The 144,179-nt window shown below is 40.0% G+C and overlaps 2 protein-coding genes and 1 pseudogene across 4 annotated transcripts; all 3 read left to right on the top strand.

Moving 5' to 3' along the window:
* Nucleotides 1-37,477: 37,477 nt before the first annotated feature.
* Nucleotides 37,478-42,624, top strand: LOC122320346. The gene is made up of 4 exons (XM_043208539.1): nt 37,478-38,326; nt 39,227-40,572; nt 40,840-42,023; nt 42,122-42,624. The coding sequence occupies exons 1-4, from the start codon at nt 37,478-37,480 to the stop codon at nt 42,622-42,624; spliced, it is 3,882 nt and encodes a 1,293-aa protein (XP_043064474.1).
* A 920-nt stretch (nt 42,625-43,544) lies between these two features.
* On the top strand, nt 43,545-132,703 carry LOC108101968 (poly [ADP-ribose] polymerase). 3 transcript variants are annotated; one of them, XM_043208482.1, is made up of 6 exons: nt 43,545-43,725; nt 60,191-60,332; nt 60,393-60,723; nt 88,312-88,845; nt 124,182-124,751; nt 131,377-132,703. In XM_043208482.1, the coding sequence occupies exons 1-6, from the start codon at nt 43,612-43,614 to the stop codon at nt 132,665-132,667; spliced, it is 2,982 nt and encodes a 993-aa protein (XP_043064417.1). In that variant the 5' UTR covers nt 43,545-43,611; the 3' UTR covers nt 132,668-132,703. The 3 variants fall into 3 exon arrangements, with proteins under 3 accessions (XP_043064417.1, XP_043064419.1, XP_043064418.1); XM_043208484.1 differs by lacking the exons at nt 124,182-124,751; nt 131,377-132,703 and adding an exon at nt 88,985-89,021; XM_043208483.1 differs by lacking the exons at nt 43,545-43,725; nt 60,191-60,332; nt 60,393-60,723; nt 88,312-88,845 and adding an exon at nt 98,854-98,978.
* LOC108094348 lies at nt 106,629-107,642 on the top strand (annotated as a pseudogene).
* Nucleotides 132,704-144,179: the final 11,476 nt, after the last annotated feature.

Below are 144,179 nucleotides of genomic sequence, written 5' to 3'. Positions count from 1 at the left end.
TAGTCGTCCGATTTTGATCAAATTTAATTCGTAATTCAAGAGTCGTAAGAAAACTCTATATTCCAAAAATCATACTTGTCTGATAAAAAAACAACGATGTTATAAATTTGTTTCCATTATTTCGATATAAATTTTTCGATCTTTCCTATGGCAGCTATAAGATATAGATGACCGATTTTTATGAAACTTTTTTCTCAATATAAACGTTGTTAAAAAACTTGATATTCAAAAAATCATGGGATAAAAAACAACGATGTTATCAATTTATTTCCATTAATTCTATATATAATTTTCGATCTCTCCTATGGCAGCTATATGATAGAGTTATCCGATTTTGATCAAATTTAATCCGAAATTCAATAACAGTTAGAAAACGCCATCTTGAAGAATTCAAGTAGATCTGACGAAAAACACCGGCGTGAGAATTTTTCATTTCATTCCCTCGTATGGGAGCTATCCTTTATAGTCGGCCGATCCGGCCCGTTCCGACTTATATACTGCGTGCAATAACTACACACCTTTTGGGAAAGTTTCAGCAAGATAGCTTTAAAACTGAGAGACTAGTTTGCGCGGAAACGGACAGACGGACAGATGGACAGACGTACAGACGTATTCCGATTCTGCTCGTGATGCTGATCAAGAATATATATACTTTATGGGGTCTGAGGTGTCTCCTTCACTGCGTTGCAAACTTCTGACTGAAATTATAATACCCTTTTGCTCTGCAAGTGTATAAAAATGAGTAGTGATGAAGAAGTTTCACTTCTGTCGTGCGTAGGCTGGACACACCCCTTTTTTTTTTCTTAGGAATGACGTATAGAATTAAATTGTAATTTTCCTAATTATATATGTTGTGGGGATCAGCTTTGAAACCATTAAATTGTTTATAATTTTTTTTTTCTGAACAAATAAAAAAATTGTAAGTCAAAAACTTGAAAGGCAACATTAATACCTATTGAATAAAAAAAAAAATGTTTATTATGTGACTACTGGAAGCGGAGATAATATATGTATTTAATATATAGAAAAAATAAATAAAAAACTATTTTTTTTGAGTAAAATCCTTTTACACGTGTCGAATAAAATCTTCCATAGAAGCTATAAAAAAATTTTCATTCAATTCTGAGATATGAAAAAAAAAATTTTCTCGAATCCGTACGGTTTGTAAAAGAATGTCCCATATATCTAAGAATATTGTCTGAAATTTTCACAGTATTCCGGTAAATAGTTTTGGAGTAATGAGTGTATTTATAAAGACGTCTCCCACGTAGTTCAACTAGTAGACAAAACTTTAAATGCGTTTTTCTCGAAACGATGTCTTCAATGTCGGTGAGGAAAATTTCTCCGAGACGGCTTGACCGATTGACTTGAAATTTTCACAGGCTTTTCTTAGATATTTTTTTCAGGTAATGACACGGGGAATTTTGGCTGCGATAAAAATTTCGATTTTTTTAGTCACTTTAAAGTTGAAAATTTTGTGCCAAAAACGAAGTTTTATGTTTGGTGATAATTTGGATCAGAGATATCTTCCTCACCGCCAAACACCTTTTTTAAGTGGACCCTCAGAAGATCCTCTACAGGATCGACGGAAACCAATATATTTTTTTTTTAAATGTATTCTGAAACTACAAGAAATTACCCTGCAGTTCCAAAATTGCTTTGTCGTCGAAGAAGTGTGCGAAGCCGCACCGACGACAGCGGGGGTAGCAGCCTTAGCCGCAGCGGCGCGAGTTTATAGAGACATTTTATATGGCACCGCCGTTTTCGGGATACATGTCGTTCTCGATGACTTTTTTGTCCGTTTCATCGAACGAGTCGTCGGTGGCTTATACGAATTTTGTATGGAGAAAATTCGTATAAGCCATTGTTGCTTTCGTAGCTGACGTGGAGGCGAAGTTTTCAACGATGGCTTTTGCGAGGATGTCCTTAGCGAAATCATCTATGTCAAGCCTAAAAATGTCATCCCCAAATTCATATGAAAAACAATATATATATATTTAATTCTTTTTTATTTTATTAATTTATCTTATTTTGTAATATAAGAAATAAGTACATAAATAATATGAAATTCGAAAGTTTTTGTTTACCACTTCTGTGGAGTATTTGCAGGACATCGGCTGTTTTGCGTCCATCTATGGTACAAATATTTTTATTATTGTTATATATTACTTTTTTTAATCTAAAGCAAACTTACCTTTCAAACGAATTTATGGGACATATGTATGGCTGAATCCTAAAAAGATTTAAATAAGTTTGTAGTAAAAAACATAATGTTTTTGTAATATTAACGACACTTACATGATTTTTAAACATTTCCGCTGCCAGTTGCACAAGTGAAGTAATTTCACAACCAATCGTCGACGCACTACTTAAAAGAATGACGCAGTTTCATTTTTCTCCGATCGAAAGAATAGAAGACAAATTTGGAGTCGGGCCGCCGTCGGGTACAAGCAACGATTCGTGTTATAAGAGTGAGAAGAGAGGAACACTTAGGAATATCCCTTTTCCTTTCCTACACACTGATTGCTTAATTGCAAAAAGTCCACAGTGGACATCCAGAACTGCAGGGTATCTATACAACACGTATATATACAATAAAAAGCCTCTCCAGAAATAATTAAAAAAAAAGCTCATTTTTGCGGCCTCGCAACTGGATATAACCTCTTAAGCTTTATAGTTGATGAGTGAATTATGTCGATGGGTCGTTTATTTGTTACCGAGTGAATGGTTCTATTGTATTCTATAGGCGCCAGTAGTATTAATTCAACCGTGGCTTCAATACCTCTTTCGATTTTTAAACACCGTGCAATTTCTGTTAGTGTACTGTGGAATCTTTCGACTTGTCCGTTCGATGTACTGTGAAGCGGCGGTGCATTAACGATTTGCACGTTAAACCGGTTGCTTAAAAGACCTAATTGTTTCAGATTATATAGAGGGCTCATTATCGCAATATATTGTTTTCGGTCGCCGGTAGAAATTAATAAGTTGTATTATCGCGGGTTGAACAATTGAAAATTTTGAAAATTTGTCTATGCAAGTTAAAAAGTATTTTTTGTCTGTCGAAAATATGTCAATGTGTAGGATTTCGCCTGTGTATGAGGGAATGGGTGTTTCTCCGAGAATTTGTTTCTGAGGGTGTCTATCGTATTTTGCCTTCTGGCATATTTTACAATTTGCGACCACCTCATTTGCCATATAAGTCATTTTGGGGAAAAAAATAGTCTTGCAGAATCTGTTTCACGTTTTCCTGAGCGGCTCTATGAGCCCTGTTATGTTCTGACACCGTAATTTCTTTTTGTTCGTTTTTGTCTAGGATGTCAGTCACCACACGGTTCGTGTAACGGAATGTGGTTGTTGGGAAAGTTTCTATTAATTTATGTTAGATAAATGCCAGTACTGGTAGTTCGCATAAAATTTTATTGACTACGTATTTTTTGACCACATCGCATACTCTCTGTATAAGTGTTTCTCTATCCGAACAATATAAGAGATGTTGAGTTTTTTCACCAAACATAATGACCGTTCTAACTGAAGCAGTTCCACTTTCTTCTATGATTATCTGGTTCCGAAAGCAGTTGACCGGTTTGTCTGTTTTTTCAATAGTGTAGGTGAGTGATAGCTCGCTATGTATTGTGACAATATCTGACTGGGCATCCTCTTTTAGCGCGTGGATGTGCTGTCGGGACAGTGCGTCAGCGACGTAATTTTCTTTTCCTGGCTTATAAACAATTTGGGCGTTGTGCTCGTCAATGAAAGCTTTCCAGCGCTTAATTTTTGCGTTTGGATTGCGATCTGAGACGGCGAAAGTAAGTGGCTGGTAAGTGGATGGACAGTAAAAATGTTTAAATTTTTCACGCCGTATAAGTAATTTCTGATGCTTTTTAAGGTCCATACTATTGCTAATAACTCCCTTTCGTTAGCTGCAAAAATTAGTTCCCTGTCCTTCAAAGTTCGTGATATCATGGTTATGGGTTTTCCGTCTTGTGACAAGACTGCTCCCAAACCAAAAGACGAAGCATCTGTCGTCAAGTCGAACGCTTTTTTGTAGTTTGGATATAATAGCATTAGACGCGAGAACACTCTTAAGTTTTTCAAATGTCTGGCGTTGATTTTCGTCGAAGTTAACAGGTATTTTCTTTGATTGTCCTGCACTTACTTTGCCATTTTCTCCTTTTAGGATGTCACTTATAGGTTTTGCAATAGATGCAAAGTCTTTAAAAAAAACACCTATAGTAACTAGCTAGTCCGAGAAATGATCTGACATTAAATAGTCTGGTCGGTTGTTCGAAGTTACGCATTGCATCTACTTTGTTAGGGCATGTTCTTATGCCTCCACTTGAAACCACGAAATCTAAATACTCTAAATTTTCTTTAAAAAAATTAGATTTCTCGCGCGAAACTCTCATGTTGTTGTCATATAATTTGTCTAAGAACCATGCTATGTGTTTCACATGCTCGTGCATATGCTGGGTGCATTTTTCAATCCAACTGAATACAGAACTCATATTTCCCATTTCCTACTGAGAAGGCCGTTTTTCTCTGTCATTTTCGGCGAGTAGTATCTGGTGAAAACCAGACTTTAAATCTAATGTGGTAAAGTATTTTGCCTTTCCTAAATTTTCCAAGATATTTGTCGTCTATTGTCTTCAAATTAAGATTTCTAGTCTATTACTAGGCGTTTTTTGTGTTTACCTGTTCATCGGACCCTTTTTTATCTACAACCCAAAACGGGGCCGTTATATGGAGACCGAGATGGTCGAATTATGCCGTCTCGTAACATCGCTTGTGTTTCGGATCTTCATTCTCTGTCCGGATAGTTCCAACAATGTTAGTATTGTACGGCAACGCTTTGTTTGGCTCTGCAAATACACCCGTACGGTTTCCTAACATTTCCTGAAATTTTTCCATTATTTCCTGTGGTACCACTATATCCTCAACTTTTGTAAAATTTACATTTGCACACTTCAAAAATTTAATTTCCTCCGAACTGCTGTTAGTTATTAACTTTGTTGTATTTGTATTAAAAATGTGCATTATACATTTTTTATTTATAGTGCTATGACCATGGATTGATTTTATAGAAAATGGTTTGTTTACAAAAATAACGTTTTTTAATTCTTTAATAGGTTTGATGTAATTCTTGGAAGCCCCTGTGTCAAGTAAAAGTTTTATTTTTCTCCCTGCAATATCCCTTTCTATGAATTGGAGTAGGGAGTTATGCCTAAAAAATTTATTTCATCGTATTCTACTAGGTCATCGTCGATGTTTTCACATTCCTCTTCGGCTACTGCTGGGTATTCATTATTGGTCGTTTTCTAAAGCCAGATGGTTTATCCTCTGGTGTTTTGGTCATGTATGTATATCAAGCCCTACTACTATTGGGAATTTTAATGGTCTGTCCCTGATTATTGTTACAGTTGGGTTGAATATTTTGGTAAGTGTTTAGAATTGGCCTTGGAAACGATCCACTTTGTTTGTTTTGGGTTGGTTGTCTCAAACGGAATAATGAGGTTTCAACGTCCATTGGTTGTGTCGGATCCTGTCTGAATGGCTGTCTTGGTGGTATTTTATTAAGGTGGGGATTTTTACCATTTGGGTAAAAATTAGTGTCTGTCGTTGCACTTCTTTGATCAGCCCTTTGGTGTTTTTCCTCTGTGCTACAGGCAAAACAACTTGCGAACATGTATCGCTCATGATTAGCCTCTATTTCTTAAGCTAATGCTAAAGCGGAAGTAATATCGGTTGGTTTTGCCGAAAAAAGAACGTCGCTAAGCGATTTTCTTGTGCCTGAAATAAATACTCGTAGCGCATCTGCTCTGTATTTTTCGTTCAGTGAGGCAGCTACGGTGTTGCCGTAGGTCATAATTGTCTTGCTTATAAGCAGATGTTAAGTCAAGCCTGTTAATAATAGCTTTATAATTTAAAGGCGTGTCGAACGACGAAAGAACCATATCGGCCGAGCCTTTTATTTTGTTTCGGAGAATGCCTAAAGCTTGGTAGTGTTTGGAACTACCATCATATTTCTCAAATACTTTATAGGCGGTATGCGCCGCTTTCCTCCAAGAGACGTATGTCTCATTCTTTCCCTCAAAGTCCGGCAGGGACTTCACAATATCTAACGTTTCGGAGCATGCGATACCTATTATGATTACGGCATCCCTATACGTTTCTACTTCTGGTGTGCCGATATTAACACCACCTAATCGCTTCTAAAGCTCTTGAAATTTTTGCTCAAAGCTTTTTTCCTGCGCGGCGAGTGCGATCGCAACTGCGCCTTCTAAAATGGATTTTAATTGTTCGCTGGTCAATGCCATGTCTGAACTATTTTCTTGTGAACTTTCCGCGGTGTTTAGCTTTTGGAATCTGTCTAATAATTCTTCTATCTCGCTAACACTGCTATGATTTTAACACAAAGAACAAAGAATTTTGTTCCTTTTGTATTTCATTTTTTTTTTTAATAATTTCCGAACTTGTAACTTTTTTTTGACTAAGACTCTTGGAAAAACACTTTTTTTAATATTTTTAAAATATTTTGCAATTTGAAAATAGTGGGAATATCAATGAACACTCTACTTACATGGTTTTTATTTAATTATACAACTAAATGTTGATGCCGCTGTCGGTGTCTTCCTTCTTTTAATTCAGTTTCGCTCTTGTAGTCGTTCCTGGTTTGCTTTTATTTGGTTGATTTGTTGTTGTTGCCTGGTTTTGTTGGGTGTACGTTGTTTTGTAGCTTTTTTTTTTTAACTGATCAAACGCGTTTTATATAATTTTTTTATTTAATGTTTTTATTTAAACGTCGAATCAAGGGTCTTACGATCGTGTTTTTTTTAACAAAGGTCGAGGGTCTTACGACGCGTTTTTTTTTATTTAGCACGGGTCGAGCGTCTTACGACGCGTTGGGTGCCAATTAATTATAAGTCTTTTTTATACCCTTACAGAGCAAGAGGTATTTTATTAATTTCAGTCAGAAGTTTGCAACGCAGTGAAGGAGACACCTCAGACCCCATAAAGTATATATATTCTTGATCAGCATCACCATCTGAATCGAAATATGTATGTACGTCTGTCCGTCTGTCCGTCTGTCCTCCTGTCGGTTTCTATGTAAACTAGTCTCACAGTTTTAAAGCTATCGTGTTGAAACTTTTCCAAAAGTTGTGTAGTTATTGTTTCTCATTAGATAAGCATGATTTTTGAAATATAAAGTTTTCTAACGACTCTTGAATTACGAATTAAATTTGATCAAAATCGGACAAATATATCATATAGCTGCCATATGATCTATAGTCGAAAATATGGAAAATTAATAGAAAAGTTGTCATAGCTTCGATGTCGTTTAGCCTTTATATATTTTGTTTGGCATATTTGATGACTGCAAGGGTATACAAGCTTCGGCTTGCCGAATCTAGCTTCCTTTCTTGTTAAGATTTATTTAAGACGCGACTTATTCCGCGAATGAGAAGACTTTGTAGTAATGTGATTACGACCGACACGATTTATTTCCAAAATACAACTAATTGCTAAGTACATTAATTCTTATAAAGAAAGCTAGTCCTATGCCCTAAAAGTGCTGACCCGGCTGCCCATGCATGGTGTTGGGTAGCTGCCGTTGCATCAGAGTGCATTGCCCGCTGATTGCGCTGACCGAAGCCTGTGATTTTGGCAACGTCGTTGTGCAACGTCCGCAGGTGTCGCTGGCCTTGCATTATTTAATTCTGTTAAGCATTATCAGCTTGGGAACTTCCCTTTTGCTGGGAGACCGTGTTAACTTATATACATTTATCAAAAAAAATGGCTCATATAAAAGCTTTTTTTAACTGCGTTCTACTTATAACTTACTAATTTTTGGTAACGATTTTTGAATTTTTGTCGAAATTCAAGAATAGTAAGAAAACATAATCGCCAAAATCATGAAAAACAAGAAAGGAAGCTAGCTTCGGCAAGCCGAAGCTTATATACCCATGCAGTTATCTGACTTAGAATATACATATGTATATACTTTATGGGTTTTGAGGTCTTCCATACTGTGTTGCGAATTTCAGTCTGAAATTATAATACCCTCTACAAGGGCATAAAACTTTATGACTATAATTGTAGTACCTTCTGCAAACTTCATGTATTTATATTGACAGTTGGAAATTTGTTACAAATATAAATATTAAAAAGTTATGTCTATAAAAATAAATGTAGAATATATTGTGCCGACCAATGCCTAATGAAATCTTTTAAAACAGTGATAAATGTATAAATATTTATTTATAGAAGGTAATTTTTTTTCATTATTTAAGAGAAGTTTAACATTGTTTGCTGACTGTGTTTGTTTATTGTGTTGAGCATTTATATTTACTTTGTAATATTGTCCGTAACTAATCAGCGATTAATTTAATCGTAGGCTTAACCTGAATGGAGCGCACGTGGCTTTCGCCACGTGCATCAATTTGAGGGTAAGTACATTTGTTTAAGCAAAGCGTTGGCAACGCTATTGAATTTAATACTCACGTTGTTGTTGCTGCACAATCATTTTACCTAATGCTAAACGACACCACCAGACTTCAGGACTACATTAAACTGCAAGGGATGATAATGTGTGAAAAAATATTTGCTTAATATTTCAAATCACAGTTTGGACTGGGTGCACTGGAAATTTACAAAAAAAAAAAACACGTGCAAGACAAAGTGTTTTTTAAGGAGTCAATAAATTCAATTACTATCGAATCCCTTTGTTAAGCGTATTTATTCTGTTAACAAATTATGAAAAAAAATATACAAAATGTTAGAAAAATGAGAAATTAAAAAGAATATTACGAAAATCAAGAAAGGCAGCTATAGTAGCTTCGGCTAGCCGAAGATTAAATACCCTTGCAGTTATCAACTATGATATGTATGTCCACAAAAATACATAACGGCCAAACAACATCAAAGCTATGCCAATTTTCCTATTACACTGTACGACAAAAAAATGTTTAAGTTGATTTTTTCTTATTTTTCACTTCTACTAGTCAAAATAAGAATATAAGTTTTTGGATTTGTTAATATCAATAGCCAATCAGCTTCTACGCACACTCAAAAGTACCAAAAACGCGTGTTTTTGCATATTTCACAGCCTTATAATCACATATTGGGAAAATATTTTTTCACCGTTATAAGCGTTTTATGCAAGTTCAATATCTATTAATCAAAATGTATTAAGCAAATATACCGTTAGGCTTTTATAACTTTTATAACAATGTTTAAAAATTTTTTTCTCCCAGCTCTATACTCTGGGCGACTACGTATGGAACTTGTTACGCGAGGATACCTCTGAAAAAGCCAAAAAAAATCTGAAAAAAATTCACTTTAAAAAAAATAATAGTTTATTGGAAGTAAAAAAAAAATAATATTTTGTGTTAATTATTTTCATAATAACAATTTCATAAAATTTATCATAAAAAAAGAAATCCTATCACTTAGAAGGTGGCATAGATATTTTTGTGCATAATTTATGCATCTTAACCGAAAACAATCAAAAAAGTAACTTAAACAAACATTTCGTTAAATTTTGTCGCACAGTGTTATTTTTCTTTATTCTTGCCGATTGTTTATATGAAAGCTGTTTTTATGAAATTTAATTCGAAAATAAAAAGCCGTTCAAAAACTCTGTATTTCTAAAATTATGCTTATCTAATGAAAAACAAAGATATTACTATATAATTTTATTTCCGTTAATGCTATATATTTATTGAATTATACTATGGCAGCTTTAATGATATAAGTGACATATATGAATTTTTTCTTAACTCAAGGGTAGCTAAAAAACTCGATATTTAAAAATCATGCACTTGTGATAAATAAAAAACGAGGTAATCATTTATTTTAAATTATTTATATATAAATTTTTCGATCTTTCCTATGCTAGCTATAAGATAGAGTTATCCGATTTTGATAAATTTTAATTCGAAGTTCAATAGTCGTCAAAAAAACACCATCTGGAAGAAGTCAAGTCGATATAATGCTTTTCAATTAAACTTTTTATATTTCTTTTTTATTGAAGTAAATAATTCGTATATTCAAGAAAACTGTTAAATACTACGACAAAGAAATCAGCTAATATTGAATCGACTTTAACAAAAATTGAAAAAGGTAGGAGCTTCTATTTCTCCTACCTTTTTCAACTCTTAATCAACATTTTAAGTACGTGATATTATAAGTAATTCTGACTAAATTATATAAGGAAAATAAAAAAAATGTTTTCGTTACCTTTTGTAGTCTGATACAAAAATATAACATCACATAATATTATATTTCTCATATTTATACGAACATGTACAAATATTCCTGAAAAGTTTTATATTTCCAATTTTAAGTTTGTGTGATTATAAGGGCTTACTTTCCCTACGAGCAGATCTCGCTTCTAGCTTTGGCGACAGAGGCATAGAAGCGGTTTTCGTGGCTCTGCGGTTTTCAGATCTTCTACTTCCGAGCCAAACAAACTAGTTATTGAGGAGGTATCCGTATTTTAGGGGTTGTAATTTTTTGGCCGTCTTGAAAGGTTTCAATATTGTTTATGCAATATATATTACATCTAATATAGCATGAACGGAGTACTGTCGAATTTTGGAATCCATGTTTAAAGACTGCAAAGAACCCATTTGGTTGGAGTGTCGATAACAACATTTGGCACCAAGGCTTGGGTCCCAAAATAAGTAAAAGGACCACTTTCAAACATAAAAGCTTCCTTGTCAATTGTGACTTCAACTCGGCCCTCCAGTATAAGTACCCTGCAGTACTGCGCGCTGGTTCGTAGCTGGTGAAATAAGCGCTTACCAGCAGACCACCCCTACTTACCCATCGGGCCCAAGCAATGCGATCTTTCATTTCCGTTTTTGTATGAAATGTCCGCAAATAGGGTCAATCGCCACTGTGTTGTATACCCAGGAACTAGTGAAATAGTGCCCCATATTAAGGGACCCCATGGAATGGTCGGTATTGTAAGTACTTACATGGGACCCCATGGAATGGTCGGTAATGTAAGTACCCATTATTAATTAAAAAATAATAGAAGTAACTATTGTTGAAATGCATTACTAATTTACTTATTTTTTATTTTTAAATAAATACATTTTCTTCATTTTTTTTTTGTTAACGTGAAGTGCCTCTTTTTTTGGACTGCTGGGCCTTTTAGGGCCGCTTTCCCCTGAACACCATCTATATTATAAGCTAAAACCACCTCATTTCTCAGATTTTTTAAAATTCCGCCATGGACAATTATGTTTTTTATTGCATCAATCTGTAAACGAAATAAATACGAATTGCGGTTAAAAGAAAATTTTTGTCGGTATTTATACATACATAGAGCTCACGGTTTGCGATGTTTATTACTGAGTTCAGATCAATTAGATCGCCTACTGTCTGAACAGGAAACTACCTCTTAAAGCATGAACTTCATCGGCAACTTTTTCAAGAGACACTTTTGTTTCGGCAGCAAATAAAAAAGAAAGAAACATTTTATTCAAAGCTCAAATTAAACAATAAAATCACCCTCGTAAGGTGCTAACTAGTTCAGTTAGATCGACTATCATCTTCTCAAGGCGCGCGATGGTTTCCCCACATTTGCAGTCGGCTTTCTTATCTAAAAATTTAAGGTTAATAGTACCTACTGTCTTTCTCCCTTTTGGTATTTAAGTCACAGTCAATATTATTTGTATTTATTTGCTCGTCAACAATATCCACATCACTGTCATTATTTTCACTAGGTACATTTTGTACCATAATGTCACAATTTTCAATGTTCACTGCATCTGCTTTTTCCAGTGTAGAATTTAATTTCTGTTTTTGCTGCTGCTTCAGCCTCCTTAAATGTCTTTCACTATACATTTTCGAAATTAAATTTGTTGTCGTACTTTTATTATTAATTCAATTAATACATACCATACATACACACACACGTATTTAATATAATTAGTTTTACTTACCAATTAATTTGCGTTTGCTCCGCTTCTCTCCACTCAACTGCAATGCTTAGAATAACTTTGACAACCGGCAAACACAAATGCGTTTCAGCGAAAGAACGGCGCAACATAAATAGAACTAACTGTAATCGAAGTTATGCTTTCAACTTTTACTTTGCCCTTTTGCTCAAAATATCAAAAACAAAGGCGATGCTTATTTTTTTATTGGAAATGTGAGTGCTTTATTTTAGGGTACTTGGAATACATAAAAGAAACACGTCCGTTCATTGTGAAGTTACAAAGAGAATCAAACTTAGAACTTATCGATCTACAGTTGCTCGCAGACAACAATCGCAATCAGCTGACAAACGGCGTTGCCCTACTGTTCTATATTTCTAACATTTTTTATTATGAATATTCGTTTATGCTTTCGTGTGCATACATATTTTTTTTTCGATTGTTTTTTTATTTTTATTTTTTTTTTTAGTCAATTAGAATCAAACTAACGGAGTTACAGCGTTTTAAATGACCGAATTCGGCCTATTTTAACGTATTAAAATACTTTAAATCGATTTTCCCTTGAACGTTATTTTAAAAGTCGGTGAACATCAAAACTCAAAATCTACTTAACCGATCCTTTTCAAATTTTTAACACAAATTCTCCACATAAATACGCAGGTAATAATCCTTTTCAAATTTTTAACACAAATTCTCCACATAAATACGCAGGTAATAAGGAAGAGTTTTTTTTAATTTTAATTTTTTTCTATTTTTAAAAAATAAATTAACAACGATTTTTAAGCTAAAATCGCACTTTTCACTTTCAAGTGCTCCCAAAAATAGAAAAAACAATTTTTTTTTTTAAACTCTTCCTGATTACCTCGTGAAATTCATTATCTTTACAACGAATATCACCTTTTTTTGTAAGATGATCCGTTAACGCCCTATGATGTTTACCGCAAAACAGCTTTTTCTTAAGGGGGGTAAGGTTTTAAAAAATTTTTTTTTTTTTTTTTTTTTTTCTGAATGACTAATATGTCGAGAACATTTTGTAAAAATTTTAAGTCAATTAAAGTTAAACTAACGGAGTTACAGCGTTTTAAACAACCGTATTTGGACGTATTTTCACGTATAAAAATACTTTGAATCGATTTTGCCGAAGACGTTATTTTGAAAGTCGGTGAACATCAGAACTCAAAATCTACTGAGTCGATCCTTTTCAAATTTTTAACACAAATTCTCAACATAATTACGCAGGTAATAAGGAAGAGTTTTTTTTAATTTTTAATTTTTTTCTATTTTTAAAAAATAAATTAACAGCGATTTTTTAAGGCAGGTTCTCACCTTGTAGGGCCGAAAAATGGACATTATTAAAAAAAATTGTTTTGAGAAAACGGATAAGTATAAAAATCTGAAATTTGTAACTTTATTTGAAAACATATTTAATTTGCGAAAAAAAATTTCAAAATTGAGGGAGGGGGCGTTCCTCAGTTGCAACTTTTCAGCAAAAGGTGTTCCGCTTACGAAAGTGATTCTGCCAAAACGGGTAATTGGAAACACAAAAACCGAAAAGATTCTTAAAGTGTACAGTACTGTGCATAAAATGAACTAGGATCAGAAAAAAAAAAAAAAATTGCAAAAGTTATTAGCTTTTGAACAAAATTTAGATTTTCGCGCTTTTTTTCTCACTAATTATTTTCTCAATTAAACAGTTTTCAATATTTTTGGATAATCCTAGTTCATTAGTTAAAGAAAACAATTAGGAACATTTAAAAAAAAATTTTATGACGATTGGTTAACCCCAACGCCTTCAATTACTTCCGTAAGGTTCGATAACGTGGTTCCGAGATAAACGCGCTTAAAGTTTTGGCTTCCAATGGCCGGTGCTCGACATGTGCTCCGTGTAAGGGCCTGTAACTTTTGTAATATTTCAAATTTGGATCTGAAATTTTTTGAGAACATTTTCGAAACATACGATAAGCAAAAAAAAAAACCAATGTTTTTTTTCCACAAGGTGAGAACCTGCCTTAATATCCTTAAAATTAATTCTTGATAGAGCATCTGCTATATAATTTTCACGTCCCCTGATATATTCTATAGTAAAATCATATTCTTCTAAGTCTAACCTCATTCTTATAAGTTTTGATGATGGATTTTTTAATGAAAATATATAGGTTAATGGTTTGTGGTCTGTTTTTATTAAAAATTTGACTCCATAAATGTACGGCTTAAAATATTGAACAGCCCAATGGATTGCTACCAATTCCTGTCCAATAATTGCCTTGTTACTTTCTCCTTTTGTGAATGATTTTGATGAAAAGGATATGGGTAACTGTTTTCCGTTATATTCCTGGCTTAAGGGGTTATATACCTTCTTTGTCGAAGAAAAAGAGGAAAGTTCGGATTTTTTTTTTAGGTATGTAGCAATTATTTAATTACACGGATGTTTTAATTTTTTGATACTACACTCTATTAACAATGTTTGTGCAAAATTTCGTGGAAAAATATTAAATAGTTTTTAAGGAGTGGCTGTTTTCCTTAAAGGGCTTTTTTTTAAGAGCCTTGCGGTGATAATTCCCCAGGTCGAACAGGTCAACCGAAGCCATAAAAGTAAAAAAAATCTCATTAGTTTAGTGTAATTCCTTGTGCTTGAACGATCGGCTTTAAGATTTTTTATTTTTTTATGCATACGTTTAATTCTAAAAATGAACTTTTTGGTCTCTAGAAATTTCACTAAAAAATTCATTCCGGCGAAAAAAAAGTTTGTGCGTGAAAAGTCGATCGTTCAAGCACAGAAAAATTTCATTACGAAAATTTGAAAAAAAAATTTGAAGTAAATCGGTTCAGTAGTTTTCCGCCAATCCATATCACCGCGAAGTCATTATTCAAGAAACACCATTTCGAGATATTCCCGTTTAAAGTTTCAAGTTCAGTTTCGGGCCGTGACGAGGCGCGAGTTATAGATATACCTTATGACAATAAAGTATCTGGAAATTCCCGTTTAAATTGCCCCCGTAAGATATTTTTGAAAATTTTTTTTTTTGCGATGTTGGTAGGACCATTCTCCATTAAGATGCGAGATTTGAGCGGGATATGTCAACTAGTTTGTTTACAACAGCTAGTTTTGTAAGTTCACCTCAGCTGTGCTCCACGATTCTTGGATATGTATTTGCGAATAATGCCAAACGACAGATAATAAAGACGTCTGATATTTTCAGAGGTAAAATCAAGAGTGAAGTTTATTTAGATTTCTTTCTTTTATGGTTTACAATGAGTGCTGATCTTGCGGGACGGCCGTAATTGGAGCGGATGCATTATCGGGACCACGACTCTGGAGTGAGCCCGATACTAAGTGCTGCGTTGACGTTCTTCTAACCCGCGGACTGCCAGAGGGGTATCGGCGGGGCGCCGAGGGTATGTGCTGATCTGTCTAATTGGAGGGGTGTCGAAGGGGTTTCGGCGGGGGACCGCCGAGGGTATATGCCGAGGTGGTACTCCTCCTCCCTCAGACTGAACTACCGACCATAGTGGAGCGATGGTAGGTGTGAAGGCGGCAGGTGGGGTAACCGTTGGCGTGAACGTCGTGATTGACATAGTTGGTGTAAAACTGGTCGTTCTCTTTGAAAAACAGGCTACCGCTGCCACTAATATCATCTGACTGTTGTGTGCCTTGCTGTTCCTGTACGTATTCTGTTGATCTGTATCCTAGTTTCGATATCCTCCATCTTCAGCTCATGTATCCCCAATTCCTGGGTGGTTCTGTTCTTTTGCATGGCTTCAATTTGGGGTATTTCTAAGCTCAATTTTGTCGATCCGAGCTTTTCTATTGCCTCGTATTGGATGTTATTGACCATGGTTGTACACCCACTGAAAGTGATCAGTGCGGAACCATTGAGTGTTCTCTCCTGCCCAGAGTCCGTTTGTAGCTTCACGTTTTCTCCGTTAAATATTGCGATATATTCTTCCTCTGGTTCGAAGATTCTGCTTTTAAAGCCTACATCCCTCGTCTCGCAATTTGCCTCCTGCCCGTTGATCAGTCTTTTTAAGGGGTTATATACCTTTTTCTCCAGAGAAATACAGGGTTTTTATTTATTTTTTTTAGCATGTTACCATTGTTTTATTGAAATACCATACAAATTTTATCAACGTACGTGTCCTTAAGTAAATTCGTATAAAATTTCGAGTGAAAATTTTCATAATTTTGGAAGTTACAGTCCTTGCCGCAGAAGTCCTTTTTTCAGTAGTGGCTCACGGTGAGCATGAAAACAAGGAAGCGGCTCATTAAAAAAAAAAAAAAAAAAAAACTACGTTAGTATATAGTGTTACCTAGTTCGTGAACAAAGGATTTTACGAAAAAAAAATTTTTACAGTTACAGTGATTATTTTTTCAAAAAAAAACCGATTTTTCGAGGTCTAATAATTTAGTTTTTCGCCCCAAAAAAATAGAAAAATTTGTCGAAAATAAAATTCCTTCGTTCACGAACTATCTAGTGTATAGAAACAATCCCCCAAAATTTCAAATCGATCGTTGTAGTGGTTACCGAGATATCGTGCTCACCGCAATGACCTTTTCTCAAAAATGCGATTCCGAGATAATCGCGTTTAAAGTTTTATGTGGACATTAGGTAGTCATGTACACCGTGCGCTATGAACGGCTGTATCTTAGGTTCTAGTGCCCCGATCTCAAAAAAATTTTGCAGAAAAATTGTTGAAAGTATCTACATCAAAAAAAATCATAAAATTTTTTCGATTTTTTGAGCCTGAAAAACGTATATAACCCCTTAAGCTAAAATAGCACTTTTTACTTTCAAGTGCTCCCAAAAATAGACAAAAAATAAATTTAAAAAAAACTCTTCCTGATTACCTCAGGAAATTCATTATCTTTATAACGCATATCACATTTTATTTTTAAGATGATCCGTTAACGCGCTATGATGTTCACCGCAAAACAACTTATTTCTTAATATTTTTTAATAATTTTTTTTTTTAATACTCTTCAAAAGTTAAGGGGTGGGGTAAGGTTTTAAAAAATTTTTTTTTACATTTTTTTTTTATTTTTTTTCTGAATGATTAATATGTTGAGAACATTGTGTACAAATTTTGGGTCAATTTAAGTCAAACTAACGGAGTTACAGCGTTTTAAACAACCGTATTTGGACGTATTTTCACGTATAAAAATACTTTGAATCGATTTTGCCGAAGACGTTATTTTGAAAGTCGGTGAACATCAGAACTCTAAATCTACAGAACCGATCCTTTTCAAATTTTTAACACAAATTCTCAACATAAATACGCAGGTAATCAGGAAGAGATTTTTTTAATTTTTAATTTTTTTCTATTTTTAAAAAATAAATTAACAGCGATTTTTTAAGCTAAAAACGCACTTTTCACTTTCAAGTGCTACCAAAAATAGACAAAAAATAAATTTAAAAAAAACTCTTCCTGATTACCTCGGGAAATTCATTATCTTTACAACGCATATCACGTTTTTTTTTAAGATGATCCGTTAACGCCCTATGATGTTCACCGCAAAACAACTTTTTCTTTGGGCGCTTCGGAAGATTAACCGCCACAGGCTTATTTCTAAATATTTTTTAATAATTTTTTTGTCTAATACTCTTCAAAAGTTGAACAATTAAATGTAACTAAGCTCAAAAAAATAAACTTACTCATTTCGCCGCAAAAAAAATCAAACATGGCCCTTTTTTTGGTCTTTAAAACCTATGGTCCAGGGCCTTCTAACCCCTCGTTGCATACATGCAATGTCCGCCGAGACCAAGTCCGGTCACTCTGGGACAAGTCGAGAAGGAATTCGAGATTTGTCTGGAGACCATTACGGCAGCAGGCGCGGGGACCTCTGAAATGCGTACAGTTCTCCATAACAAGTACGACTACTGTTATTCGTTGTACGAAACTCTGGCAGCTCACCTCAGCGAGCAAATAGAGAGAGCGACGGCTCCAACAACTTCCACAAACCCGCCAAGCTATATTCCCTCCGGGTGTCGCTTACCTCCATGTGACACCGAAGTTTTTGAGGGAGACTATCTGAAATGGCCAACGTTCAGAGATCTCTTCACGGCAGTTTACGTGAATAATCCTAGGCTCACACCAGTTAAGAAATTATTCCATCTCAATTCCAAGACCACTGGTGAAGCGAAAGCGATTGTTTCAAAATCCCCGCTCACCAATGACGGCTTCGCTTCCGCCTGGGAATCGCTCCGAGAGCGGTTCGAAAACAAAAGGCTTTTGGTCAACAGCCAACTGAAGCTGCTGTTTAACTTGAGTTCAGTTGGCCAAGAATCTGGTCGAGCGCTAATGGAGCTGCAGAGCACCATACAAGGGTGTTTAGTAGCGCTAGCGCACTCCAATATTTCCACAGAGAATTGGGATTGCCTGTTGGTGTTCCTGTGCGCCAGTAAACTGCCGAAGTTGACCCTTTCCTTATGGGAACAGTCTCTGTCATCCAAGTCCGATATTCCGACATGGGAAGAAATGAACACATTTCTCAGTGAAAGATATCGGACATTAGAAGCCATCGAGGACATGAAACGGAGTATTAGCGGTATAGCCTCGAAACATCCAGTAGCTCCCAAAAAACTAAATTCCTTCGAAGCGAAAGTGAGTACAAAACCGAAGACTTGTGATTTGTGTTCAAAAGAGAATCAACCGGTCCGGATGTGCTCACGCTTCTTGCAAATGTCCTTGGAGGCGCGCAGCAGCTATATTAAAAAGAAGCAGCTGTGCCTCAATTATTTCGCGCGCGGCCGTCAGCTTCGCGACTGCACGAGCACACACAGCTGTGCTACGTGCCACGGGCGACACCATACGCTGCTGCATCGGGGCGCTCCTAGCCCTGGGCCTCATTCCACAATTAACGTTTCGGCCAACACACAACCTCCTGCAACACCTGCGACGACCAGCTCATCCGGACAGGCGCCAGCAGTGCAAAACTATTTTGCAGCTGGATCCACGGCGGTGCTGCTAGGCACGGCAATGCTGGATATTTGCCATCTCGGGATGAAATATAGGGCTCGCGCCCTAATCGATTCGGGCTCCGAGTCAACTTTTATTTCCGAACGCCTATTCAGGCTCCTCAAGCTGTCCGCGCCAAGACGGGACACTTTTTTATGGCAGTGTAACAATTAACAGACCAGAGAGCAGTTCTCTCCAGATGAGCTCTCATCTCGCTCTCTCGGTCTGCTAATTGTCTCCACACCGCTCTGCCGCCCTCTCCTGGATTTACATTCAAGTAGTGTAAAAACTGACCTATGACAATAAAGTCTTATTTTCAAGTGCAACCCCAAAGTTCTCTTTTATTTCCGCGACGCGCAAGTCAATTTTCATTCCGAGTGCTTTTCCAGAAGGAAGTCCACCCCCCTACACAAACAAATATGTACATATGTATATAGTAAAAAGGTTTCATTTTATTGTTTCCTATTGTCAGTCTGACACTTCCAATATCAGCGATGAAGTGTACTACATATATGTACATATGTACGTATGTATGTATAGTACATCTCTAGTTTTGGGAATGTTTCATTTAATTTCTAATTTCTATACCAGCTATTTGATGTAGTAGTCCGATCTTAATATAATTAATTATTATGTAAACTTAGTTTTTTTCGGTTCTTTATTCTTTATTCACATCCACTCTCGTCGGTTGCTCTACAGTTAGTCCTCTATTGTTAATGATCGCACCTCCTCGATCATACTCAATCGATCAACCTTCTTATCGATATTTTTACATTAGTGTTACCTTATCTAGCTAATATAATATTTACTCTATTTACATTCGGCCAACCTGACTACAGATCGACCACGATCTTTACAAACAAAGGGCAACAGTTTTATTAACATCACTTATCCAAGGTTCAAGTCTAGCAGGTTCTAAAACACCTCTACAGTTCTCAAAAAGTTTGTTGTCTCGACGTTCGCCGACACTCGTTCATGACGCTGCACGTCTGCCACCGCCATATTAGAACTTTCCAGAATTTCCTCACACTGCACTGTCAAATTAGAGTGCATGTCCGCACTTGCAATATTCGAAACTTCTAGAATTTCGTCACAAGCAGCAACTCGATCGCAGCGCTGCACGTCTGCAGCCGCCATATTCGAAACTTCCAGAACTTCTTCGACGTCCTTTTTGTGCTCACATTCCGTCTTGCCACCAACACAAGCGTCGCTGTCTGCTCTAGAAACTTCTGCAGCTCCAGACGAGGTTTCCTCCAGGTACAGCTCCTCAAGGTTTAACTTCTCCAGATCCAACTGCTCCAGGTTCGCCCTCTCCAGGTTAGGCTTCACTAGTTCCAACTGCTTCAGGTTTGGCCTCTCCAGGTTGTCCACCGTGGCTCCGCCATTTTGATGGGCGGCGTCTTCTTCGAAAAACGCCTTTCCGCTCCAGTAAGGCCTACAGCTCAGGTCTCGTCTTCTCCATTGCATCAATACATCTCACAACCAGGGAGCCACATTTTATACGGGCCTTTTACCCCACACCTGATATGTAAACTTAGTTTTTTTCGGTTCTTTATTCTTTATTCACATCCACTCTCGTCGGTTGCTCTACAGTTAGTCCTCTATTGTTAATGATCGCACCTCCTCGATCATACTCAATCGATCAACCTTTTTATCGATATTTTTACATTAGTGTTACCTTATCTAGCTAATATAATATTTACTCTATTTACAATTATAATATTAAATCGTAGATATTATTAAGATTCGTTGGAAAACGCTATTTCTATAAAACAAAAAAAAACAAGAAAGGAAGCTAGCTTCGGCAAACTGAAGCTTATATACCTATCAGAGATCTGCAACGAGCCAAATGTTTTCGGGTGCACCCGATCATTGACTCGTGTCTGGTATGATTCAATCAATTTGTTGGATCGAAAAAGTATGAGTGGTGAGCGAATGTTGTGAGCGATTTTTTCGGTTCGCATCAAACATCATCACAACACCAATGAACGGTTCTGATAATACTCAGCCACAAACATGATTGTTTTTGAGCGCAACATTTCATGTGAATGATTGGTTGTGAGCGGTTTGACTGTGTTCGGATCGGTTGCATGAGCGGTTCGCTTTCGGTGCTACTCGAGTATGAACGGTTTGATCGGTTGATAGCTTGCTTTTCCTTAATTCCTATTTTAAACATTACAATACTTAGTTTTTAATTTAAATGAACAAATAAAGTAAAAATAAGATATATATTACAATTACAATTATTCCTACTTATGAAATATGAAAACGTTGTTTCTTTAATTTGAAGTTTAAACTTATGTACATATATTAATAATGTTATGTTAACAATGTCGCGCCGAAATATACGGGTACCAGGTTTAAAAACTGGACCGTACCGAAAAGGTCTATATCATCGTACCTTAATAATTAAAAAACTATTAGTCTTAGAAACAAAAATGTGGTGTAAATATTTCACTTATATAGTCAGCTTGCTGTTATGACATTGAGTTCGTGTCGGGGTCAAGCGAGGCGGCGGGGAAGGGATACTGCGATAACTGTGCGAAACCGGCGCTCACGCGTGTTTCTATTCAGTGTAACTCGTGACTCCGACTTTATATCGTGGTGATTCTTTCGTGTGTTTGACAAGTTTATTTAAACCGATTTATTTACACAAAAATAAGTGTAATTTGTACAGTATTTATATTAAAAATAACCATAAAATGACAATAAATATATAAACATTTGCCATGTCGGCCTCAGCGCGTGCAAGAGCCAGCCAGAAATATAAATTAAGGCTAGCGTTACAAAGAGGGGGCTATGGGCCACGCACAGGTACCCCAATGTCTGGCGCCGAGCGAGCGAGACGGTTATGGGAACGTCGCAAAGCCGACCTCGCGAGTACCACTGGAACTTATGAATACTTATGGACATAACGAATGAACAGACAATCGATATATCTATTGGATCTGCCACGGAACTGAGAGATGTCAATATCAGTAGAAGTGAAACAATGCAAAATCATTGGCGTTCAGCGGACAAACGCTTCAAAACGGTATTTGAAGCCAATTCGTTTGGTTTATCTTGCAGTGTTTGTGATCGTCTTTGGTTCGAAAAAGACTTAAAGAAAGTGAAACATCGCAACATTTCTTTCCTTCAAACAAAATTCCCCGATGAAAATGTGACGGAATTTCGCTTATGCAGTACCTGTAGCAATTCGATAGATGCCAATAAAATCCCAACGTTGTCGCGCTCAAACGGTTTTCGTTATCCTCCAAAGCCGAGCGGGCTGCCGCTGCTTAACCCGATCAGCATTCGATTGATTTCGCCGCGGTTACCATTTATGCAAATTCGTCGATTACGCTACGAAGGTAACTATGGTATAGTCGGCCAGGTAATCAATGTACCTGTCGATGTAAACAACATGGTGCAGCAATTACCGAGGCGGATAGACGACGATTTTGCTTTTAATGTCAACATAAAAAACATAGACGTTCCACGTTAAAACCAACGGCCGTGTGCCCCGACACAGCCCCACGCGATTTTTTTCGGGTATGCATCACTCACCATCACAATTCTGCCGAGAGAATTTACTTGAATTGAGCGAAGTTTCGGTATGCTGATCGTTTTGATTCAATCATACTCGTTGCAGATCTCTGATACCTATGCAGTCATCAAATATGTCGATCAAAATTCATTAAGGCTAAACAACATCGAAGCAATAAAGATTTTCTATTAATTTTCCATATTTTCGACTATTGTTCATATGACAGCTATAAGATATATAGTGATAAAATGTAATTCATTATTCAAGAGTCGTAGGAAAACTCTGTATTCCAAAAATCATGCTTGTCTGATGAAAAACGATGTTATAAATTTGTTTCGGTTATTTCTGTATAGATTTTTTGATCTTTTCTATGGCAGCTGTATAATAATGTTGTCGAATTTTAATAAAATTTTTTTATACATTCTCAGGTTATTAAAAAGCTTCATATTTTGAAAACCATGCTCGTGGGATTTGATTATTTATATATATATTATTTGATCTTTTCTATGGCAGCTATATGATAGAGGAGGACAGACGGCCGGACGTACAGACGTATTTCGATTCAGATCGTGACGCGGATTAAGGATATATATACTTTATGGGGTCTGAGGTATCTCCTTCAAATTATAATACCCTTTTGAACTGCAAGGGTATAAAAAAAAAAAAACAGTATCATGTGTCGAACAAAATGTATAAACGCTAAACAACATCGAAGCTATGACGATTTTTCCATTAATTTTCCATTTTTTCGACTGTTGTTCATATGACAGCTATATGATATATTCGTCCGAATTTGATAAAATTTTATTAAATCGAGAGCCATTAGAAAACTCTATATTCCAACAAGTATGCTTATCTGATTAAAAAAAAACGATGTTATCATTTTTTTCGTTTATTTCCGTTAATTCTATATAGATATTTTAATTTTTCCTATGGCAGCTATATGAAATAGTTGTCCAAATTATGAAGTTATGCAATTTTTGCTCGATTTAAAGGTATTTAAAAACTAAATGTCGAAGCTTTTTAAAAGCTCTACGATCAGCTGATCATCAGCTTTAAACGAACAAACACACCATATGATTTTGCAAAGAGCTTTACAAAGTTCTTCCTTTTTGCGCGCATTTATTTCGAGTTCCTCAGAAATTTACAATTTTTATTGCATTTATTAAAAGTTTGGCTTTTTATTATCTTCAAGGTATTTATTAAAAAAAAATTAATGTTTGTGACCGGCCTATAAATGTGTAGCTCATAAAACGTAGTGGTAATTCAGTCTATTAACAACGAGCCCGGATTAGCGTACACCTGTCTTTCGTGGAGTAGAACTTACCTGATTCAAGTCGATTCAGTCTAACTCTTCTAATAGCCGAAAGTGTGAATCAGTGGCATCCAAAATGTGTAATATGTAATATCCTGCTTCTCGCGCGGTGGAGTTGCCGGCTAGTCAGCGTGATCCCAGGGGGAAACAACCACAAATATTCCACGCAGCAGACACAACAAAAAAATAAAACGGAATTTCAAACTTGGACAACAAATTTATACACAACGGAATTTTGAACATTTGGACTGAACTACGCGGCTGGAGTTGTAGTCCTGGGAGTCCCTCCCAACCATTGAGTGCATCCCAGGATATGACTCGGATACATCTCCCAACTTTGTTTGGTGGATTGGGCTTGCCTACTTTACCTCATCCCCCCAACAGTTTTTTCCAACTCGTTATAATTTCAAAAATAATTTCTCTTAATTTCTAACATCTAATTAGCCTACCAAGCGTACCGATGGATTTATTACATGGAATACATACATTTTTTTTTTTTTTCCTTTATAACTCCTCCTGGGAGCATAGGGCCTCGACTAGATTCCTCCATCTTACTCTATTTCTTGCTGTCTGTTTCGCTGTGTCCCATGTGATGTTGTATTGGGACAACTCTTGAAGGGCGGTTCGTCTCCATGTTGCTTTAGGTCTGCCTACACGCCTGCTTCCCTGTGGGTTCCACTCTAGCGCCATTCTAACTATGCTATCCTGGTCCTTTCGCAGTGCGTGGCCTATCCATCTCCATTTTTTCTTCCTGATTTGGAGTCTTATTGCTGTTTCACCCGTCATATTCCAGAGGTCTATGTTGGAGATTCTGTTTGGCCAGAAAATCCCGCATATTATTCTGAGACACTTGTTGGTGAAAGCCTGCAATTGTTGGATTATTGACTTTGTTGTGAGCCACGTCTCGCTTCCGTATAGTAGGACGGATTTTACGCATGAGTTGAAGATCCGTATCTTTGTTTTTCTTCTTATTTGGCGGCTTCTCCATATGCGGTAGAGTCTCCCGAAGGCAGACCTGGCTTTGGCTAGCCTGCTCGTCACATCTTCTGTCACGCCACCGTTGCTGGAAATTACGGTGCCAAGGTATGGGAAACTCTCGACGTATTCGATTGGGTTTCCATCTATGATGATATTTCCTTGGCTGGCGTGATTGAGGCGCATCGCTTTTGTCTTCGCCGTGTTTATTTGTAGACCCAGACGGCTGGCTAGGTTCACGAGGTCATCAACTTTGGATTGAGTATCGCTTAGTTTGTGAGAGATTAGGCAAATGTCGTCTGCGTAGTCCAAGTCTTCTAGGTGTCTGGTGAAGCTCCATGTTATTCCACGCTTGTGTTTGCACACTTCTCTCATGACCTCGTCCACCACAATGTTGAAGAGCAGTGGGGATACTGGGCATCCTTGCTTGACCCCGGTGTTTGTTTGGAAAGGTGCACTTGTCTTCCCGTTGTGCAGTACCGCCAGGTTGGCATCATCGTATAGCGCCTTTATTAGGGCGATGACTTTGTGCGGTACTCCTTTCCTAGCAAGCGCTCCCCATATTGCTGCTCTATTTATTGAATCGAACGCCTTCTTGAAATCGATGAACAGGAGGTACAGTGGTGCTCTCCATTCCACAGCTTGTTCGGTTATGATGCGTAGGGTGTTGGCTTGGTCTACGCAGCTCCTGTGTGGTCTGAAGCCTGCCTGTTCATCTCTTAGTGTTGGCTCGAATTTTTCCGTCAGGCGTTCATTCAGAATTGTGGCTAGGACTTTGTAACTGGTGTTCAGTAGTGTGATCCCTCTCCAGTTGTTGCAATCACTAAGGTCTCCTTTCTTGGGAATTTTCACTATGACTCCGCATTTCCAGGAGTCGGGAATGTGTTCGCTCTCCCATGCACTCGAGAAGTGCGGATGCAATGTTTCTGCCATCAGTTGAGTGCCAACTTGAAGGATTTCGGCTGGAATGCCATCCATCCCGGCAGCTTTGTTGTTCTTGAGCTTCTTTATTGCATTTCCGATTTCTCTCACGGTGGGTGGGGCGGATGATATTCTCCGGTTCCCATTTGCTGGCACAACGCTTCTGTAGTCATCGCTATAAATAAATAAAGAGTAATAATTAAATAAATAAATAGGGCGGATATCACAATTAAAAAAATAATAATAAATAATAATGGGGCGTTAATTAGGTTGTAGTTGATAAATAATTTGAATAAATATCGACGCATTTCCGCGAATGTATCGTATGCTGAAAAATCAAATTTTACAGGAGAAGCTTTTTCTTTATACAGTAGAATCCTGTTATAACGACTCCGCTTATAGTGTCCGTCCGGGTATTACGACGAAAACTCGATGGCTTGATTGGTCTCCAGACAGACTTATACACTTATATCCTTTTGCTTAGTGCGTCTTCCGGGTATAACGACGAAAACTCGTCGGTCCCTTGAAAGTCGCTATAAGCGGACTAACACCGATTGGTTTACTCTTTCGGAAGCATTGGATTGCGATGCGTATCTTCCGGTTTTCACATGTGTAATCCCGTATTCTTTCAGCATGTTCTCAAATTCCTTGGAGATGAATTGTCTTCCGTTGTCCGTGTGGATTATTTCTGGAACTCCATATTGTGTACAAATATTTTCTTGCAGGAATCGGATTACAGTTGTCGACGTGGCTTTCGGCATCGCTTTTAACCATACAAATTTGGATAGGTGGTCTAACACGATGAATAACATGGTATTTCCTCGGCGGGAGCGCGGATATTTTCCTAGGAAATCCAAGTACAACTTTTGAATGGGTCGGTCTGACTGTACTTCCTTTCCCATCATTGGTCGTTTTATCTGTGTTGTATGTTTGTTTTCCTTGCAGTTTTCACAAGCTGCTACGAACTCTCGTACTTGAACTACTATTTTGGGTCAGTAAAACATCTGTTGGAGCCTCGCTAAGGTCTTTCCCATACCTCCGTGCATTGCCATGTTGCCGCAGTGAGCTTGCTGGATTAAAGTCGTCGTCAGAGCTTCAGGAACCCATAGTTTCCATTCAAACTCGTCGCTTTCTTCTCTATTAAACTGTGTCTTCTTGAAGAGAAGTCCTTCTTTCACACGTAAGTCCGGAAACTTATCATTTCCATGCTCTTCAATTAATCGCAGTCTTTCCAGATATTCGGGACTTTCAAACTCCGTTGTCTCGAAGTCGAAGAACTCTACTTCCTCGACTTCATTCGCTCGAGATAACATGTCGGTCACGATGTTGTCCTTCCTTTTCCGGTGCTCAATATTGAAGTCAAATGCCTGTAATGCTAGTGACCACCGCGCCAGTCTTCCGTTTAAATCCTTTAACGTCATAAGCCATTGTAGGCTTGCATGATCAGTCATGATAGTAAACGGCATCAATTCCACGTATGGCCGGAATCTTTCTACGGCTTTTACTGCGGTACTCTGTGACACTGTAATCCAGGTGTGCTCCTCTGAGTTTCGCCGAAAAGAAAGCTATTGGTCGGTCCGATCCCTCTACGTCTTGTTGGTATAACACTGCCCCAATTCCGACATGGCTGGCGTCGCACTGGATCCAGAAGTGCTTCCCAAAATCTGGATGAGCCAAAACGGGTGCACAGGTAAGTGCTTTCTTCAGCGTTTCAAATGCCGTTGTTGCTTCTTCCGTCCAAGTAAATTTTGTTTTATTCTTCAGGCAGTCGGTGAGCGGCGCACTTACACCGGAGAAGTTCTGGAGGAACCTACGGTACCAGCCAGCCGTTCCTAAGAAACTGCGAAGCTGTCGATTATTTTTGGGAACTTCCATTTTGTTTATCGCTTCGACTTTCTTTGGATCAGTTCGAAAGGCTCTATCGCCGATGATATATCCCAAATATCGTAAGTATTTAAAACAAAATTTGGATTTTTGCATACCGATCGTCAAATTCGCTTTCCTTAAACACTCTGCCACTTCTTTCAGCAATCTGCAGTGCTCTTCGAAGGTCTTAGATATCATCAACAAATCATCCAGGTACACAAATACTTGACTGCGCAATCGCTGTGGTATCACCTTATCCATCACGCTGCATAATCGCTGTGCCGAATTGCATAGACCAAACGGCATTCGCCGAAACTGATACAGTGGACGACCCGGGATTGTAAAAGCCGTTAGTGGACGACTTTTCTTATCCAGCTCCACTTGCCAAAAGGCATGCTTCAGGTCGATGCTGCTGATATAAATCGTATCATCTACTCGGCTTAAAATCGACTCGATATTTTGCAATGGGTAAGCATCCTTCACGGTTACTGCATTCAGCTTCCTTGCGTTTAAACATAGTCTGTTTTCCCAGGTTTCTGTACCAGCGTCGTTCGGTTATTCCAGGGACTTTCACTCAACTCGTTGACTCCTAACCGCAGCATTTCATCGATTTCTGCAAACAGCAGTTGTTGACTGAGAAACTGGAAAGAATCTCTCCTTGACGGGTACGGCTCCTTCAACTAACTGGATCGAATGCTCTTCCACCTTGGTGAGTCCTAATCCTTGACTTTCGTATGTCAGAAAACGTCTTTTTGCTTCTTCCAGCTGTTCAGCTTGCTCCGGGGTTAGGATATGTGCCTCTATCGGTTCTTCTTTGGTCATAAATTCGGATTCCACCTGGTGTAAGGATTATACACCCACTACTTCTGGGGCCAATTGGAATTTCCTCCAGAAATCGATCCCAAGGTATAATTTTTGTTTCAAGGAAGGACAAAGGAGTGTCGGCAATCGATGTATCATCCCATTGCACGAGACGCTGGGCTGAATCTTTCCCAATACTCGATGTTTCGTACCTCCTGCTGACTTCATTATCGATTGTGATCTCTCTAATCTCAGTCCTAGCCTTTCCACTATTTCCAGGCAACCTTCCCCGAGCAAGCTGACTGATGCCCCGGAATCCAAGAGACCCACGATTTCCAGGACTTCTATCTTGACCTGTCCGAATGGTCTATTGTCGCCTTCCATCGCAGCTCTGATGGCCGAGCAAATCATCCTTCGTTCCTTTTTCCGCTGCTGACTTCTCCTACGGGCTCTGGCAATTTTTTGAGAAATGTGTCGGTCTGGGCTATATTTCCCCATTATACGGTTCCTGGCTTCCTGGTAACTTGCTTCTCGGACTGCTAGAGGTTCACGTTTCGACCATTTACATTTATCATAATTCTACTAATTTTATTAATTTTTTTCAGCTATTCTTATCATAAGGCATGCAATTTGACGAGGCTTTTATTTGTTCGTTGCAAACGGGTTGGAGCGTGGTTCCTCGTTCTTGCCCAAGCTCCTTCCACCGTTTCCCGTTTAACATCGCGTGCACCTTGGAGTCCTCACACAGGGTAGTCCACATTTGAAGCAGAATACCTTCAACACCTCTGTCTCACACGCATTGAATGTGTGTCCCACAGTTCCACATTTCCAACAGGTAAGTGGTGGTCGTTCTCTGTGGTTCTCCCAGTGTCTAGCTAATGCCTCCACTTCTTCTTGATCCACAGGTCCACTCTCTTCTCCGACTGGTTCCGGACAAAGCTCATCTACTCTCGGACGATCCTTATATCCCCGGTGAGTTTCGAGATGGTTTGGCTGTCTGGTCCATCGCGTCGCCAATATTCTTTCCGCGTCGTGACATTCGTGTCGAAGTTGATCCAGGTTTGTTACATATATCGGGTACATTATTCTCGAAATCTGATCTCTAATGTTCATCTTGATCACCTTTATCAGGTCGAAGTCGGAAAAGGGCATCTCTAGTCGAGATCTGAGAGCTAGCATGGTCTGGATGTACACCTCATTGGTTTCTTCTGGCTTCTGTTTTCGCTCTCGCAACTCATACTCTCGGTCGAAGTTGGATCGGTGACTCTGGAACTGCTGCTGTAGTGCGTACCTCAGATAAAGCCACTCTTGCTTCTCCGTCGACCTCACGTACATCCAGTACCATTCCTTCGCTTGTCCTTCCACTAATATGTGATATTCTCTTAGAACCTCCTTCCACGGAACCTGTTACGACCTTTGTAGATGTCCGAGGCGAAATATATATTCGGACACGGGTATATTTCTTGGACTTGCATCGAAACTTAGCCCCCACTTCCGCTGCTGACCAACTTTAAACTCGGACTCGCCTGCTGCCCCGCTTGTTCGTCGCTGATCCGTTCTGCTGTGTCCCACCGTTTCCAGGAGGATATTCTGGCGGTGTCGTGTGAGACCATCTTCTTTGTTCCTGATCCGTCGACCAGGCGGCTTGTTGATATCCTTCCGAGGCGTGGCGATTCATTTCCTGTCTCTCTGATAATGCCGCTGAGGTTGGCGGCGGGAATCTCATCTGGTGACGCACGGACGGCAGCATGTTTGGCGGAGGTTGCTAGAGCATCCTCGGATCGAATGATGGCATCGGATTGATCAGCGGCTGCGCTGCTACGCCTGGCAGTGGCTGCATCTGTGTCTCTGTTTGGCCCTGTCCAAATTGCTGTGGTTGAGTCCGACGAACCTGCGTAGCCGCCTGCCATGCTGCGTTTTCCCTTTGCCACTCCGCCATGCAGTCATTGATGTCCTTCATGAACTGCATCATGTCCTGTTGCATCTGGTGTTTAAACGCATCTTATTCCGACGACATTCCTACCTGGTAAGTCTGATGTGCTTGAGCCAGTGCTACATTGACCCCTGATTTTATTTCAGATGGCAGAGACTTCGGTATGGCCCCAGTTCCGCTTACCGATTGATGACCACTAGCTTCTCTTGGACTTCCGCTTCCACCTCCTTCCGGATTCTGCTTCCTCAGAGACTCCATGCCTTCTGGTGCCGATGTATTTTCCAATTTCTCCTCTTGGTTAGTTTGCGAGCGAGTTTTTGGCGGAGTCATACCTGCTGGTCCCCTATTCCGAATGAATTCCAAACTTCTCCTTATTTTTCTATCCCTATCACTAGGATCCGTCTGCAATTTTCAACGGGCAACGATGTTACGACTGGATATTATCGTACATGGACCACATTAAATATATGCATAACACGGACAGCCAAATTAGGTAAGTGAACTGTTGAGAATATCAAAAGTTACACTTATACACATCCACATTTTATGTTGTGGGAAGGAGATGAGCGGAGGAGATCTTGGAGAGAGGCAAAGCTCTCTTCTTCCTTTTGTTCTCTCACTCTCAGCCTAAGAACTTTTTGGTTTCCTTTTTGTATGCACATGCGTGCCCTACTTACTTGCTTACAGACAACGAGAGCGTGCGGTTGTCTAAAATAAAATAATTAAAACTACAATTAAAGTGTTTTTACTTTTTGGCAAATCGGGCTGGAGTTTGTATAAAACATTAATTCTATAGGTTATGGGCCCAGACACGATTTGCAGCTAAGTGCTATAGTAAAATGCTTTGATTGTAACGAATAATAAAATGAAAAAATAATAAAAAAAAGTGAAACAATTAAAACTTAAATAAAGTCTAAACAATATAATAACTATTGAATTTTGTGCGTATAAGTGAACAACGCACATATACATACATATATGTATGTATATGTATATAATTTTTTGTTTTCGGCAGCGTGCGAGCGAGTGTTAAAGCAGACTAGCTACAAGAATTCTGAGAAACGCATAGCAATTCGAAGGAAGAACGTTATTCTGGGAAGATGGAAAAAGGAAAGAGAAACATAACACCCTTTAACGGCGAAAAGTATTCCATATGGAAATTTAGAGTCAGGGCTTTGCTAGAGGAAAACGATTTGTTAAAAGTAGTTGATGAGGAACCAAGTGACAAGGAAAGTGAGGAAGTGAAGCGAGCAAAACGAAATGCAAAGAGTATTGTAATAGAATATCTAAGTGATTCATTTTTAGTATTTGCCAACAATGGGAACTCGGCTAAGGAAATTTTTGAAAATCCGGATGGTATTTACGAGCGTAAAAGCCTAGCGTCTCAACTTTCATTACGCAAACAACTATTGGCTTTAAAATTGAAGGGTGATACTCTGCTAGTAAACCACTTTCGTTTATTTGATTATTTGTTTACTGAGTTAGTTGCGGCGGGAGCCAAGATAGACGAAATGGACAAAGTGTCTCATTTGCTCTAACACTTCCAACTAGCTATGATGGAGTAAGTACAGCGTTAGAAACTCTCTCTGAGAGCAGTTTAACATTAGGGTTTGTCAAGACTCGGCTTCTTGACCATGAAGTTAAACTAAAAGGAGCTGCCAAGGACACAAGTGCAAAAGTGTTACAGGCTATAGGCAATCGAATGCCTAGGGATAGCACATACAAAAACAAAATAACAAAATTTGTCAAGAAACAATTTCCAAATAATTCAAAGTCTAAGCTAAAATGTTTTCATTGTGGAAAATTAGGCCATATGAAGAAAGACTGTTTCTTATTAAAAAGGCAGGCAGGTGGCAACCAGAATATTCAAAACCAGAGTAATGTTAGAGAGAAACAGGCTCAGATGGCAAAAGCAACGCAGCCAGAACATTCGTTTGCATTTATGATGAACGTAGCTGTTAGAGAGAGACAGACTCAGATGACAGCGACGCAGCAGGACTGTGCTTTCGCATTTATGATGAAATCAGCTAATTCTAATGAAAAGACAGATTGCATAGAATTTATATTAGATTCAGGGGCGTCAGATCATATAGTAAACGACGTAAATTTATTTTCCGAGTATGAGAATATAAATCCAAGTGTGCCGATTGAGATTGCAAAGCGTGGAGAGTTTGTGTATGCTTCTGCGAAAGGACTAGTTAATCTTAACAGTTCTGGGAAAAACATTGCATTACAAAATGTGCTGTATTGCAAGGAAATCCCGCACAACTTACTATCCGTAAAGAAGATGCTAGATGCTGGAATGTCCGTCGAATTTAATCCGGATGGTATTAAAGTAATCAAAAATGGTAACTTGGCATTTGAAGGAACATTTGAGTATAATGTACCGATTGTGAAATTTTATTTAAATAGTAAAATATATTTATCCAAAAGTTTAAATGATGCAGAATATCGCTTGTGGAATGAAAGGTTAGGCCATATTAGTGTAGGAAAATTCTTAGAAATTAAACGAAATAGCTTGATTGAAGATGTTGAACTTATAAAAAACGTACAGCTGAATAAAAATGAAATATGTGAGGCGTGTATTAACGGAAAGCAATCTAGGCTTAAATTTGAAAAATCTAAAAATAAAGAAAATATTGACCGCCCATTGTTTGTAGTTCATTCTGACGTATGTGGTCCGATTACTCCCTCAACTATTGATAATAAAAACTATTATGTAGGGGAGAAGTGGGGGTTGTGGGCATGGGTCGGTTGTGGGCACCCCTACGTATATTTTCACAAAATTAAGATTGAATTTTTTTGGTAATGTCATTCGCAAGCAATTACCCTATGTATGATATATGCCAAATTTCAAAGTAAACGAACGCGTTTGCTTTTTGAAATTAACGAATTGGTTTTTCTTGTGCTTGGAAAAGGTGGTGAAACTTTATTCAAAGATTTTCAATAGTGTATCAATTAAAGTGAATCGATTAAAAAGGTAAGTGTAATGCATTTTTATTTAGTCAAAGCATTATACTAAATGGAACAATATCGATTTGAACCAAAAAATTTATGCAAACACATTTTTTAATTACTTCTTAAAATGCCTGCGAAAGTTGGTTGTGGGCACCAAAATTGGGTGGGTTGTGGGCACCCCTTTTTTTATTACCTACAATTTCTTGTAAAATTGTTTTCAAAATTTGTTTGGAACCCTCTAGAACATTATTGTAGAAATCTTAGGCTCTTGGAAAGGGATCCTCTCCCGCTGAGAGGGATTATCACTAAGATTTTAACACTTTATTTTTCATCCGAAATGTGTGGACTTGCGGGGCAGTCATTATACATGTCAAAATTGTGTTTCCGACGATGAATAACACCTATGTAGTCTTTGAAATAAATAAATTGTCATTTTGTTGATATTGGTTGCGGTTTTTTTTTCCATATTATTCCATTTGCAGCATTTTTTCCCAGGGTGCCCACAACCCCCCCAAAAAAAAATTTTAGCTGAAAATTACGATTTTACAAAAGTCCATATGAAATTTTTTCGCATGACAAAATCAAGTATGTTTCTTCATAATTAGTTAGCTTAGGTCTCTAGCTTTACATAGATACCCATATGTCCAAATAATATGCACTAGTTCGGTAATTATAAGCCAAAAACAAAACTATGCCCACAACCCCCACATCTCCCCTAGTATTTATTGATCAGTTCACACATTACTGTGTGACATATTTAATAACTTATAAATCAGACGTGTTTTTTGTATTCAAAGACTTTGCAGCAAAAAGTGAAGCTCATTTTAATTTAAAAATAGTAAATCTTTATATTGATAATGGCAGGGAATATCTCTCTAATGAAATGCATGAATTTTGTGTAGAAAAAGGTATCAGTTATCACTTAACGGTTCCTCACACCCCACAATTGAATGGTGTTGCAGAGCGGATGATTAGAACAATCACCGAAAAAGCTCGTTCTTTGATTAATGGTACTAAACTTAATAAAAGTTTTTGGGGTGAAGCTGTTTTAACAGCAACTTATTTAGTTAATAGGACCCCAAGTAGAGCTTTGGAAAATATAAGAAAAACACCATATGAGATGTGGCATAAAAAGAAGCCAATATTAAAATATTTGAAAATATTTGGACGCACTAAATAAAGTGCGTAAGCGAAAATTTGACGAGAAATCTATCAAGACTATACTCGTCGGGTATGAAAAAGAAAAGCATAAAATCTATAACTTTAAATGAAAATGACTCTGTGGTAAAACATAATGATGTTAGCAGAAGTCATGATTCTCCAATTGAAGAGAATGAAGAGTTAGATTTCCCACTACAGGAAATGAATGAATCAATGGATTCAAAGTCTGATGAAAATTCCACTTGTCTCGAGAATACCGATCCAGTAGTTGAAACTGGTGATAATATACAAGAAAATGAAAATCAACAAGTCAGACGCAGTGAGAGAAATAAAGATAAACCAAAATTATCATACAGATTTTTAGAAAAATGTCTTATGAATACCCAATTATGTTTAAATGATAATCCCAATACATATGAGGAAATTAAATTTCGTAATGACAGAACTTTGTGGGAGAAAGCCATTCGAGATGAACTAAATTCTCATTTTGTAAATAATACATGGTGCTTAGTGCAAAGGCCTATAGATAAAAACATAGTAGATTGCAAGTGGGTTTTTAGTTTAAAGCAAGACGAAAACGGAAATTTACTAAAATATAAGGCAAGACTGGTAGCAAGGGGCTTCACCCAAGAATATATGATGGATTATGATGAGACCTTTGCACCTGTTGCACGAATTACTAGTTTTAGATTTCTTTTAGCATTTTCTAATCAATCAAATTTACTGATCCATCATATGGATGTAAAAACAGCATTTTTCAATGGAAATTTAAAGGAAGAAATTTATATGAAGATTCCAAAAGGTTTAAACCAGTATGATGGGAATAAAGTGTGTAAACTAAATAAAGCTATTTATGGCCTGAAGCAAGCTGCACGATGCTGGTTTGAGACTTTTGAAAGTGCATTAAAAAAATTTGGATTTCAGAATCTAGAAGTAGACCGATGTATATATATTTGAAATAAGGGAGATATAAGTAAAAATATATATTTACTATTATATGTTGACGATGTGGTAATTGCCACCAGTAATTCCGAGAAAGTATGTCTAAATTTAAAACTTATCTTTCAAGTACGTTTCAAATGACTGACTTATGTGAAATACGACATTTCCTTGGTATAAAAATTGATCGAAAAGATGATCAAATTTGTCTCAGTCAATCTGCATATATTAAAAATGTTTTAAAGAAATTCAATATGGAAAACTGTAATCCAGTTAGTACCCCACTTCCAAGCAGACTAAATTAAGAGGACTTGCAAGCTGAAGAATCATGTGAAGCACCATGTAGGAATTTAATTGGCTGTTTAATGTACATAATGTTGTGTACACGACCAGACTTGAGTACATCAATAAGTATCTTAAGCCGGTATACTAATAATAATAACAAAGAATTATGGCAATGTCTTAAACGAGTTTTACGATACCTAAAAGGAACTGTTGACTTACAGTTATCGTTCAAAAGGTATTTTAATGTGGATAATATTCTTATAGGATATGTCGATTCTGACTGGGCTGGAAATGAGACTGATAGGAGAAGTACTACAGGATTTATATTTAAAATGTTTGGAAACTGTTCAATTTCCTGGAGTACTATGAAACAAAAATCAGTTGCTGCTTCATCTACCGAAGCCGAATATATGGCCTTATTTGAAGGTGTTAGAGAAGCATTATGGCTAAAGTCATTAATAAATGAAATTAAATTAAAATTAAATGGCCCAATAGATATTTTTGAAGACAACCAAGGTTGTATAAGTATAGCCAATAATCCTACTTGCCACAAGAGAACTAAGCATATAGATATTAAATATCATTTTACCAGGGAACAAATAGAAAACAAACTAATCTGCGTTAAGTATATTTTTTTCGGATCAGTGAAAAAACCCGGCTTGCTGAAGACATCTATATTAGTTTAGAAGTTATTCATTAAATGCTGCTAGCGAAACCAAATCGCCCACTGTGTGCTGTGCCGATTATTACTTATTTTTTGTAATGCCGTTTTTACCGTGGACCGCACTTGTAAACATTTACCAAACTGTTTTGCTTGTACTGAGACTGACCTAACGAACAGATAAACCCCCATTTTACGATTAATTCCAGGTCTTGTGCTGATTGACCTAATGGTCGAACCTCTTAGGTTAAAAATGGTAAAAAGTGCATGTTACTAGTGCGTATATATGTTATTTATTAGTAGTGAAGTAGATTCAAAAACACACATTTTAAGACTGTTCGGAGCAGAACCCCTAACTTGTAAATTCTACCCTAAATTCAAATGTATAACTGCTAATGTAAAGTAACGTAACGTAAACGTAAAGTTGTTTACCAACACCCGCATAATGTAATCGCGCCTAACTTAGCTTATCTTGTTTTTATCTATCTTCTTTATCATCTCATTCGTCTTCGCAACTCCTAACCGATTCACATTTCGTTCGTTCTCGCTACATCCTCGCAAGCAAATTGTCGGTCGCGATCTTGTACGCAAATACATAAACTTTGTACATAAACTTAAACCAAATATTACTCAGAAACACAAATATAAAACCACATCTCATTTAAATCACAAAACATTGGCCCTTTTTTTGAAGTGCATAAAGCGGTAGCAACAAATTAGTTGCATTCCTCTGAACATTTGGTGACCCCGACGTGATCTACGTGTGGTGTGTTTTTTATTTCGTTTTTCGGTTTTCACAAATCGGTGAAAAGGCCTATCAGTGCATTTGGACACCACTTCGCAATTCGGTGAAGAGGCCTACAAACATACATACATATATTCCTGTGCTTGGGTATTATTTGGCGCGCTTTCTTTTGTGATCTTGTTCGCATACATAACCACAGTTTGATCTTGGTTATATAAAGTGCAGTGCATATATAAGCCGTGTTAAGCGAGGTCAGTGAACGCTTACGAATTTGTTCCGTTGCATTTTCATCGACATTTCGTCTCTTGCATTCAAATTCGTGCAGTTGCATCGGCAGCTTAAAGTGATAGTGACTTTCGTATACTCTTTTTGAAAATGATGGCTGAAAGTAATTCGGTTGGTGCAAGATCCGCGGCGGTACCAAGTGACTTGGACTTTCATAAAGCAAAGGCTGATGCTACCTTAAGACAGGTAGAAGCTTTAAAAAGCTACATGGAGTCAGATGAGGCGGTCAACTTCGACGAGACTGATCTTCAGGTGCGACTTGATTTTGTCGATCAAATGCAAGTGGACTTTGATAAAAGTCAAACCGCGGTCGAAAGGTTAGACTTGCAGGAGTTGTGCAGTGACGCTCGGTCAAAGTTCGCAAACACCTACCTCGTGGTAAAATCGCAAATTTCGCGTGAGCTTGGCAAGCAGCGTAGATTTTCAGCCGTGAATTCTACAGCCCTTCCACATGTCGGTGGTGATTCGAGACCCGCTGCGCGTGCCACAAGGCTCCCAGAGTTCAAGTTGCCAAGGTTCAGCGGTGCCTATATCGATTGGCCTGATTTCTACGCGATGTACAACACCATTGTGGGCAATAATGATGACCTGAGCAACGTGGAAAAGTTCCAGCATCTTCGGTCCTGCTTGGATGGCACAGCGTTGGACACAATTCGTTCACTGGAGCCCACGGAAGCTAACTATGAGAAGGCTATTGAATTACTAGTTTCGAGATTCGATAATAAGCTTTTGCATTTTCAGGCACACATACGGTCAATCTGCGGGATTTCAGGTGTGGAGCAAGGATCGGCAGCAAGCTTACGACGCTTAAGCGACCAGATGAATTCGCATCTGCGTGCGCTGAACACCATGGCAACGACACAGGAGATCATGGACGGTCTTCTGATCTATCTGGTAGCTTCGAAGTTGGATCGCCACACTCGAGAGAAATGGGAAGAGGCTCTGCAGGCAAACAAGCTGCTGAAGTGGAAGGATATGGCTACATTCCTGGAAAAGAGGTGCCGCATGTTGGAGAATCTTGAAAATGCTATGGTAATCCAGACACCTAGCAAACAGGTGGGAAAACCAAACACTAACAAAAATATTCACAACGCACTCGTAGCATCATCATTAACCTCCTCTTCATGTAGCTTGTGTGAAAGTAGAGATCATTTCATTTCTAAATGCGCTCAGTTTTTGAACCTCAGTCCCACCTTGCGGTATAAGGAGGCTAAAAGGCTGCACTTGTGCCTAAATTGTCTGCGCAAAGGCCATGGTATGCAACAGTGCAAGTCTGGTTCTTGCAAACGCTGCCATTCGAAGCACAATTCGTTGCTTCACATCGATTCCAACGCCATCGCCGCACCCTCTCCTCCAACTACCACTACTAACAGTCAAAATGTCGTTTCGCTCTTATCGTCATCATTCTCTGAAGCTCCACCTGTTGTCTCGTCAGATAGTAAGACCGATTATGTGCTGCTTGCAACTGCCATCGTATACATCAGAAATCGATCTGGTGCATTTGTTCCCTGCAGAGCCTTGTTAGATTCTTGCGCTCAAATCAACATCGTCACTTCTCGTTTCGTTAAGCAGTTGCAACTCACTACTCGTCAAGCTAACACATCTATATCTGGAGTTGGTGAATCATCATTTTCATCAAACGCAACCGTCGATCTCGAAGCACACTCCAGGGATAGAAAATATCGTACAGCACTGACAGCAGTAATTAGTGGCAAAATTAAGGACTATCAGCCTCATTTCGATTTAAACGCCCTAGGGTGGAACATACCACCGAATCTTGTTCTTGCTGATCCATGGTTCTACAATAGTCAGCGCATCGATTTGTTAATAGGGGCTGGCATTTTTTACGAATTGCTTTGCGTCGGGCAAATGCGATTAGCCGAAAATCTGCCCATTTTGCAAAAAACGCGTCTTGGCTGGATCGCATCTGGAGGGATTTCGTTCTCAAACTTGAAGCATTCAGCACTTGCAGTGACCACTGAGCCCGTCATCCAATCGGAAACCGATTCCTTGCCAGGCATTGTCAAGCGGTTTTGGGAAATCGACAGCTACTGTGGATCTCCAATTGTCGCAACTGATGAAGATGTATTGTGCGAGCAGCTATTCCAGAACACCTTTTCTCGACTCAGTTCAGGGCAATACTCGGTTCGTTTGCCTGCCAAAGCCAGTTTCGACATGCTCGGAGATTCATACGGTCGTGCCTTACGTCGATTTAAGACGCTAGAGGGCAAATTGCTCAAGGATGTGGAATTGAAGTCGCAATACGCTGCATTCATCAATGAATACATCGATCTACAGCATATGTCGCTTGCTTCTGAGCAATCAGTAGCCTCGCAATATTACTTGCCTCATCATTGCGTGCAGAAGCCAGATAGTACAACCACAAAGCTGCGCGTTGTATTCGATGGCTCAGCTAAAACGACCTCGGGATACTCGTTAAATGATTTGTTGTTTGCAGGTCCCTCAATGCAGCCCAAGATCTTTAACACACTGCTTCGTTTTCGCTTTTTCAAAGTTGCATTATGCGGGGACATCTGCAAAATGTATCGATGTGTCCGTGTCACTAGCCCTGATAACTATTTGCAGTCTATCTTATGGCGTGACAACCCAAATCAACAAGTCAAGGCTTATACGCTCGATACGGTGACCTACGGCACTAAGCCGGCTGCATTTCTGGCAATTCGTGCTATGCAGCAGCTATCCTACGATGAGGAAGCTGAGTTCCTGTTGGCAGCCAAAATAATTCGCAGAGATTTTTATGTGGACGATCTCATTTCTGGAGGTGGCTCGATCGAGGAGGCAGCTCAAATTCGTGAGCAGGTGAAGGAATTGCTATCCAAGGGTCATTTTCCAATTCGAAAATGGTGTTCAAACGAGGCAGCAGCTTTAGAAGGCGAGCCAGAAATTGATCGCGAGAAAACGCTAAGGTTTCATGATGGAACTGATGTCCTCAAAGCGCTCGGCTTATATTGGGATGCAAAATCGGATCACTTGCTTTTCTCATTGTCTGGAACTATGACAGAAAGCGGTGCAACGAAAAGATCGATTTTATCGGCCGTTGCCAAGTTCTACGACCCTCTCGGATTGATAGCACCGATTGTTACGAAATTGAAAATATTTCTGCAAATTCTCTGGAAAGACAAACTGGATTGGGACGAGTCGCTTCCGCAATCTTTGCACTCCTCATGGCTGGAGCACATGAAGCAGATGTCAGCGGTCAATCATTTAAAATTTCCTCGTTTCGTCATGCAGCCCAACTCGTCGTTGGAGATACACGCCTTTTGTGACGCAAGCTTAGCAGCGTATGGCGCCTGCGTTTACGTCAGATCTGAAGTGCATGGCTGTGTCTCAACTCATTTGCTCTGTTCCAAATCTAGAGTTTCGCCCCTAAAAACCCTCACCATACCCAAATTGGAATTATGCGCAGCGCTATTGTTATCAGAGCTCATCTCAAACATTGCACTAACCATTTCATCGGATTGTAATTTTTATTGTTGGTCTGATTCAACCATAACGCTTTCTTGGATTCGTAAACCTCCATCAGATTTTAATATCTTTGTATCCAACAGGATTGCGCAGATTCAGGATCTCACCAAAGGCATGACATGGCGTCATGTACCCACACACTGGAACCCTGCCGATATATTATCGCGTGGATGTTCACCTCTCGAGCTCTTGGAGTCGAACCTATGGCGAGAGGGACCTCCATTTTTACGTTCGGATTCATCGTGCTGGCCAAATATAGCGCCTATTGTGGACGACTTGCCTGAACGTCGACGCATGGTTTTAGTCGTAGCCGAGAAACAGGATATCTCCTTCGATTGCAAATTTCAAAACTCATTTGGAAAGCTGCAGCGAGGTTTTGGATATATATACCGGTTCTGGCTTCTCAAGTTTCAAAATCAAACGCGTCGCAAAGGACCACTCACAGTCGATGACGTCAAAGGTGGCACACATCTACTCATCAAAGGAATCCAGCGTGTTTCCTTCGCAGAGGACTACAAAGCATTGCGAAAGAACAAGCAGGTTGCATCAAATAGCAAGCTCTCGTCGTTGCATCCTATTCTGGATGACTCAGGACTAATTCGTGTTGGCGGTCGCTTGCAAAACTCGCTTCTGGACTACGATGCGAGACATCCCATTTTGCTGCCAAAGGATCATCCTGTCACTCAAGCAATCGTCGCTCATTTCCATCACAAGTTTTTGCACGCAGGACCGCAAAGTTTACTAGCTGCCTTGCGCCAGAGGTTTTGGCCAATTGGAGGCAGAAAAACAGTCGCAGCTATCGTAAACAAATGTATCAGGTGTTTCAGACTGAAGCCGAGAATGATGGAGCACATCATGGCACCCTTGCCGGCCAGCCGAGTGCAACCAAGTCGTCCTTTTACAACGACTGGAATCGACTTTTGTGGCCCATTCTTCTCGAAATCGGAAGTCAGGAATCGACCGCCTGCGAAGTGTTACGTGGCAGTTTTTATTTGCTTCGCAACTAAAGCCTCTCACTTGGAGTTAGTAGAGGATTTATCAACCGCATCGTTCCTCGCCGCTCTCAAGCGTTTCACCAGCATCAGAGGCAAGCCCAACACGATCTGGTCGGACAACGCAACAAACTTCGTTGGTGCGAAAAACGAGTTGCAGGAGCTCAGGGAAATCTTCCTGGCTGATCCTCCAAATATCGAGCTTCGCAATGACCTGTTGTCTAATGGCATTAACTGGCAGTTCATACCCCCCGCTCGCCTCATTTTGGTGGCTTGTGGGAGGCCGCCGTAAAAGCAGCCAAATACCACTTTCATAGAGTGGTTGGAAGATCGAATTTAACTTTTCATGAACTTCGTACTCTCGTTTGTGAAGTTTCTGCCATGCTTAATTCTCGACCACTCTGCCCCATTTCAGAAAATCCTAGCGACTTGGAGGTGCTCACGCCTGGACACTTTCTTATTGGCACTGCTTTCAACGCCATAGACGAACCCGACATCACCCATCTCAACATCAATCGGCTAATTCGCTGGCAGCGAGTTTGCCAGATGCAGCAGGTGATTTGGCGCAAGTGGAGCACTGCCTACCTATCGCTACTCCAGGAACGTGGGAAATGGCGGTCAGAAAAGGCAAATTTGTCGCCCGGCAGCATAGTCATCATAAAGGACGACAATCTTCCTTCGCTCCAATGGCGCATGGGCAGAGTCGAGAGCATCGTTCTTGGACCAGATGGCGTGGCCCGTGTTGCAGTTATTCGAACAGCTGCAGGCATCATCCGAAGAGCTGTTGGCAAGTTGGCCGTTCTGCCCTTTGAGACCACCTCGTCTGTCAGCGTGACTCTTCCAGCGGGGGGAGCATGTTCGGAGCAGAACCCCTAACTTGTAAATTCTACCCTAAATTCAAATGTATAACTGCTAATGTAAAGTAACGTAACGTAAACGTAAAGTTGTTTACCAACACCCGCATAATGTAATCGCGCCTAACTTAGCTTATCTTGTTTTTATCTATCTTCTTTATCATCTCATTCGTCTTCGCAACTCCTAACCGATTCACATTTCGTTCGTTCTCGCTACATCCTCGCAAGCAAATTGTCGGTCGCGATCTTGTACGCAAATACATAAACTTTGTACATAAACTTAAACCAAATATTACTCAGAAACACAAATATAAAACCACATCTCATTTAAATCACAAAACATTGGCCCTTTTTTTGAAGTGCATAAAGCGGTAGCAACAAATTAGTTGCATTCCTCTGAACAAAGACATTTAACGATCAAATTTTTCCGGTTATTAAGTTTTTTACCTTATCCGTGGATTCTTCCTCTATTCTTCGTATGTGAGACGTCGATAATACATATATCGATGCTAATACTGCTGGCCTTTGGGAAACCGCTGGTGCTCCAAGATCTTTTTGGTTTTATGCCGGACTTGAATGCTTATTGTGCTACTCTTACCGCTAAAAGATCTGCTAATGGCCCAAGGCTTATGCAGTTGGATATTGGTTCAGTAAACAGATGTTAGGTATTCTTAACTTAAAGGTCAGTTAAGTTGTTAACTTTTTTAAAATGGCAAAAGCAAAAAATGTAGATGGAAAAATGTTTCTGCTCTATATTGATTAAATTGGTCTTTACCATTTTGCAACGAAATCTCACGATAAAATAAATACTAATTTAGGTAAAACTAAAAAATAGTATAAAATTGCTATAATCCTACGGTGGGAAATAAGAAAATATTGACTGCAAGATTTGATGCAGTGGAAACATACCTTCATAGTTGTCACATTTGATAAATATCGATAAGTCTTTTTACCGCGCAGTTGTAAAACGTTTTCAACAATTAAACAGAATTAGTAAATTCAATTTAAAATGGAAAGCGAACTACCATTTATGGCGGAATACGCTAGAACTGGACGAGCGTCTTGTAAGGGATGTAAATGTTCTATTCCCAAAGATAACCTTCGCATAGCTGTAATGGTTCAAGTAAGTAATGCTGTACGATTGTTAACGTTTTGATTTGTTCATATAGTAATTATAATATATCCCATATATGTATATTGTGTGCGTTTATTGACTACTTTAGTAAGTTTTAACAGTAACAAGAAAAAGAAAGCAGACCTCCGCGAGTCGAAGCTAAGATACCCTTGCATACAGGGGCGCACAGAGGTAGTCTGGGGCCCGGGGCAATAATTCAATTTTGGGCAGAGCTCGCAAATAACAGTTGACCGTTTTTCATCTAGTGCTCTGGGTGCGAGTACAACCGAAAAAGTTCATACTGTCTCGCTCTCGCTCTGAGCAAGAGCCCCTTGCTGTCATCATTTGTGTTTTCTGTTGAGTACTTTTCGTTGAGCTCTTTGCATTTCGGTCTTTCAATGAGCAGTGCGTAAGGAGCAGATCGAGAAACGCTCGCACAATGAGAGTCACCAAAAGACCGATTGACCAAAAAACTCAATGCAAACGGTCTTGGCATTTACACACACACGTTCAATTCACGAAGACGATTAATATATTTCGTCCGCAAAACCGATGTTTTACGATTTGCTTGCCTATACGTGCACTGTATACCAATACATATGCAAAAGACTTTTATTTTCGTCGCTCGTTGCAAAGTGGTCAGCGAATGAGTAGAGCAAAAAGGAAGCACGAAATTGGTTTTCGGTTGAGCACAGACCGTTCGTTCAAGAGACACTCGTGAACGGTTCGTGTCTGACTTTTTCCACAAGTGATGCGCAAAGAACTGTTATTTGGTGACTGCAAGAAACGGTCAACTGTTATTTGCGAGCTCTGATTTTGGGAGATTGTCAATCCTTACATATCATCATATATATCATATCGCGCGGGGCCCCCATAAGCCCGGGGCCCGGCGCAAATTGCCCCCTTTTTAATTATTATAATATTAAATCGTAGATATTATTAAGATTCGTTGGAAAACGCTATTTCTATAAAACAAAAAAAAAAAACAAGAAAGGAAGCTAGCTTCGGCAAGCTGAAACTTATATACCTATGCAGTCATCAAATATGTCGATCAAAATTCATTAAGGGGCACAACTAGTGTGAAGTTTTAAAAAAATCAAAAAATTTTTTTTTTCATATTTCGGTAGATTACACCTTTAAAAATGACATATTAAAATTTTAAATCGATATCTCAAATAGTTTTTGAGTTATAAATATTTAAAGAGCAGCCGCTCTCATAACAGTGCAAGCGATCATTTTATCTTTAAACGCGTTTTTCTCGAAACAGCATTTTCCAAATTTGCTGCAGTGATAACTCAAAAACTAGTGATCCGATCACTACCAAATTTTTTTTACATGTTCTTTATATAGTTCTACGTACCATGAACTATCGGTTTTTTGATCCGATCAAAAATCGAATTTTGGCAGGCCAAAAACGACCAAAATTTGGGCTAAAATTCGATTTTTTTTTTTTAAAACGCTGCCATTTTGTCATTTTTTGATATTTTTTATTTATCGTAGTTCATGGTATGGAAAATATTATCTAGTTGAACGAGAATTTTTCTTTTTTTGATTTCGTCCACGGAGAGGGCCGGAATCACTGCAGCAGTTAAGGCACTTTTTTTTTTAGCGCCGTTGGAGATCGACTATAACTTAAAAAATATTTAACTTTTTTCTTTAAAAATTTCACTATACATTCTTAAAACATGTATAAATATATTCTGAAAATTTGAAAAGAATTGATCAAGTAGTTTTTTTTATAAAAATTCCCAAAAATCACCATTTTTTAGGCCGTCACACTAGTTGTGCCCCTTAAGGCTAAACAACATCGAAGCTAAGACGATTTTTCTATTCATTTTCCATATTTTCGACTATAGATCATATGGGAGCTATATGATATAGTTGTCCGATTTTAATCAAATTTAATTCGTAATTCAAGAGTCGTAAGAAAACTCTATATTCCAAAATCTTACTTGTCTGATGAAAAACAACGATGTTATAATTTTATTTCAGTTATTTCTATATAGATTTTTCGATCTTTCCTATGGCAGCTATAAGATATAGTTGTCCGATTTTTATGAAACTTTTTGCTCAATATAAGAGTTGGGAAAAAACTTAATATTCTAAAAATCATGCTCGTGGGATAAAAAACAATGACGTTATCAATTTATTTCCATTAATTCTATATATATTTTTCGAACTATCCTATGGCAACTATATGATAGAGTTATCCGATTTTGATCAAATTAAATCCGAAATTCGGGGAGATTTTAGTTTCCGAGGCGCCAAGATTTGAGGACATATTTTGGGTAATTGGCCCAAAATAAACATTTTTTAATATATAAAATTTTTCGATTTCTCGCACCGTTTACGAGATATCGAGCCCTAAATTTCGGATTATAGTGAGGGCTGGTAGCAGTCGATATTACTTATTGCACATATTTTTCGTGGAACTTTCAAGATTTGCGGTACTTTCGTTCGAAGACGAACACTTAAATGTTCAGTTTTTAGTTTAGTTTTTTTTATAACAATTATCGTGCGCGCGCACTTATGCATTGATACATATGCTATATTATTTTTTTGAGATAATTATTATTAAAATAAAATTTTGCCCAATTTTCAGTTTTTAGCTTATTTTTTTTATAACAATTACCTCAAAAAATAATAAAATAATAAAAGTGCGCGCGCACTTATGCATTGATACATATGCTATATTTATTTTTGAGATAATTTCTTAAAAAAAATTTTTTTCACAGTGTAACGGCCGCACTATAAGCCGATATTTAAGGCTCAATATCTCGGAAACGGTGCGAGATATCAAAAAAATGAATGAAATTAAAAATTCTTACTCCGTTGTTTTTGATCAGATCGACTTGATTCCTTCCAGATGGCGTTTTCTAACTGCTGTTGAATTTCGGATTAAATTTTATCAAAATCGGATAACTCCATCATATAGCTGCCATAGGAGAGATCAAAAAATATATATAAATAAAAAATGGAAAAAAAAATTATAATGTTGTTTTTAATGCCACGAGCATGATTTTTGGAACATCAAGTTTTTCAAACACTCTTAAATCGAGAAAAAAAATTTCATAAAAATCGGAGTACTATGTCATATCGACGCATTTCCGCGACTGTATCGTATGTCGCTTTTTTTCGAAATTGAGATTTTAATGCAAAATTGTTAGGCACCTAATGTCCCACTACCCTGTGAAATATTATAACTGAAAGCCCTATAGTTCCGATAAAAATTAAGTTTACATTTTATCGTATGTTACAATGCTTTTCAATGTGCGCGCGAAATTATCGTATGTCCATATAAATTTGCATGGAAATACTGCAATCGCACAAAAATACCGCAATACAAAAATAAAGAAAAAGCTTCTCCTGTAAAATTTGATTTTTCTGCATACGATACAGTCGCGGAAATGCGTCGATATAGCTGCCATAGGAAAGATCGAAAAATCTATATAGAAATAACGGAAACAAAATTATTACCTCGTTGTTTTTCATTAGACAATCATGATTTAGAGTTTTCCAATGAGTCTTGAGTTACAAATTAAATTTGATCAAAATCGGACAACTATATCATATTGATGTCATATGAAAAATATGGAAATCGTCATAGATTCGATGCTGTTTAGCCTTTTTGTATTTTCTTAGACATATTTAATGACTGCAAGGGTATATAAGCTTTGGCTTGCCGAAGCTAGCTTCCTTTCTTGTTTTTAATATACAGTGAAGTTATTTATTGGTAAGGTTCTTACGAGTTAGATCCCCAATCTTAAACTGATTTTACAAAATGCATTATTCTTTAACTATGGCTTCTACCGGTGACAGCGACGCGGGCAGCGAAAGTGGACTTTGATTAGAGAATTTTTATTGGTCAAAAATGTGGACTGATGAAATAGTTTCTAGGCTGCATCTTCTGTTTAATTAATTTGGATTGGCCAAAGCTTTTATGCTGACGAATGGGTTCTCAGGCTGGACCCTTTGTTTAGGGTTCTGAATATTGTTTATGTCTGCTGTCGTCGATAAAGGCGTTTGAAGTGTTTATAATTCAGGTGGCGCCGATCGAAGGCGTGGGAAATATTTATGTCTGACGAATTAAATGTTTATGTCGGGATTGATTTGAATAACTGCAAAAATAGGCTCCGAACTTATGTTATTGACAATTGGAATAATGGATATATCTGGGTATACAGGTTGTATGTTGGGTTTGGTAGCTAGGGTATTTGCGTATACGTCTATTGTAGGCTGTGTATGTTATTAGTAACTGGATTTCCGTATACGTCACTCGCCCTTCCTTTCGAAGATTCAACATCCTTGTTGAATTTAAACAAAATTTCTTTTTTGTGGGCCAGGTGCCTATAGGTAAATACGATGTAAATTATGATACTTAAAATGATAACTGTTAATATTGTAAAAACAATCCACTTGTAACTGATTCTTGTTTCAAATAATTTGGGGCACTATTTCATATAGCTGCCATATAACCGATCTGGCCGATTTGCCCCAACTTTTGTTTATCAAGCCATTGCTTTGAAATTTGGTTAGTATACATTTTTGAAGCTCCAAAGATGACCTACCAAGTTTCAAATGATTTAAAGCACTATTTCATATAGCTGCCATATATCCAATCTGGCCGACATACAAAAAAGCTCCATTAAACATTTTTATTTCTTATTTTCTTTATATTATATTAAATAAAAAAAAAACAATTATCCAAGATCACATTTTAGTATTCATCTCCATTATTAGTGCTTCAATCTGAAAGTAAAGATACATTTTACAAAATTTTAAATAAGTTTGGTTATGTTACTTACTATAGAAGTTACTCAATTTTCTTTTTTGATTTTTTTCGAAAACGTGTGGATTCGGACAAAAATGGTTAGTTTCTCATTAATCTGCACACTTTGGTTAATAATTTCTCATTTACAACTTTTTGCAACACTTTGCCATGCAAAAGTATTGATCCACGAAACACAACTACACTTGTTAACAGTGCTGTCAACTTTTGACCAAAATTGTTAAAAAATCCAATAAAAAGCTAAACAAAAAATTTCTCATAAAGGCGAAAAAAATTCAAAAAATAACGATTAATTAAGTTAAATTAATTTATTGAGTTAGGATTTCCATCATTTTATCAATATCTTCTTCGTCTTCCTCATTTGCGTATGACATATTGATTCCTATTACACTGTGCGACAAAATTTAACGAAATGTTTGTTTGAGTTTTTTTTTTTTGATTGTTTTCGGTTAAGGGGCATAAGTTATGCACAAAAATATTTATGCCACCTTCTAAGTGATAGGATTTCTTTTTTTATGATAAATTTTATGAAATTATTATTATGAAAATATTTAACACAAAATATTATTTTTTTTTTACTTCCAATAAACTATTATTTTTTTTTTAAGTGAAATTTTTTTCTGATTTTTTTTGGCTTTTTCAGAGGTATCCTCGCGTAACAAGTTCCATACGTAGTCGCCCAGAGTATAGAGCTGGGAGAAAAAAATTTTAAAGCATTGTTATAAAAGCCTAACGGTATATTTGGTTAATACATTTTAATTAATAGATATTGAACTTGCATAAAACGCTTATAACGATGAAAAAATATTTTCCCAATATGTGATTATAAGGCTGTGAAATATGCAAAAACACGCGTTTTTGGGACATTTGAGTGTGCGTAGAAGCTGATTGGCTATTGATATTAACAAATCCAAAAACTTATATTCTTATTTTGACTAGTAGAAGTGAAAAATAAGAAAAAATCAACTCAAACATTTTTTTGTCGCACAGTGTTATTGAACCGTTTTTTAAACTGGTGGTCAATTTTTGCTGTAATAGTGGTCTTGCAGTAGTTGCTATAAACCCTCTGCTGGTTTGTGTCGTCCCTGCGAATCCATGCCTTCTCTTCATTTTTAAGCCAGACATCGCGGCATTTTTGCTTATATTCTTTCGGCATTTTAGAACTTCAGCACTTCAGAACTAAGAATTTACGCGCACTTTTTATATAGAGATGGAATCACTATGCGAGTGATGACATTTGCGTATATCGAGAAAACCACATACGCTACCACATTTTCTGGTTTGTTTGTAAGTGACTATCGTAAAGCTGCCACTTTTTCATATTTTATACTTAAATGTTTATAATACAAAAAAAAATCGTGAAAAAGCCGACTGAATTTTTAAAAAAGCCAGATTTCCCGCTTTTCCCAATTCCCGCAATTCACAAATTTTTCCCGCAGTTAGCCTTCAAAAAAAGCCAGTTTTGACGGGAAAAAATCCAAATTGGCAGCACTGCTTGTTAAGCTCGTTCTAAAAATACACATAAACAAAACACGGTACAATTGGAAAAAAACACATAACAACGACACAACATTGGTAAACTTTAGTTTTGGATACCTGGACAATCGTTTTCCATATTTATTCACTTAACTTTTTCGTAAACTTTTTCCACAACAAACGATCAAAGTTGCACAATTTTCATACAAAACAGGTGGTACATAATTAGCTCACTTTAAAAGCTCGCCAGCAGAACAGTGTTGCTCCGTATATGTATTAAAGTTACATATTTTTTTTATCTGTCTAAGGTGGTTTAAATATTAAAAATAAATATGTTTTTATGCCAAAAAAAACGCGAAAAAAACCATAGTGGAATGTCCGCTGTGTAAATAAGGTATAGGGTTGGACCAAGTACACTACCTTGAGGGACTCCGGCTTTGATTGGGTGGTCGCCGGACAAGGCTGTATTGCATCTTACAGCAAATACTCTCTCGTAGATTTATGAGTTCAGAAGATTGTGCGTGTTGGGTGGAAGCATAGTTTGGATTTTATACATTAAACCATTTAGCCTAACTCTGTCGAATGCTTGTGAAATGTCCAACAATATTGCAGTGCAGTACTCCCGGCGCTCGAACGCGGTACGTATTGCTGCTGTTATACAATTGACCTGCTCGATGGTTCCAAGTTTTGCACGAAACCCAAACTGATGTGCTGGATTTTTACTTATCAAGTGAGGGGTGGTGTAGGCCAAGAGGCATTTTTCGTATAGCTTGGAAAGGCATGAAAGTAAGCTAATGGGCCTATATGATATAGGATCAGTATGGTCTTTACCAGGCTTAGGTTATTATTATGATTATGGACTTTTTCCATCCCTTTGGAAAGTGGCCAAGTCTACTGATTCCATTGAATAGCTGGCAAGTGATGTAAACGGCACAAAACGGAAGTTCAATAAGCATTTTATGTGTTATTAGATTGCTGCCTGGAGACTTTTTGGGCTTGAGTTGCTCTTTTATGATTTTGGAAACCTCATCCGGTCGGAACTGTATTGGTTCTTGAGGTTCTCGAGCTTCATCTGCTGGTAGAGTAAACGTGTTTGTCGCTGGGTTTGGGAGAAAAACGTGTTGAAGATGATCGGCAAATGTTCTGGCACGGTCAGCATCGCTTCGAGCCCAACTGCCTGCATGGTTCTTTATTGGCGTTACAGTATCTTTTGGCGAACTTAGAGTTGGGTGTGCCCTCCATAATGGATGCCTTGAGCTACACGGGGATAGTTGCCCGATATAACGACGTTGATTAAGTTCTTCTTCTTGTTTTAGTGCTTTTGTTAACTGTCGTGTGACTTCTTTGAGTCTTTGCCTTGCCCCCTGGGACCTGTTCGTCTGCCAATCTCGTCTTAGTCGGCGCTTTAATGTTTTGGGGGTTGAGGCTGCAGCAACAAGGACAGATTGAATTGTGGATTCAACTCGATATGCGAACTCACATATTTTTTGTACTTCAGCCAGTTGGTTCAGCAAGAAGTTATTTTCTGGGGCTGTTCTTCTGTCTTTGGCCGTTGGAGAAGAGTAAATATGGAATATGGAATATTTTTAGTTACTGCGAAGTCAATCAGATCTGGCAGCTTCCTTGGATCAGCCGGCCAGTATGTAGGCCTACCCGGAGAAACATAGTCGAGTTTGTTTTTAACTTTTATAAGTACGTTATACAGCTGTCTTCCTTTTGGGGTTACAAGACGTGACCCCCAGTGCGTGTGCTTAGCTTTGTACTCTCCCCCTGCTACGAAGCATTCACCTTGTGAATTGTAAAATTCTGTGAATTGGTCTTCTGATAGTGTATTGCGAAGAGGGCAGTAGACAGCGGCAACAGTTACTTTTCATTTGATACCCATATTAATGGGATTAATAAAACCTAAGTTATCCGCCATTTTGTAGAGGCCGCCATCTTGGAGTTTAATTTTATATAGTACATTGTATTCTACTGGTTGAGAACTTTCATTTGATACCCATATTGATGGGATTGATAAAACCTACGTTATCCGCCATTTTGCGGCCGCCATCTTGGATTTACAATGTTATTGATATTACTATATTGTATTGTCATCTGAACTGAAGGTGTGTACCAAATTTCACATCAATCTGACAATAGGAAGGTACTTAAATTCCAATTTCTAATTTTGACCCAAGGGTGAGCTAAATAAAACAGTTTAATAAAAATTCGGTTCCCCGGACTCGCACACCCCCTCGTCCACGTTACTATGGACACGACAATAAAATTTTCGCTACTTTTAGATGGCGCTAGGTGGCAAGCCCCACCACTAGGACAAGTCGCTTCCGGGTAATCACCAATTCGATCGGAAACACCAAAGAGTAATGAATCCTCTACAAGCTGTAGAGGCTAAGCTTCCAGGTGGAGTGAAAAAGGTAAATTTTTTTTAGTTTTCGAGGCTGCAGGGGACTATTTTTCAATGAATTCATTTTGGCCCATGGGGTGTAAAGCATTGGAATTATCATCCGAGGACCACGTAGTTCCAGGTATATTAAAATCCCCTAGAACTACTAACTGATCCATATCGGACAAAGAACTCGAAATTGACTTTATACCTGATAGGTGCCTAAAATAGTCCTCAAGTTCGGACGAAGGAGGTATGTAAGAGCAGGTAATAAAAATTAACCTGCCAGCGACAGACAGTTTTACGCATAAAAATTCAAGCTCAAAGTTCAAATGATCTTCTGTCAAAACCTCTTCTGACGTGAGGTTAGCGTCCACTGCAATAAGGACGCCCCCTCCCCGTCTAGAGGGACGGTCATGCCTATATATTGTGTACTTACCCGGAAAACCTTCGGAGCTAAAGATCTCCGGCTTTAACCAGGTTTCTGTGAACACAATAACTTGGGATGCAAACGAAAAGCTATCAGTATACAATTTGGTTAGCTTGCTACGCAAACCTCTTGTATTCTGATAGCTAATTAGGAGGTTAGTGGTTAGTTTTTTGGGGGTAAAGACGGCGCGGTTTGTTGGTCCCGGCCGGGGAGTTTAATTCCCGTAGGGCCTTTCTTTTTTATTTTCGCTACGAACTCCTTAACAACCATTTTTGCTGGCCAAAAATCGCTCGAGCATATGGTGTTAAAAAGTTCGTCAAGAACACTTATCTTGAAAGATGAAATGTTCCTAGCGTATGAAAAATTGAATTTTTCCACCTTCACTTTATCGGCATTAATTTTGTCTTTTATGTAAAATGATGATGTGAGATCAGGGGCCAGCCGAGAAACAAATATTTGTCTCATTTGTGGAACCACTGTGAGGGGTTTTGCTACTGCAGGCAGTGGGCCTGCGGTTGCAATTTGGGCCGGTAGTCCGGTCTCAGAAGCCTCTTGTGGGGGTATATTTGGTTGGTTAGGTGGAATTACATTTTGAGAACCACCTTCGGACAAATCGGAAATTTTAAGGGGCGTTGGTCTACACTCCACTGTGGATTGATCGGGGTCCGAGTCTTTTTTGGCTGCCGATCTTAGCAACATTTGAGGGGTTGCTAAAGTCGGCTGCTCATCCGCAGAGGAGTTCTGCCGGTCGCTTCGGAGTTGCGGGACGATTCCCTCAGGCCTACCACCAGCAGCCTTCTTGCGCTTCGGGGACTCCTCTAGCTTAAGGCTATTAAACTGCGAGTCCAGCGCTAAGAGTAGATCACTAGCCCTGGCAAAACTATCTCTAGCTATGCCAAAACTAGCGATCAGTCCCTTAAGGCCGCCTTTAGTTTGGCTCATGAAGGACTTCATTTCCTTCGCAACTTCGCGACAAGCTTCGCAGCAGAACTGCAAACCAAGGCCTTTACCTAGATCGTCACTTGTCCGCCCTGTGAATCCAGCGCACTTAGTGTGTACCATCCTGTCACAAAGCCAACAAGTGAGTTTACCCTGCTCAGGCTTTATTAGCTGAAGGCATGTTTTTTTCAAGCAGACATTGTAAGATTCCATGTTTGTTATGCTATGGACCACTGTGCCGAGAGAAAATCAAATCGAAATTTGTAAGCGAGCAACTCAAATGTACCGCAAGAGCGTATAAATTGCACGCTTAGAACTTTCGAGTATGTTAGTACAAAATAGAAAAGCGGGAGAGCGGGTCAGTTAATAAGCATGCACTTCTAACAACAACACTACTGTTGACGGACGAAGCACAAAAGCAAGTAGTCAAAAAGACAAAAATCAGATCGTTAAAGTTTATTGTTTTATAATAAAACGCACAAAATTCACTCGCGAAGCGAACGGTTTTGAAAACAAATGTATTTAAATGTATAAATATTCAAATTTAAAACAAAAACCACCGCTGGTTTGTATAAATAAAAATGAAAAATTCGGAGCGCACAAAAAAACACGACCGTTCACTTGAAGAGAGCGAGAGTAATTATACAAGGTAGTCTCGTCGGCAAAAAGCACTCCGCTATTCATTACTCACAACAAGTGCGAGTGAGAGGAGTCTGCGTAGTAAGTGCGAGTGAAACGACAATAGAGCTTGTTGTTTAACCCTTAGATGGTACATGGGGCTTAAATTGCTTATTTTTAGTAAAAGGAGTTGAAGTTTTTTATAAATTAACTTTTAATAGTTTTGAAATTGAAATTAAGCGTTGTTTTTGTTTTTGGATACCTATTTTTTTGTTTAGGTCAGAGCTCGCAAATAACAGTCGACCGTTTCTCGTTGTCTGCTAATAACAGTCTTCTCCTGACTCGTTACGAAAAGGCTCAGAGAACGACCGATTTATGGGTTCGGTTGCGCTCAGACCGAAACCGATTTTTATACCCTTGCAGAGCAACGCAGTGAAGGAGACACCTCAGACCCCATAAAGTATATATATTCTTGCTCAGCATCACGAGTAGAATCAGAATTCGTCTGTACGTCTGGCCGTCTGTCCGTCTGTCTGTTTCTCTTCAAACTAGTCTCTCAGTTTTAAAGCTATTTTGCTGAAACTTTCCCAAAAGTGGTGTAGTTGTTGCACGCAGTATATAAGTCGGAACGGGCCGGATCGGGCGACTATAGGATAGCTCCCATACAAGAGAATGAAATGAAAAATTCTTACTCCGTTGTTTTTGATCAGATCGACTTGATTCCTTCCAGATGGCGTTTTCTAACTGCTGTTGAATTTCGGATTAAATTTTATCAAAACCGGATAACTCTATCGTATAGCTGCCATAGGAGAGATCAATAATATATATAGAATTAATGGAAATAAATTGATAACATCGTTGTTTTTTATCCCATGAGCATGATTTTTTGAATATCAAGTTTTTTAACAACTCTTATATTGAGAAAAAAGTTTCATAAAAATCGGACAACTATATCTTATAGCTGACATAGGAAAGATCGAAAAATCTATATAGAAATAACGGAAGTAAAATTATAACATCGTGGTTTTTCATCAGACAAGTATGATTTTTGAAATATAGAGTTTTCTTACGACTCTTAAATTACGAATTAAATTTGATCAAAATCGGACAACTATATCATATAGCTCCCATTTGATCTATAGTCGGAAATATGGAAAATAAATAGAAAAATCGTTATGGCTTCGATGTTGTTTAGCCTTTATGCATTTTGTTCGACATATTTGATGACTGCAAGGGTATATAAGCTTCGACTTGCCGAAGCTAGCTTCCTTTCTTCCAAGACCGTTTTGTCGTGTTTTGTGAAGCAAAAGGTCTTTTGCGTATGTATTGGTATACATTTGCAGAGGAAATATTTTAATTGAGATTGTGAATTGCGTGTGACAAGTTGAGAAATGTTGGTTGTGTAAAATGGGAAGAAACCCGAATAAAACAGTGCCCCAATTCTTCAAATATAATTTGGAAGAAAATAAGTCTACTTGTAGTGTTTGCGGTGTTAAATTGTCCGGCAATCATTCCACAAATTTAAGAAGGCATTTGACATCAAAACATGTGGAGATTTTCAATGAGTGGAAAAACTCTGGGCAGGACACCCAATGTGAAGAGAAACGAAAGATATCGTTTCAAACGAGCGAAGACGCCATTGTTTCTTCTTTAATAAAAATAGTTACCACGGACGGAAAACCATTTCTATTTCTAGATAGTGAAGGGTTCAGAGAAATAATGGATCCAATTTATAATGCACTCGGCATGAACCCTGTAACTTCTAGAAATAATATGCAGTTTGTGTCAGTCAAAGAACAGTTGGTTAAAGAGAACATAAGGGCTCTTGTGAAGGGAAAGCTCGTGTCGCTACAAATGGTCCACGCAAGCCTGGCTAAAAGCGAGATAATTGTGAAGACTTTAGGCATGATTGAGCTCGAGGAATCTCACACTGGGATATATATGAAGAAAAAAATTGTTGAAACCTTAGATGATTATGGAATATCACTAGACCAAATCTACAGGTAAATATTGAACTACATACAATTTTTATAATATGCGATTTTTTAAAGAATTTTCATATTTATGCACACAGCATTACCTCAGATAATGGTCGAAACATGATATAAGCCGTCCAGGTGTTAAATGATGCCACAGAGGAATCCCTTTTCGAGGAAGACTCAGAAAGTGAGAATCTTTTAAAAGAACTGGATTCCATTGAACTTGCCAATATACACCTTGTGAGATGTGCAGCACACACTCTCCAACTGTGTGTATTCGATGTAAACAAGTCGAAGGAGATCGCTGATAAAATAAGTTCCTGTCGCACATTATGCAAAACGCTGCGCACAGAAACATATAGGTAAATAATGATAAGGTATATATATTTATATGATAAGTTATATATATTTATATATATATATATATATATATATATATATATATACATATATATATATATATATACATATATATATATATATACATATATATATATACATACATACTATTTATAACATCTATGCAGACGTATCCTAATGGACAACCAAAAAATATACCATCGCTCGACGTTTCTACAAGGTGGAATTCAACATATTTAATGTTAAAAAAATTATTGGACCTAAAGGATTTCTTGGCTACGCAGTTTAATATTTGTGTAGATGCCGATTGGGATTGGATCGAGATGTACATTGACGCTTTCAGTGATTCATACCAGGCAACCCTAAAGCTACAAGAACAAAATTTAGTTTATAGTGAGTTCTTCGAAGTATGGATGGAGCTAAAATTGAAATGCGATAACAGCCACAATATGATAAAAAAATAACTAGCTACACACATAAAAATAAGGGACAACAATTTGCTGGAAAATGAAGCAGTGTTGGTAGCAATTTACATGGATCCTCGGGTAAATTGTATGTTGACGAGCGTTCAGAAATCGTTAGCAAAGGCTAATTTAAAAAAAATTGCTTTTCGTTTATTTGAGTTAAAACAAGTAAGCTCTATGTCGAATAATGTTTGAAATGTGGGTCCTGTTTTGTTTATGTTGTAATTTTGAAAAACTATGTTAATAATTAAAATTGTCTTTGTCAAAAACTAATACTTGTACTAAACTAAAATCCAAAAAACATTTCATACTTATTATCATTTAATTATTTAAGGCACAAACACGAAATGTTCCAGCGCCCGAAGTTCCTGTGCGTGAAGAGATGTTGGACTGCTCAATCTCGTCAATATTTTCAACCGCATCCTCATCTGAAGAAAAGTCGCTGTTCTCGGCATTTTTGGACAAGTTTCAAACAGTGACAGACAGCAAAAAAGATCCTGTTTCTCCAAAACTTGTCGAAGTTTATGGTGACATCGAAAATTTCGACGTTACTTTTGGTCGCTTGCCATTAAACTCAAATATATTGGAACTTTTTAATGACCTCCAGCTTAAGTTACCCCACATTAGTGCACTAGCCCAGGTTGTGCTGGCTACACCTGCAACGCAAGGTTCCGTCGAACGGGCATTCTCAGCCCTACACTTTATATTAAGTGAACGAAGAGGTTCGATAAGTGCAGAGAATCTGAACGCCCTACTAGTAATAAAGCTTAACACATAATGTATAAAAAATATTAATAATATATAAAATTTTATAATAAATAATAATAAATTTAAATTGTTCTTTTTAATAAATTTCTATTTACAGTGGCTCGAAGCTTATTTCGTGCAAGAATAAAACAAAATTTCTGCAGACGAATCAATATTTAATTATTTTAAGCCAGTTGGGAGACGTTATATGGAGCGGTGTTTAATGTCGATAACTTAGGTAAATGGAATCAATTTAGATTCAACTATGACAATGACCCAAAGCCTATTGCCAGAAATGAACATTTGTGGGAAATTTTGGAATTGGCGGTTCGGAAAAGTGCATTTTTAATTGAAAATGATCTTAAGATTTGCCTGTTGGAGAAATGGGGTAGAATTCCCGTGAAGACAACTAGAAAAATGTTCAAATCTTTGCGAAAAGAATTAAAAGCCCTTTAAAAGAAGGGTTTTAAAAAAAAATTATAAATTTAAGAATTAAATAAGTTATATAACATTAAAGTGCTTGCACTAAATAAGTTTGGGCGTCAGAACCGCCGTATTTTTTAGTTTTTGTATGAAAAGTTATTTTGTTCCTTAAATCAGAAAAACTTTTGTTATTATTTTTATAATATACGAGATTCCTAAAATTACTGCGTTAAAATTTTTTTGATATCTTTGCTAGTATTGACTTAAAACTTTTTTTTATTCTTGCTTCGAAATAAGCTTGTATTTCTATTTCACAACAACAAAAGTAAATGTGAAGACCGTTTGGGTTGAGTTTTTCGGTCAATCGGTCTTTTGCTGACTCATTGTACGAGCGTTTCTCGTTTCGCTCCTTACGAATTGCTCATTGAAAGACCGAAAAACAAAGAGCTCATCGAAAAGCGCTCAACAGAAAACACAAATGATGACAGAAAGGGTCTCTTGCTCAGAACGAGAGCGACAGATTATAAGCTTTTTCGGTTGTGCTTGCACCGAGAGCACAGGAAGAAAAACGGTCGACTGTTATTTGCAAGCTCTGGTTCAGGTTCTTAATTTAAAAAAAAATGTCACTCTTAAAGTAAAATTTTTTTATATCTAAACTTATGTTTTTTTGCAGCTATTAATAGTTTCTCCTTTACATTTTTTGTTATACTAAAATAATCTGAAGGTACATGCAAGAAATTTTGCAGCCAAGGGTAGAACGACATCTTTGCACAAGGGTTAATGCTCTGAAAAAAAATCGTCCGCACATATGCTTTTCCTTCAACAAGCACAAACGCACTGTTTAAAAACCGAACGATTAGGCAGCCGACGAGACTACCGTGTATTTTGGGAGAGAAACTGCAGAGCCGAGACCAGTTTGCAATAAGAAAATTGGCTGGTGAGTCAACGACGAAGTAAACGTGGTTGTTGTTGTTATTGCAGAGAAGAGATGACCAAAGAGGGCGAAGGGCATTGTGCACTCCACGATTGAGTAGCGGCAGCGCATGGTACAATTATACAAGGTAGTCCCGTCGGCTGCAGAATTGTTCGGGTTCACTCCCCTATCGACCCGAATGCTCGGGTTTTCGTAGCAAAACACTCTTTCTCTCGCTCTAATTGTAGTGTCGATAGGGGAGTAACGAGCCGACGGGACTACCTTGTGTAGTTGTACCATGCGGCAGCGCTGTTTGGCTTTAGAAGTTGGGGCGTCCTGCGCGGTCGACTACATTGCATTAGATTTTGGCTCCGGTGAAACATACGAAAACTTCGCTCTATCCCGAGCAACGGAGAGTCGGCGCTCGTCTTGTTGCTGTTGTTGTCTTTGGTGGCATTGACACGTCGATTTACTGGGTGCACTATTTATTGGCTTGGTTGCCGGCATTAGTTCAGATTTCGTTTTATTTGTTTTGGATGTTAAATTTGCAGGGGATTAATACCCTTGCTGTTTGGCACTGCTGCCAGCGTCCTTTCGCTTCTATATTTATATTTTTCCAGTTTGTAATTAAGCTTTGCGTTGGCCACTACCACTATTTTAACACCGTTAAAAAATAAATAAAGCTGTGCCTACTACCTTTAATTACGTATTAATGGATACTTTCAACGGGGAAATCGGACGACTATATCGTATTGCTGTCATATAAAACTTTATAGAAAAATCGACATAGCTTCGATTTTGTTCAGCCTTTATGTGTTTTTTTCGAACTATTTGATGACTGCAAGGGTATATAAGTTCATCGGTTCGGCGAAACTAGATTCCTTTCTTGTTTCTATTCATACTGGTCATCATTTCTAATTTATTTGTATACTCCACCTTTTCTCTAATAGTCTGCCTTTCATGACGCAAAGGTACCAAATTGGTTTCATATAAATTGTTTCTTTGAAAATCAACGTCCTGGTTCTGTGGGAGACATCAAGAATTTTGAAAATCTTCGATTTATTGACCAAAAGGATTTGTCGGATCGTGTTGGTAAGTCCATTATTAGGTTTTGGGTGTGTTTTTATATAAATATATATATGGTTTACTTAGGAAACCTGGAGCGTGTTATACTTGCAAAAACTGGAAAGCGCTCTAAGGCCCATAAAGCAGCTGTGAAAGACTTTGGAATTGAATATGCGAAATCAAGTCGGTCAAAGTGTCGTGGGTGTGAACAAACAATAACAAAGGATCAACTTCGATTACGAAAAACTGTTTATGATACTGAAATAGGTATGAAGTATGGAGGCCAGCCCCTGTGGCATCACTTGGATTGCTTTGCCCAACTGCGTTCTGAGCTTGGCTGGTATGACTCTGGAGAAAATATGCCAGGTTATGCGATCTTATCGTGTGAAGATCAAAAGGATGTTAAAGGTCAACTTCCGTACGTATGCCTTAATTGTTAAAATTTAAGCAGTAATAGATTTTCGTATTAATATCTTGCTAACACTCGGCCTGGCTATTTGATATAAACTCGTTAAAGCCACCCTTGTAACAGGTGGAAGGAGGCTCTTGCAACCCATAATATTATTTTATAAATGAATCCTGATGTCTGCCCGTCGAGATCTCGGTATATATATGGTCTTAAAAAACCTTGCTATAATCATTTAATTTACTAATCCAAACAAACTAGTCAAGCAAGCATATGAAAAATTCATCGTTGCTCCGGACGTCTTTGATAGCAGCCCTGGTATTATTTTAGAACATGACCGACCTTTGTCAACTTAAACTTATTCTTCCCTTGTATCTTGTCTCCTACTAAACACACGATGTGGCAGGATAAGGCCGCTGACGAGAATGCTGATGCCCACGCTGAAGCTAACCAGATGTTAGTCCGTCTATTGGATTTCACTTCCTTCCTAAGCTTTTGTGCTAGCTGTAGCTTTAAATGATGATGTAATAACTTTCAGCTACTGGTAGTCCTTCTAATTGAGTTACCATTTTTATGGTAACGTTTGTGTATGTAAGCTAAGTCTTAGGGTATTCAATTACAACTTAAAAGGTATTATCTCACTGAAGAATTTCTACATAGGACGCATCTATTAGTCTTATTATGGGAAACTCAAAGGGTTGACCCACTAATATAAACTTTAAGTTTATAATAAGAGTGATTGTGAGCATTGCGTTTTCAATTTTGGCTATTAGCGTTATATTTCGTGTCATAAATAAGTACAGTCGACTCTCGTTAATTCGAAACTCGAGGGACTCTTGAAATATTTCGAATTATCGAGTGTTTGAAATATCAAATGGTTCGAAATTTGCGAGAGAAAATAAATAAAACTTCGAATTATTAAGTGTTTCTTAATTTTTATTTATTAATATAAAAATGATAAGAATTAAGAGGTACATTCGTGGACGTACATGTATTCGTAATGTGAATTAATTAATCTTTCGAAAGAACTTCGTTATACTGGTTTGCTTTAAAGCACAATTCTGCTGCTCACACTGCTCAATAACTTTTTTTAAGAGAAAAAGTGCCTGAAATGCTTTTTCATCACTTTCGTTTTGTAGACATAAGCTTTATAAGGTATCAAATGAGGTTTTTTCTTCCTTAACTGACACCTCTGCCAAAGGTTCTTTATACTTTCTAGGGCTCATAGCTAACACTAACTTTTAATATGCATACCAGCGAAATAGTAACAGCGACTGAATAAGTACACAAACCAATTCGTAAGAAGTGTGTGCGTCAAATGGTCAAACTACATACATAATTAAAACAAAAACAAAGGCAAGTTTGAACTTGTCCCAAAATTTCCGCCTTTTTTCTCTGCAACTTTGAATTGTCGAGTGTTAGACGCTGATGACTTCGAATTAACGCGTGGTTTTGTTAAATATCAATTAATTTTTCGTTCGAATTACCAAGTGTATGAAAATGTATTGATTTAGTTCGAAATATAAAGAGATTTCGTAGGGACCTCGTGATAACTTTGAATTATAGAGAGGTTCGAATTATCGCAGGTTTGAATTAACGAGAGTCGACTGTATTTATATTTATTTATGATTTACGCTTTGTTTATAATTGGTTACGCTGTTTGCGTGGCTTGGCGCCACGGTTATTTCGATCGGCAATCCGGACGTTAAAAGGTTGAGCGCAGGGTTTGGAACCCGCCTCGTAAAAAAGAAGCCCAGTGAAGACCCAAGCGAAAGCCTCGGATAATATCACCCATTATGTTGACGACCGCCGCAAAATGAAGAAGGACTACGATTTGAGGATATGCACCTGGAATATCCGAACCCTTAATTGAGAAGGTGCCTCTATCCAACTGGCGGATGCCCTCGAAATATTAATGGCTTACATTACCGCCATCCAGGAAATGAGATGGACAGGACAAGGTTGCTCCAAGAGAGCAAACTCCGATATCTACAACAGCTGCCATGCGGAGAGGCGCGAAATTGGATGCGGATTTGTAGTAAGCCGGAGACTTCGTCACCACGTCTCCAATTTGACCCCAGTGAGTGAACGGCTGGCTACAATCCGCGTCAAAGCTAGATTTTTTTTAATCTTAGCATAATTTGTGCGCACGCCCCGACGGAAGTGATGGACGTCACTGTTAAGGATGCATTCTACGCGAGACTCGAGGACACATACGACCGCTGCCCAGACCACGACGTGAAGATCATCCTCGGGGACTTCAACGCAAAGGTTGGGCGCGAACGCATTTTTGACCCCACCGTCGGTCGTTTCAGCCTCCATGAGACCACCTCGAACAACGGTCTTAGGCTGATTGATTTCGCCGCGGCACGAAACATGGTTGTGAGTAGCACCAGATTTCCACACCTCGACATCCACAAGGCCACATGTCTGTCCCCTGATCAAAGAACGTGCGAAAAAATTGATCACGTTGTGATAGACGGAAGGCATGCCTCAAGCGTGATGGACGTGCGTACGTTTTGTGGAATCAACATTGACGCGGACCACTATCTTGTCGCAGCCAAAATACGCTTGCGGCTATGCCGAGCGAAAACATACGCCCCATTACGCAACGAAAGCTGGACGTCACTAGGCTGCGATCACAACGGACAGCAATAGCCTACTCCCCTCACCGCTTGGAACTGATCCGCCAACCTATCCCTCTCCCTGTTGACGCCGGCGGACTCTGGGCGCACATATCCCACTCCATGCGAGCTGCTGCTGAAACAGCCATTGGGTTCAAGCGCCCACCCACACGGAACCAATGGTATGACGAGGAGTGTCGCGTCGCAGCTGCAGCAAAAAACGCCGCCCACAGAAAAACGCTGCAGTAGAAAAGGAAGGAAGAGAGGCGACTTTTCAGACGGAAAAAACGGGAGCAAGAAAAGCGAGGAGCTTGAGGTGTTGCAGAACAGGAATGATGTTTGAAAATTCTACCAAAAAGTCAGCCGTCTAACACAAGGTTTGAAGACCGGAGCACCTAACTGTCGTGATGAAAATGGAAATCTGGTTACGGATACGCAGTGGATGCTAGGGTTATGGAGAGAGCATTATTCCAAGCAGCTAGCAGGCGATGACGGCACCAATCCCGCCATTGGAGGAAGCAGCCCGATACCACCAATCGACGACAATGTGGATATACCATTACCTAGCCATGACGCGGTCCGAGTTGCTCAAAAACAACCATCAGCCGGTGCTGATGGACTGCCTGCAGAGTTGTTTAAGGCCGGCGGCGAAGAGCTGATAAGGTGCATGCATCAGCTCTTGTGCAAAATATGGCTAAATGAAAGCATTCCCAACGATTGGAATCTCAGCGTCTTTTGTCCTGTACTGAAGAAAGGTGACCCGACGATATGCGCCAACTACCGGGGAATCAGCCTGATTACCATCTCATACAAGGTTCTATCGAGCGTAATATGTGAACGACTGTAGCCGTATACCAGCACACTGATCGGACCTTATCAGTGCGGCTTCAGACCTGGTAAGTCCACCATAGACCAGATCTTCACATTACGCCAATTCCTGGAAAAAACCCACGAGAAAAACATTAACACACACCATCTCTTTGTCGATTATAAAGCTGCATTCGATAGGGAACGCCTATATGCCACCATGTCTGAGTTCGGTATTCCTGCAAAGCTAATACGTCTTTGCAGAATGACATTGAGCAGCACCATCAGCTCTGTCAAGGTAGGAACGAACCTCTCCGAACCTTTTAATACCGTTCGAGGTTTCAGACAAGGTGACCTCTGTCGTGCGACCTTTTCAATTTCGTGATGGAAGTGGTTCTGCGGAAAGCCGGTGTACATCGATCTGGGACTATTTTTATAAAAGTGTCCAGCTCCTTGCTTATGCCGATTATATCGAAATCATTGGCCGCAGCAAGCGTGATGTCACTGCTTCATTTTCCGCTATCATAAAAAGAGTCGGAAAAATAAGGTTTGGCGGTAAACGAGGGCAAGACGAAGTATATGCTGTCGACAAGCAGGGAGGCGCGGCGCCTAGACTCCCATGTGGTAGCGGATAGCTGTACCTTCGAAGTGGTCAAGGAGTTCAGGTACCTTGGCACTGCCATTGACACCGAAATTGACGTCAGCCTGGAGATCAAGCGAAGAATCACACTTGCCAATAGGTGCTACTTTGGTCTGAGTAAGCAAATGTGCAATAGAGACCTATCTCGCCGAACAAAATTAACACTCTACAAGACACTCATCCTACTCGTGCTTTTATATGGCGCAGAAGCATGGGTAATATCACTGACGGATGCAGCAGCACTTAAAGTGAACCACGAGCTGTACGAGTTGTACGACGTGGTCCGGTGCATCACGATACAACGTCTGCGCTGGCTCGGCCACGTCGTTCGCATGGATGAAGAATATCCAGCTAAGAAGGTATTTGAAGCGAGGGTCGACTACGGGCGACGACGAAGGGGACGACCAAAGGTCCGATGGAAGGACCAAGTGGAGGAGAACCTAGCTGCACAGGGTATTTCTGATTGTTTCGGTGAAGCGCTGAGTGTTAGAGGCAACTCTACGGCGCTTCTCAGCTAAGTGTCGTTCTTCGTAACCTTAATTTAATTTTGTTTATTTTTTTTTAAATAACAGATAACATTTTATCACAGTACAGAGAGAAGTGTCATTTGCCAGTTGAAAACAAATTCAAATCACATGCCTTTGTCAAGAAAAGTTCGAAGTTCGCAAACAGCGCATAACTTCCAGATAATACTGTTCGATTGGTTGGCACGATTTTTTCGGTCTTGGCTTTTCTGTCCGTTGACGTCATCCAACAGCTCTTAAGCGATGCTGATTCATATAAATCGGACCACTGAATATAGAAAATGATTAGAAAAATCGACATTGTCTCGATGTAGTTCAGCCTTTATGTATTATGTTCGTCATATTTTATGACTGCAATGATAAATAAGCTTCGGCTTGTTGAAGTTCATTTCATTTCTTTTTGATTTTGAAATCCTCATACAATATGTTAATTATTTGTGCGCATCAGGGCTGAAAAACCCCCAGTATTGGTCAACTTACGATGAACAGCTGATTGTACCTAGGGGCGATACAGAAAGTAACGATTAGTAAGGGTTGGAAAGGTTAGGAACTCGTATAGGCGGGCTTACATGCAATCGCGTGGGCAGGAACAAATGGCAGCCAAGGATCGCCTCCGGCCAGCATCTCTTCGAGTCACTAATCCTGGTTAGACATTTTCTGGGAATTCGCTCGTTATTTTCGTGTTAGGCGCTTATGCCAAAATATCAGTATAGTTTTCCCGGCTAGGAAAGTCTCCTCACTACAAATGAATTTGTATGAGACCCTGGACGTACTGAGTAATATCCCGGCCCGAGAAAAAGCACACCATTATGCGAAGCCACATATCGATTAGCGACGCCGCTTACCCATCAGCGATGCCGCGCACCCCAGCAGTACCCTCCGCGCTCACCAACTGCGCACAGCAGTGCCCTCCAACCGCTACGGCACGGAAAGCCTCGGAGGACGCAGAATGGAAACCAATTCCGCTAACGACCGGTTTGAAAGAAAGCAGTTTTTTCTCTAAGTCCGGAAGCAAATCCACAACCACAACTAAGGAGGTCAGGAGGAGGAAGAGGAGGTTCCGCATACCGACAGCTACAAGCTCTACTCTAGGAGCTCGGACTTGACTCTTATGGTCAAGTGGATGGTCTGATACCTCGGTCGGCAACTTTCATCGGAGAAGCAAACGACGGTCCGGCTTTAGGAAAACGGATTGCCGCGCTGGAGGCGACATATCTGGAGGCACCCACCCCGAAGTCGGCCACCAGCCGACCACCTCACTGATGCAAAGAGCAGGAGATGTTTGGCTCTCCGTGTTATCTCCAGGAAACCAGCACTGTTCTTGCCTCTACGGTACTACCGGAGCCTAGAGGATCAGAATAAGACACCAACAAGCCGGTCAAATAGCCGAACTACGACCACGGTTAGCGACCTTTATTGGAGGAGCAAACCTCGGCCGGGCTCTCCGGGAACGCTTTGCCACGTTCAACGAAACTATGCGGAGGCACCGACCCTGAATCGGTCACCAGTCGGTCCACCTCACCGATGCCAGGATCCGGAGATGTCAGGCTCTCCGTGCCATCACCAGGGAATAGCTAGTCCATCCTAGAACGTGGGACACAAGTGTCCAACCAAGCACCCCTTCCACGACGCAGTCCAATTTATGCCGCCGTGTTTGCCTAGAAACTTCGGGGATGGGACGTGCTATTTGACGGACAGTCGGACACTGTCCACTTTACCAGAGCCTAGAGGACGCGATTAGGATAAGACACCAGCAAACCTGCAAGCCCTTTTAGATTTACATCGTGGAACTCCGTTTGATGATGCAATGCGCAAAATACTAGTTCGACCAGGAACTCAAATGAATCTATGAGAACCTGCTGCCGGAATATCAACTGTTCAAACGACGAGTTCTCATCGCTGGAGAGGCTAACCCAATTGACCACCGCCTTTGAAGTCGCTCGGGATCGTGACTCGACGAGCAGCCCTGAATTTAAACGCAAGTTGGAATTTCGGTAGGAAAAACAAATCTCCGCCTGGATTTCGATCACGGACTCTCGCGACTTCAAATGGGACAGGTTTTGGGCAACAGAGATACCAAACCGGTGTATCGCCCAGGAAACAGAAGCACCTAGGGACGTCGCCAGGGCGGGGAAATCGGACACTTTGTCCTGGGGGGCCAAGACCCACAATTATGGGACTGTGAAAAACGCGGCACCCGTACCATTGATTGCCAGGGTCTCCGCTCACGTTGGGAGCAAGCAGCGAGCCATACAAAGCTCCCCAACCACTAAATCCCCCGCTCCGCCTCCGCGAGAATCGCCGATCTGTTCGCATGACCGTATTGATCCTGCCCACGATTTAAGATGGTGTGATCCTCGGCATCGACTTCCTCTGTGAACAAGTGTGTCTACAGCTAGCTCCCCCTACCTCTCGGAGGCCGAAACCAACCCCAACTTCAAAGGCAACATCCACAGCAGCAACTGCTCATCTCTCGGCCGGCCACCAGAGAAAAACAATGTAACACCTATATCCGATCCGGGAACCCACATGCCAAACACACCAGGCAGAAAGTAAAGCCGGATCCTAAAGAGAACATTACCCCGGAAGCCCACCAGACTGCCATCCCAGACACAGGGAACAGGTACGACCTGCAGCCACAGGCGGACGCCATCATCAAAAGAACCCGTTTCGAAGACTCCCCACATGTGGAACCAGGGAAGCCACTATAGTATTGGAAACTTGTGCTATCAACTCGAATACCTCAACAGGGAACCCTGACCCAAGCCGAAAAATCGGCGTATACCAGCTGTCAGCCCACTCGAATGCATCTATCCCTCGGAAGTTCAACCTATTTCGTAGCCACTGCCCCGACGGTCATCTGGCCATCGTATTGGAAGACCCAACCAGATCACGAGCATCCGAGGGACCTCACGACGAAGATATCACCTCATTTTCCGCAGAGAGGGCTCCATCTCTCTAAGGAAGTGCTTCGCCCGTTTCATCTTTACGCTAGATCTCAAGAATGGATATTGGCAGATCCCTATGGCGGAAGCTAGCCGCGAATGCTTTCATTCACCGTGCCCTGGCGTTTACTTTTCCACTGGAAAGGCATGCATTTTGGACTCTGTTCCGCTCCTGTGACGTTTCAACGCCGTCTCGACAGCGTCATCGGGCCAAATATAGAACCGCACTCCTTCGCCTAATTGAATGACATCATCGGCGAGTCCTTCGGCGATTGCGTGAAGCGAAGCTACGTTTTAATCAGAGTAAGTGCAAGTTTTTCCAGAAGAAGCATCATGACGGACCCGAACAAGATAGCCGCCATCAAGGAGCTACATCCTCCCGATAATATCAAAGAACTTCGTCGGCACCTGGGTATCTCATTCTGGTACCAGCGCTTCGTACAGGATTTCGCCTCCATCATGCCTATCTCCCAACTCCTAAGAAAATAAGTTAAGCGGGACTGAGAGGAACCACAACAGCAAACACATGAGGCATCCGCGTTGACTTGCTCAAACTTCGAGCAAAGGGTTCAACTACAGACGGATGCCAGCGATAATGGACTTGGAGCAGTTCTTACCCAAAACATCGATGGCGAGGAAAAGGTCATCGCCTCCGTGAGTTGACGTCTGGAACGAGCCTAGGAAAATTACTTAACTTCACAGAAGGAATGCCTTGCACTCGCGAACTGCGTATCTACCTAAAGGGCTACAAGTTCGACGTAACAACTGACCACCTAGCCCTCAAGTGGCTGGAGCTCCAGCAGTACCAGCTCGGCGTAGTCTACCCAAAAAACCACACCTCTCCCGACAACCTCAAGGAACGCTTTAGTTATTCTCGGAGCATAGGACACAGTACAAATATACTCAAAAGATGCAAGAAAGTATTCAGAAACATTCCGAGAAATTTGTATCACGGGCAGCAGTATTAACACATAGGACACCCTTTAGATGTAGAGGACACAACCTCTTAAAAGCTTTGCATGCCTTGGGAGCAACGGCAAGGAGTACTGGAAGAATGCCACGACCACCCTCCGGCAAGTCATCTTGGCATTTGGAAAACTCTGCAACGGATTGCTCAGCGATATTTCTGGCCCGGACAACACCGGTATGTGTTGCGGTGCGTCACTTTCTGCATGGGGATCTAGCAGGACAAAGTAATTCAACGTAAACCAGCGGAAAAGATGCTCACCCGCCACCCTAAGCAGCCGGTTATTGTCGTCCGAGCTGACTTCGTCGGACCCGTCCCTCGGACTCGCGCCAAATTTACACGCCTCGCCATTGGACGCACGTGCCAAGCAACTTCAGGAAGCTTCACGCACCGCCCTGGAAACCAACCAGATGCCTTTCCAGGAACAGAGTCGTCACGATAACCTACGCCGCCTCGATTGGCGACCTCAGCTCGGAGTACAGGTGCTAGGTTGACTGCACCACCTGTCAAAGGCTTGATGGGGCTTTTTATTATGAGTATTATTATTTGAAAGCTAAGCTACGAAGGCCATATTCTTTGTATTAAGTTTAAAAACCTAAGTCCAGTAAGTAAAATATTCGCGCGCAATGAAGACCTCAGCTCGGAACACCACCTATCAAAGGATTTTTATATCCTTGCAGAGGGTTTTTTAATTTCAGTCTGAAGTTTGCAACCCAGTGAAGGAAAATCATATATAAGCTTCAGCTAGCCGAAGCTCGCTTAGTTTCTTTTCTATAAATATAAATATTCGCGCGCACCAGGGCTTGTGTTGGAAGCAGGATTTGTTTTGGTCAGGAATCGTGTTGCGCCAGAGCTGCTTACTCAGTTCAACGTTGATGCCCAGCTGCCCACAAGGCAATAGAATAGCCTCCGGCTATCCTCTCCTCGGGTCACTTGTCCTGGGTAGGTATTTTTGTAAAGACGTGCAGTGATTTGTGTCGGCCGGGAACCGTGTTGTACCGGAGCGGCTTATTCAGTCCAACGCGAATGCCCGACTCCCCTCAAAGATCGCCTCTGCCCATCCACTCCTCGAGACACTAATCCTGAAAAGACATTTTCGGGGAATCTGCTCGGTATTTTCGTGTTAGCCGGGTCCCGTGTTGCGCTATAGCCGCTTACTCAGTGCAACTCGGGCTTCCGACTGTACGCAAAAATATCAGTATAGTTTTCCTGACTAGGAAACGAAAATATCAATAGGCAACTCAGTTCACTTAAGTTCCTAAAAAAAATGTACCTTCTTCACTCCACCCGGGAGCATAGGGCCTCTACAGTTTTTGTAGAGGATTCAATAATCTTTGATTTTCGATCGTGATGGTGATTATCCAGTAGCGACATATCCTAGCGGTGCACAGTAGGCCGGATTGCCAAATAAGCGGCATAAAATCGAAAATTGTATATATCGAAATGTATTCAATCGTTCTCTACAGCTAATCCAAATGAAAATGGATTTATTTCATTTGAATCCGAGTCTTCCGAGTCATCTGAAATATCATTAAAACTGCTGTTGTTAGGAAAAGATTCTATAATACTAGGAGTATCATTTTGGGGTGCTGCAAAGAGTTCAATTACGTCTTGCGGAAGGGGTTGTTTTTTATGTCGAGCTGCCATTTTTATACCCTTGCAGAGCAAAAGGGTATTATAATTTCAGTCAGAAGTTTGCAACGCAGTGAAGGAGACACTTCAGACCCCCTAAAGTATATATATTTTTGATCAGCATGACGATCTGAATCGAAATACGTCTGTACGTCTGTCCGTCTGTCTGTCTGTCTGTCTGTCCGTCTGTCCTCCTGTCGGTTTCTATGTAAACTAGTCTCTCAGTTTTGAAGCTATCTTGCTGAAACTTTCCCAAAAGTTGTGTAGTTATTGCACGCAGTATATAAGTAGGAACGAGCCAGCTCGGCCGACTATATCGGATAGCTCCCATACGAGAGATTGAAAGAAAAAAAATCTCACTCCGTTGTTTTTGATCAGATCGACTTGATTTCTTCCAGATGGCGTTTTATAACCGAATTTCGGTTTAAATTTTATCGAAATCGGATAACTCTATCATATAGCTGCCATAGGAGAGATCTAAAAATATATGGGTGATTCCATATCAGATTTACAGTTGATATTGCGAAATTCGATGAGATATTTTTTTTCATGCTCTTTATCGAAAATAAATCGACACATATTTTTTTATATGGCTCAGAAAATTTTTTTGACAAAGTTATGATTTTTTGAATTTTTGATGAACTGCCTTTTTATTGCTGACAGTCGCGTTTTCCAGCCCCAATAACTCGATAACCGTACGTCGCAGAAAAAAATCTATAGGAAGTAAAAATTTCATCCTTCCTTCTTCTTTGCAAAACTTTCGTGAAATAATTTTTTTAAACAATTTTTCACCACAAAAAGTTCAAATGTTTACAACAAATTAATTTTTCTCCAACTTGGACAATTTTGATTTTTTTTTTTTTTATCACAATAAATCCTTCAAATTCTTCTGATGAACATACTAAAATTTCAGAATGGTATCAAAAGCAGATTTTGAGTTATAGAATTAAATAGCATTAAAAATTCATTTCATTGACCCTTACTATGCGCGAGCGAAGCGAATTGACGCTCGTTAGAGTCGTTGGTCGGCGCAAGCCCTGAGACCGAGCGCGCGGACCGTGCATTTTGATCTTGAATATTCTATAACGTGTCGATTTATTTTCGATAAAGAGCATGAAAAAAAATATCTCATCGAATTTCCCAATATCGACTGTAAATCTGATATGAAATCACCCATATATAGAATTAATAGAAATTAATTGATAACGTCACTGTTTTTCACCACACGACTATGATTTTTTGAGTATCAAGTTTTTTAACTAGCCTTGATTTATAAAAAAAATTTCATAAAAATCGGACATATAGCTGCCATAAGCAAGATCGAAAAATCTATATAGAATTAACGGAAATAAAATGATAACATCGTTATTTCTCATCGGAAATGATTTTGGAATATAGAGTTTTCTAACGACTCTTGAATAACAAATAAAATTTCATAAAAATCGGACGACTATATCATATAGCTGCCATATGAACAATAGTCAAAAATATGGAAAACTAGAGGTCCTGTGTCCGCTTCGCTGGTCAACACAATTTAACAACATAAAAGTCAATGTTGCAACATTTTTCAAATATATGGAAGTATAGAAAGATGGTGATTTAACACTTTTCCAGTTTGACTTTTCCACTTGGGCAGCACAATCCAGCCGTTTCTCTTTTAAACCTTAACGCACTGCAATATCGGTATATAGTCGCCATTGGTCCAATATCTAAATTTTCATTATCACTGTAGTTCGCAGTGGGGTCATATTGGAATGCCAAGCGATTGAATGATGCCAATGATCTCCATGTGCTCATTTGTCTTTCTTTGCTTAAGTTTTGTGAATATACTGGCTGCTGGCTTGGATGTCTGCGGCCAATGTTTGAACGTCGTCCTCTAAGCATTTTGGACTATGGACAGAGTGGTGAATTTATCCTCAAATGCACGATCCACATAATTTTCACAGTTCAACTTAAATTGAATAAAAATTCTTTTTTTTCACAATTTCACTGTGAACACAAAAATTGAGTTAAAATGCTATGGGAGCTTGTTTGTCAGTGTGATGAGGGAGCAATTCACTTTATATGCGACAATATTGCAATTTTCTTACGGATCCCTAATTTTTTTCAAAATAAATTATAGCCTATTTAACTCCACGATAATGTAGCTTTCTATCGGTAAAAGAATTTTTTAAATCGGACCAGTAGTTTCGGAGCCTATTCCTTGCAAACAAACAAACAAATTTTACCTCTTTATAATATTAGTATAGATTAATAGAAAAGTCGTCGTAGCTTCGATGTTGTTTAGGCTTTGTGTATTCTGTTCGAAATATTTGATGACTGCAAGGGTATATAAGCTTCGGCTTGCCGAAGCTAGCTTCCTTTCTTGTTTAAACTGCATTCTATAGGATATTTTAAGAAGTAATTCAAAAACACGTATCCACGCATGTAGTGGACTTATCCCATACTGAAGGTGTCCAGGTTTCGGCGAGAAAGATTTTACATCAACTGAATTCATAAATTGTTTTGGGCCTGCACCACAGATCGAACATAATTGACAGGAGTTAGATTTTGTATTTGTCCATCCAAATAGTTTTTTTCCTTCAAAATGTGATCGATTGTTTCCTTGGCGAATTCCATTTTGAGAGGGCGACAAAATCTTACAGATTGCGGGGGATTGTAAAAAAATCTCCTTGTACCAACATAAATGATTTTTGGAATAAAAAAAAAAATTGTCCACTTTTTTTGTTTTTGTTTTAAGAATCAAGTGGGTTAACTTTAAATGGCCCACCCTGTACATACTTTGTCCAGACGATCGATCAAAACCGTAACTCGCAATTAATTTAACGCTGGACACACGTTCTAAATTAAACAATATTTATTCCTGTTATAATAAAATTCTGCTAGCAGTATCTATATATATAAAAGCAAGTTGTGTTAGTTCCACCACTTATAACTTAAGAACGGCTGAACAGATTTGGCTGAAAATTGGTAGGAAGGTAGCTTAGAGCCCGGAATAGGAGTTAGGGTACTTTTTATTCCGTTCGACATACCAAAAATCGCATATAAACTGAGTTATTACCTCATCAAACTGACAAGCACACACTACCATAGCATTTTAACTCAATTTTTTTAAAGTGAGTAGAAATTATTTGTGATTTTGGTGAATTGAAGTGAAGTGAAGTTTTTCGTGCTTTTTGTGAATTGAAGTGAAGGGAAGTTTAATTAATAATGCCGCGACCAAGACGATCGAATCTTTCCCGACAAAGCCGTAATGCAAGAAGACTACAAAATACTGCAAATGGAAGGTCTGAAGAAGAACAAAACATTGAACGTGAACAGAACCGCGTTAGAATAGGTCGACTTCGTGCTTCTCAATCAGCAGAGCAAAGAGAGGCAATCCGTAATACGGCTCGGTTGACAATGCAGAATCGTCGAGCTTACAATAGAGGTCAAGAAATAGATCATTTGCGACGCAGAAGAAATTTATCAAGTGCTGATTTGAATCGAGCAGCGTTTCAATACGATTGCATCACTGATTACAGCTTGCATCCTAGCGTTTGCATTGGGCAAATGGACGTTGTTTGCGAGTATTGCGGTGCACTGAAGTTTTCCGGAGAAACGCCTGGATTATGCTGCTTTAATGGTAAAGTTAAATTGCCATTGTTGACTCCGCCACCTGAGCCATTGTATTCGTTGCTTTGTGGTGAAACACAAGAATCACGCCACTTTCTTGCAAATACCCGAAAATACAATGGTTGTTTCCAAATGACGTCATTTGGGGCAGATATTATCGAAGAACGAGGATTTAATCCGACATTTAAGGTTTTTTTTTTGTTTGTATTACATAGAATATAGTTAAAGAATAACTTACTTTATCTTAGATACAAGGGCAGATTCACCATCGAATTGGATCATTACTACCTTTCGAAGATACACAAAAAAATTTTTACAAATATATTTCATGGGCAACATGGAAGAACAACTTGATCGACGTCTAGCGATCAATGAAGGGATGAAGCGAGCAATTCTTCAAGACATGCAGTGTCTGCTTCATGAACATCATGCGATGGTCAGGTTGTTTAAGAGTGCTTTAGAGCGCATGCCAAATGATGACTATAAAGTTGTCATAAAAGCAGATAAACGACCATCTGGAACACACGAAAGGACATTTAATGCTCCAACAATAGACGAAGTCGCCATCCTGATTGTGAACAATTTGATGAATGAGGAGATACATTATCGGGTTTTACTCCTGATCGAAGATAATATATGTGTTACCTCATGTGCGGTAATATATTAATCAGGTTAGAATGCCAGCGCCAAATCGTGAAATGAATGAGGCATTTAATCGAGAATTAGAACGGGAACGTGAATATGATCACCAGGAATTAAATTTATTAGTTCAAGCGAATGTACCCCTGTTGAATTCCCAACAGAAGAAAGTTTATAATACTTAAATGAAGGCAATCGATGAAGAAAATGGTGGTTTATATTTCCTAGATGCCCCTGGTGGTACTGACAAGACATTCCTCATGTCATTAGCTTTAGCAACTGTTCGGGCGAGATCCAACATAGCTGTTGCAGTTGCTTCTTTGGGAATAGCAGCCATATTGTTAGAAGGATGCCAAACGGCTCATTCAGCATTAAAATTACCGTTAAATCTTCAAATTATTGAGGAACGAACGTGTAATATTGCAAAACACTCGGAAATGGCCAAAGTTTTAATGGTATCGAAATAAAATTATTCTTTTTCATATATAAAACAAAAAAAAATTTTCTTTATCTTTTAAACACCAAACGAAGTTTTACCTAAAACTATCGCCATCTGGTGGCGGAACGGAGTTCGCTGGGTTTACTAGTGATTTAATAAATCTTGTAAAGCAACTTTTGCAACTGTTTCTGTCACTGTTATTCCCAAAGGCCTCAATTGTTATTTTGCTTCCTGAACTTTGTGGTAGTTTAGGTATATATCGCAATTACAATGGTGGTCAAAAGTATTTTTACATTATATAAGTGAAATATACTCGAAACTTGAACTTGCTTCGTTTAACTTTTTGTAGGGGAATGTTGTCAGGGTTGGGCCATATTTTGACCTATGTCCATAAGTTCTGAACGAATGACAATTCAGAATAAGTTTATACATTTTTGGAAAGGTACAAGCAATAGCAAGTGTTCACCAAAAATAGAGAATAAAAAAACAAAAACAAAAAAAGTTATAGGCGTTTGAAAAAAAAAAAAAAATGTAGTCAGCGTTGGGCCATGTAGTCAGGGTTGGGCCACCTTCAGAAAATCGTTGACAATATCGTAACGTGGTGGAATAAAATTGAATTCAGGTAAATCAGACATTATTTTGTTCATTTATTTAATTATTTGGTATTTTACAGTAAAATTATCAAATTATTCAGAGTTGTTTTTCGTTTGTAGCGAGAAATACTAAAGAAAAAGATAAAAATGATTCATCTTCTTTCAATCCATCAAAATATTTTTTTAAGGAAATCTATTTAATTTATTTTGCATATTTTTGCTACAAAAAACTTAAATATTACAACAAAAATCGAAAATACACGAATAAAATGTAAAAATTATGATGGCCCAAGCCTGACTACACAAGTGGCCCAACCCTGACGACATGCGGTATTAATCTATTATGGTATGATATAGCCAAACTATATCTATCAATAAAACTATATCTTAGTATTTTGTAATATAACAACTATATAACGTATTTTTATGTTCACTTTGCGGATGACATGTTGTAATCTTGTGTTATTCCACCTTTTCGGCCAGGTTAAAAAAACTTTTTCGAGCACTTTTTTTTCAAAGAACAACGACACGTAGAAAAATGAAATCCCGAAATAAGTAGTCACTTGGAAAGTTTCGAGTGAACGATAGAAGTTTCTTGACACCCACAAACAGAAGGTACTAGAACGAATATTCGAAATATTGAGATGGCCCAAGCCTGACAATGGCCCAACCCTGACAACATTCCCCTATCAATGGAAAGGTAATTTAAATGCCGTTTGAATGATATCATACTTTTCTTAACTCATTCGATATTTATTGAAAAGGGCGAATTTTTGTGAAAATCTACTGTTTAAACTTTTTCCCTCGTCTAGAAAACTAAAATTTTTGGATGCAAAAAGTTTCTTTAAACAAAAATAATAGTAACTGCAAAAAGAATTTTTCAAAAATAATTTTTCTTCTATTTTTTATGATTTTTTGAAAATGATTAGAAATACGCATTTAAGCCATATTTTTCTCTTTTCCATACAAATTTTTTCCGACATTGTCACCTTCGAAAAATGTCAATCCATACGTCTAGCAAAATTGCATGACAGAACTCATGAAAATGTAACTCTAGAAAATGTAATCATCGGAAAAGCCGCAAATCGGATTGTTATTATATTTTACTAAACAGTTTCTACTTTTGTTAAACATACATTACACATTGCAGAAATATGCAGAAGACTTTTTTTCTCCACAGAAGACGAACATATAGGTTAGGTTTTTTCGCTTTGGACAACACAAAACAATTCACATATCATACACATAAAATAATTTTACACAAAATGCTTTCATTAAACTCAATTTGCTTACCTCGAAGTTTAAAATCCATTTTAAATACTGTTTAAATCTTTTCTCGTTTGTGATTGCCAAGAGCACAAAGTCAAGAAAAGTTTCCCGCCAACTTAATCACACAAATCAGCTGTTCAATCACTTGACTTTGAAGCTCAATAAAAATTGCAAGGTTGCATTTGAACTAAAAATACTTTTTAATACTTTCTATACAGGGAATTTAATATTGAAAAGTTAAATTAAAAATAAGGGGTTATATACCTTTTTCAGCCTCAAAAAATCGAAAAAATTTTTATGATTTTTTTTTATGTACATACTTTCAACAATTTTTCTGCAAAATTTTTTTGAGATCGGGGCACTAGAACCTAAGATACAGCCGTTCATAGCGCACGGTGTACATGACTACCTAATGTCCACATAAAACTTTAAACGCGATTATCTCGGAATCGCATTTTAGAGAAAAGGTCATTGCGGTGAGCACGATATCTCGGTAACCACTACATCGATCGATTTGAAATTTTGCGGGATTGTTTGTAGATACAATAGCTAGTTCGCGAACGAAGGAATTTTATTTTCGACAAATTTTTCTATTTTTTTGGGGCGAAAATAAATTATTAGAACTCGAAAAATCGGCTTTATTAAAAAAAAATCACTGTAACTGTAAAAATTTTTTTCGTAAAATCCTTCGTTCACGAACTAGGTAACACTATATACTAACGTAGTTTTTTTTTTTTTTATACCCTTGCAGAGCAAAGGGTATTATAATTTGTGAAGGAGACACCTTAGACCCCATAAAGTATATATATTCTTGATCAGATTCACCATCTGAATCGAAATACGTCTGTACGTCTGTCCGTCTGTCCGTCTGTCCGTCTGTCTGTCTGTCCGTCTGTCCTCCTGTCCGTTTCTGCCCAAACTAGTCTCTCAGTTTTAAAGCTATCTTGCTGAAACTTTCCCAAAAGGTGTGTAGTTATTGCACGCAGTATATAAGTCGGAACGGGCCGGATCGGGCGACTATATAGGATAGCTCCAATACAAGAGATTGAAATACAAAATTCTAACGCCGTTGTTTTTGATCAGATCGACTTGATTTCTTCCACATGGCGTTTTCTAGTTACTATTGAATTTCGGGTTAAATTTTATCGAAATCGGATAACTCTATCATATAGTTGCCATAGGAGAGATAAAAAAATATAGGGTAAGATGGGGTAAAACCGCCAAAAATGTATATTTGACGATGTCAAGCTTTCATTTATAAAATGATCAATGATCCAAATCATATTTCTGAAAGTTTAATCCCTTGGCTACATAATTCATTTAGAAAGTTTTTATGTAGCTTTTATTTTAAAAGAATTGTGATCGTTCAGAAGAAAAGTTTAAAACGGCGGTTTTACCCCACCTAGTGGGGTAAAAACGCCATTCTGGTTTTAGTGTAGTTAAGTACCCAAATAATGTCAATAACTTCTGAGAAAAATTTTTATTCAATTCAAATGGATATTTCATGTTACAACGAATATATTATATAAAAGTAAAAATAAGAAATTGAAGCGAAGTCATAAGCAAGTCGTCGAACTGCTGTCCGAGAGAAACCATGAAATATAGCTGATGCTTTTATGAGATATTTCTCAAGCGATGCCTCTTGGTCGTCAGTAAAAATCTGTAAAATAAGAATTACGTGGTTAAAATAGTTTTAAACTAAGAAGAAATGTCGCATTAACAAAGGTTTGAAACTGAAAATTAAAATATTCTTATTTAAAAGATAAAATCATTTTATACAAAACTGTTTGCAATTATCTGTTCAAAAAGAAAGGCTGTTATTTTTAAATTGAATTGAATTCAAAATCATGACATTACATATTGTTTCAATTGACAAAAATTGTGAATATTAGACACTTTACCTGGGGATGATGGCCATAATAAGCGTTGTGCGCTTTGTTGACTCGGTCTCGCAAAGTCTCTCAGGGAATCCCATATTTTTCGGCAACAACTGCCACCTTGCTGCCCTCCTGAACTTCCTCGATTGCCCGTTGAAATATATTTTCATCAATTTTTGATTTTTTTCTTGCGTAATTGCGAGGCATGATGCTGAAAGATATTCATTCTCGATTAAAACGAGTTTTTCCGTTATCAAATTGTGTGGCGTTTTTACCCCACCTTTTCGCGGCGTTTTTACCCCACGCGCCAATTTTTTTTCGAGGTCACTTAGTTTGTACAATTTTGGAAATATTGACTAACTTGATACATGTACATCAGTATCAAGGTTCGTACTATAAGCGGACACTTACCTCTTTTTTTTAAGCCGTTCACTTACACTTGATTGAGCAATCTTTATAAAAAAATTTTTTTGGCGCCGTCGAGTGAAACAAAAATGGCGCTATAGAAATTGTCACGATAAAGCTGCAGTATTCCGACCGACTTCAAAAACCGCGCATTATCAATCAGAATCTACATTATCAACGGTTAATCGTTTCGGCGCTTCATTTGAATTTGAAATCCAAATGGCGGTTTTACCCACCGGCGGTTTTACCCCATCTTACCCTATATAAAATTAATGGAAATTAATTGATACCGTCATTGTTTTTCATCACACGACTATGATTTTTCGAGTATCAAGTTTTTTAACTAGCATTGGTTGATAAAAAAAATTTCATACAAATCGGACAACTATATCATATAGCTGCCTTAGGAAAGATCGAAAAATCTATATAGAATTAACGGAAATAAAATGATAAGATCGTTATTTCTCATCAGAAAATCATGATTTTTGGAATATAGAGTTTTCTAACGACTCTTGAATAACAAATAAAATTTCATCAAAATCGGACGACTATATCATATAGCTGCCATATGAACATTAGTCAAAAATATGAAAAATTAATAGAAAGGCGTCGTTGCTTCGATGTTGTTTAGCCTTTGTGTATTCTGTTCGAAATATTTGATGACTGCAAGGGTATATAAGCTTCGGCTTGCCGAAGCTAGCTTCCTTTCTTGTTTTTTTTAGTTAAGCCGTTTCCTTGTTTTCATGCTCACCGTGAGCCACTACTGAAAAAAGGACTTCTGCGGCAAGGACTGTAACTTCCAAAATTATGAAAATTTTCACTCGAAATTTTATACGAATTTACTAAGGACACGTACGTTGACAAAATTTGTATTGTATTTAAATAAAACAATGGTAACATGCTAAAAAAAAAATAAATAAAAACCCTGTATTTCTCTGGAGAAAAAGGTATATAACCCCTTAAGATTTGCTTAAATAAAATTTTCGATTTTATGCCGCTTATTTGGCAATCCGGCCTACTGTGCGGTGGGGTTGCCACCTGGCGCCATCTAGGAGTGATGAAAGTTATATTATTGTATTATAAAGTAACGTGGACGAGGAGGTGCACAGTGGTTCCTCCCATATGCCAAAAATAAAAAAAGTCATAACAACAAAAATGTACGAAAAGTTAACAAATCGTTACTAAAATGTCCAAGCTTCTTCATTGCAAACTAGATTTTTCTGGAAATCTAACGGTTCTTTCTAAAAATAGAATTGAAGATGTAAAAACGTGTTCATTTGCAAAGGGAATCTTAACGCATCGCGAATATTTCACAACAAAAGCGAACTTTTTTTTTAGTAACTTTTGTATTCGTCGTTTTTATGTTTACGTAAAGTTTTAATTTTGATCCCCCAAGATTCCCCGATTCATTTTTTATTCAGTGTATTTGTTAATATATTAAGGTATAAAAAAGGTAAAGCTAGCTGCGGATATTTGCAGATGTGTGCATAATCAACAACCCAGCGGGAAAAGAGATGTGGAAGATATGCTATTTTCCAGAGGAGGTTTCTTCATACAAGCGGAAGGGCAAAAACCTCCTTCACCCCTTACATTTTTGCCGTCCCTCCTTTCAAAATACACGGGGGTGACACACAAAAGTAAGGGGTGAAGGAGGTTTCTATGTAAAAATCCACAGGTTTTTGTGTGTTTGTCAGAAACCCACCCCTATTTAGCGGACCGAAATTATCAACTCCTACCCCTACGCCTGCTAAAAGAAGCATGTTGGTAGGTGACTCTTCTCAATGTGTCTTCACTCGGTTGTACATATTCAATTATTGGTGTACAGCAATCGGCACCAATGCAGAAAAATTACGAAAGGTCATCGATCATGTAAACAGCAATATTGAATACATTGGCTACGTGTCCGAGATGGGCGTGTTAACGAAATGTGTTGGATACATTTGCAAAAAAATTGCTTTGTTTTGGACACAATATGACCGCAAAAAGTCATCAGTTCATAGGTTCCAATCTAATTGGCTTCTTTTTTTTTTTTTTGTTATCACATTGGCATGATTTCATCCAGATATTGTTTTGTAAGACTCTTAAATTTCAAATAATTTTATTACGATAAATAAACAATCATTATACTTTTCTAAAAACTTTTTCCGTTACCGCTAGATCGACTTCACCAACTTTTGGTCACAAATCTTATCTAAAAAACTTTTCACAAAGATATGTGGCGTTAGCCCTATGACAATTTACTAACATCACAGCAAATAAGTCACGCAATTGAATTGGAAAAAGGCAATGCACTCTGATAGTAATTGATTTTGATTTTTGTAACCAAAATATAACCGATGACGATTTTCCAAATGGTATCATATATAGAGAATTACAGAAATGCTTCTGAGCTACTGATATACCGACCACTTTGATAATATTAAACCATATTCCCAAGCCTTTTCAGTGTTACAGTAGTATGATCTCTGCCCATTAGAACTTATTTGCAGCCATATTCAAGTGATTTTACTGGGCATTATATTAATGAGCCCTACATTAATATGAGCATTAGTCTTGCTTTATCTAGTACTCACAGATTATGAAACTGATATCTCTAACTTCGAGTAAAGTGTGTTTTGTTGGAACAGCAAGTTGGAAGAAATTAGAAAAAATATTATTGCTATCCTTACAAATGAGCCTGTACTTGTTATTTTTGATCCACAACATCCGGTAGAGTTACGCACATATGCAAGCACTTACGGTTACGGTGCTATGTTAATGCATCGAATCAATGGTAGTCCTCATGTAATAGAGTATTTTAATAAAACTACTTCCCCTCCAGAGTCTAGATACCATTCATACGAATTGGAAACCTTGGCAGAAGTAGAATCAGTTAAACAGTTCCGCCATTATTTGGTTGGCCGTGAGTTTGTAGTGTACACTAATTGTAATTCTCTTAAATCATCGCGGGCAAGGGAAGATCTAACATCAAGGGTGTATCGTTGGTGGGCGTGTTTGCAATCGTTTGACTTCCAAATTGAATATAAGGAAGGAAAGCGCATGGCGCATGTGGATTTTTTATCTAGAAATCATGTCCAAGAAGCCACTAAAGTTGTAAAGTGTTTAGTCCCTGCAAAGCGTGTAAACTTGGCAGAAATCTCAAGTGATTGGCTTGCTGCTGAACAGCGCCGAACGTACCGCGCAAAAGATCGATTGTGACGTTGGCTGTGTGGCACGTAGCGCCGTCCTACTGGAATCATATCTCGTTTATGTCTTTCTCTTCAATTCGGGGAAAGAAAAAGTCTTCCAACACGCCGCGATAGCGGACACCATTAACGGTTACGGCAGCTCCTTTCTCGTTTTCAAAGAAAAACGGCCCAATAATGCCACCCGACCACATACCGCACCAAACAGTCAACTGTTTTGGATGCATTGGCTTCTCCAAGACGACGTGTGGATTTTCTGAACCCCAAATGCGACAATTTTGCTTATCAACATAACCACGGAGGTGGAAATGGGCCTCATCAGAAAACACGATTATTCGCTAAAAATGATCATCTTCGAACAAGCGCTCATGAGCCCATTCCGCGAACCGAAAACGCATTGGATGGTCAATCCGTTGCAGGGAAGTGCGTGAAATGTATAATTCTTAAGCACGGTGCCGAGTTGACGTCGACGGATTGTCATTGCCACTTTCGGCCACCGCAGCGATATTTTCGACCGCCCGAACTAGACGAGCACGTAAACGTGTTGTTTTATCCATGAACGATCCAGTCTCACTCACACGCTTCACAAAACTATCCACAAACTGCCTGGATGTTGGAATCACGAGAGTTCGCATTTGTGCTGTCAAATGTCGTTCGCATTCCAGGAACATATTTTCAAGGAAACCATCTAAACACATTATTGTTTGATTAATAGCTCCAATAGGATATTTTGAGAGCGCATAAGTTCCTGTAGCGTTTGCTTTATTGCTACCATTGTGTTGGCTATAGTTACCAGCATTGCTTCTACGCCATTAGGCAATTGTGTATTTACATTCGCATGTTAGCCAGTAGTATCTGGAATCTGGTTCAATGTTTGTTGCCGCACTTTATCAGCAGTGGTTTGCTGGCCTGTCAGCTTAGATACTGAGGCATTAATCACGTTGTTGTTATTTAACGCCTGTGCAAAAGAGACTCCCGGGATCGTGGTCGTTGGTATAAATGGAGAAATGTTTCGGGTTACAGGATTTCGAGCTGCAGTTATATGTTGACCTAGTCGACTTTTCAACTCTTTATAGACAGGACAACCACTGCAATTTGCAGTGTGGTTTCCCCACAATTACTACATTCTTTGGCAGAATGTTTGTTTACTGGGCAGGCCTCTCTTGAGTGTGCATCTCCGCAGGCATCGCAGGCTGAACGTAAGTCCATTAAGTTTTCGTATGGCCGTATTCCTGTCAATTCATGCATTATACGGGCCCATTCCGCTTGTAGGGTTCCTCAAGGGTGATCCTACGGTGCAGCAGATAAGGAAGCTTATAGATTGGGTGAACTTCATTGTTTTTTTAAATGCATACTTTCCGGCTCCAACTTATTTTATTTAATATATTCCCAGCCTGTTTGACATTAAAGCCCTTTTCTTTAAGTTCAGCTATAATCTCACATATAGGGACTGTTGCCTCGATTCCTTTAATAACTAGGGGAGGGTGGTCCCATACCGACCCCCTAAAAGGCAAAGGCGATAAAGGTGAGAAAAATCAATTTTTCAGTTCAGTTCAAAAATTTACTATGTAGAGGGATAAGTTTACTATACATCTAAATGATTAGTAAGTGCGTAGGTGCTTTGAAGCGTTAGATATTCAGGCAAATATAAAACTCTACTTTTTGGTCGTACTCAAAAGTAGTGGTCCGAAACCGACCCCCTATTTCTTAACAGAAAAATTTAATAACATAAAATAGAATTTAATGATTTTGACGTTTATTAAGAAGTATATTGAAGGTTCTTTCCAGAAAATAAAAATTAATGTATGAAATAAAGGGCAATGTAGTCAATTGATGAAGTCTGAGTTGTCCTCTTTCTCATAGTAAGTTTTCGCGTTGTTTTCGCGTTGTTTTTCGAAAGCCGCTCGTTGATGACTGTCTCTTCGCTTTCTTCTGATGTTTTTGCTGTTTCTGTTACTTTTCTTTACTGAATCTTGTTTACTTTTTCATATTTTCCGTCAAAAATACGCTATGACATATTAAGCTGCCAATAAATGGGGGTCGGTTTCGGACCATCACCTAGCGGTCGGTTTCGGACCACCACGACCTTTTCTGATTAAGTGCTCGGCATTAACTAAAGACGCAAAGAGCGATGTAATTCTAATTATTTGAGGGAAAGCTAGGACTATCAACGATCAGAAAAATTTACTCTCCGATTTTTATGCGGAGAAAAAAAAACTTTGAGCTCAAGTTCAGTAAAGCTCAAAAATAAATGTCACAGGCGTTGAAACAAAACAAACGGAAAAATTGCAGTGAAACAAAATAAGTCAAAGTAACTATCTATCTCCAAAATGTCTGTGTTATAACAGCTTTTCACTGAAGTTACCGACAATTCGGCTAGCATCGCCATCTCTGAGAAACATGGGGGGTCGGTATGGTACGACCGGTCGGTATGGGACCACCCTCCCCTACTTGTAATCCTTTGCTTTGTTGTTGTCGAGGTGTTTGGCCACTGATCGATAATCTTGTTCGTTGTCCACTTGTATTTTTTACCCTTTCTGAGCAAAGGATATTATTATTTCAGTCAGTAGTTTGAAACGCAGTGAAGGAGACACCTCAGACCCCAAAAAGTATATTTATTCTTGTTCAGCATCACGATCATAATCGAAATACTTCTGTACGTCTGTCTGTTTTAAAGCCATCTTGCTGAAACTTTCCCAAAAGTTGTAAAGTTATTGAACGCAGTATATAAGTCGGAACGGCAGGATCGGCCTACTATATCGAATACTTTCCATACGAGAAAATATAAGAAATGAAAAATTCTCACGCCATTGTATTTGATCTGATCGCATTATACACATCCAGTAGTTTTTTGGAAAGGGTATCTTAGGATGTTTCTATGTCTTGCACAGATCTTACTACACCTGGCATAGCTGCGAGCTTCGAACAGATTTTCATTTAAAATTTTTCCCAGTTTGTATATTGACTGTTGTCTTCGAGAAGAAGGATGTTCTTTTAAGAACTTTCCATCCAGCTACCAGAGTCTCCGTCCCGTTACAACTGTTAGGTCAAGCAGGTTAGACAAGGTAGGACCCACAAAGATATGTTACATACCCAGGTTTGCCTCATAAAGGTTAGTTGATGGTAGGAGGTGTGTTCAAAAAGTATCGCGAACCTTGTGTTTTTTCAAAAATTATTTATTTATGAATATCTATTTTGTCCCTTTCAAAGTAATCCCCATATTATGAACTTGTGCCAACGGTTTTTCCAATCTTCGAAGCACTTCAAAAAATCATTTTTTTTTATCTTGTTCAGCTCCTCCTTCGATGCCGTCTTTATCTCGTCAAGCGTACCGTAACGTCGTCCTTTCATGGGCCTTTTCAGTTTAGGAAACAAGAATAAGTCACAGGGGGCCAGATCTGGGGAATTCGGTGGCTGCGGCATCATTAGTGTGTTGTTTTTGGCCAAAAAGTCGCGCACAAGTAACGATGTGTGAGCAGGGGCGTTATCGTGCTGCAAAAGCCAATTTTTGTTCTTCCACAAATCCGGGATTTCTGGCGGATTGCTTCCCGCAAATTGCGCATAACTTGCAGGTAATATTCCTTATTGACTGTTCTTCCCTGTGGCAAGAACTCATGATGCACCACGCCCCTGCAAAAACTTTCACATTCGACCGAACTTGAAGTGCTCGGGCGTCCGGCACGCTCTTCGTCGTTTACATCTTCTCGGCCTTCTGAGAACATTTTGTACCACCGATAAACGTTGCTTCGGTCCAAGGTAGCTTGTCCGTATGCCACAGTCAACATTCGGAATGCATCCACGCACTTAATTTCGTTTTCCACACAAGATTTGATAAAGGTTCTTTGATCCATTTTTTTGAATAGGTAAAAATCGGAGAAGATCCAAAAGACGTGCAAGCAAAGCAGCTTTCAACAATTATGTGAACATTCAAAATGGCCGAGCTTGTCGGCATAAGTGAGAGACATGAGTACCAACATAACGCCACAAAAAAAATCGAAATTCGATACGAGGTAACCGCGAAAATTCAAAATTCCCGATACTTTTTGAACACACCTCGTATAAAGTCTAGAAGTGACTCATTTTTTTCGTTAAAGTCAAGGCTTTCCCCACACGCTATGGTGCGCGTTGGTGTCTGTACCCACGAGGAGTTGCTAGTATTTCCGGCCGTCTTCCTTCAGGCTCAATATTTCTTTCTGTGGTGCCGACTTGACATGCGCCCTATAGCATAAGGCTACCACTACCGTTTCTCCTTGCTTTCCAGCATCACCACAGTCAGGTCGTAAGAGCTGTAATAAGGCATTGAATTAGCATGGATAGCCTCCTGGGTTTCTGTTCCTGCTTACCGCTGCTGAAATGAAATTGTTGTAACTTGAGGTCTTCAGTCCGGCTGCGGCATTGTGCGGGGTGACCTATAGCGACGATGGGCGCTTACACCATGGCTCAATGTCATGGAGCTTTGCCGACGCGACCTTGCTCTTATGTGGGTTAAGCGGCCGCACCCGTACCGCGGGTAGAGGATGCCCCCTTGCAGGATCCAGTCTGCCCACGGGATGTTTGGATTCTGTCCCTGCAATAGCATCAACGCCTTACCGTGGATTGCGTGGGGAAAAGTATCTTTGACTTTGGTAGAATCAGGGTTAACTCCCTCACCACCTCCTGCTTGGCCCCCTTCTACAAAGCAATTAGTTGGCTGACCGTTTGCGTCAGCCATCCCAGAGTTGGGTCGTTCCAGCACTTCAGGACTTTGACATTCCGCCACCCAGGCATGGGAGCTGTTAGGGCCTCATCCATCCGTGCGAGCAGCGATTCCACAAGTCGCGCGTACACTGTCTTCCACCGCGCCTCGGTCATCTTGCCGTTCTCATCACCTCGGTCAATGAGTGCCACAATCAAGTGTCGGGCACATTATCACTGCCGTTGGCTTCTTTGCCACTTTGGGTCTTGGCCTTCGTCCTTGGGGCCCTCATTTCTGCATGCTCAGGCGACCGTGCTTGACGGCACTCTTGTGTGAGCGTTGCCTTTTGTTGACAAGGAGCAACTCCACCGTGTTGGTGAGTCCGCAACTCGTTGACTTCAGTCTGCCCTTATCAATAGTTTGCTCAGCCCAGGTCAGCTGGAGCCCGCTCTTGATCTTGAGAGTCGCCGATGTTGTTAATTTTCGTTAATTTTGTATTTATCTTTCAAACGGGAGGAAATTGATATTGGTTAAAAAAAAATGTATTTTCGAGAAAATAAATATATTAAATTTCCTAGAAAAGAAAATCATTTTGTTTACTAACGTTTTTGTGCTATTACGCATACAGGTGAATTTGTAATTGAGCAAGTGGTCGGCCGTCAAAGTCGCAATTGGTTTGAATAAACTAATAAATAGCATATTGAAACTTAAAAATAAATTGGCAAGATATATTTTAAAATCTATTAAAAAATTTTATTTTTTAGAGCAATCAAGTTTGAGGAATCGCCAACAGCCAAAAAAACTAAACTGGAGCTAACAAACAAAAAAACGGAAGAAGATGAAAAGATAAAACTTATAAAGAGTCAAAATGATTTATTTTTTAAGTTTCGAGATGAAATTAAAAATGTTATGAAGAAGACAGATATTGACCAACTTTTAAAGTTAAATAATCAACAGCCAATAACTGGTGATTCCGAAAGGTTATTAGATCAAGCTGCAGATTTATTGACATTTGGTGCTATAGAGTCATGTTCTGAATGCGGCAGTTCTCAGTTCATTTTTAACAACTCTGGCTATGTATGTAACGGAAATCTTTCTGAGTGGACCAAATGCACCAAGTTATTAACAGAACCGATCAGATCAGCGTGCAAGGTTCCAAAAGATCTTAAAAAAACGTATACTTTCTTAAACCAAGTAAAAAAACAACCATCAACACGTTTATTTCAATTTCTTCCTCCTAGTGAAGGTACTCTATCAAAAAATCAACTTACAAAAAAATGTAGCGATGAATTTGATAGGTGAGTATAAAATTAAAGTAAATTATTTATGTTTTACTCTAATTAAAAATTGCTTTCATTAATATGCAAAATATCATCTAATCCAATCCCAATATTTTAGTCAATTTTATTTATATTTATAATTATACCCCCATTGCAGAGCAAAGGTACTATAATTTCAGTCAGAAGTTTGCAACGCAGTGAAGGAGACACCTCAGACCCCAAATACGTATGTACGTCTGTCCGTTTCTCTTCAAACTAGTCTCTCAGTTTTATCTTGCTTAGTAGCTACAACCGAGAAAATCTCCAGGCTGCGATCTAATAACTCCAAAAATGCTTATAGAACTCCCACTATGCGCCGTTGGTACCATATGCCAGCTGTTCAACGCGATGACAAGACTGGGCTGCTTCTCAAAGAGGTGGAAAAAGTCAATCATCATAATGATACCAAAACCAGGAAAAGACCACACCCTCGCCTCCTCATACAGACCGATTAGTTTACTTTCCTGTCTATCAAAACTCTTTGAAAAATGCCTTCTGACCCGTATCATACCATACTTCAGAAGACATAATATTATCCCAGCACATCAATTCGGCTTTCGCGAAAAACATGGAACTATCGAACAGGTGAACCGCATAACTTCAGAAATTCGAAGTGCATTTGAAAATAGGGAATACTGCACTGCGGTATTTTTGGACGTCTCCCAAGCATTCGACAGAGTATGGCTTGACGGCCTAATGCATAAAATCAAAATAATGCTCCCTAATAACACGCACAAACTCTTGAAGTCATATCTTTACAACAGAATATTTGTGGTGAGATGCAATACTTCCATATCAGCTGAACGTAACATCGAAGCAGGAGTTCCTCAAGGGAGCGTTCTCGGGCCAACTTTATACCTACTCTACACTTCTGATATTCCTACGAGCAGTCAACTGACTATGTCCACGTTTGCCGACGACACCGCGATCCTCAGCCGATCTAGATGTCCACAACAAGCCTCAGCGCAACTTGCGGCACATCTAGAAGTAGTGGAGAAATGGCTCTCAGACTGGCGAATAAAAGTAAATGAGCAAAAATGCAAACAAGTAACATTTACCTTAAATAGACGAAACTGCCCAAATCTTACACTAAACAACATCGTGCTCCCCCAGTCAGATGATGTAACATATCTTGGCGTACATCTCGACAGACGGCTTACCTGGCGCACGCATATTGAAGCTAAACGAACTCATCTAAGGCTGAAGGCAAATAGTTTGCATTGGCTGATCAACTCCCGCTCCCCACTCAGTCTGGACTACAAGGTCCTTATCTACAATACAGTTTTGAAACCAATCTGGACTTATGGCTCCCAGTTGTGGGGCAGCGCCAGCAACAGCAACGTAGAAATCGTGCAGAGAGCCCAAGCAAAGATCCTAAGAATTATCACTGGGGCACCGTGGTACGTTCGGAGTGTAAATATTCAGAGAGACTTGAATGTACTCCCCGTCCGAGATGTAATAGCGCAGCACATGCAAAATTACTACACAAAGCTGTCAACTCATCCAAACCACCTCGCTAGAGCATTGACGTTGGTATGTAGCCGCTCCCGCCTTCGTCGTAACGACCTTCCCATCCAGCGATAATTATTAGGACAGTCTAACATAAATACAGTTTAACAAATTGTTAGAATAATGTAGTACTTTAAGATTTTAACACATTTTGTTAGTCTCGTAAGAGAAGATTCAAAATAAACAAGCAAAGTCTAAAAAAAAAAAAAAAAAAAGTTTTATCTTGCTGAAACTTTACCGAAAGGTGTGTAGTTATTGCACGCAGTATATAAGTCGGAACGAGCCAGATCGGCCGACTATATCGGATAGCTCCCATACAAGAGGTCAAAAAAATAAAGGATACAAAATTATTACGCCGTTGTTTTTCATCAAATTGACTTGATTTCTTCCAGATGGCGTTTTCTAATTATTATTGAATTTTGGATTAAATTTTATCAAAATCGGATAACCCTATCATATAGCTGCCATAGGAAAGATCAAAAAATATATATAGAAATAATGGCAAAATAATCACAACGTTATTGTTTTTTATTCCACGAGCATGATTTTTACAACATCGACTTTATGAACTACCCTTGAACCGAGAAAAAAATTTCATAAAAATCGGAAAACTATATCATATATTGTAGCTGCCATATGAACAATAGTCGAAAATATGGAAAACTAGAGGTCCTGTGTCCGCTTCGCTGGTCAACACAATTTAACAACATAAAAGTCAAAGTCATTTTTCAAATATATGGAAGTATAGAAAGATGGTGATTTAACACTTTTCCAGTTTGACTTTTCCACTTGGGCAGCACAAACCAGCCGTTTCTCTTTTAAACCTTAACGCACTGCAATATCGGTATATAGTTGCCATTGGTCCAATATCTAAATTTTCATTATCACTGTAGTTCGCAGTGGGGTCATATTGGAATGCCAAGCGATTGAATGATGCCAATGATCTCCATGTGCTCATTTGTCTTTCTTTGCTTAAGTTTTGTGAATATACTGGCTGCTGGCTTGGATGTCTGCGGCCAATGTTTGAACGTCGTCCTCTAAGCATTTTGGACTATGGACAGAGTGGTGAATTTATCCTCAAATGCACGATTCACATAATTTTCACAGTTCAACTTAAATTGAATAAAAATTCTTTTTTTCACAATTTCACTGTGAACACAAAAATTGAGTTAAAATGCTATGGGAGCTTGTTTGTCAGTGTGATGAGGGAGCAATTCACTTTATATGCGACAATATTGCAATTTTCTTACGGATCCCTAATTTTTTTCAAAATAAATTATAGCCTATTTAACTCCACGATAATGTAGCTTTCTATCGGTAAAAGAATTTTTTAAATCGGACCAGTAGTTTCGGAGCCTATTCCTTGCAAACAAACAAACAAACAAACAAATTTTACCTCTTTATAATATTATCTTTAATCTTTATTATCTTTATAATCTAATATATAAAATTCTCGTGTCACAGTTTTTGTGCCTATACTCCTCCGAAATGGCTACACCGATTCTCATGGAATTTTGTGAGCGTATTGAGTAGTTCTGACAATTACCCAACATCTATTTTTCATCCTCTTATATCCAGTTCGACATACCAAAAATCGCATATAAAGTGAGTTACTACCTCATCACACTAACAAAAACACACTACCATAGCATTTTAAATCAATTTAAACTGGGGCAAAAATCCTTCATCATTAAGTAAAATCATTTATTCTATTTATGAGTGTTTTGTCCAGTGAGCTATGCCAAGAAAACGCAAAGCGGGTACCGTGGTACAAGTAGATCTCGATACATGCGAAATAGAAGATCCGAAAGAATAGCGCAATTGCATCAAGAAGAGCCAGAAGATACACGAGCTGAACGCAATGAAGTCAGAAGATTAGAACAACGACAACCACACCGTGTCACAGTCAATAGAGGCAGAACAAATGACCATCAACGACAACAGGTACATCGAGCATTTATGTATATATGATTCATTACTGCGTCTAGCAATCCAGTATGAGGCCGATATTAAGTATTATGCTCACTCAAAAGTGGTAATTGGTGCTATGGACAAGGAATGTCCGCATTGTCATGCTTTGAAATTTAAAAATGAGCCAGCTGGGATGTGTTGCGCACTTGCCAATCAACCAACTTGAATGCACGTTGTGATTATAATAACCTTGATTCATTTTTTGCCAGACGCAATTATAATAACTTAAAAATAATGTTTGCCTTTTGTTATTTTTATATTCCCTCATAGTTCAAAGCTCTCCAAATAACTTTATAATACATACGTCTAGAACTGAGTGCATTTTGTACAGAAATTGTAAAGTCTTCTGGTGGCAAAACAACGTTTGTAATTTCAGTCAGAAGTTTGCAACGGATGAAGGGGACATTTCAGTCATCATAATATATATTTTTATATATAACCTTGATCTTGCTATGTACATATGTATGTCTGCATATCTATCCGCCAGTGTGTTTCTATTAGAAGTAAACTAGTCTAGGTTTATCCTTGCAGACAGTATTTTAATATAACATTTTCACCATCGGAGACACCTCAGACCCCATAAAGTATATATATATACAGGGTGGGCCATTTAAAGTTGACCCACTTGATTCTTAAAACAAAAACAAAAAAAGTGGACAATTTTTGTTTTATTCCAAAAATCATTTATTTTGGTCCAAGGAGATTTTTTACAAATTATTAATAATGATATCACGTAAATGGGCACCTTTAGCTCTGACAGCCGAATGCATTCTTTTTTCAGCATTTTCCATGACTTTGGTCAATGTTTCAGACGATATGGCGGCTATTTCACGTCTAATGTTGTCTTTTAGTTGACTTAAGGTTTTTGGTTTATTAGCGTATACCTTGGATTTCAAATAACCCCACAAATAAAAGTCTGGTGCCGTCAAATCTAATGATGATGGGGGCCAGTCAAAATCACCACTTTTCGATATCAACTGCCCAGGGAACAATGTTCGCAATAAATCGATTGTTGCTCTAGCTGTATGGCAAGTTGCCCCGTCCTGTTGAAACCATAAGTTATCCATGACATTTTCACGAATAATAGGCATCAGAAATTCGGTTATCATTACTCGATAACGCTCACCATTGACGGTTATCGTGGCTCCATCATTGTCTTCGAAAAAATACGGTCCGATGATCAAATTCGCGCATATTCGTTGCCTGGATACATGACTGGCATTACTTAGATTACCGGTGTTTACAGATTTTGCGTACAAAGACTTAATTGTGTTTTTAACTGGAGCACTTTTAACTTTATTCATTTTACGAAACGCACGTTGGGTTAACACAATTGATAATTTATTTTCAATGTAGAGCTGAACAATTTGAGCGCGTTCCTTTGGAGTGTATTGTTCCATGGTATCAATTGTCTTCGACTGACGCTTCCAACGTGGTATGACATTTGACGATCTGTCGACGCTGTCAAAAGTTACAGGGTTGCCAAATGGGTCAAATTTAAATGGCCCACCCCTTATATGTCGCAGTGCCTTGAATTATTTGAATTCTAGGAGCCGTTGTCTTATTTGGAGGGCACAGAAGTTGATTCCATAATTCTAGAAAGTGACATATTTTTAGAATCCAAAGTGCTCGTTATCTCTGGAGAGCGAGAGTGCAATATTTGCAAGATGGTGATGCAAGACCTTTTCACTTCGCTTTTCAAAATGCAAAACTCCGAAAACGTTAATTCTCCGATATCAGAAGTGAGATCGGCCCACCCCCAAGACAGTACAAATATTATGGCTTCATTGGAGACCCAGAATCAGCAAAGCTATGCTAGGGGCACGATTTTAGTTTCTGGGCGCCAAGTTTTGAAGACATATTTTGGGTAATTGGCCCAAAATAAACACTTTTTAATAAATACAATTTTTATACCCTTGCAGAGCAAAAGGGTATTCTAATTTCAGTCAGAAGTTTGCAACGCAGTGAAGGAGACACCTCAGACCCCATAAAGTATATATATTCTTGATCAGCATTACGAGCAGAGTCGGAATACGTCTGTACGTCTGTCCGTCTGTCTGTCTGTCCGTCTGTCTGTTTCTATGTAAACTAGTCTCTCAGTTTTAAAGCTATCTTGCTGAAACTTTCCCAAAAGGTGTTTAGTTATTGCACGCAGTATATAAGTCGGAACGAGCCGGATCGGCCGACTATATCGGATAGCTCCCATACGAGGGTATGAAATAAAAAATTCTCACTACGTTGTTTTTTATCAGATCGACTTGAATTCTTCAATATGGCGTTTTCTAACTGTTATTGAATTTCGGATTAAATTTGATCAAAATCGGATAACTCTATCATATAGCTGCCAGAGATCGAAAAATATATATAGAATTAATGGAAATAAATTTGATAACATCGTTGTTTTTTAACCCACGAGCATGATTTTTTGAATATCAAGTTTTTTAACAACCCTTAAAATAAGAAAAAAGTTTCATAGAAATCGGACCACTATATCTTATAGTTGCCATAGGAAAGATCGAAAAATCTATATAGAAATAACGGAAATAAAATTATAACATCGTTGGTTTTTATTAGATAAGCATGATTTTTGGAATATAAAATTTTCTAACGACTCTTGAATTACGAATTAAATTTGATCAAAATCGGACAACTATGTATATCATATAGCTCCCATATGATCTATAGTCGAAAATATGGAAAATGAATAGAAAAATCGTCTTAGCTTCGATGTTGTTTAGCCTTTATGTATTTTGTTCGACATATTTGATGACTGCAAGGGTATATTAGCTTCGGCTTGCCGAAGCTAGCTTCCTTTCTTGTTTAATATAATATAGTCCCATTCGAACTACCCTGATAATGAAAATTCAGATATTGGACCAATGACGACTATACACCGATACTGCAGTGCATTAAAGTTCAAAGGAGAAACGGCTGGATTGAGCTGCGCAAGTGGAAAAGTGAAACTGGAAAAGTGTTAAATCACCATCTTTCTATACTATATAAATATTAATTTTGCAAATTAATATTTAATGTTGTTTAATTGGGTCCTCGAGAACTAGTGGGATGTTCAAGAGGGGGCTTAGCTGGGGCCACCAGGCGGGTCGCAGGTTGCGGATAGCGAACGGCCTTCTATAAGGTTAGTTGCGAATAAGCGCAAGCTAATAAGCAACCCCGGACAAACAGCGGGTACACCGGAGTCGGTGTACTGATGAGACACTCCTCTTCCCTCACGTCTACCTATCAACTCCCCTCCCCACAGAATCTCACTCCGGGCCGGACTAAAGTGTCATCCGACCCGTGCCCATAGTCAGCCTGGCTGGGGGCCCGGATTAACAAATAGCCCAGTCTCTCACGGAGGGTTCAGGCAAGTGGCGACCGCCTGTCCTAAGCTCGCCTTACCCGGGTATGGCGGATCCCTGCCCGGGTGGACCAACTTTCTCCGCAACTCGTGGGATTCGATTATGAAAAAGCACACGAACACCAAATTGCCGCAGGATATCCCTGCAAGTGCCGCAAGGCTCTTGGAAAACAGACTCCTTGACGGAGTGCGACCCCAGGTGGGACCCGCGCCACCCAGGAGCGCAGCTTCCATTAGGAGTGCGTCACGGACGCAGAATGTGGGACAACCCCCACAACCATCGACTGTTCCAGTTCGGGAACGTGGGCTGCCGGCAGGACCATCCCGGCCGGCTTGCCCACCCCCCGCGGCTGTACAGAAGACCAAGCCCGCCAATAAGGCAGATGTCCTTCCAGCCAGAGGACAACCAGGAGGCCTTGGCGACCCCAACAGGAAAGGCCTGTCGGGGAGCAAGGTCAAATGGTACCTTAGGTAACTTCAGCAGGGCATGACACCTGATGAAGCTTTGAAGAAGGCGAAGGAGCCACGACCAGTGGCACAAAACGTTGCCCCTGCCAGCAAGCGGGCAAATAGTACCCTCACCCCTCCGATGGACACCCCGAAAAGGTCCAAGTCAGAGGGCATCAAAGAGGCAGCGGCACCTCCCCCCGTCCCCCAAGGCCTGATAAGCCAAGCACATCGAAGGCGGCGGCGACGAGGAGACCGGCAGGAGTGAGGATGAACATCCCTCGCCCTCCCAGGAGGTGGCACAAGAGCCCCCCCTAGAAGATATCGACGAGAAGGAGGCCGACGTCACCCTGACGGAAGGCAGTGAAGGGGAATTCCCGCCCCCTTCACAAAACATGGAGCACCCGCTCCAGTAATGGCTGCACACCGCAGCACGCAGCTGGCCCAGGTGAACTTACACCGGGCCAAGGCGGCATCCGCCGTCCTGGCCAGGTTGCTCACCTCCCAACATCTCGGGCTAGCTCTCATTCAGGAGCCTTGGTGCGATCAGGGCATTAAAGGCCTGTACACCAAGGAATCAAAGGTAATATGCGACCAACGGGGTGCACACCCAAGAGCATGCATATTAATAAGGAAAGATATCAATTACTAGTAAACCCAGCGAACTCCGTTCCGCCACCAGATGGCGATAGTTTTAGGTAAAATTTCGTTTGGTGTTTAAAAGATAAAGAAAATTTTTTTTTTGTTTTATATATGAAAAGGAAAAAATTTTATTTCTATACCATTAAAACTTTGGCCATTGCTGAGTGTTTTGCAATATTACATGTTGGTTCTTCAATAATTTGAAGATTTAGCGGTAATTTTAATGCTGAATGAGCCGTTTGGCATCCTTCTAACAATATGGCTGCTATTCCCGAAGAAGCAACTGCAACAGCTATGTTGGATCTCGCCCGAACAGTTGCTAAAGCTAATGATATGAGGAATGTCTTGCCAGTTCCACCAGGGGCATCTAGGAAATATAAACCACCATTTTCTTCTTCGATTGCCTTCATTAAAGTATCATAAACTTTCTTCTGTTGGGAATTCAACAGGGGTACATTCGCTTGAACTAATAAATTTAATTCCTGGTGATCATATTCACGTTCCCATTCTAATTCTCGATTAAATGCCTCATTCATTTCACGATTTGGCGCTGGCATTCTAACCTGATTAATATATTACCGCAAATGAGGTAACACATATCTTCGATCAAGAGTAAAACCCGATTATGTATCTCCTCATTCATCAAATTGTTCACAATCAGGATGGGGAATTCGTCTATTGTTGGAGCATTAAATGTCCTTTCGTGTGTTCCAGATGGTCGTTTATCTGCTTTTATGACAACTTTATAGTCATCATTTGGCATGCGCTCTAAAGCACTCTTAAACAACCTGACCATCGCATGATGTTCATGAAGCAGACACTGCAAGTCTTGAAGAATTGCTCGCTTCATTTCTGTATTGATCCCTAGGCGTCGATCAAGTTGATCTTCCATGTTGCCCATGAAATATATTTTAAAAAATTTTTTTTGTGTATCTTCGAAAGATAGTAATGATCCAATTCGCTGGTGAATCTGCCCTTGTATCTAAGATAAAGTAAGTTATTCTTTAACTAAATTCTATGTAATACCAAAAAAAAAACCTTAAATGTCGGATTAAATCCTCGTTCTTCGATAATATCTGCCCCAAATGACGTCATTTGGATACAACCATTGTATTTTTGAGTATTTGCAGGAAAGTGGCGTGATTCTTGTGTTTCACCACAAAGCAGTGAATACAATGGCTCAGGTGGCGAAGTCAACAATGGCAATTTCACTTTACCATTTAAGCAGCATAATACAGGTGTTTCTCCGTAAAACTTCAACGCACCGCAATACTTGCAAACAACGTCCATTTGCCCAATGCAAACGCTGGGATGCAAGCTGTAATCAGTGATGCAATCGAATTGAAACACTGCTCGATTCAAATCAGCACATGATAAATATCTTTTGCGTCGCAAATTATCTATTTCTTGACCTCTGTTGTAAGCTCGACGATTCTGCATTGTCAACCGAGCCGTATTACGGATTGCCTCTCTTTGCTCTGCTGATTGAGAAGCACGAAGTCGACCCATTCTAACGCGGTTCTGTTCACGTTCAATGTTTTATTCTTCTTCAGACCTTCCATTTTCAGTATTTCGTAGTCTTCTTGCATTACGGCTTTGTCGGGAAAGATTCGATCGTCTTGGTCGCGGCATTATTAATTAAACTTCCCTTCACTTCAATTCACAAAAAGCACGAAAAACTTCACTTCACTTCAATTCACCAAACTCACAAATAACTTCAATTCACTTCAAAAAAATTGAGTTAAAATGCTATGGTAGTGTGCTTGTCAGTGTGATGAGGTAATAACTCAGTTTATATGCGATTTTTGGTATGTCGAACGGAATAAAAAGTACCCTAAGTCCTATTCCGGGCTCTAAGCTACCTTCCTACCAATTTTCAGCCAAATCTGTTCAGCCGTTCTTAAGTTATAAGTGGTGTAACTAACACAACTTGCTTTTATATATATAGATAATATCTTTTCAGAGTTCCTAAGCAGTGACTGTGTCGCGGTAACGCTGAGCGGCACAAGAAAGTTACCAGCGATCGCCATAGCATCGGCGTATTTCGCTGGGGATGCAGCATGCCCACCACCGGAAATCATCGGACTCGTGGAATGCTGCAGGAGGAAGAAGTTACTCCTAATCATAGGATGTGGCGCCAATGCACATCACGTGATATGGGGAAGCACCGACGTCAACAACAGAGGTGAGCAGCTAATAGAGTTTATTGTAAATAGTAACCTAGAAATCGGTAATGTCGGGTCCACACCGACATTCACTACTAGAGTAAGAGAGGAGGTCCTAGACATAACTCTGATGAGCAGGTCTCTAGGACCACTTATCAAGAACTGGCATGTGTCGCCAGAGGAATCAAAGTCGGATCACCGAATCATTAGATTTGAAGTAGATTTCAACACCACTAGGGACGCCCCCAAAAGGATTCCCAAGAAAACAAACTGGGATGTGTTTAGGTCCTCTCTTGAGCTCAATCTCTCTAACGAACCGTCAGGTATACCCAGACATTCTTTAGAATTGGATCAGGCAGTGGATAACCTCTGCAAGAAGATAACCAATGCTTTTGAAGACAGTTGCCCTCTTGGCAGACGGAAAGCAGATAGAGACGCCCCATGGTGGAATGACAACCTGGAACGGCTCCGAATCTCCACCCGCCGGCTCTTCAACAGAGCAAAAACGAGCGAGGATAACTGGGGACAATACAAACAAAGCCTGATGCTCTACAACAAAGAGATCAGGAAGGCCAAACGGAAGAACTACAGAGACTTCTGTGAGGCAATCAGCACTGCCCATGAAGGGGCAAGATTGCACAAGGCTATGGCCAAAGTTGCACCAGAAAGTAACCTAGCCCTGAGGAAATGTGACAACTCACACTTCCGACGACAGGGATAAACTAGCTTTACTCTTTAAAACACACTTCCCCGGGAGCTCACCCCTGGCGGAAGATACGTCCAACCCAATGGAAGCATCGTCCAATCCAAGACACCTCAGACCAAGCGCAGAGGACTGGGCAATTGCCAAGTCTCTAGTCTCTCCGGAGAGACTTAAATGGGCAATTGGGACCTTCCAACCATTTAAGTCACCTGGTCTGGATGGTATCTCTCCATCATTCCTGCAGCAGGGACTGGATTTACTCCTAACCCTCTTAAGGAGACTGATGCTAAGCAGCCTAGCAATTGGATACATCCCAAATGCGTGGCGTAGAGCTAGGGTGGTCTTCATCCCCAAAGCAGGGAACAAAGACATCACCAACACAAAGACTTTCAGACCCATCAGCTTAACTTCGTTTTGCCTCAAAACGTTGGAAAAGCTGGTAGACGACCATATTAGGAGCACAGTTCTTAAGGACTGTCCGCTGCAACCCACGCAGCACGCATACAGGGCAGGTCGTTCAACAGACACTGCACTGTACCAACTTTGTCACACTCTTGAAGGGGTAGTGGACAACAAAGAAGTTGCAATCTGCGCCTTTCTGGATATAGAGGAGAAGGAATATAGACGCGACAACAAGAAGGTGGATTGGAGCCTTGTTAAGCTCCAGGCAGGCAATGGCGACCATTGGCAACAGCACAATGACCGTTGCCACAAGCAGAGGATGTCCGCAAGGTGGAGTCTTGTCTCCTTTACTGTGGAGCCTACTAGTAGATGAACTACTAAAGAAACTCGCCGACAGAGGAATACAATGTCAGGGCTATGCCGATGACATAGTAATAGTAGCCAAAGGGAAATTTCTTTGCGATATTGTCCAACTCGGACTCAAGATAACGCTCGACTGGTGCAGGGAAGTTGGGCTTAACCTCAACCCCGCAAAAACAGTCATTGTTCCTTTTACAAAGAAGTACAAACTAAAGAAGATGAGACAAATCATGCTACTAGGTACTTCCGTAGCAATAAGCCGGGAAGTTAAATTCCTCGGAGTTACCTTCGACAGGAGGCTAACGTTTGCAACCCATATGCAAAAGACAGTGGATAAGTGCCTCAGGGCTCTCTTCATCTGTCGGAAAATTGCAGGGAAATCTTGGGGGACCTCACCCCAAATTATCAGATGGTTATACCTTATAATTGTGAGGCCAATACTCACATATGGGTCAGTAGCCTGGGGTAAACGAGCTAGGCTCGTTACCGCACAGAAACAGCTCCAAAGGCTGCAAAGACTGGCATACATATGTATGACAGGAGCTATGAGAACCTGTCCCACTGCGGAAATATTAAGTTTGGACTCGTCTTCAAAATTAGGGTATTCCAAAAGCTAAATTTTTGCACAAGTGGTCGTTGGCAAAGATAATGAATTTCCCGAGGTAATCAGGAATAGTTTTTACAAAAAATTTTTTTTTTTTTTTTTTTGGGAGCATTTGAAAGTGAAAAGTGCGATTTTAGCTTAAAAAATCGTTGTTAATTTATTTTTTAAAAATAGAAAAAAAAATTAAAAATTAAAAAAAACTCTTCTTGATTACCTGCGTATTTATGTGGAGAATTTGTGTAAAAAATTTGAAAAGGATCGGTTGAGTAGATTTTGAGTTCTGACGTTCACCGTCTTTCAAAATAACGTTTTAGGGAAAATCGATTTAAACTCCGTTAATTTGACTCTAATTGACTCAAAAATTTTACACAATGTTCTCAACATATTGCGCTCTTAGAAAAAAAAAAAAAAAAAAAAAAAATCGAAAACAAAAAAATTGTTAAAACTTAGAGACTAGTTCGAAGAGAAACAGACAGACGGAGAGACGTATTTGGATTCTGATCGTGATGCTGATCAAGAATATATACACTTTATGGGGTCTGAGGTGTCTCCTTCACTGCGTTGCAAACTTCTGAATGAAATTATAATACCCTTTGCTCTGCAAGGGTATAAAAACTAATTTTATAATTTATATTAATTCTCAACACTGTTAATATTTGAACAAGAAAGGAAGCTAGCTTCGGCAAGCCGAAGCTTATATACCCTTGTAGTCATATTTGATGAATGCTCATTAAATGCATAAAGGTTGTTCAGCCTTCGAACCTATGACGATATTAGTATAAATTTTTCATATTTTCGACTGTTGTTCAGCTATATGATATAGTTGTCCGATTTCGATCAAATTTAATTCGTAATTCAAGAGTCGTTAGGTAACTCTATATTCCAAAAATCATGCTTGTCTGATAAAAAACAACGATGTTTTCTTTTTGTCTCCATTATTTCTATATAGATTTTTAGATCTTTCCTATGGCAGCTATATGATATAGTACTCTGATATTTATGAAATTTTTTTCTTGATTTGAGAATATTTAAAAAACTTGAGGTTCCAAAAATCATGCTCGTGGGATTAAAAACAACGACGTCATAATTTTTTTTTCCATTATTTATATATATATTTTTTGATCTTTCCTATGGCAGCTATATGATAGTTATCCGATTTTGATAAAATTTAATCCGAAATTCAAAAGTAGTTAGAAAACGCCATCTGGAAGAAATCAAGTCGATCCGATTAAGGGGTTATATACCTTTTTCTCCAGAGAAATACAGGCTTTTTATTTATTTTTGTTAGCATGTTACCATTGTTTTATTGAAATACAATACAAATTTTATGAACGTACGTGTCCTTAAGTAAATTCGTATAAAATTTCGAGTGAAAATTTTTATAATTTTGGAAGTTACAGTCCTTGCCGCAAAAGTCCTTTTTTCAGTAGTGGCTCACGGTGAGCATGAAAACAAGGAAACGGGTCAACCAAAAAAATAAAGAAAAAAAGCTACTAAAAAGGTATATAACCCCTTAAAAACAACGGACTGAGAATTTTTTTTATTTCATTCTCTCGTATGGGAGCTATCCGATATAGTCGGCCGATCCGACCCGTTCCGACTTATATACTGCGTGCAATAACTACACAACTTTTGGAAAAGTTTCAGCAAGATAGCTTTAAAAGTGAGAGACTAGTTTACATAGAAACAGACAGACGGACAAACGGACCGACGGACAGGCGTACAGACGTATTTGGATTCATATGGTAATGCTGATCAAGAATAAATATACTTTTTGGGGTCTGAGGTGTCTCCTTCACGGCGTTGCAAACTTCTGACTGAAAATATAATACCCTTTTGCTCTGCAAGGGTATAATGACTCTAAAATTCATAACATATCATCCTTCTTTCCTTTCTTGAAGTCTCGAAAATCTAAAGTTTTAGATTTGTATAAATATAGACAAGACTGATAAATTAGTTCGCCAAAGAAGTTTCACTTCTGACATGTGTACTTTGTACGCACGCACTTTTTTCCCCTTGTTCCCCGTGACAAATGGAAAAACACCGTCTTTTATTATTTTGATTTAGTTACAGGAAGCCTTTTCAAAAATTTTTAGATAATAAAACCTTGATTCCTCCCAAAAGTCGTTACCAAGAATATCTTTTATTTTCGTCCCGAACAAAAATCTAAATTTTTATACCCTTAGATATCGAGCAGCATGGTGTTTCTATCTAAATATTTATAAAATCTAGTGGGTGTGTAGGGGAGTGAGGGGAGACAACGGCTTTTAATATGAACTTACCCATATTTTTTTCAAATATTACTTTTGGATCATCTGTTAGCGAACTTTCGTCCTTGTTAATTTTTAATCATTAATGTGGTAATTTATTTAGTTAACTATTCTGTGTATGGGGGAGACAACTGAAAGGCCACTCTCGATAAATTACTAAACGAACGTTAAAATGAGTTTTTTTTTTTTGTACTATAAACTTATTCCCTTTTGGAAGAGGAACTGTTCGAACTACTTGAAAATTGGTAGGCGAGCGGCTAGTTGGAAACGGCTCTCTTTATGATACCCTTAGCTTTAGGTTCTCTGATGATGCCGTCCTCGCCGGGGTATGGTGGAACGTTGTCCTCCTTCAGCAACACGATGCTTCCGACCTTGATGTTGGATGCCATTTGCTCCTTTCTTATTGTATGGTGTTGTTGCATCTGTGTCACCCTTTGTCATCTGCTGAGACGGCTTTAAAGGAGAGGGACGTCCGTCTTAGGAAATCTTGTGCTACTGGAACACTTTAGTAAAATGGTTTTTGAACAAAGAGCAAATATAAAATATCGGTCGATGCTTGTCACTGATTTTTTTTACAAAAAACTGCATATTAACCATTAATCCCTCACCCTACTCACTTGATCTGGCACCCTGTGTTTTTTACCTAATTGGAAAACTTAATTTGCCCATTAAAGGACACTGGTTTCAGGACATTTGAACACCTAAAGGCGACGAACGATATACTTAAGAGCATTCCAAAAAATGATCTTAAACACTTATTTGAAATGCTAATTATCCGGGCTAAACGATCTAAGCACAAGGAGACTACTTTTAATAAAAAAACAAGAAAGGAAGCTAGCTTCGGCAAGCCGAAGCTAATATACCCTTGCAGTCATCAAATATGTCGAACAAAATACATAAAGGCTAAACAACATCGAAGCTAAGACGATTTTTCTATTCATTTTCCATATTTTTGACTATAGATCATATGGGAGCTATACGATATAGTTGTCCGATTTTGATCGAATTTAATTCGTAATTCAAGAGTCGTAAGAAAACACTATATTCCAAAAATCATACTTGTCTGATGAAAAACAAGGATGATATAATTTTATTTCCATTAATTCTATATATAATTTTCGATCTCTCCTATGGCAGCTATATGATATAGTTATCCGATTTTGATAAAATTTAATCCGAAATTCAATAGAAGTTAAAAAACGCCATCTGGAAGGAATCAAGTCGATCTGATCAAAAACAACGGCGTGAGAATTTTTCATTTCATTCTCTCGTATGGGAGCTATCCGATATAGTCGGCCGATCCAGCCCGTTCCGACTTATATACTGCGTGCAATAACTACACACCTTTTGGGAAAGTTTCATCAAGATAGCTTTAAAACTGAGAGACTAGTTTGCGCGGAAACGGACAGACGGACAGATGGACAGACGGACAGACGGATTCCGATTCTGCTCGTGATGCTGATCAAGAATATATATACTTTATGGGGTCTGAGGTGTTTCCTTCACTGCGTTGCAAACTTCTGACTGAAATTATAATACCCTTTTGCTCTGCAAGGGTATAAATATACATTTTGAAAAATATTAATTTTTTGTGGTTTTTTTTAACAGTCCTGTTTCTTTTGCGACAGACCTTGTACCTCCGATCAATTTTATCAGCTAGATATGAAGAATCTTACCAAGTCGTGTGTGGTTCGCTTAAAAAACTCGGCTAGCTTGCTTAGCCCCGACAATATTCGTCGCATGGTCACTCAAAATAGTACGTAGACTGCCTGGCGAATCGCATCAGAGCTGCGATAACAGAATCCGTTGTGAGGTCCTAAAGGACGAACTACCAAGTGAGCACCCTCAATCAAATGGCAGACAAAGAAGACAATGTAGCTCTTGTGCGGCGCCTTGTTTCTGCCTTATCATAGAATAGCCCACAATAGTCGACTCCGGTCGTATGAAATGCTTGGCTAGCTGGCATGCATAACGTGCTCCTAACTATCAAGCATTATTCGAATACATCTGTTGATAATGCTGGCCACGAACTTTCGGTCTACAGTTGGCTATTACCTTTGTCGTAATGTGGTAAGAAACGCCAGATCCTGGATGCATGTATTTTTGACTAGATGAGACGAAGATTTCTTGGAACAAGATGCTAAGTCATTTCTTTCGTCATCTTATGTCGCACGTTCCTCTTGCTGATACGCTAGCATCGCAGAATTTTGTTGAACTCGACGGTCGCTTGCGGTCATATTACGAATCGAGAGAGTTTCAAGATCTGAACGATCAACCACTGGGACAATTTCCCCCATGATAAAAGAAAATTTCATTAGCACTGGAGCATAATTTTTTCCCAGTTAGGCATTTTTGAAATAACACATAAAAAATAAACAGTAAATGTCTGAACGGTCTCGCATTGCACTAAACATCCTGTATTTTAAAGCGCGGAAATGTAAAGGCACCAAGCATCACCAAAAGGAACGGAACCTTTCCATTTTTATACCCTTGCAGAGCAAAGGGTGTTATAATTTCAGTCAGAAGTTTGCAACGCAGTGAAGCAGACACCTCAGACCCCATAAAGTATATATATTCTTGATCAGCATCACGAGTAGAGTCGGAATACGTCTGTACGTCTGTCCTTCTGTCCGTCTGTCCATCTGTCCGTCTGTCTGTCTGTCCGTTTCCGCGCAAACTAGTCTCTCAGTTTTAAAGCTATCTTGATGAAACTTTCCCAAAAGGTGTGTAGTTATTGCACGCAGTATATAAGTCGGAACGGGCTGGATCGGCCGACTATATCGGATAGCTCCCATACAAGGGAATGAAATGAAAAATTCTCACGCCGTTGTTTTTGATCAGATCGACTTGATTCCTTCCAGATGGCGTTTTTCAACTTCTATTGAATTTCGGATTAAATTTTATCAAAATCGGATAACTCTATCATATAGCTGCCATAGGAGAGATCGAAAATTATATATAGAATTAATGGAAATAAAATTATAACATCCTTGTTTTTCATCAGACAAGTATGATTTTTGGAATATAGTGTTTTCTTACGACTCTTGAATTACGAATTAAATTCGATCAAAGTCGGACAACTATATCGTATAGCTCCCATATGATCTATAGTCAAAAATATGGAAAATGAATAGAAAAATCGTCTTAGCTTCGATGTTGATTAGCCTTTATGCGTTTTATTCGACATATTTGATGACTGCAAGGGTATATAAGCTTCGGCTTGCCGAAGCTAGCTTCCTTTCTTGTTTTTTTTGTGGTTCTTGCACAGATTTATTTTGTTTAACAACAGCGATAAGAATTGGAAAACAGCGCGGTATTTATGACTTCCATAATGATATTTGCCATTTTGACGCCGCAGGAGAAAGTGGTGCTTGTACTAGCCCTGCTGCAGGAACTGCAGGTTAAGCCGCAGTTGGACGTATTACAGGAGCTCTTCGAGAAGGATCTGGAATTGTGCCCTACATAGCATGCATAGCGCGAGCAATGCGAGGAGCTATTTCAGAAAATTAAAGAGCCCCCGGATTGGGCTAGGTTTCCAAAAGCCATCGCTCAGCTCTTTGATCATCGATCGATTTATTTCCTAGAGTTCAAAGAGGATGATCGGAAATCCCAGCTTGTGGTCAAAAGAAAGAACATTTATGAGCATAAAGTCAAAACCCCGGAAAAGGAATTTTTTGAATTAAAGGAGCAACCTGGTGGGTTCCATCTTTGCCGAACCTATTTAAGAAAACCTCGCAGCTATGCGTCCGACACTATCGGGTTTTACATGATGCACTACATCAGCCCGCTGATCATGTAGGAACTGTGCAGGCAGGAGTTTCCAGTACCGGTCACATACGCATCCTGCGGTCTAACTCATTTCCATTCCTATAAAGGACATACTTTAATACATTGTGTTGAAGCCGAAGAAAAACTCCGTTTGGAACTGGCCCGCAAGATACTCGAGTTGTCTCTTAAGCTCGCCGTTGGCTTTGCGGAGATTCGCATGCTCTTTACTGATTTCGCCGCTGGAAATTTGGCGTATGACGAAGCCAACAGAAAGGTAACTGTCATCGATTTGAATTCATTGGTGCTGGTGGATGCCGCATCTACTGCAGGTCAAGCTGAGAAGTACGAGCCCCTGCCTGGCTAGGGTTTTACCTTTCAAGTCTCTGCATTTGGTTCTGGCCGCCAGCTGGATGCGAACGTCTATCAGGCGTGCCTTCTCCTCAGGGATGTTCTGCTCAGGAATCTCGACAACGAAAGCCTGCAAACGCTCTTTGAGGAGTGCGTTGCGTGCCAAGGTGACCCCTGTGATATGCGCTTCCAACAAGCTTACGACTTGATTAAACTATTGGACAGCTAGAATATTAGCCAAGGATTGGAGATACATTAGTAGGCCGGGTAGGCCTACATACTGGCCGGCTGATCCAAGGAAGCTGCCAGACCTGATTGACTTCGCAGTAACTAAAAATATTCCACGTAATTTGATAACAGCTGCAACCCTTCCGGACTTATCATCAGACCACTCACCGGTGCTATTTACTCTTCTCCAACGGCCAAAGACAGAAGAACAGCCCCAGAAAATAACTTCTTGCTAAACCAACTGGCTGAAGTACAAAAAATATGTGAGTTCGCATATCGAGTTGAATCCACAATTCAATCTGTCCTTGTTGCTGCAGCCTCAACCCCAAAAACATTAAAGCGCCGACTAAGACGAGATTGGCAGACGAACAGGTCCCAGGGGGCAAGGCAAAGACTCAAAGAAGTCACACGGCAGTTAACAAAAGCACTAAAACAAGAAGAAGAACTTAATCAACGTTGTTATATCGAGCAACTATCCCCGTGGAGCTCAAAGCATCCATTATGGAGGGCACACACCAACTCTAAGTTCGCCAAAAGATACTGTAACGCCAATAAAGAACCAGCCCAGGCAGTTGGGCTCGAAACGATGCTGACAGTGCCAGGACATTTGCCGATCATCTTCAACACGTTTTTCTCCCAAACCCAGCGACAAACACGTTTACTCTACCAGCAGATGAAGCTCGAGAACCTCAAGAACCAATACAGTTCCGACCGGATGAGGTTTCCAAAATCATAAAAGAGCAACTCAAGCCCAAAAAGTCTCCAGGCAGCAATCTAATAACACATAAAATGCTTATTGAACTTCCGTTTTGTGCCGTTTACATCACTTGCCAGCTATTCAATGGAATCAGTAGACTTGGCCACTTTCCAAAGGGATGGAAAAAGTCCATAATCATAATAATAACCTAAGCCTGGTAAAGACCATACTGATCCTATATCATATAGGCCCATTACCTTACTTTCATGCCTTTCCAAGCTATACGAAAAATGCCTCTTGGCCTACACCACCCCTCACTTGATAAGTAAAAATCCAGCACATCAGTTTGGGTTTCGTGCAAAACTTGGAACCATCGAGCAGGTCAATTGTATAACAGCAGCAATACGTACCGCGTTCGAGCGCCGGGAGTACATTTCACAAGCATTCGACAGAGTTAGGCTAAATGGTTTAATGTATAAAATCCAAACTATGCTTCCACCCAACACGCACAATCTTCTGAACTCATAAATCTACGAGAGAGTATTTGCTTTAAGATGCAATACAGCCTTGTCCGGCGACCACCCAATCAAAGCCGGAGTCCCTCAAGGTAGTGTACTTGGTCCAACCCTTTACCTTATTTACACAGCGGACATTCCCACTAGTACCCAACTGACAACATCAACATTTGCCGACGACACAGCTATCTTGAGTCATGCCAGATGTCCGATCCAGGCATCAAATCAGCTAGTGGAGAATCAGTGGAAAAATGGTTATCAGACTGGCGAATTAAAGTGAACGAACATAAATGTAGGCACGTAACGTTTACCCTGAATTGCCTGATTGTCCTTCGCTATCATTAAATAACTCCGTTCTTCCCAAAGCAAATGAAATTACGTACCTGGGTATATACCTCGACAGACGACTCACATGGCGCAGACATATTGAAGCTAAAAGAACACACATGAAGCTTAAAGCCAGTAGTCTTCATTGGCTGATAAATGCTAAATCATCTTTAAGCCTGGATCTTAAGGTCCTGCTGTACACCTCGGTTTTGAAACCTTTCTGGACCTATGGTTCCCAGCTGTGGGGAAACGCCAGTAATAGCAGTATAGACATCATACAGAGAGCCCAATCAACGATCCTGAGAACTATCACCGGGGCACCGTGGTACGTCCGAACCGAAAATATTCAGAGAGATCTGTGTGTTTATAGTCAAGCGACCCGCAGCATGCACAATATATGTCAGTTTGTGACCGAATAACCGTAAACAACAACAATAATAATATTTAGTTGCAGACTCGGATTAAAACGATTATCACGTCGGGGTCACCCGAATACGTATGGGGAAGACAACTAAAATGCCACCCCTGATAAAATAACTGAACACAAGATATGTTCAAAAAATATATGTGTATATATTTATATACATAAAACATATATTTTATTATGTATGTGAGAATAGTTTATAATGTCAATGATTATTTATTCAAACGTTAAATTAAAAGTAAAACTGAGGGGAGATCGATTTCATACACATTCTCAAAACTAACATAAAATAATAATTCGGCTGCTAGTTTTTCACGACTGCTGACTACTTCTTGACGACTGCTGCTTACGGCGTACAACGAACGACTCTCTTCTTATAGCTCTCTTCTTATGCGGCTCTGCCAGCACCAGCCACCAGTCCTGCCAACTCCTTGCCACTTTACATTCGGCCCTCCTGACCACCGTCATCCGACCCGGATGACAACAGCTCCTCGTTTTCAGCAACGTACTTCCACAACTTCATATTGTCACAGCTTGTTGCCGTGATCCTTGGTCCCTCGATGTCACCGGCAGCTTTTTCCACATCGTACCGGCCGCTTCGCTTGATACTGATTATTTTGTATGGTCCAAGGTATCCGCTAGCTAATTTCCTGCCTGCCACAAATTGAGTCCTTTTGATGGCCACAAGATCGCCCAACTTATAGCCATACGGTGAACGACGTTTTTTATCAAAGTTTCTCTTGTATTCGTCCTGTGCTTTTTGTATATTTTTCTTGGCTTCGGCGCGCAACTGCTGTCTGTCTTCGTTAAACTGCTCCACTAACTCCTGTTTCAACAACTCCAGCAAACGGTCATCAGCTTTGTAATTCATCTTTGTGCCGAACAAAATCTCAAATGGTGAAGATTGTGTTGATGCGTGTATTTGCGAATTTATTGCCGTTTGCACGTGTGGCACATACTTAAACCACTTCGTCGGTTCGCCATTTAACAATTTGGCAATTATGGCCAAGATCGATCGGTTGACCCTCTCAATTTGTCCATTTCCTCTGGGGACTCCTGTAGTCGACCACACGTGCTCAACCATGTTTGTAGTGACGAATTCCTCAAACGCCTTTGAGGTGAAAGCCACACCTCTGTCGCTTATGATACGCCTTGGGAATCCGAACACTCCAGACCATTCGCTTAGCTTCTTGATCACTTCTTCATGACCCGTCGACTTTACTGGGAACAGCCAAACAAATTTAGAAAAGGCATCGACGACTGCGACGACTGAATTTGTATTGCTTCGAGGTTGCATCCATAGGCCCCATATGGTCAACATGCAGCGTATGCAGCGGGACGTCGCCTTTGTCTATGCTGCTCAAGAAGCCCTCTTGCTTACCCAGTTTTTTGCTGTGGATGATACAAGCAATACAGTTAGAAACGAGCTTCGATACTTTACCCTCCAGATGTGGTATGTAATACTGCTGCTGAACTGCGTGCATGGTTTTGCGCTTAGCGAAGTGACCAATCTCATGAGCATTTTTGATAATTTCGTGTTCCATGATCTTTGGGACAACCAGCAGTTCACTCCCTTCTGTCTGTTTAAAGAGCAGTCCACCCTTAACTTTGTAGTTCTCGTATGGGCCATTTTGAAGCAACTGGGCAACTGCCTTTATATGGTCATCATCTTGCTGCGCTTTTCTCAGTCTGGCGGACAGTTCGGCTGCGATAACGTAAACGTCTTGTGGATAGCGGCTTAAATGACCGACGTGCTTCATCCTCTCGCCCTTCCTGTGCTCTATGTCCGGACTGAAGCTTTGTATGTATAAAATCCATTGCTCGACATCTCTTGGCATCTCATCTTTAGACGGGGTCTGCTTGAAGGCTGCACAATCCGTTACCAGCTTAAAGGGTGTGCCCAACAAAAAATGGCGAAACTTTTTTAGTGCTAAGTAAGCTGCTTTAATTTCGAGGAAATAACTATGTTTTTTCGCCTCAGCTAACGATGTCTTCTTGCTCCAAAAGTATACGGGATGCCAACCTCCATCAAACAGCTGCATGAGCACTGCTCCGAACCCATCCTTGGACGCATCAGTGTGTAACTCTGTGGATGCTTCCCTGGAGTATAGGTGCAAAACTGGTTCACTCGTCAGTAATCCTTTTAGATTTTTAATAGCTTCTAATTCTGCATTGCCCATTTTGAACTCGACGTCTTTTTGTTTGTTAACGGCCGGGCTGTCTCTGCATAACGTGGTATGAACTTCCGAAAGAATCCAGTAAGACCCAGAAATGATTGAACTCCTCTGATATTTTTAGGCGTACCAAATCGGCTTACAGCTGACGTCTTTTCGGCGCCTGGCCAAACCTTTCCATCTGCCACCGTGTGTCCCAAAAAGGATATGCTCTGCTGCAGGAAACTGCACTTTTTCCATTTGATTTTTAAATCGTACTTGGCAGCTACTTCCAACACAGTTCTCGTCTTCTGCATGCATTCTTCGATCGTTGCGGCATATACGATGATGTCGTTCACGTAGATTTGCATTATGTCATCGTTAATCAGCTTTTGGAAGACGTGGTTCACGAATCGACTGAATGCTTCTGCTGAATTTCGAAATCCGAATGGTGCTTTAGTGAATTCAAAGAGCCCTTCTCTGGTAATGAACGCTGTAAGGTGCCTGCTTTTTTTCTTCTATGGGCACGTGGAAATATCCGTTCTCTAAGTCCATAATCGTATACACCTTTGCTGCTTGCAACTTGCCGAGGACATCTTCGATAGGTGGAACCGGAAACAAATCCTGCAGTACTATACTGTTCAGCTTTCGGTAATCGATGCATACTCTCAGCGTGTGATCCTTCTTTTTTGTTACTACCACTCTGCTTGCAACATAAGATGACGACTCTCGAACGATACCCTTTTCCAGCCACTCCTCAACTTGGTTTTTTACAGCCTCAGTTTCCTCCATCGTTAATCGGCGTGGCGCTTGGCGAAATGGTTTGATGACGCCGTCGGCAACAATCTTCAGATCGATCGGGCACTGCTCGTGGACTACTGACGGCTGGAATGCACTTTCGATCATCTCTTTAACGCTGTTTTGGAATTCTGGTGGAGCTGTAAATAAATTTGGATCTTCAAATATGCTATAGACATTGTTTGGATACTCATCGGCAATTTTATCTTCGGCTTCCAGACTTCGAAATACGTATCCCTTCGCATCGGCAGTAAACTCGAACTTTTTCAGGAAATCGTGTCCCAAGAGTGCGCTGCAGTCTATTGCACCCCGTGAGACAACCAAACATTTTTGCACTGTTTTCAGCTGATCTACCTCGACGTTGGCGTTAAAAAATCCAATTGGCTTTATATTTTTGTTGCCCAAGCCTCGCAGTGTTGAGGTACTTTGGAATATTTCGATATTGCCCAACTCTTTCAATACAGCTTCATTAATGATTGTCACGTCCGAGCCCGTATCCACCAGGCACTCAACTTCAACACCGTTTATGGTCACTTTCTTTAGGCGACTGCGATCCACGACAACACGAACTTTAGGGATGCTTTTTGGACAATCCTTGGATGTATGCCCGTTCTCATTACAGCTGAAGCATTTTGTATCGGCGTTACAATCCTTTCGCTTATGTTCTGAAGGGCCACAGTTAAAACAATATTCCTTTCTTTTCTGGTCCGGTACTTGTTTGTTTGAGCCCACTGTGCTTTCACTTTTCCTTTGATTAGCTCCGTTTTTTTCGTTCAGTCCGTTCCTTTGGTTGCTCTCCTGCTGAACCAGTTCGAAAATCTCATACTCTTCTTTTAATTCTTTGTATGACTTGCATCGTAACATGGCAACCTTGAATTCGTTTTTTATTTGCAACCCGTTCACAATGTAACGCAAAACAGCAGCCTCCTCAACATTTCCAACACTTCCCAGCCTCTTCATATGCAGCAGATACTCGTGAAACGGTTCGTTTTTTCTCTTCTTACGATCGCGCAACCACTGGTGTACATCGGCACTATTCCGGCTGCACTCAAACTCAGCAATCAATTTTTCCTTCAGCTCACAAAAGTCACGCATTCTGATTCCAGGAATAACTTGGCCGTGCCGATCATTTTTGCCCTGGCGTGAACATATTTTTGCTTCTCTGTCAGCTCATAGGCTTCCGCATTTCGCTCAAAAATTTCGAACCACTTTAAAACCGGCACCGATATTCCATCAAATTCATGTACGATCTTGTCAAAACTATTTGGTGGTATGTTTCCCTTATTTTCTCTTTGCTTGTCGACCTCGACCTTGAGTGTGAGCAACTGGATAAGCTGTTGCATTTTTATGCTCATATCACCAATTTCTGCTGCTACGTCGTTCATCTCTGTTGTGACAACGGCGCCGGCGACTTCTTGCTTCTGCATTATTACTTCGTTCTCGCTGCTATGCCCTTCTCTTTCACTCCTTAGATCAACTCGATCCTGCTTTTGCTCCTCTTTTCCGCTCGTTTTCGTCTGCTTAGCCGGCGTTCTCTTCGTTTTTGTCATGTTCGGCGGCAACTATGGGCGACTGAATGGCGTGACTAAACTCCTAACGGTTCTTTCAGCTCTGTACAACTTTCAGAAAATATGCCGTTCTTAGGAATTTTGCAACGCAATTTCACAACTTTGCCCTTGAACTTCGCCGCACGACTGATCTTCTGCTTTACAACTTTACAACTGATATTCTGCTTTACGACTGATTTGCGGCTTTGCTACTGATTTTCGGCTTTACAACTGATTTTCGATTTTACAACAGATTTTCGGCTTTACGACAGATTTTCGGCTTTACTGCATTTTATTTTGTCTTTAAACAGCTTAATTTTCTTCTGCATATCCACTTTCACGATCTCGCGCACTCAGACTCGGTTGAGCCCCCAAATGTGAGAATAGTTTATAATGTCAATGATTATTTATTCAAACGTTAAATTAAAAGTAAAACTGAGGGGAGATCGATTTCATACACATTCTCAAAAGTAACATAAAATAATAATTCGGCTGCTAGTTTTTCACGACTGCTGACTACTTCTTGACGACTGCTGCTTACGGCGTACAACGAACGACTCTCTTCTTATAGCTCTCTTCTTATGCGGCTCTGCCAGCACCAGCCACCAGTCCTGCCAACTCCTTGCCACTTTACATGTATTGTAGTGAAATGAATTGAGCGTTCGGGTCGATAGGGGAGTAAACCCGAACAATTCTGTAGCCGTCGAGACTACGACATCATCTTGTAAAGTAGTTTCCTGGCTGGGATATGACTCAGTCTGTCCAGGATCGCTTACAGAAAATTTATATCTGCGGGACTATCGGAAATTTTGATAGAGGGTGAGCCGACGGAGATGGAGGAGTCGGACTCACGGTAGTGTGGGTGGCAAAGGTGGGAAAATATGGGAAACAACTGAGGCTGGTCGCCGGTAGCAGTTGCCAGGATAATGGGTAGCGATGCGCTCTCGGGCACAGAGGCTGGGCGCCTGGCTGTGATCGCCGGAAGCGGCACACACGCGGGAGCAGCGGCAGGACGCCGGGCTGCGGTCGCCGGGGTACTCGCAGGGACGGGGCGTGGCACGCAAGCGGGAGCAGAGGCTGTGCGCCTGGCTGCGGTCACCGGGTTCCACGTGGGGCAGGGGAAGGGGCGTGGCACGCAAGCGGGAGCAGAGGCTGTACGCCTGGCTGCGATCACCGGGTTCCACGTGGGGCAGGAAAAGGGGCGTGGCACGCAAGCGGGAGCAGAGGCTGTGCGCCTGGCTGCAGTCACCGGGTTCCACGTGGGGAAAGGGAAGGAGCGGACGGGGCCCTGAAATCGGGAAATGGCTGCCGGCTCTAACTACTGGGCACGGGAATTAATATGCAAGCGAGGGTGTTTCAATTTCATATACACGTGTTTTATTTTAATGATAAAAATGGTCCCTGCCTATACCGCACTCCTGTGTGTTTTAGCACTACTCACTCAGACAGATTTATTATCAAACTCGGGGCGGAGATTCGTCGGAGTCCTCGGCGATGTTGGAGCGGGGCCTCGGTCGATGGCGGTGGAAAACAAGATGGCGACGCGGAGCCTGTCCCACGGTGCGGTGGATAGTCGCGGCGGGGTCGCGGTGCCCGAGGTGTGCGAGGCGCGGTGTCGGTTCGGGACTCGGTTCACTTGCGCGAGGTACTTGCGATGGCACGTGGGTCGCAGAGCCGTGTCGAACGGGTGCTGAGAGATGCGTGTGTCCGCGACTGGTCCTCGAAGATGATTCTCACTCCCGATACTTGGGCTGACTTGCCACGTGGTTTCTATTTGCGAGGCGTTGCGCAGAGCCGCGTCGAGCGGGTGCCGAAAAATGCGTCCTGTTCAAACCGGGCCTCGAAGATAATTGATCTATTGCCCTCGCCAAAACTCATCAGCAGCCAAAACTAATGCGTTCTGCCGCAGTCCTCTGCCGCCGTCCTCTGCCCGCATGATCGGCGCTTTGCATATTCTAATGCATCGTAACTACTTTGTATCCACTCTCTCCCGCTTGGCCGCCCTATGCTCGCCCAAGCGGGGCCTGCATTTTCGTAGTGTGAGTGCGCTCTGTCGCCCTCTGCTCGGGGATCGATGCTTGCGCTGGCCTCTGCTCGCTGCCTGCGTTGGTCCACGCAATTGCGTCGTAGCTTAGATTTTGGTTATTCTCTTGTTCTGTCGTTTTCTAGGTCAAGTTCACGTTCTCGCGTTCTCCATGCCGTCGTACTCTCCCTGGATGCGTTTAGAACTTCGGCTCACCCGCTTAGTGATGCTCTTGTGTTTAGCTTAATTCTAGCCATATTTATTAAACAAAATTAGGGTGGGAAACTTAGAATAAGTGAAAAAATTGTACGGCCAATTCGGGCCGTTACACCCCTCCTTTACTTCGCCGGACGAACAGAGACTGTGACGTCGATTAACCTCTGGAGCTGCCTAGCTAACCTTGAGAGTGCGGTGGACAAATAGTTTCTAATCTTAAAAGTTAAGGGTACAAGTTTAATAGATACTACCCTTTCCCAAAACCTGGTTTATCGCCCTGTCCGCGAGTGTCGTAGATTCCTCGGTGGTGGCGTTGGCCACGGCTGCCGTTCCTGGTGGTCGTCTAAATGGGTTCCTCCGCCTAGCTTCTACGCATGGTGGCGGAAGAACGTTGCGGTGATGGCTCGTAGTGGTCTTCGGGGAAACGACGATGTCCTGGGTCGTGGGTACGGCCGAGTTCTTCTCCGGCAGTACGTCCGTTCGAGTCCTTCGGATTATTGGCGAGCGCATGTCGCTGTGCCGCTGTGGCCTTGAGGCAGGGCTTGCTGAGGTTGGTGGGGCTGGTCGCCGCTGCACCTTCGGGTCTGTGTTCGCTGAGCTGGGCGGGGCTGGTCGCCGCTGCGCCGTGGAGTCCGGGTTTGCTGAGATTGGCGGGGCTGGTCGCCGCTGCGCCGTGGAGTTCGCTGAGATTGGCGGGGCTGGTCGCCGCTGCGCCGTGGAGTCCGGGTTTGCTGAGATTGGCGGGGCTGGTCGCCGCTGCGCCGTGGAGTTGGTGTTCGCTGAGATTGGCGGGGCTGGTCGCCGCTGCGCCGTGGAGTCCGGGTTTGCTGAGATTGGCGGGGCTGGTCGCCGCTGCGCCGTGGAGTTGGTGTTCGCTGAGATTGGCGGGGCTGGTCGCCGCTGCGCCGTGGAGTTTGTCGTAGAAGGAGCCCGTCTAGTGGGAAGTAGCTTAATGTTCACCTGGTTTGTGTTAAGGGTCGTTTCCGCCTGGCTGAGAAAATCCATTCCCAGAAGTACGTCGTCAATTGCAGTTGGCAGTACCAGGACAGGCATGACTACCTTCCGGCCTCCCAAACCAAGGGTAACGCTGAGGGCCTGAGTGACCTCTCTCCTGCTGCCGTCGGCGAGACTGATCTGGGTGATACCCGCTCGTTGGTTTAGGTCGGTCCTGACCATCCCGGCGACCCTCTTACTGATGAAGGTGCGCGTGGCTCCGGTGTCGATGGTGGCATCGAAAACCTGACCTTCGATGGACACAGGGGCCACTATCCGACTCCCCTCACCTCGGAGAGCGGAATTGATGGCTGTAGAGGAAAGGGTTGGCGCTGTCTCCGCTTGTTCCTCGGTTGGGCGGAGGCGCTCCTCGTTTCCCGCAGGCTTGGCACGGCAGCAATGGATCGTCCGTGTCCCTCGGCGGCCGCAGTCCCAGCAGAACAGAATCCGTGTGTTTCTGCATTCTCTGTTAAAATGTCCAGCTTGCGCGTAGTTTCTACACGCAGTCCTGACGTTGATCCTGGGTTCGTCTCTGATGCGGCGATGTGTGACTTCGGTTGTCATGGGTACCAGGGTACCGTTGGGTGCCCGTGGTCTGTCGGTGCGGGGGTCTCCTGGTGCTTGGTTCGCTGTAGCTGGGTTCCACGTAGTGGTTGTTCTTAAAGTCCTCGATGCTGTCATCATTTGCGTATAGCGGCGTTGGTCCCGGTCACGGGTAAATTCGAAGTCCGTCACCAGCTGGGTTAATTTCGCCAGCGATTCAAACTCGTGCCGTCGCGTGAAGAGTTGGTACTCTGGTAGGAGGTTTTCATAAATCCGGTTTAATTCCTGAGTCCTGTCGTAGTGGGCTCGGCGCATATTAAGGCGTAGACTTATAGAAAAATCCTTGAAGCTCTCTCCCGGTTGTTGGATCCTGGCTCGGATCTCGTCCTCCAGAGTTTGGAAATACCGCGGTGGTAAGAAGAAATCCAGAAACTCCGATCTTAATTCCTCCCACTTGGCTTTCTGCAGCTGGCTGACTCGGAACCAGTCTCCAGCTCGGCCAAGTAGCACACTGGGTAGCACCCTCGGCAACTGGTCCTTCTCGAGCTCGTATGCGTCGATTCTCTCCTCCAGTTGCTCCAGGAAGTATAGGGGGTCGTTGGCCTCTCCGTCGAAGAAAACGCCCCATTTCCTTAATTTTTCGGCCAGGCCAAACTGCATGGCCCGGTCGCCTCCGACTCGCTGTGAAAATCCTGCCGGGCCGGCCTCGGTGTGTCCAAGCAAGTTCCCGCTGATCCCGGCTGAGGGGACTTGAAGAAGGAGTTGGCCTAGTGGTTCCGTCTTCGGTGACCTGTCCTCCGCGTTGCCGCACGAGGGGTTCGGTGAGGGGTCCCTTGAATGATCCCGTGATCTGGTCCGGCACATGAGCTCCCGCTCGGCTAAGCGCTCTACCCGCTCCTTGGGTAACTCCACTTGATCCATGTATGCGGACATCCGCTTCCGTAGGTCCGCCAGGGTGCCTTCCGCAGATAACCCGACCTCCTTGCAGGCCTCCTCGAGTTGCTCCTTCCTGGCCTCGTAGATCCATTGTTTCCCCATGGTGTGTCGGTCGGCAGATCAGGATGACTTAATTAAGTATTCAGGTGACTCGAGAAGATCAGGCAGACTTAATTAAGTATCAGCGGAATTCAATCAAAAATTCATGCAAAGATCTGTGGTTTAACTTAGTGCTAAAATTTCGGCGTGCGGCTAGTACGGGGCGGTTGAAAACAATGTAATGGCGAGTGATGCGTGCGAATGATTTACCCTATGAAAACGAGAATTTTCCTGCGTCTGGACAAGGCAATGCTTCTTCTGGTTATGATAATTCTCCTCGTCGATTATAATTTGTCCCTATGCTAAGATTTTCCTCGATGGTTAAGGATTTTCTGTCTGGACTCGGCGATGATATACATATATTTTTTTTTCCGGTAAATAGTTTTTCCCCGATGAACCAAGAATTTTTATTTCGTCTGGCGATGCGATGATTGTATTTTTGTTCTCGGAGCAATGATTTTCCCTGTTTCTATGATCTGGCTTGAGGTTCACCAAAATTTTCCCTTTGCACTAAGACACTGGTGACGTTTTAAGTCACGAAGGATGTAATCCTCTAAAGATCCTATTCCCTAGTCCCTGTTCGGGCGCCATCTGTAAAGTAGTTTCCTGGCTGGGATATGACTCAGTCTGTCCAGGATCGCTTACAGAAAATTTATATCTGCGGGACTATCGGAAATTTTGATAGAGGGTGAGCCGACGGAGATGGAGGAGTCGGACTCACGGTAGTGTGGATGGCAAAGGCGGGAAAATATGGAGAACAACTGAGGCTGGTCGCCGGTAGCAGTTGCCAGGATAATGGGTAGCGATGCGCTCTCGGGCACAGAGGCTGGGCGCCTGGCTGCGATCGCCGGAAGCGGCACACACGCGGGAGCAGCGGCAGGACGCCGGGCTGCGGTCGCCGGGGTACTCGCAGGGACGGGGCGTGGCACGCAAGCGGGAGCAGAGGCTGTGCGCCTGGCTGCGGTCACCGGGTTCCACGTGGGGCAGGGGAAGGGGCGTGGCACGCAAGCGGGAGCAGAGGCTGTACGCCTGGCTGCGATCACCGGGTTCCACGTGGGGCAGGAAAAGGGGCGTGGCACGCAAGCGGGAGCAGAGGCTGTGCGCCTGGCTGCAGTCACCGGGTTCCACGTGGGGAAAGGGAAGGAGCGGACGGGGCCCTGAAATCGGGAAATGGCTGCCGGCTCTAACTACTGGGCACGGGAATTAATATGCAAGCGAGGGTGTTTCAATTTCATATACACGTGTTTTATTTTAATGATAAAAATGGTCCCTGCCTATACCGCACTCCTGTGTGTTTTAGCACTACTCACTCAGACAGATTTATTATCAAACTCGGGGCGGAGATTCGTCGGAGTCCTCGGCGATGTTGGAGCGGGGCCTCGGTCGATGGCGGTGGAAAACAAGATGGCGACGCGGAGCCTGTCCCACGGTGCGGTGGATAGTCGCGGCGGGGTCGCGGTGCCCGAGGTGTGCGAGGCGCGGTGTCGGTTCGGGACTCGGTTCACTTGCGCGAGGTACTTGCGATGGCACGTGGGTCGCAGAGCCGTGTCGAACGGGTGCCGAGAGATGCGTGTGTCCGCGACTGGTCCTCGAAGATGATTCTCACTCCCGATACTTGGGCTGACTTGCCACGTGGTTTCTATTTGCGAGGCGTTGCGCAGAGCCGCGTCGAGCGGGTGCCGAAAAATGCGTCCTGTTCAAACCGGGCCTCGAAGATAATTGATCTATTGCCCTCGCCAAAACTCATCAGCAGCCAAAACTAATGCGTTCTGCCGCAGTCCTCTGCCGCAGTCCTCTGCCCGCATGATCGGCGCTTTGCATAGTCTAATGCGTCGTAACTACTTTGTATCCACTCTCTCCCGCTTGGCCGCCCTATGCTCGCCCAAGCGGGGCCTGCATTTTCGTAGTGTGAGTGCGCTCTGTCGCCCTCTGCTCGGGGATCGATGCTTGCGCTGGCCTCTGCTCGGTGCCTGCGTTGGTCCACGCAATTGCGTCGTAGCTTAGATTTTGGTTGTTCTCTCGTTCTGTCGTTTTCTAGGTCAAGTTCACGTTCTCGCGTTCTCCATGCCGTCGTACTCTCCCTGGATGCGTTTAGAACTTCGGCTCACCCGCTTAGTGATGCTCTTGTGTTTAGCTTAATTCTAGCCATATTTATTAAACAAAATTAGGGTGGGAAACTTAGAATAAGTGAAAAAATTGTACGGCCAATTCGGGCCGTTACAATCTTCTTCTGTTTCTTTCGCACTTCCGGGAAAACACCCTCTCACTCGCACTCATTGTAGTGCCCAATAGGGGGAAAAAAAGCCGACGAGACTACCTTGTACTTACACTTAAATAGGTTCGAATCAAAACTGTTTGTTTCTTACTTCAGTTATCATAAACCAATTGTATCAGTTGTAAAAATTTGCGGTGATGATTCTGATAATAACGATGGTGTAAAAGTCGTCGAAATTATGGATGGAAGTTGATTTTTCTGAGAGATAAAGTTTAATGTAATATATAGGGGAGTGTTGTCAGGGTAGGGCCATTTTTTGACCTATGTCCATAAGTTCTGAACGAATGACAATTCAGAATAAGTTTATACATTTTTGGAAAGGTACAAGCAAGAGAAAGTGTTCACCAAAAATAGAGAATAAAAAAACAAAAACAAAAAAAGTTATAGGCGTTTGAAAAAAAAAAAAAAAATGTAGTCAGCATTGGGCCATGTAGTCAGGGTTGGGCCACCTTCAGAAAATCGTTGACAATATCGTAACGTGGTGGAATAAAATTGAACTCAGGTTAATCCGACATTATTTTGTTCATTTATTTAATTATCTGGGATTTTACAGTAAATATCAAATTATTCAGAGTGGTTTTTCGTTTGTAGCGAGAAACACTAAAGAAAAAGATAAAAATGATTCATCTTATTTCAATCCATCAAAATTTTTTTTTTAAGGAAATCTATTTAATTTATTTTGCATATTTTTGCTACAAAAAACTTAAATATTACAACAAAAATCGAAAATACACGAATAAAATGTACAAATTTTGATGGCCCAAGCCTGACTACAAAAGTGGCCCAACCCTGACGACATGCGGTATTAATCTATTATGGTATGATATAGCCAAACTATATCTATCAATGAAACTATATCTTAGTATTTTGTAATAGAACAACTATATAACGTATTTTTATGCTCACTTTGCGGATGACATGTTGTAATCTTGTGTTATTCCACCTTTTCGGCCAGGTTAAAAAAACTTTTTCGAGCACTTATTTTTCACAGAACAACGACACGTAGAAAAATGAAATCCCGAAATAAGTAGTCACGTGGAAAGTTTCGAGTGACCGATAGAAGTTTCTAGACACCCACAAACAGAAGGTACTAGAACGAATATTCGAAATATTGAGATGGCCCAACTCTGACAATGGCCCAACCCTGACAACATTCCCCTAAATAACGATATAATATTATAAATAACAACATATAAATTGCCATATTTGTGTACGATAGCGCAATAAATAAACATTGTATTCTACCTCTCTCATAAATGATAGTAGGGTAAGATGGGGTAAAACCGCCAAAAATGTATATTTGACGATGTCAAGCTATCATTTATAAAATGATCAATGATCCAACCCATATTTCTGAAAGTTTAATCCCTTGGCTACATAATTCATTTAGAAAGTTTTTATGTAGCTTTTATTTTAAAACAATTGTAATCGTTCAGAAGAAAAGTTTAAAACGGTTTAAAAAAAAAAAAACCATTCTGGTTTCAGTGTAGTTAAGTACCCAAATAATGTCAATAACAAGTAGATTATTATCATAAAATATTGAAATCTTAGATATTGATACCTAATAGAAGAAAATCTTCAATTTCAAAATTTCCAACATGTGGATTCAGAAGTTTTTTAATTAAAAACTGTATCCATTGAAATGTTGCAAAAACTTTTTATTTAACAATTTCAATGATCAATTTCACAATTATTAAATGCCTAGTGAATTTCCAAAGTGTCGGCTTCAATATTATAGAAAAGTAAAATATTATAGAGTTTAAAAAATTAAAACTTCTGAGCAATACCTTTTCGCGGCGTTTTTACCCCACGCGCCAATTTTTTGTCGAGGTTACTTAGTTTGTACAATTTTGGAAATATTGGCTAACTTGATACATGTATGTACATCAGTATCAAGGTTCGTACTATAAGCGGACACTTACCTCTTTTTTTTCAAGCCGTTCATTTACACTTGATTGAGCAATGTTGATAACAAAAATTTTTTGCTGCCGTCGAGTGAAACAAAAATGGCGCAATAGAAATTGTCACGATAAAGCTGCAGTATTCCGACCTACTTCAAAAACCGCGCATTACACTGTGCGACAAAATTTAACAAAATCTTTGTTTAAGTTACTTTTTTGATTGTTTTCGGTTAAGGTGCATAAATTATGCACAAAAATATTTATGCCACCTTTTAGGTGATACGATTTCTTTTTTCATGGTAAATTTTATGAAATTATTGTTATGAAAATAATTAACACAAAATATTACTTTTTTTTTTACTTTCAATAAACTATTATTTTTTTTAAAAGTGAATTTTTTTCCTGATTTTTTTGGCTTTTTTAGAGGTATCCTCGCGTTACAAGTTCCATACGTAGTCGTATTTTAAAGCATTGTGATAAAAGCCTAACGGTATATTTGCTTAATAAATTTTAATTAATAGATATTGAACTTGCTAAACGCTTATAACAGTGAAAAAATATTTTCCCAATATGTGATTATAAGGCTGTGAAATATGCAAAAAAAAACACGTTTTTGGGACATTTGAGTGTGCTTAAAAGCTGATCGGCTATTGATATTAACAAATCCACAAACTTATATTCTTATTTTGATTAGTAGAAGTGAAAAATAAGAAAAAAATCAACTTAAACATTTTTTTGTCGCACAGTGTTATCAATCAGAATCTACATTATCAACGGTTAATCGTTTCGGCGCTTCATTTGAATTTGAAATCCAAATGGCGGTTTTACCCACCGGCGGTTTTACCCCATCTTACCCTACATACTTATATACTTATAATTAAACACAACGCTAATATTGAAGTTTTCACTTCTGCCGGCTACCGGTGGTTTTTTTAAATAGACTGTATTGTACTACCTTGCATAAAAAAAAAAAAAACATTTTTACAACTAGAAACTTATAATCTTATAAAAGTTCAGATATTAAAATGTTTTCTGTTAAAATAATTTGTATATATAAAAAATAATATATTATTTATCTTGTTTTTGTTTTCAGTCCAAAGATTACTCGTAAAAAACCGCCGTTATACAATCTTAAATTTTCAATTATAGGGTTGAAAGACCAGGAAAAAATATTAAAAAAGCGAGTTGAAAAATTGGGCGGAAATTGTGAATCTGCCATATCTGAAAAAACTATAGCAATAATATCCACAGAACAAGAAGTAGAAAAAAAATCTCGTCGTATGGAGACAGCAAAGAGGCTTGGTATTCATATTGTACCCATTGAATATTTGGATTTTGTGGAGTGTGACGGCGACGGAGCTATAAATTATATAAGCAGCATGAGTATTTGCGATTGGGGAACTGATCCAACAACAAGAGTTACACAAGAAACAACAAAAAGCTTAAAATCAAAGAGTATATATACGAAGTCTATGCCAATATCCAAGACGTTTAAGGTAAAAGATGGTCTGGCCGTAGATCCGGACAGTGGGCTTGAGGACATAGCCCATGTATATGTCGAGAATAGAAACAAATACAGTATTGTGCTTGGCTTGACTGATATTCAGCGGAATAAAAATTCTTATTACAAATTGCAGCTTTTGGAAGCAGACAAAATGAAAAAGTAAGTAAAATATAGTAAGTAAATTAGACATCAATCTTATCATATTGAGTGTTAAATTTATATCTGCTTTCTTTTTACCAAAACTACAGTATAAGTATTTGAAAGTGCAAGATTCGCGTTTTAAGCTAAAATTGAAGAGTACTTCATATATTCTCGCAAAGGAAATTATATTTTAACCAGAAGCTTGCAGTGCTGTGGAAAAGGTTCCTCCGAGCCATAAAGTAAATATATTTTTGATCAGCATCACCGTCTGAACTGATCTAGACATTAAATCTGTCTGTTGGTCCGTCCGCCTGTCTGTTTCTATGTAAACTAGTCTCTAGGGTTTGTTATGTTGATGTGGTTGGCGTCATTCAACTGCTAACTGCTCTTGAGGTCAAAGTTTAGCAATTTCGGTACAAAATCTATTTTACTTTATTGTAATGTATTATGGTTTTGGCCGACCTCAGCGTCTCCCTCCAGGCGCCTCTGCTCTTCGCGCGCCCCCTCCAATCGGACATATCCAATGCAGTCAGGTTCTCCTTCACTTGGTCCTTCCATCGGAGCTTTGGTCGTCCCCTTCGTCGTCGCCTGTAGTCGACCCTCGCTTCAAATACCTTCTGAGCTGGAGATTCTTCATCTATACGCACAACGTGGCTGAGCCAGCGCAGACGTTGTATCGTAATACGTCGGACCACATCCACGTCGACGTACAACATTTTGATATTCTTCGCTTGATCTCCAGGCTGACGTCATTTTCGGTATTAATGGCAGTGACAAGGTACGTGAACTCCTTCCACTTCGAAGGTATAGCTACCCGCTACCACATGGGAGTCAAGCGCCGCGCCACCCTGCTTGTCGACAGCATCTACTTCGTCTTGCCCTCGTTTACCGCCAAACCTACTTATGGCGACTCTTTTTCGACAGCGGAAAATGCAGCAGTGACATTACGCTTGCTGCGGAGCTGGACACTTTTATAAAAAATAGTCCCAGATCGATGTACACCAGATTTCTGCAGAACCCCTTCCATCACGAAATTGAGGAGGTCGCTCGACAGGGGGTCGCCTTGTCTGAAACCTCGAACGGTTTTAAAAGGTTCGGAGAGGTTCGTTCCTACCTTGACAGAACTGATGGTGCTGGTCAATGTCATTATGCAAAGACGTATCAGCTTTGCAGGAATACTGAACTCAGACATGGTGGCATATAGGCGTTCCCTCGTTGGGCTATCGAATGCAGCTTTATAATCGACAAAGAGATGGTGTGTGTCAATGTTATTCTCGTGAGTTTTTTCCAGGATTTCGCGTAATGTGAAGATTTGATATATTGTGGATTTACCTGGTCTGAAGCCGCACTGATAAGGTCCGATCAGTGTGCTGGTATACGGCTTCAGTCGTTCACATATAACGCTCGAGTCATGCAGATTCCCCGGTAGTTGGCGCATATCGTCGGGTCACCTTTCTTCAGCATAGGACAAAGGACGCTGAGATTCCAGTCGTTGGGAATGCTTTCTTCTAGCCATATTTTGCACAAGAGCTTATGCATGCACCTTATCAGCTCTTATCAGCTTGCAGTCAGTCCATCAGCACCGGCTGCTTCCTCCAATCGCGGGATTGGTGCCGTCATCGGCTGCTAGGAGCTTAGAGAAATGCACCCTCCATAACCTCAGCGTGCACTGCATATCCGTAACCAGATTTCCATTTTCATCCCGGTAATTAGATGCTCCGGTCAGACTTGTTGGTATAATTTTCGAACATCATTCCTGTCTTGCAACACCTCAATTTCCTCGCACTATCGCCTTTCTTGCTACCGGTTTTTCCATCTTAAAAATAGCCGCTCTTCCTTCCTTTTTCTTCCTTTAACGTTCACACATAGCTCGCGTTGCGCCAAACTGCAGCGTTTTTCTGTGGGCGGCGTTTTTTGCTGCAGCTGCGACGCGACACTCCTCGTCATACCATAAGTTCCGTGTGGGTGGGCGCTGGAACCCAATGGCTGTCTCAGCCGAAGCTCGCATGAAGTGGGATATGTGCGCCCAGAGTCCGCCGGCGTCAACAGAGAGAGGGATATATTGGTGGAGAAGTTCCGAGAGGTGAGTGAAGTAGGCTTTCGTTGCGTGATTGGGCCTATGTTTTTTCGCTCGGCATAGCCGCATGCGTATCTTGAGTACGACAAGATAGTGGTCCCAGTAAATGTTGACTCCTCGAAACGTACGCACGTCCATCACGCTTGAGGCATGCCTTCCGTTTATATCAGCGTGATTAATCTGATTGCGCATTTTTTTATCGTGGACAGCCATGTGGCCTTGTGGATGTCAAGGTGCCGAAATCTGGTGCTACTCACTACCATGTTTTGCGCCGCGGCTAAATCAATCAGCCTGAGACCGTTGTTCGAGGTAGTCTTATGGAGGCTGAATCGACCGACGGTGGGGTCAAAGATGCGTTCGCGCCCAACCTTTGCGTTGAAGTCCCCGAGGATGATCTTCCCGTCGTGGTCTGGGCAGCGGTCGTATGTGTCCTCGAGTCTCGCGTAGAATGCATCCTTAACAGTGTCGTCCTTCACTTCCGTCGGGGCGTGCGCGCAAATTATGCTAAAATTTAAAAATCTAGCTTTGACGCGGATTGTAGCTAGTCGTTCACTCACTGGGGTCAATTTGGAAACGTGGTGGCGAAGTCTCCGGCCAAATCCATCCAAATTCGCGCCTCTCCGCATGGCAGTTCGCAGTTTGCTCGCTTGGAGCAACCTTGTCCTATGCATCTCATTTCCTGGATGGCGGTAATGTCAGCCTTTAATATCGAGGGCATCCGCGAGTTGGATAGAGGCACCTTCCCAATTAAGGGTTCTGACGTTCCAGGTGCATATCCTCAAATCGTAGTCCTTTTTCATTTTGCGGTGGTCGTCAACATAATGGGTGATCTTATCCGAGGCTTTCGCTTTGGTCTTCACTGGGCTTCTTTTTTACGAGGCGGGTTCCAAACCCTGCGCTCAACCACTTGGCGATTGTCGTGCGTGTATGCTTGAGCCACTGCGAGAGACAGAGATGCCAGTATGTGCATTACAACATTTTGCGATGGCACAGTTTTTCGGGATTCTAGAACAGTCTAAAACAGGCAGTGGTGCGCCCAAGTCTATTCGCCATCTACAACCGTCTAAAAACTATAATAAGACATGGACAAGGAGAATCATAACCCGACATATACTTGAATCATTCGAGTTTGTTGCTTAGGATTTCGGTACATTCCTTTTTTGAGAACTGCAGCCTTTTCGGACTCCAAGGAAATTCACTGCATTTAATTTGTTTTTATTTCGTTTTATTTACATTTGCAACTCGAATCATTCGAATGAAACGCTTCTGTTTTCAACGTTCTCAATTTATTCAATTCGTTTCCATTTTCCTATTATTTGTGGAAATGAGTAAGCGTAAGAGAACCAACTCTCTTACACCAGATTGGCTTTGCTTTCATTTCACTCATTTAAGCATTGTGCATTTGAATGTTTTTTTTGCCACTAATGCAGATTGTCTTCAAGATACATACATACGAAGATCCAAACATTGTTCCCCCGCTGGAAGAGGAACGGTTCCAAGTACATTGGAATCGGTAGGCAAATCTGATAATTTGGCGACGGGTCTTTTGATGATACCCATAGCCGTAAGGATAATAGCTACTCTGACAATGCCGCTCACGCCGGGTATAAGGTGGAATGTTGTCCTTCTTCATTAACACTATGCGTCGGACCTTGATGTTACATTCCATTTGCTCCTTTCCGTTGAATGGACAAATAATTGCTATTTCACCTCTTCAAAAAGCGTTACTGCACCTGAGTCACCCATCTGTTGAGACGTCCCTCGAGGAGATGAGAGACGTTCAGCTTAGGAAATCTTGTGATACTGGAACAAAGGGCTAACAAAAATGCACCGACAAGGCTGTAGATGTGAAACTTGGCAGAACCTTGCTCCTATAAACCACTTATGTATGGGGTCCCGGAGGTTTGTACTTTCAAACAATTCCACCAGCTAGACACGAAGAAGCTATCGAAGCCATGTGTGGTTCGCTTAAGAATAGTTCCTTCAACTCGGCTAGATCACTCTTAGCGATATGATAGAATAGCCCACAATAGTCGACTCCTGTCGTATAAAATGCTGAGTTTGGTTTATTGGAAGATCCATGACGTGCTTTATCAAAAAATTCTGACGCACTTGTTAAAAACGATAGCCGATTGGAAATATAAGATAAAGTCGTTGTTTTTAATGCCACGATCATGATTTGTAGAAAACCAAGTTTTTTATATACTATTGAATCGAAAAAAGAATTCATAAAAAAATAGGTAAAAAAAACTTTTTAAGTTAAACCGTTTTATGTAAAACATACATTGCAATGTTTAAGGGAGGGGTAAGGTTTTAAAGGCCAAAAAAAAGGGCCATGTTTAATTTTTTTGCGTCAAAATGAGTAAGTTTATTTTATTGAGCTTAATTATTATTTATTATAGTTATTATTATAGTTATTGTTTAACTTTTGAAGAGTATTAGAAAAAAAAAATATTAAAAAATAAGCCTGAGGTAATCAGGAGTTTTTTTTTTTATTTATTTTTTGTCTATTTTTGGGAGCACTTGAAGGTGAAAAGTGCGATTTTAGCTCAAAAAATCGCTTTTAATTTGTTGTTTAAAAATAAATAATTTGTTGTTTAAATTCAAAATTAAAAAAAAACTCTTCCTGATTACCTGAGTATTTATGTGGAGCCTTTGTGTTAAAAATTTGAAAAGGATCGGTTCAGTAGATTTTGAGTTCTGATGTTCACCGACTTTCAAAATATTCATTATCATTATCATTATCATTATTATCATTGTTTTGGTAATTGTGTATATCTGCTGCTGCTGCTCTGTATGTAACAGTTGACCTTATATTAAATAATTGCAGCAAACACAGGTAAAACACATTTTGTTGTTGTTGTCAATTGTTGTTGTAGGGTCCCTTTATAAGGACATAGGACAATATTGGCAATATCCTTAAAGGATCAAAAGCTGTTGCTTGGTGAGTTTTATTTTGAGCGAAAAAAATAAAAATCACGAATAATCATTATTTTTAAGTTTTATTTTTTTTGCTCAAGCTTAATGATTATTTGTGATTTTTGTTTTTTTTGCTCAAAAATAATTATTAGTCTTGATTTAAAAAATTAAAAATCGATAAGTAATCATTACAAAGTAATTTTTAAAATATTACTTATAATGATTACGGTCCCTGATTAAAATTATATATTTTTCGTAATTACTATTGTAGAAGTTACTTTACGTTATAAGTGTTTAATTTTTATTAAGTTACGACTGTTATAACCAGGGCTAACAGAGTTATGTTCTTAAAAACGTAAAAATATGTATGGATTTATGGACGAAAAAATAGAGAAATATGGACGAAATAGGGACGAAAAAGTTGACAAATATGGAATAAAATGGATAAATATGGATAAATATAGGTAGTATAGATGAAAAAAGGGATAAATATAGGTATAAAAATGGATAAACGTAGACGATTATATCGCTCATATTAACTTTTTATGACAATGAACAATTAGAAATCGCTACAAACAAAAGTGCGCCGTTTGTCTGAAAGATCATTGCAGAACAATATGACATGTTGTGTCAGATTAGTAAAAACAAAATATGTGTTTATATGATGAAAATGAACGCTCAACATCGCAAGATGTTACAGGAGCATTTGCATATGCATTCAGTTCAGCAGGTGATAAATTCAGGATAAGATCGTCACCTTCTTTAGAACTATCAATGAGATATAGAATTAATCAATAACTTTACAACACTAGAATTTAAGAGACATAAGAACTAAAAGCATGAAATATGGAATAAAAACTGAATCTTAAAATATAAACTGCATCTTAATTGTTACATTCGATGATACATTTTTTGATTGATTAACGACGCAACGATGTTTTGTTTACATTATTTATTATCTAGTATAAGGCAAACGACAGAAATTTCATAATATTTGAGCCAAACATATCTTTCATAGGTTTTCAGACACTTTAATGTTAAAAATATGGATTTATTCAAGTGATTGTGTAAAATATGGATTTATAGGGAAAAAACCGAAAATATGGAAATAAATATTTTTTCATTTAAAAACATAACTCTGTTAGCCCTGGTTATAACAATAATAATTAATATTGTAATAATTTCAATATTTGAATAAATACCTACGATACAATGAAATACCTACATATTTTTGCCACTTCGTTTTGACGTTTGTTTAATTACAATTTGTGAGAATTGATTTTGAAAAGTTTTGAAAATGGTCTATGAAAGAAAAGAGTTTGGGAACCACTGCTCTAGTGTATAATGCCAGTGTTTTTTATCTTCTAGTAAGTACATGCTGTGATTTTAAAAATTTGATAGGGAGATCATTTGGTTATTGTACAATAGGCTCCTTGCTCCTCGTTTTATACTTTTTTAAAAAAGAAAATATGCTTTATCATAATACATTTGACATTATAAGTAAGGCTAACCAGAAACCAATTTTTTATTTTTTAACTTTAAGTTTACCGAAGCTTATGCCTTTCCTTGTTTTAAATACTATATTAATTATCTCAATTTTACCTTTATATTTATTTGTAATAATCTTGTTTGTACTTTTAATTGCAGGTACTGGATATTTCGTTCATGGGGGCGAATCGGAACAAGTATTGGAAGCTCAAAGGTTGAGGAATTTAACTCGAGTGAATCTGCCAAAATAAAATTTCATGAAGTATATGCTGACAAAACAGGAAATAATTTTGAGAATCGAGACACTTTTGTTAAAATTGTTGGACGAATGTACCCCATACAAATTCAGTATGATGAAGACCCAAAGTTGTTTAAAAATAGTTGCCATTCTGTTGATTCTAAATTGGAGAAATCCCTACAAAATTTAATAAGTCTCATGTTTGATGTTGATTCTATGAAAAGAACATTGTTGGAGTTTCACATTGATATGGAAAAAATGCCACTGGGAAAACTAAGTGTAAATCAGATTCAATCTGCTTATAAAGTCGTGACAGAAATTTTTAATTTAATAGAGGTAGGATCCAGTGATAATAAATTTATTGACGCGACAAACAGGTTTTATACATTGATTCCCCATAACTTTGGAGTTCAATCTCCAACTGTTATTAAAACTCAGAAACAAATCGAAGACCTTCGACAAATGCTTGATTCTTTATCAGAGATTGAAGTTGCCTACAGCTTAATCAAAGCCCAAGATGAGACTAATAATACCAATCCTTTGGATAAAAATTACGCACTATTAAAAACACAATTAGATCCTCTTGATAAAGATAGTGAAGAGTTTTCAATTTTAAGCAAATACGTGAGGAATACGCATGCTTCTACACATTGCTCGTATGAACTGGAGATTGTAGATGTGTTTAAAGTGGCTCGCCAAGGAGAAGCAAGGCGTTACAAACCGTTCAAGAAGTTGCATAATAAAAAACTGTTATGGCACGGATCTCGGCTGACGAATTTCGTTGGAATACTATCGCATGGTCTTAAAATCGCTCCCCCAGAAGCACCACCAACAGGATATATGTTTGGGAAAGGCATATATTTTGCGGATATGGTGTCGAAATCAGCTAATTATTGTTGCACTAGTCAACAAAACTCAACTGGTTTAATGATTCTTTCTGAAGTTGCTTTGGGAGATATGATGGAATGCACTTCAGCAAAATATATTACAAAACTTCCAAAGGATAAGCATAGTTGCTTTGGTCACGGTCGGACGATGCCAGATCCCAGCAATAGCTACATAAGAAATGACGGTGTCGAAATACCAATTGGAGAAGCGGTAACCAGTGAAAACCTTAGGTCATCGTTATTATACAATGAATATATAGTATATGATATAGCTCAGGTTAATATACAGTATTTGTTTCGAATGGAATTTAAGTATAAGTACTAAAAATAAATTGGTAAAACTTCTTTATTCAATATAAAAGTCAAAAGAATTATTATTTTTCATAAAAAAAATCAAACTTCACTTTATTGAGTTGGTTTAAGAACTGATTTGATTAAGGTTAACAATTATTATTTACACCTACGCGTCGCTCCATCGCTTCCACCGTATCTGCCGTTGTCGCTGCTTCTGCTGACGTTCTTTGTTACCATTGGTGGCTGCTTCCGATATTGCTGATGTCATTCACTATTGTAGGTCAACTTATTTAACTTATCGAACTTATTGAGGGCATGGTATTGCAATTTGATACTTCCTTTATTGCGCAATCCATGCTCACCCTATTTTTTATTTTATTGGTTTTATTGTTTTGGCTGTTAACTTACAAATAAAATTTTTTAAGTGTTCAAGTTTTTAAATTTTTTTTTACTTTGAAATGTTCAGATTGGCTTATTCAATTTAGTTTAAAATTCCATATTTTGATAAAATACTAAATTATCATTAATTTAATTAATTAATTAGTGACTGAACTGTGCTTTTTGTTGAAAAATATGCTTAATAAACTGATAAAAGAGAATGTACCGTTTATCAAGGGACAGTGCAAAACTTTTTTTAAATGTCAATTAAAAATAGCCCCAAACTCATTCCAAAGAATGATGACGTTAGCATTTGCAGAGCGTTTCTTTATATGGACGATCTAATAGTTACAGGGTGCTCAGAAAAACACATGCTTGATAATCTAGAAGACGTTTTTAAAACATGCCGACGGTATAACTTAAAACTACACCCAGAAAAATGCATATTTTTTTAACATGAAGTAGCATTTTTAGGCCATAAATGTACAAATAAAGGAATATTGCCAGATGATAGTAAATTTGAAACAATAAAAATGTTCGAGCATCTATTAAGAGTATTTCGTAGGAAACAAGGAGTGTGCTTAATGCAGTTTTCTACGCTCTCGAGACGTCCCAGCAGCACAAAAGACGAATGCCAAAATCCGACAAACCACTCTTTGGCAAGCGGTGTTCGGTGCTGGTCGGCCTGTGTCTTTGATTTTTATACCTTGAAGAACCCTAAACTTTTGATATAACTTAACCTTCGTAATTAAATTAGTTTGTTTTGAGATCTAGTGAAATTTGTTAAATAAAATTAATCTTGAAGTTACTTCAGTTGTACCTATTTTTCTCTTGTCAAATGAAAGTCCCCAGAGCGGTAGACGCTCAGCATTGACAACTTAGCATTTGTCACAACATTTTTTGGTGGCCCATGAGGGGAACCATTTGATCATAACTTCGTGATTACATTTGAAATTAATTTTCAACAGTTATCTGCCCATAAATTGGCAAAAGTGGTTCTTTGTGTGTTCATAAAATTCTAAAAGTTTAGAGCCAGCACGCACCCAAAAAGAGTCAGCCAAATACCAAACCTAATTGGTACATAGACGCCGTTCTTAAGTTACCGGCGTCTCTTTCTATACTTTGCGCTTTCGTATGATCGGCCGAGTGCAACGGCCACATACCTGTACATATTTACGTCACGTCGCTGGACCGCTAGAAGCGCAGCTGAAGTGATTCGCTAAATATCGGCGTCTCTCTTTCAACATTTGCCTCGTTGGATGATCGGCCGAGTGCAACGACCACATACGCCCACGTCACTTCGCTGGACCGCTGGAAGCGCAGCTGCAGTGATAAGCAAATCACCGCCTTGCTTTCGCCTTTGTCGCTCTACTCTGCCTGGCGGACGACAACAACAACAAACGTTAAACGCTAACGACTGCGAAACACAAGGTGTTCTTGCACAGAAAGGGTGAGTGTTTTGTTATTTGCATGCTTGTATGTTGGTCATAGATTGAGTGCAATTATTTTTGAGTCAAATGGAGAAAAACGAAAGTGAACTAGAAGTCTCATTGGAGAGAGCGGGTTATGAAGATCTCAGTGCTCTTCAATTTGATATTCTTACACGATTAACACAGCTGCATACGAATTTTAAAAAAGATAGTGCAGCTCGAAAAACCAAAGCTTATTTTCAACTCCGTCGCGATAAATTGGAAGAACTTTCTAGACAATTTAATAAAAATCACCAATTGATTGTTATTTCCAAATGTCCGCGTACGCATGCGTATTTTAAAAATGCAATTGAAGATAAGTTTGAGCAAAGTTATACCACGGTTTTTTGTGCTATTTTGGATGCCTACGATGCCCTGCTGACAACAACAAATACTGATACAACAGTTGGAGCTCCGAGCCATAATTCTACGGTGGTTTCTACAGCAGTGTCCTCAGTTCAGCTCCCTAAATTACCGGTTCCCACTTTTTCTGGCAAACATACAGATTGGCCAGCATTTTTTGATGTATTTTCACAGCTTATAAACGAGAATACGGCACTTTCTAGCATTCAAAAATTCCATTTTCTTAAGCAAGCTTTGCCAGGTGATTGCGATCAGGATGTCCAGCAAATGGATTTTACGGAAGCAAACTATGCAGTGGCCTGGAATCTCATCGTTAGGAGGTACAATAACCCAAGGTTGTTATTCATGCACCATATGAATGCCCTATACGACTTGCCTGTCATCGTCAAGGAATGTTCAACGGAATTCAAGCACCTACTCAACGTCACCAATGTGTGTATAAACGAATTCAAGCGTCTCAAAATCGCAATCTCAACTTGTGACCATTGGATAGTGCATCATCTCGCGATGAAACTCCCATCAACTACTCTCCAAGCCTGGGAGCATCACCTAGGCAGCTCAGGAGAAATTCCAACCTTTTCGATGTTCGAAAATTTTCTAAACAATCGCCTTGTCAGCATCGAAATGATAGAAAGTCGCAAAGGGAACCCATCAGCAAAACCCACATCGGTCCAAAATACACCGCATAAACCGTCATACAAGCTTCCGAACAACTCTAACAACAATAACATACATAAACGCGGCAGCTACCATACCACGAGCGGTACCAATTCCGCAATGCGTTGCACTCATTGTAGTGGCAACCACATTTTAAGGCGTTGTCCAGAGTTCTTGTCTAAAGATTGTTTTGCGCGAAAACTGATAGCGGAAAACACCAAGGTTTGTCTGAATTGTTTAAGCCCTTCACATAATTGGTCTCAGTGCAGTAGTACAAAGAATTGTTCTCAGTGTGGTCAACGGCACCACACTCTTTTACATTTTCCTAGTCAGCCTAATGATGCTAGATCTAATGCTCCACAGCATCAGTCAACGAGGGATTCATCCTCATCGGCAAGCTCAATTCAAGCCAACACAACTCAGCTCGTGAGTGCAATGGCCTCGTATAAGTCACCCACAGTGATTCTAGCGACGGCACTGGTTCGATTGCACAGCAACATCACTGGTCAGTCTATGATAGTACGCGCTTTAATTGATCACGGCTCCGAGGGAACTCTTGTTACGGAAAATGTCGTCCAAGCCCTTGGACTAAAGCGATTCCCTGTTGCTGCTGAAATCACGGGAGTTGGCGAAAACTCAACAAATAAGTGTAAGCATCGCACGGGGTTTACATTAAGCTCATGTATACACCCTCAGTTCCAAATATCAGTGGATACGGCATTTGTGCTTCGCTCTTTAACATCGCCTCTGCCAAGGATGAATATTCACCTGCAAAACTGGTCGCATATCCAAGGACTCGAATTGGCAGATCCTACCTTTACGCGATCCGGTCGAATCGACTTGCTGATTGGCGTGGATGTCATACCTCAGCTCATGCTGTCTGAAGTTCGGAAGGGAGCTCAGGATCAACCAATAGCTCAGCGCACGCAACTGGGTTGGATTGTATTTGGTAAGACAAACCAAATACTTTCGCATGCCATATCCATTCGATGCCATCAGACAAATTTGGAGGCTTTGGTCAATAAGTTTTTTGAACTAGAGAAAATTCCCGAAACTCGACAGTTGACAGCAGAAGAACAATGGTGCGAGGATCATTTCAAACGCATACACGTCAACCCAATGGGAAATATATGGTTCGGCTCCCATTCAAGACGCAGTTCGATTCCTCGCAAGTTCTTGGGAAATCTCGGCAAATAGCCCTTAATCGCTTCCATATGTTGGAGCGCGAGTTTCAAAAACAACCAGCGTTACATCAGCAATATTCAGCCGTCATCCAAGAGTATTTTGATCTCAACCAGATCATCGAAGCTGCAAGCACTGAGGAGCAACATCGGACTCACACGCCATTGGGTCAGGTCGGTTTTGCGGCATGCACTCTGCCTCATCACGCTGTACTAAAGGATGAGAGTACCACCACCAAATTACGCGTGGTCTATGATGCGTCTTGCAAAATTTCCAATGGCCGTTCTCTCAACGATGTCCTTTGTACAGGCCCCGCATTGCAGAATGATCTTGGGGGAGTCATACTAAACTGGCGCATGCATCGATATGTTTTTGCGGCAGATATCCAAAAAATGTACCGATGCATAGACATGCACCCGGATGATGCCCAGTTTCAACGGATCTTTTGGCGAAACGAACAGGATCAAATTCAGGAATATTGTTTAACTACAGTGACCTTTGGAACTGCGTCGGCTCCATATACGGCCATCAGGATTATGCATCAACTAGCTCAGGATGAAAGTGTGAGATATCCATTGGCACAACATGTACTGCAAAAGGAAATATACACTGACGAGCAAAACTGTAACACGATTTCATTGTTTCAACTTCAAAGGTCTGTAACTTTTTTTCTAATGCACGGATTTTGAAGATCTTAGTCTGGTTTTGTAGGTTATATCATTTACTACTATTAAGTTAAATTCAAAACCATTTGATATCAGTTAAAGAAAATGACGCGCCAAACTGTAAAAAAAGTCAAATGTTACAGTTTTGCACTCTGGTTATTTTTTTAAGAAAAATTTTTATTAATGATTTTTTAATAGTGAGTTCACATCCCCTTTGTCTTTTTTAGATCTTCTATGCGTCTGGGCTTATTTTGGGTGTACCATCGTATCATTTCCGGGGAATATCATTCCATACGCCCTGTTGCCGCTCTCACAACTCCTTCATTCCACTTGGAGGAACTACATATTTCTCCAACTGCGATTTCACATGACTCCACAAGTTTTCTGTTGGATTCATGTCGGGAGATTTTAGTCGCCACTTCATAGATTGAAATTTCTGTTTTGAAATCCAATTTTTTGCCAATATGGACGTATGCTTGGGGTCGTTGTCTTGCTGAAAAACGCATTTTTCGGCAGAAAGACCCAATTTTCCAAAATTCCTTTGGAAGACTTTCTTGTAAAATGGATAGATATTGCTCCTTTCGCATTATTCCATCGATTAACAACAAGGAACCAACTCCATTTAAATTAATGCACCCCCAAACCATGATGGAATCGCTAGCGGTTTGTCACTCATTCCTTGGTGACTGGATCGTGGGATCTCTAGTCCAATACCAAGAGCGACCATCTGACTCGAAGCGATTAATTTTTGTTTCATCCGACCATATAACTTTGAAAACAAAAGTATTTTGGAATTGCTTGCTTTTTAAGACACTGGTAGCAATGACTTACAGTATCCCAATTCGCTATCAAGCACGGTGGCGGTTCCATCATGGTTTGGGGGTGCATTAATTTAAATGGAGTTGGTTCCTTGTTGTTAATCGATGGAATAATGCGAAAGGAGCAATATCTATCCATTTTACAAGAAAGTCTTCCAAAGGAATTTTGGAAAATTGGGTCTTTCTGCCGAAAAATGCGTTTTTCAGCAAGACAACGACCCCAAGCATACGTCCATATTGGCAAAAAATTGGATTTCAAAACAGAAATTTCAATCTATGAAGTGGCGACTAAAATCTCCCGACATGAATCCAACAGAAAACTTGTGGAGTCATGTGAAATCGCAGCTGGAGAAATATGTAGTTCCTCCAAGTGGAATGAAGGAGTTGTGAGAGCGGCAACAGGGCGTATGGAATGATATTCCCCCGGAAATGATACGATGGTACACCCAAAATAAGCCCAGACGCATAGAAGATCTAAAAAAGACAAAGGGGATGTGAACTCACTATTAAAAAATCATTAATAAAAATTTTTCTTAAAAAAATAACCAGAGTGCAAAACTGTAACATTTGACTTTTTTTACAGTTTGGCGCGTCATTTTCTTTAACTGATATCAAATGGTTTTGAATTTTACTTAATAGTAGTAAATGATATAACCTACAAAACCAGACTAAGATCTTCAAAATCCGTGCATTAGAAAAAAGTTACAGACCTTTGAAGTTGAAACAATGAAATCGTGTTACAGTTTTGCTCGTCAGTGTATGTTGACGACGTTCAAAGTGGTCATGACACCGTTGATGGAGCCATCAAAATTCGAGAGGATCTAATTGCTGCACTTCAATCCGCTGGCATGTGTCTCAGGAAATGGGCATCTAATCATCCTGACTTGCTGGTTAACATTGCGCAAGAACATATGTCGAATTCAACAATTTTAGAAGTCGACAATCATGATTCAATAAAAACACTTGGTTTGTATTGGCATCCTAAAAGAGATGTTTATGGCTTTCATATAAAATTCAAAATTAGTCAAGAATTTACTAAACGAGCATTACTTTCCACAGTGGCCCGGTTGTACGATCCATTAGGATTTATTGTGCCAATTATCACAACTGCCAAAGCAATTTTGAAGGACGTCTGGAGTGTTCGTATTGAACGTACTGCTGGAGTTTCCTCGCCATTATAGTGGGACGAAACACTTCCTCTAGATCTACGAGAACGCTGGAACGATTATATCACGAGATTACCAGATGTCGAGGCAATCCAAGTACCTCGGTGGTTAAATGTTCAACGTAGCAGTCTAAAATCTCTTCAACTCCATGTATTTAGTGACGGATCGACCATTGCATATGCTGCGTGTGCGTATCTCAGAGTTCAATGGATGGATGATACTGTACATACCCATTTACTTACTGCACGTAGTCGCGTTACCCCCACGAAGCCAATGACAATTCCGAGAGTGGAGCTTTCTGGTGCTCTGTTAGCCACCCAGCTGACAAAGTGGTGCTGCCAACAGCTACATTTACAAGACCAAGCAATGTCGGTTCATTTTTGGTCCGATGCAATGATCGTACTGTACTGGATTAATGGAGATCCAATGCGCTTGAAGACTTTTGCTGCCAATCGAGTGGGACAAATTTTGGAATCAAGCGTACCGTCGCAGTGGCGACACGTGCCCACTGATACGAACCCCGCAGATTGCGCCACCCGTGGTCTTACCCCAACGCAGCTGGCAAATCACGATTTGTGGTGGTGTGGCCCACCATGGTTACAGCTACCGGATACGCAATGGCCAACTAATCGCTTGGATCCACCGGAGGATAACCACCAGAGCTGAGCAGCGAGATCTTAAAAAATCAACACTCACTTGTACCACTTCGATTGATGAATCAATCATCACCTCCTTTTCTTCCTATAACAGACTCATCTTTGTTGTGGCCTATATGCTACGCTTTGTACACAATTCCAAATCTGCATTGGCATTGCGTCGAACAGGCCCAATAAAGACACAGGAGTTTCAAGATGCCATGCTTCAAGTCGTTCGACTGGTGCAGCGGGAAGCGTTTCCATGTGAGATTTCTAGATTACAATCAAATAAATCCTTATCCGGCTCTAATAAACTTCATCAGTTATGTCCTTTTGTAGATCAGCAGAGTATCTTGCGGGTGCGAGGGAGATTAAAGAATGCTTTCTACATCTCTGCTAACCAACGCACTCCGATCATTCTACCCAAGTCACATCACTTCACTGAGCTTGTGATCCGAAATGCTCATCATAATACACTACATGGAGGAATGGATCTCACACTAGCGACTATTCAACAGATTTTCTGGATTGTAAACGGAAAACAAGCAGTGAAACGAGTCCTACGTAAATGTGTTCCCTGTTTCAAACATCGTCCAAAACCAGCATCGCAGTTAATGGCAGATTTGCCATTTCATCGGGTAAACCCCCAAAACGAGCATTTGAAGCTACTGGCGTGGACTACACTGGCGCTTTGGAAATTAAGGCATCTCGGTTTCGTGGACATCATACCTACAAAGCATATATCGCTGTTTTCGTTTGCTTAGCAACCAAAGCAATCCATTTGGAGGCCGTCAAAGGATTGTCTACCCAGCATTTCCTATGGGCTTTGCAGCGTTTTATTGGACGCCGCGGATTTTGCAGGCATCTGTACAGCGACTGCGGCACAAATTTTATGGGTGCGGATAAATCGCTTCAATTGTGGAAGAAGGAATTTGTAAAAGAAATGACAACGACTGTGCTGCCTGAATTAACATCTCGCAACATTCAGGGGCATTTCAATCCTCCACACAGCCCTAATTTCGGAGGCTTGTGGGAAGCGAACGTGAAAGCAGTCAAGAGGCATCTGTTTCGTACTTTCCAGGGGGTCAAGATGACCTACGAGCAGTTGAACACAGTTCTTGTGCAAATAGAGGCATGTTTAAACTCTCGACCCTTGTGCCCGTTGACGTCCAATATTGAGGATCTCTCGGCTTTGACTCCGGCTCATTTTTTGATCGGTGATTCCATGATGTCTCTACCAAATCCCACCACAGCGGATAAATCTTTGGACTTGCAGTTTTTTGACGGCCAACGACTGGTAAGACAGTTCTGGAAGCGTTGGAGCGCAGACTGGTTGTCACATTTACAAGCTCGCCCAAAATGGTGGCAAGTAAAACCGAATCTAAAGGTAGATGATATAGTCATCATAAAGGATGATCGATTCCCCCCGGCGGAATGGAAACTTGGGCGAATTGTAGAACTGCATCCCGGATCAGACAACCTCGTACGTGTGGCTTCTGTTAAAACCTCGTCAGGAATATATAAGCGATCGCTTTCAAAACTTTGTCCTCTGCCTTTAGTTTGCAGCTCAGTAGCTTAAGGTCTCGATTCATCAAATTAACGACAATTATTTTGCACATCTTTGATCCAACACATGTATGCTCTAACAAACACTTGTCTTTTCACAGCGTTTAATTGGCAACAAGGGAAAGCACTGGAGTTTAATACTGGGATCAGTATTGGCGGGCGGCATGTTCGAGCATCTATTAAGAGTATTTCGTAGGAGACAAAGAGTGTGCTTAATGCAGTTTTCTACGCTCTCGAGACGTCCCAGCAGCACAAAAGACGAATGCCAAAATCCGACAAACCACTCTTTGGCAAGCGGTGTTCGGTGCTGGTCGGCCTGTGTCTTTGATTTTTATACCTTGAAGAACCCTAAAATTTTGATATAACTTAACCTTCGTAATTAAATTAGTTTGTTTTGAGATCTAGTGAAATTTGTTAAATAAAATTAATCTTGAAGTTACTTCAGTTGTACCTATTTTTCTCTTGTCAAATGAAAGTCCCCAGAGCGGTAGACCCTCAGCATTGACAACTTAGCATTTATCACAACAAAAAAACTACCCAATTCCTAAAAACGGAGAAGAAGCGAAACGATCATAGCCTTCTGCAATTACTATTGCCGATTTATACCTTTTTTTGCAAAGTCAGCACGCCATATTACAAGATTATCTCGAAAAAACATTGCTTTTGGCTGGTCTACAGAATGCCAAACAGCATTTAATGATCTAAAAAATTGTTTACAACACCCCACAATATTACAATATCCTGACTTTAATAAACAATTTTGTATAACAACAGACGCAAGCAAGTATGCTTGTGGTGCAGTTTTAAGCCAGGAATATAACGGAACGCAGTTACCCATATCCTTTGCATCTAAATCATTTACAAAAGGAGAAAGTAACAAGGCAGTTATTGAACATGAATTGGTAGCAATCCATTGGGCTGTTTAATATTTTAAGCCGTACATTTATGGAGTCAAATTTTTAATAAAAACAGATCACAAACCATTAACCTATTTATTTTCGTTAAAAAGTCCATCATCAAAACTTCTGATGAGAAATAACGATGTTATCATTTTATTTCCGTTAATTCTATATAGATTTTTCGATCTTTCCTATGGCAGCTATATGATAGAGTTATTCGATTTCGATCAAATTTAATCCAAAATTCAATAGTAGTTATAAAACGCCATCTGGAAGAAATCAAGTCGATCTGATCAAAAACAACGGAGTGAGATTTTTTTTTTTTTCAATCTCTCGTTGGGGAGCTATCCTATCTAGTCGCCCGATCCGGCCCGTGCAATAGGTACACAACTTTTGGAAAAGTTTCAGCAAGATAGCTTTAAAACTGAGAGACTAGTTTACATAGAAACCGACAGGAGGACAGACAGACAGACAAACAGACGTGCATACATATTTCGATTCAGAATTTGAAGCTGATCAAGAATATATATACTTTATTGGGTCTGAGGTGTCTCCTTCACTGCGTTGCAAACTTCTGACTGAAATTATAACACCCTTTGCTCTGCAAGGGTATAAAAATGACAACTAGGTTAGAAATGAAAAAACAAACTAAAAGAAGTAATAAGAAAGAAAACAACCAAAAATTAAAACAACTCACAGTATTACAGGTATTTCAATTAATAAATCATAGCCATAAGAAGGGAGCTATTAAATTAACAATACACAAGCACAGCTGCAAAACATTTCTGGGAAAAAAAATTGTATCATTCAATGTAAAGGATTATGTCATTAAAGGAAAAATCGACTGTAAAACAATATGAGTTTATATTGCCGAAACGCGAAAACTTTGGCGATTGCAGTGGTTTTTATTCATTGTGCGAATTAAGATCGAAAGGCGAAAGACGAGAGTTGCGACGATGCGCACGAAAAGGAGTTCAAATTTCAATTAACCTTTAATTCCATAAAATTCTCTTACATGCTAACCTAAAGTACTGAGCGGGAGACCGGCGGCCGAATTCGCCTGAGCGAGAAAGCTTTATTAACATTACAGAAAAAAATCTCCAAACACCGCCCCCTCTGAAGGGACGACGTCCTTCAGGACAATGTCGGAAGAAGAGCCAGCCGATGGATGGCTCGCCTGAAGACCCCGTCTGCCTTCTTGACGTCCGCCACTCTGACCTTTCCATCAGCGCCGACGTGCACCTCCACTACGCGCCCGATCCTCTACTGCTGGGGCGGCAGATTGTCCTCGCCGACGACGACGAGATGGCCACGATGGCCACGATGGGCCTCGAATTTAATACCGTCTCCACGCTGGCGAGGAAAGTTCCGAGCTCCTCCGCGGTCAAGAGGTCGTGACCGACCGTCCGAAGGAACAGGTGCTTTGCAGACTTCACACCTGCTTCCCACAGACCGCCGAAGTGAGGTGCTCTGGGCGGTATGAACGCAAACTCGCATCCTTTTTTTGATGCGAATCTTTGAAAAGCCAATAAAAATGCATCAGTGGTAAGGTCAGGCACTAACTCTAAGTGGACCGCTTTGGACGCAAAACACACAAACCAGGCCACATATGACTTGTACGGTGGTTTACGACGGATGCGATATGTTGTGATAAATGGCCAAAAATCGACGCCAAAGATATTAAAAGGGCGGAAAGCTCGTAGTCTGTCTGATGGCAAGTTCCCCATAATTTCCGTCAATTGTTG

This window comes from Drosophila ficusphila, unplaced genomic scaffold, assembly GCF_018152265.1.
Source record: "Drosophila ficusphila isolate 14025-0441.05 unplaced genomic scaffold, ASM1815226v1 contig_470, whole genome shotgun sequence".
Taxonomy (NCBI): Eukaryota; Metazoa; Arthropoda; class Insecta; order Diptera; family Drosophilidae; genus Drosophila; species Drosophila ficusphila.
This window is presented reverse-complemented; position numbering and strand designations above follow the sequence as displayed.

What these genes read in the sequence shown, in the direction of transcription:
- LOC122320346 (XM_043208539.1), top strand. Translation starts at nt 37,478, where the DNA reads ATGGAGTCAGATGAGGCGGTCAACTTCGACGAGACTGATCTTCAGGTG. An exon ending in TCCAGACACCTAGCAAACAG is followed by an intron (nt 38,327 to 39,226) that starts GTGGGAAAACCA and finishes TCAAACTTGAAG; the next exon opens with CATTCAGCACTTGCAGTGAC. An exon ending in TCGCCTCATTTTGGTGGCTT is followed by an intron (nt 42,024 to 42,121) that starts GTGGGAGGCCGC and finishes TCGTTTGTGAAG; the next exon opens with TTTCTGCCATGCTTAATTCT.
- LOC108101968 (XM_043208482.1), top strand. Translation starts at nt 43,612, where the DNA reads ATGGAAAGCGAACTACCATTTATGGCGGAATACGCTAGAACTGGACGA. An exon ending in GCATAGCTGTAATGGTTCAA is followed by an intron (nt 43,726 to 60,190) that starts GTAAGTAATGCT and finishes TTTCTCTAATAG; the next exon opens with TCTGCCTTTCATGACGCAAA. An exon ending in GATGTTAAAGGTCAACTTCC is followed by an intron (nt 60,724 to 88,311) that starts GTACGTATGCCT and finishes TTTATTTTTTAG; the next exon opens with AGCAATCAAGTTTGAGGAAT.